This window comes from Dromiciops gliroides, chromosome X (assembly GCF_019393635.1).
Source record: "Dromiciops gliroides isolate mDroGli1 chromosome X, mDroGli1.pri, whole genome shotgun sequence".
NCBI classification, from domain to species: Eukaryota; Metazoa; Chordata; class Mammalia; order Microbiotheria; family Microbiotheriidae; genus Dromiciops; species Dromiciops gliroides.
In genome coordinates, this window is record NC_057867.1 from 12,829,144 (window position 1) to 12,973,322 (window position 144,179).

Consider the following 144,179-nt stretch of genomic DNA (forward strand, 5'->3'; position numbering starts at 1 on the left):
ATGCATATGCCATTAGTGGTTTTCTAGATTACTCATCTATTACTTATAGTCTTTGAGAGTTGCCTGAGGCCCATAGGGATCAAATGATTTGCTCATGGCTGCTCAGCTAGGAAGTGTCAGAGATAGGACTTGAATCCACATCTCCTGGGATCCATGCTCTACACATTATCCACTGTGCCCACCTGTCTTCCACAAATAGAGTAGAAACTTGGCAAATCTAGAATGTTAAATTCCAAATGAAAATGTCTCCCATCTCCATCAACCTATAAGGCCATCATCCTATTTGTGTATCAGAACCTGTCATCTCTCCTCTGTGATTACCTGTTCACTATTTATACAGGAAATATTATAATCTGGAAAATTCAAAGAGAAAGCTATGTATTTACTAGAGGGAAGGGAGTATTCTGTCCTGATTTCCTTTTTCTAAACTTGGGGGTTTGCCACATGGCTCTTGTTTTTAGTGTCTGTGATTTCCTCCCATATCCTATATGTGCCTTTGCACATTAAGCTCTGGGTTCTCATCTTAGTCCTCATTCCTATCTGTGTCACCTCAAGTGAAGTCCCATCCTCTTTCTGGGCATCAGCTGTAAGATGATAGCATTGGACTCAGTTCTGTTCAATTCAATTAACCAAGCATTTCTCCCCCCCCAACCCCCCCCTCCCAAAAGAAATTATTATTTACTTATTTTAAACATTCTTTTGTTTTTCAATTTTGAGTTCCAAATTCTCACTCTCTCTCCCACCCCTCCTCCACTCACTAAGAAGGCAAGTAATAAGATACCAATTATATATGGGGACTCATACAAAACATATTTCCATGTTAGCCATGTTATAAAAAACAAGAGAAAGAAAATGAGAAAATTATACTTCAATTTGTACTTCAATTTGTACTCTGAATTCAGCATTTCTCTCTCTGGAGGTCAATAGTATTTAATCTTGAGACATCCTTTGGAGCTGAAACAGGAAGAAAGTGGAAAGAGCTCACCAAGCATTTCTTGAGCAGTTACAAAGGAAGTACAAGTCATTGTGCCTTCCCTTAGGGAGCTTACAGTTTACTGGGGGAGGGAGGGATACAAGATGAATACTGTTAAGTATGTACACAGTATTATAAAGTCATTTCCTGAGACTCTAACACATGCACCTGGTTTAACTTATCTTGGCTTTCTTCACTCCATCTGGTGGCACGGTCAGAATCCATCCACCTGAGGCCTAGCACAATTACTGGATGTCTACGGAATCACGAGATGTGGTATGGTAACCTTTCCATCACATTTTCAGGTGTCATCACGGACACAATACTAAATTTGGCTTTGATCCAGACACATGGTGGTAAAAAGTGTTATTGATATCATAACTGCCTCAACTCTAAGTATCCTCCTCAGGAGGGAATGTAATATGCTGTATGTATCAGGTTTAAGTTTGTTCTACATGAGTTATATTTTGAAGAACTCTCACTGTTTAATTTGATCACTGACAATGCTATACCAAAGATTAGTGGAAATCCAGCAGTTCAACAGCTAAAGAAGTAGAAGTATCCAGAGACAACCAGAATCCAGAATCCAGATCAGAATCCAGATTCCCTGATGGCATCTTAACACTCAATGAAGACAAGATTTCAAGGACTTTAAATGAACATTTTTTATATTTGTTCCTTATGTTACTATATATACCATCTGTAATATGTATTTTCTGCAGAGGCCTTCCCTCTGTAGACATTGTCAATGTGCGAGTCCATGAGGGACTGCCCCTCTGGACTAATTTTTCCCTTTCTCCCTTTCCTATATTCTTATTAGCATATTGTTCGTTAGCATAGGTTATGATATTCTGTTATTTTTACTGCTTCATCAAGGAAACACCCTGTGTTTCTTAACGAAGCAAAGTGGGGAAGGTAAGGAATTATTTGTGATTTGGGGTTTTCATAACCCTATCTTTGCTTTATTATGGTCAGACTGAAAAAAAATGTAAGCTTGAGAAGCCTAAGAGAAGATAGGTGTGTGCTTTGGGAGATAATTGAACAAACAAGAGGAACTCTGACCACAGGAAACATTTATTGAAACTACGAGGGAAACAGGGTAGGAAGGAAGGGACAGGTAGAGGAGCTGCTGGGGTTTTGACCTTCAGACCAAAACAGAAGAGACTACAACTAATTCTCCTTAAAGCTACAGATTTCAGGTGTGGAGAGGGTTTTTTTTTGTTGTTGTTTGTTTGTTTTTTTAGGCAGAGCTAGCTCTTTGGAGCTAGCTGGGCTGGAGGTACCTTCAGGTTCCTGGGGCCTTTTTACCCCAGAGACTTATACATTGCTTATACATTGTTTCTAGTTCTATTAATCTCACTTGTGTGATTCAGATATTGTTTTAAATTTATTCCCATTAATAAACCTGTTTTGTTTTTGAAAGAAGCTGTTTCTTTTCTTACCTCAATATTAAGGTGAGCCACCCAATTTACTCTTCCCATACTAAATTTGTCCCTTACAGTATGTACACAGTATTATAAAGTAATTTCCTATAAAGCACCAGCCCCGGATTCAGGAGGACCTGAGTTCAAATCTGGACTCAGACACTTGACGCTTACTAGCTATGTGATGCTGGGTTAGTCACCTAACCCTCATTTCCCTGCAAAAAAAAAATCATTTCCTCATGGATAAAGGGCTATGCACTGGGGGCATGAGATGGAGAATTAGGAAAGCCCTGGTAAGGGAGGTGATGCTTTAGGAGAACTCTGAAGAAGGCTGGGAATTCTACAAAGTGAAAGCCAGGCAAGCAAGAATTTTTGGAGTGCATATTATGTGCTGGGAATTGTGCTACAAGGATATAAGGACAAAGAATCAAAAACTTTCCAAGAAAGTGTTTGAATGCAAGAAAGTTTTGGAGTGAGAATAGCAGCTGTTAGAGGGAAGAGGAATCATGAAAGGCTTCCTGTAGAAGTTGAGCTGCATCTTAAAGGAAAAGAGGGACTCTTTGAGGTGAAAGGAAGAGGGCAATGAATTAGAAGGATGTGGGACAGCCATTGAAAAGGCATGGGACTGGGGAGATGGAGTGTCACATGTGAGGAACAGAGAGCAGGCCAATTTGGTTTTGTGTTTGTTTGTTTGGTTTTTGTTTGTTTGGTTTTTTGCATGGCAATGGGGATTAAGTGACTTGCCCAGGGTCACACAGCTAGTAAGTGTCAAGTGTATGGGGCCAGATTTGATCTCAGGTCTTCCTGAATCCAAGGCCAGTGCTTTATCCACTGCACCACCTAATTGCCCCCTGTTTGTGGTTTTTTTTTAATTTTATAATTTATTTTTTATTATTTAGAATTTTACCCGAGTTACATATAAAAAACCAAATTTTTTCACATTGATTTTTTGAATCAAGCATGTGCTGTCATGCAAAACATCTTCACATTAGTCAGGTTGTGAAAGAAAAGAGACAAAATAACTTTAGAAAGAGGAACTAACAAATAAAATTATACTTCAATCTGTATTCAGATACCATCAGTTTTTTCTCTGTTGATGGTTTGCATTTTTCCTAAGTCCTTCTGATAGCATCCTGCTCATCATTTCTTCCACAGTTACTATTGCTTATTGTATTACCCTCCCTCCTATTCCCTCCCCTTGATATTTGCTCTATTTTCTATCTTCTTTCACCCTGTCCCTCCTCAAAAGTATTTTGTTTTCTACCACCCCCTCCCCCAATCTGGCCTCTTTTCCTTCACCTCTTCCCCCTTGTCCCCTTCCCCTCCCACTTTCCCTCAGGTAAAAATATATTATTATACTCGCTTGAGTGTGTATGTTATTCCCTCTTTGAGGAATAACCACTCGAGTCTGTTTACTGGTTCAGAATATGGGCATTCCATCTTAGCTCCAGCAGAGACCACAGCTATTTCCCCCCGGGTTACTGCTGGGCCCCCTCACCAGACTGTGAGCCAAGTTTCAGAAGAAACTGTTGATGCTGATGGTTCCAAGGTTCTGGAGGCATGGCCTGCCTGTGGCTGGATCTGCACCACCATGTGCTGAGCTCTTCTCTCACCCCTTATAGCAGATGATCCCAGACACCTATTTAAGCTGTATTTGGCTGGAAAATAGTTTCAGTCTTCTTTTGATGGTTATGCTGCTCCAGGAGGTTGTCTTATGGCATTAATTTGGGAGGTATGTGGACAGATTTGTTGGGAGCATGGAAAGTCACAGCCACTGGAATTAGTTGAGGAGGAAAGTCATATGGTAACATCTCCATTTAAAGAAAAGCACTTTGGCAGCATTGAGTAGAATAGATTGGAGAGGCAAGAGACTTGAGACAGGGTCAGCTGCCTTAGGAGGCCCTTCCAATAATATAAGTGACAAGGGCCTGAACCAAGCTGATCACTATGTGATTATAGAGAATGAGATGGATGCAATAGGTGTTGTGGACATAGAAATGGCAAATTTTGGCATTTGATTGCAGATGTGAAGAGTCACAGATAATGCTGTTAACCCAAGTTGCCATAATTCCGTAATCCTTATGAACTGGAGTCACTGAAAGGAAAGTGGTACTTTTGACAGAAATAAGGGAGACTTTAGGGGGCAATAGAGCAAGTTTAGTTTGGGGCATTTCAAGATGAGGAGACAGCTTGAACTCTGCTAACTAGGGCCACATTTGTAAAGGCGAGTGATAGATTGCTGTGGATAGAGAGCAGTTATCAGTGTGACTTCCCTGCAGTGGAGAGCACAGGAAGGGGAATCATATGAAAGATGATCTTTAAGGGTCTTTCTGGCTCAGAAATATGTAGAATGTTGTTCATGCTCTAAAGTCCAGATATGTTCTAAGTTGCACTGTTATCATTGAAGGAGGCCTCGATTTGGAGTCATTGGCATCTAGGTTCAGATCCCATCTTTGCCCTCACTACCTTGTGTAACCATGGATAAGTTAATCAAACTTTCTTAAATTCAGATTTCTCATCTGTAAGATGAAGGGATCAAAACAGAAGATCTCTCAGATCCCTTTTATCTGTTGGTCTATGATTGCATGATCTGATATTGACAATTGAACTGGAATCACTCCTAGTTATGTCAACCAAGGAGGAAAGAGAAAGGAAAGAGAAAGGAAGGGAAGGATTGGATTTTGACTCTAGGGCTAAGGAAGATTTTGTTCTTTGTGTATCCCCACACAAATATTGAGATTCACATGTGCATTTTACAATAGCTTGATCATTAGCCATAGAACTGGAGTTGTTTGTAATCTGTTATTGTTATTGTTGTTCCTTCATTGTCAGAGAGGACCATGATATCTAGGTGATGTCATGATTTGCAGTGAATTGGATTTAAGTGAGGCAGGGCTGTGCAAGGTCACCAGCCTTACAATCCTCCAGCGCCATCTGGGTCCACTGGCAAGATATGCATCAGGATGACTGGAGATGGTCTGGGATGCTTAAGGAAATTGGAGTTAAGTGACTTGCCCAGGGTCACACAGCTAGTAAGTGTCTGAGGTGAGATTTGAACTTAGGTCCTCCTGACATCAGGACCAGTGCTCTATCCACCTCACCACGTAGCTGCTCATGTTTGTAAATTATGGAGGAGGTGGAAAAATGGAATAGACTTGGAAAGACCAAGAACAGGTGTCCAGAAACATCTGAATGGTCAGATAGAAGAAAGAAAAAAGGAATATGTTTCATCCCTGAACTCCCTCCCATTCCAGACTTTTTCTAGTCTGGGTTTGTTTACTATATATATGATAGCACCATTGCCATGAGTAGCTAGTTGGCAAAGTGGATAGAGTGCCAGGCCTGGAAGTCAGGAACCCTCTTCTTGAGTTCAAATATGGACTCAGATACTTCCTAGCTATCTGACCCTAAACAAGTCATTTTGCCCTGTTTGCCTCAGTTTTCTCATCTGTCAAATGAGTTAGAGAATGAAATGGCAAACTACTCCAGGATCTTTGCCAGGAAAACCCCAAATGGGGTCACAAAGAGTGAGACAGAGCCAAAAAATGACTGAACAACAGCAACAGCAGCATAGCCTAAAGGCAACAAGAGAGGCAAAATGTGAATATCATTTTTTCAAGCCCAGGTAAGTCAGACAATGACAATTCTGTCATTTGTTGGATTTATGTTAAATTCCTGTTTGCGTGATGAAACTGCTTATGGTTGGAAAGACATCTAGCCGCTGGGGTACCATACAGGAAATCCAGTCATTAAGACAAAGGTCTGAGGCAAGAGCCCATTCACAGAGAAAATTGACAAAGCATGAGTCTAGTCACTGGCATCTAGGCAACAAGGCAGGTATTGTGGTTACTAGGGAGGTCATGTTGTCTTCTCCTTGTGTCCAAGGATTGTGTCCTAACTGTTCTATATTAGTAAGAAATCTCATGCTCAGACAGTTCCATGTGCTAATTTTTAAGGGTTCCCTCTTGGTCGCTCAAAGCCATTGAAATAGAGCTGTCCAAAAAAGAGAAATAGCCAGCAGTAGAAGTAACTTATAAAGGAGCAGATTTCTCCCTCCCTCACGGGATTCAAGGAAAAGATGAAGTGGCTAAATTGTACAGAGTAAGTTTTTGGTCAGGTTTGGTTTGGATGAGAAACCCTCTAACTTCCCTTGTAGTCATGAGGATCTTTGACTCTGTGATAAGGTCTGGAAATTAAAACAAGGTCAGCAGCAAGAGGCTATCGATCAAATTAACTCCAAAAACAAAAAACTTCAAACACATCCAGAAAACAAGTCTCCTGGAGTAGCAGAACCCACAAAAAGACAGGCTGAGATTATTTTCCAGTCAAAGACACCTTGGAAGTTTGGCAGAAGGGGAAGCCAGGCTGGGATTAGAGACAATCCCCGTGATCAAGCTGACAAAGATCCAGCCCCAGGCAGGCCGCATCAGAGAAACTTACCCCCCTGAGCCTCCAAATCAGCTGCAATGCCAGCATCTTCTATAACTAAACTCACCGTCTGATGAGAGGGCTGAACAGCTGGCCAGCAGGAGAGTCTATGGGGGTGAATGCAGGAGATAAGAGGAGATTCATATGTCCTAACCCAGCAGGGAACCAGGAAAGAAGCCTTGAGAGGTGGCAGCCCAGGTGTGGGAGGGGTACAGGCTGATTGGATCCAGCAACCATGGTACAAAGTTTTGCTGCTTGGTTGATTGGAAAGTTGGCCTGGGGTTATCTACAGACCAGAGAAAGGGCCAGGTGAGTGAAGAAATGGCCCCTCATTAAATCATGACACCTGGGACCCCCTGAAGCTTGGGACAGTATATCCTAGAAGCAGGACCCCACACTAAGAAGGAGTTAAAAGTCAAGTGAAAGATGGGCAGGATGAGCAGGCAGAGAAAGTTGCAAACCATAGAAAGCTTCTTTAGTGACAAGGAAGATTGAGGTGCACCCTCAAAAGAGGATAGCAATGTCAGGGCCGCTACATCTAAAGCTTCCAAGAAAAATATGAATTGGTCTCAGGCCATAGAGGCACTCAAAAAGGACTTTGAAGATAAAGTTAGAGAGGTAGAGGAAAAAGGGGAAAGAGAAAAGAGGGTGATGCAGAAAAGATATGAAAAAAAAAAAGAGTCAACAGCTTGAAAAGCCAAATAGGAAAGGAGATATAAAAGCTCTCTGGAGAAAATAATTGCTTAAGAATTAGGATTGAACAAATGGAAGCTAGTGACTTTGTGAGAAACCAAGACACAATAAAGCAAATCCAAATGAATAAAAAATAGAGGGCAATGTGAACTATCTTCTTAGAAAATCTGCTGACCTAGAAAATAGATCCAGGAGAGATAATTTGAAAATCATTGGACTACCTGAAAACCATGATCAAGGAAAGAGCTTAAACATCATCTTCCAAGAAATTGTCAGGGAAAATTTCCCTGATATTCTAGAAGCAGAAGGTAAAATAGAAATTGAAAGAATCTGCTGATCGCTTCCTGAAAGAGATCCCAAAAGGAAAACTCCCAGTAATATTATAGCCAAATTCCAGAGCTCTCAGGTCAAGGAGAAGATATTACAAGCAGCCAGAAAGAAGCAGTTCAAATACTTTGGAGCCATGGTCAGGATGGCACAGGATCTAGCAGCTTCTACATTAAAGGATCAGAGGGCATGGAATATGATATTCAGGAGGGCAAAGAAATTGGGTTAAGAACCAAGAATCACCTACCCAGCAAAACGTAGTATGATCTTTCAGGGGGAAAAAATGGGACTTTGATGAAAGAGGACTTTTATGTATTTGTGATGAAAAGACCTGAACTGAATAGAAAATTTGACTTTAAAATGCAAGACCCTAGAGAAGCATAAAAAGATAAACAGGAAAAGAAATCATGAGAGATGTCAAAAGCTTAAACTGTTTACATTCCTACATGGGAAGATGATATGTCTAAACCGTTAGAGGCTTTTGAGTATTAGGATAGATGATAGGAATAAATTTAGACAGAGGGCACATGTGGGAATTGATTATGAAGGGATGATACCTGTAAAGCATTTTTTTTACTTCTCTTTCTTTTTTGGGGGGGGGTGGTAATGGGGCGGTCAGAGTTGATGAGTGTCTTGTGTCCAAGTCTGGATTTGGGCTCTGGTCCTCCTGAGTCCAGGGCAGGTGCTTTGTCCACTGTGTCACCTAGCTGCCCCATGATGACTTCTTTGGGGTAAAATTGAGTGGGGAGAGGAATACACTGGGGGAGGGGATAGAGGAGTGGCAGAATGGGGTGAAATCTCACATGAAAGAAGCAGGAAAGGGCAAATGGAGTGGGGAAAAATGAGGGAGGTGTGTGGAAGTGAAGGAGCCTTACACACATCAGAATTAGCTCAAAGACCTTAATCTCATCAGAGATGGCTCAAGGAGGGAATAACATAGACAACCAATTGGGTGGAGTAATCTATATAACCCTGCAGGAAAGTAGGAAGGGAAAGGGTTAAGGAGGGAAGGGTGAAAGAAGGGAGGGCAGAGCAGGGGAGGGGGCAGTCAGAAGCAAAACACTTTTGAGGAGGAATACAGTAAAAGAAGATAGAAAATAGAGGAAATATAATGTGAAAGGAATAGGATGGAGGGAAACAGTTATGATGATTGATTATAATGGCAAAATGTATGCTACTTACTTTTCTGGGCTATTGTGAAGAAAATTCTTTGTCAAGTTTAAGGTACTATTTAAAAGTTATGATGAACAGGATGCTGGCAGAAAAACCTGGAAAGACCTATATGAACTGAAGCAGAGTGAAAGGTACTGTATACAAAAGAACAGCAATAGTGTAAGGTGATCTGCTGTGAAAGACCTGCTTATTTTCAGCAATGCAATGATTCAATATAACTCTAAAGGACTTATGAAAATTGTAATCCATCTACAGAGAAAGAACTTATGGTATCTGGAAACAGATTGAAGCATATTTTTTGATAGTTTCTTAATCTGAAGTTTTGTTTTTATCTGTTTTCTTTCGCAACCTGGCTAATGTGGAGATGTTTTGCATGACTACTCACGTGTAACTTATATTGAATTGCTTGAGTTTATGGGATTGGGGGATGGAGAAGGAGGGAGGAATAGAAATTGGAACATAATGTTTAAAAAAAAGGTAGAGCAGTGACCAGCGTGTCAGTAGCAAGGCACAGGAGAGAGTGTAAACTCCAAGGGACAGGTTGTTGAGATAGGGTAATTTAGAAGTAGCAGGCCCAGTATAAGGAGGGAGGAATGGAAAGAAAAGTAGATAACATTAGAGAAGACAGCTTGAGAAAAATATATAAAAGAGGCCCTGGGAGATCAGTTCCAGGATTCCTTTTATAGTAGGAATTTATTTAGATTGCATGATTCCCTTCAGGTAAAGTCCACCATTTCATAATTAAGCATGTATAACCTTATGGCATCCAGTTTGTTGTTGTCTTGAATGGTTATTTAAATCTCTTATTGTTATCTAACATTTAATATGATTAGTCATCTCCAAAACCATATTGTAAGATTCATTTGGGCAGTAAGTGCCTTATTTTTATTTTTTAATCTATCCACAGTGTTTTGACCAAAGCAGGAGTTCAACAAGATTTTTATAACAGTATTTACATGAACTTATGCAAATAGAACAGAACCTGGAAACACTTACATAAATTGATGCTGAGTGAAGAGAATATAACCTAGAGTGTGATGATCAACTGTGAATGACTTAGCTATTCTCAGCAATACAAAGGATTCATGATGTAAAATTATATCCACATCCAGAGAAAGAACTGATAGAGTCTGAATGCAGATCAAAGCACACTATTTTCACTTTCTTTATCTTTGTGTGTGTGTGTGTGTGTGTGTGTTTCCTTTTGGTCTGTTTCTTCTTTCTTTTTTTTCAGTTTAATATAGTATTTTATTACTTTCTAGTTACATGTAGAGATAGTTTTCAACATTTGTTTCTATAAGATTTATAATTTCAAATCTTCCTCCCTCCCCTCTCTTCCCCATCCCCAATATGGAAAGCAATCGGATATAGGTTATATATTTATAATCACATTAAACATATTTCTGCATTAGTAATGCTTTTAAATAAGAATCAGAGCAAAAGGGAAAAACCTCATAAAAGGAAAACAAAAAAAGTCAAAATAGTATGGTTCCATCTGCATCTAGATTCCAGTTCTTTTTTTTCTGGATTTGGAGAGCATTTTCCATCATGATTCCTTTGGATCTATCTTGGACCACTGTATTGCTGAGAAGAGTCAAGTCTATCACAGTTGACCAACACACAATGTTGTTGATACTGTGTACAATGTTCTCCTGGTTCTGTTCATCTCACTCAGCATCAGTTCATGTAAATCCTTCCAGGTTTCTTTGAAATCAACCTGCTCATTGTTTCTTCACATTGATTTTTTTTAAACTTTGTGTTCTAAATTTTCTTCTTCCCTCCCTCCTCAACCCTCCCTATGGAATCAAGCAATTCAGTATAAGTCATACATGTGCATTTATGCCAAGCATCTTCACATTACTCAAGTTGTGATGGAAAATAGAATAACTTTAGGAAGAGGAACTAACAAATAAAATTATACTTCAATCTGTATTCAGGTACCATCAGTTTTTCCTCTCTTGATGGGTTGCATTTTTCATACATCCTTCTGATAGCATCCTGCTCATCATTTCTTTCAATTACTATTGCTAACTGTATTGCCCTCCATCCTATTCCCTCCACTTGATTTTTACTCTATTTTCTGTCTTCTTTCACCCTATCCCTCCTCAAAAGTGTTTTGCTTTTTACTGCCCCCTCTCCCAATTTTCCCTCCCTTCCTTCACCTCTCCCCCACTTTTCCCCTTCCCCTCCCACTTTCCCTAAGGGCAAAATATATTACTATATACCTACTTGAGTGTTTATGTTATTCCCTCTTTGAGCCAATTCTGATAAAAGTAAGGTTCACTCACTCCCTGCTTCTTCTCCATCTTCCCCTCCACTCCATAAGCTTTTCCTTATTTCTTTTATGTGAGCTACTTTACACCCTTCCACCTCTCCCTTTCCCTATTTCCCAGTGCATTCCTCTTACCCCTTAACATTATTTTGAAGATGTCATCATGGGTCAGATAGGTGGCACAGTGGACAAAGCACCAGCTCTGGACCCAGGAGGCCTGAGCCTAAATCCAGTCCCTAGACATAAGCCACCCCACCCTGCCTGCCCTACAAAAAACAAGGTTAAATGCTTTACCATATGTCATCCCTTCATATTCAGTTCACACCTGTGCCCTCTAAGTATATTCTTTTCAGCTGCCCTAATACTGATAAAGTTCTTATGAGTTGGAAGTATTATCTTCTCATGTAAGAATGTAAACAGTTTATGCTTTTAATGTCCCTCATTATTTATTTTTCCTGTTTACCTTTTTATGCTTCTCTAGGGTCTTGTATTAGAAAGTCAATTTTTAAAAATTTTGTTCAGGTCTTTTCATCACAAATGCCTGAAAATCCTCTTTTTCATTGAATTCCCATTTTCCCCTGAAAGATTATGCTAAGTTTTGCTAGATAAGTGATTTTAGGTTGTAGTTCCATTTCCTTTGCCCTCAGGAATATAATATTATATGTCCTCCTGTCCTTTAATGTAGATGCTGCTAGATCTTGTGCCATCCTGGCTATGGCTCCACAGTATTTGAAATCCTTATTTCTAGCTGCTTTTGCTTTTTTTTTTCTCCTTGACCTGAGAGCTCTGGAATTTGGCTATAATATTCCTGGGAGTTTTCCTTTTGGGATCTCTTTCAGGAGGTGATCAGCAGATTCTTTCAATTTCTATTTTACCTTCTGATTCTAGAATATCAGGGCAGTTTTCTCTGACAATTTCTTGGAAGATGATGTCTTATTTTGTTCATGGTTTTCAGGTAGTCCAGTGATTTTCAAATTATCTCTCCTGGATCGATTTTCCAGGTCAGCTGTTTTTCCAAGGAGATATTTCATATTGCCCTCTATTTTTTATTCAATTGGATTTGTTTTACTGTGTCTTGGTTTCTCACAAAGTCACTAGCTTCCATTTGTTCAATTCTAATTCTCAGGCAATTATTTTCTTCAGAGAGCTTTTGCATCTCCTTTTTCATTTGGCTTTTCAAGCTGTTGACTTTTTTCTCATGACTTTCCTGCATCATTCTCATTTCTCTTTCCATTCTTCCCTCCACCTCTCTAAATCTTCCTTCTATCTCTCCTACTTTCTCTTCAGAGCCCCTTTTAAGTGCTTCCAAGGTCTGAGACCAATTCATATTATTTTTGGAGGCTTTGGGTGCAGGAGCTTTAACTTTGTTATTATCTTCTTCTAAGGGTATATGTATTCTGGTCTAACTTGCCCCCAAAACAGCTTTCAATGGTCTGCTTTTTTTTTCTGCTTACTCATCTTGATCCCCTATTTCTTGGATTTTAACTCCTTCTTAAAGTGTGGCGTTGCTTCCAGGACACACTTCCAAGCTGCAGCTTGGCCCAGGGTGCTTTTTCTCAGCCTGCCTGGCCTGTGAGTAACCACAACCTGCTTTTTCTTTGAGCTGGAAACAGAAGTCTGGTTGAGATCTGATTCTCTATCTTAGGAAGCTTGTTATGTCTGTGCCCCTCCCCCACTGGGTGGCTGTCCCTCACCTTTGCCTGTTGATTCAGAACATGGGTGCCCTGCCCCAATTCCAGCAGAGACCACAGCTATTCCCCCCAACCACAGGATGTCCTCCCCAGTCTTTGAGCCAAACTTCAGAAGAAGCAGCTGAAGATTCTGAGTCTCCGGGGGAGCTGGCTGTTGGTGGTTGGTCCTGCTCTGCATGCTGTGCTCCTCTATTAGTCTGAACAGCAGTTGATCCCAGTCACCTAATTAAGCCATCTTTGGCTGGAAAACAGTCTCACTCTGTTCTTATGTGGGTTATGCTGCTCCAAGAGTTGTCTGATCGCATTATTTTTGGAGGTATGTGGACAGGTTTTCCGGAGTTGGGAGAGTCACAGCCTTTCTTCTGCCATCTTGGCTCTAGCCCCCTGTTTCTTCTTTCACAACATGATTATTATGGAAATATGTTTTACATGATTACACATATATAACCTATATCAATTTTCTTACCATTCTGGGGAATAAGGAAGGAGAAAAATATGGAACTCAAAAAATTTTAAATGAATATTTAAAATTGTTTCAACATGTAATTGGAAAAAAATAAATACTATTTTTTTAAAAAAGGAAAAAAATAAAAGTGTCTATCAATCATGAGCCAATGAGCAGTTGCCACGGGGTCAGGATTGGTCCCAGAACCTGTGGCTAGAAGGGACTGCTCCTGCAGGAAGCCAAGCAGCCAAGAATAGAGGGATGAGTGAATAGTCTGGCCTGGTCATACACAGCTTAGCCGATGCCAGCACCATAAACATCTGAAAGATTTCTAGAATTTTTAGGAATTAATATTTCAGAGAAACCTATCTGTGATGTTCATTTCATTCAATGTAAATGTTTTTGGAGGGAAGAGAAGATAAAACAAAAATAGTAATTCATATCACTTTAATTCACTTAAACAAGTATTCATTGACCTCCTCCCCCACACAGACACACAACTTAGAGCTGTGGACACATAGAGGAAGGCCTCCTTATATTTGAGTAAGGGGCAAAAAATCTTAGAAGTAGGTACAGGAACACCCCTACCCCCCTTTTCTGTATTTCTCCTTCCTTCCTTCCTTTCCTCACCAGGTACATAGGACCACCATGCTGTTCAGGGTACCAAACTGTACCTGTCCCACCCAAATCACTTCTCTGGAGAAGTATCCTGTGACCTGGATATTTCCTGATACCCCATCTTTCCCCTTCCTATACTCCATTATCTTATTTATCTGCTATACTAATTTGAGCTTAGATATTTTTGGTTTATAGTAGATTAATGTGTTGCCTTTTCTAGGTAACAAGTGTCTCAGCAAGTGCCTTCAGTGACTTACTCCAGAATAGTGATTAAGGCTATAGTTTCAGGCAAGCTCAGTTCGGGGGGAGGGTAGAAATTTTGACTGAGAAGGACCTTGTTTCTAGGCAAATTGTACCACACAGGGGGCTTTCTCTTGCACCTCCATGTAAAACTGTCCCTATGAATCAAAGTTGAGCAGCAAATAGTCTTAGAGCTAGGACCTAAGAAGAAGCAAGCTGAATGGCATAATAATCACCGGGCCTAGAGATCTGGAGTCAGCTGGAATATTTGAAGAGAATTTCCTCTTCCAGTGCTGTGTCATACCCAGCAGCCTTGGCTGGAAATCACTGTCCAATCACACTAGAACAGAAGCTGACACCGGTTTCTTCTCAAGGAAAAATGTGACCAATAATGATAACTTAAATTTATGTTGGACCATTTTTCTCAAGTGATCCAAAGAGCTCTTCAATGGAAAGAGGGGGCTGGCGATCATGACAATATGATAAGTTCTTTTGGCACCCCGGGAGTATAACTTTGGCTGATATGCAGGTGTCAGAACAACACAGCTTTATGGCGGGCACTAATGGAAGGAACATGATGGATGCCCTTGAACAGAGTGGAGGGAGGAGAGAAGAGGGAGAGCCTAGGGACAGATGGTGTTGATTTATTACTCGGAAATGTCAGAGGGTAAGTGTTCTCTGCATATTGAGTTAGAGGTAATACAGAGGTAATGTTTGAAATGATTGTGTTGGCCTTGATATTTTGATACTGCATCTGAATCAGTCATCTTACTTCTGAAGCAAAATTATTGAAGCTATGGCCAGGGATCAGAAGTCCTGGGTCTCTGACTCATGAATGTTGTTGTGGTGGTTTTTAAAAATAGGGGCAGCTAGATGGCGCAGTGGTTAAAGCACCGGCCCTGGATTCAGGAGTACCTGAGTTCAAATCCGGCCTCAGACACTTGACACTTACTAGCTGTGTGACCCTGGGCAAGTTACTTAACCCCCATTGCCTGCAAAAAAAAACAAAAAAACAAAACAAAACAAAAATTAACACTGGTTTCTCTCCCCACACCACCCACCTATCATCAATGTCATTTTCTTGCTTAATCACATTGGCCAATTGGCTGATACTTTTTTGGTTTAGCAAAGACATTAAACCTAAGAGACATGAGCATAGACCATGGGTTTTCCTTTGGCTCCTGGCTCACTTATTAGCAGAAGATTTTTCTGACCACTTCATAGTGTGTGAATCCTGTATGGAAACAGGTCTTATAAATTGTCTGGTATAGGATTCAGCTATGTCAAGTCTCTGTGACGTGTAAGAATTACAATCATAATCATAATAATACACAGAAGTGCTATAATTCAAACTTTTTGTTCCTGGGAAATTACCATAAACTGCTTGGGTTGAAACATACCCTCAGTTGAAATAGAGGAAGCAAGCTGAAAGAGGGAAGGCATTCAATCCAGCCTTCCTTGAAGTAGCTTCCTATTTTAGTTATTCTTTCTGACTAGCTTCTAAGCACTATTGTTTCTGTGATGCTAAAGAATGGTGAGTTCTTTTAGCACCCTTCAAATTTGACACACTACAGCAAAGTCCTTGCTTCCTCATTCTAGTTATGAATCTATATAACAGTGACTTCACATATACCGCTTAATGATAAATTAATTACTTATGACCTCTATCTTTGTTACTGGACAGAATTCTGGATTTTCTTTTGAATAGTATAGCCCAAGATTTTTTAAAAATCACATTTGAAATGATATCCTCATGTTCCTAAGCATCTGCTGGCATAGTCCAGTTTATAAATGATGCTTTTACCCTTCTATAAGGTAGTGGACATAGCTAACAATGTGCTCTAGGCTATTCTATTCATTCAATCATTCTTTTTTGTGTGGGTGGGGGTGTAATGAGGGTTAAATGACTTGTCCAGGATCACACAGCTAGAATGTGTCAAGTGTCTGAGACTGTATTTGAACTAAGGCCCTCCTGAATCCAGGGCCGGTACCTTATCCACTGCGTCACCTAGCTGCCCCTCATTCAATCATTCTTATGGATAAGCTATCACTAATGTGTCATGTTCTCACAAGAGAGATGGTGGGATCAGCCTCATCTACTGCACAGAACACTAGGCCCAGTTTCCAGAGACCTGAGGTCTTATTTTGGATTCTTCATTGACTTACTTTGTGAATCCAGGCAAACGTATATTCTAGTGTTTTCATTTCTTCATCCCTAAAATGGGAAACACATATTGCTCATGGAGAATAAGAAGGGAAGTTGACCATGTACTTTGATTTCAGAAAAAGTCATATTTTTAGAAACATAGAGCGATCCAGGATGTATGCGTGTATGTCCATCATCCAGGAAGTGACCTAGCTCGCATTGGGGAGGCTCATAAGTAGGCTAACCTCAGAGTTGATTGGTTTGGGTTTTTGTTTATTTTGGCTGCAAGAACACTGGAGGGCCATCTACCAAGTCAAAGAGGAATTGTCCACATGGACAAAGTCATAGGTCCTTGAAGAATTGAACTATAGACATGTGATATACAGGCGTGTGAATATTGTGTGCGAATAGGGATGAGTACTAGACCTCTGCTAATAGTAGCTACTGTTGCAAAGTCCCAGGTGAGGAAACTCACTCCACCAATGCAGATCAGAATCTTTCCATAAGGACTTGTATACATGTTTTGGCTAAAGACAAAAAATGGGTATTTATGATATAGCGGAAGGAACACTGGAGCTGGAAGACCATCTGGAATCCCAACTCTGCTGTTTACTGACTATGGACTATTAGGTTTAACCTTTCTCATCCTCAGGTTCCTTATTAGTAAAATGGATATAATAATATGTGCCCTGGCTACTTCATGTAGATGACTTGAGGTTTGTGTTTTTCTATTTGTGAATTATTGCTACAATAAAGCAATTCTCAGAGAAAGGAAAGACAATCAGCATGTGAGAAATTTTGCTACTGTGTGAACTTCTCTTCCCAAGGCTATTTAAGAGGGTTTCCTTTGATTATAGGACCTTAATAAATGAATGTTGTTCTAATTTCAAAAATATTCTTGAATTTCACATTCTGCTTTTTTCACTAGGAGGGCAGCCCAATCAAATATGTGCACGTGGCAATACCCCCAACGAGAGGCAAAAGTCTTCAGTGTCACTGTTGCAGCCTATTTATACTCTCCATCATTTCTCCATGGAGCTTTGGCTGGCCCACAGTTTTGATCTTTCATAGATTGAGATGTTATATGATTTGTAGCCATGTAACCCCACTCGAAGGATATTGCTATTTTTAAAAAATAGGATTCTGTTTCAGGCAGGGAGCTTTTGGGGGTCATTGAAAACACAAGTCAGTTTCTCAGATACTGTCCAACCCATTCAAGTTATGAATCTGATTATATACTTTAAAAAAAAAGCCCTACACTTGGACAGCAGCCCACTGACATTCTCTTTGTATCCACTGAACGTGCCTGTTTAACAGAGCATTGTACTTCATGCTAAAAAGGTAGGATTTGCCAAGGCAAAAGCCTTGGGGTAAGGTCAGGGGCACAGTATGAAAAAGATGCAACCTCATCAGAAAGTATTGTTCCCAGACAGCCCCCTGACCAGTTTTGACAATGCCCCACTTTGAAATTGGCTTCCTTTTTATTTTTTTGTTTTTAGTGAGGCAATTGGGGTTAAGTGACTTGCCCAGGGTCACACAGCTAGTAAGTGTTAAGTGTCTGAGGCCAGATTTGAACTCAAGTACTCCTGACTCCAGGGCCGGTGCTCTATCCACTGTGCCACCTAGCTGCCCCTGGCTTCCTTTTTAACTAAATGACGTGAAAGAGACAAACAGCTTGCTAGGGCCTTCATACTGCTGAAACCCTAGAACATTTATTTTGACTGGCAAGCCAGAGAGTGCCACATACAGGTGCTCTAGCAGCTGTCTGGGCAGTCAGAAATCTCTTCGTTGTGACCTTGGAATTAGACCCTTATCAAAAACATATAGAATTCTTAAACTGATAACGAGAGAGAGAGAGACAGAGAGACAGAGACAGAGACAGAGACAGAGACAGAGAGACAGAGACAGGGAGGGAGGGAGGGAGAGAGGGAGGAGGCAAATGGCCTCACAAAAGAAAGAGCCGAGCCAGTCCAGGGTGTTTCCCCCCCTTTTATCTCCTTACCAACTGCTGACTTGCTTATAATGTTCACTCCCCATTTCTTTCTTTCTTTCTGTCCTTTTTCTTTTTTAAACCACTTGTTTAAATGAAAGTGCTGATATGACCACAAATTCCCATAAAACCTGCAGGCAAATCATGGGTACCTTCTCTTTCTATTAAAAAGTGTGTGGGGAGATGGTGGTTTAATGCAGCCCATTTAGGTGGCTGTGGATTTCTGGAACCAACATTTAGAGCAATATAGTCCTCAAGTAGAGACACAGATCGAGGGTGAGTAAGAAAGGTATTTCCCGAGGTACCAGCTTAAACCCAGAGCTTTTCTATGTCTTTGCAAATGCAAATGTGCTAGTCCTACCAGAGCCCCCAAAGAGATAATGCGACATATTGTCTAATACCGGGAAAAGAGCCGCGAGCACAAGCACCGGAATCATATCTGTGTCTGTCGTGCCCAAGTGGGACACACAATAGCAGGGATGGGCTTGCTGAGTGCTCACTTTTACTCAGTGCCGTACTTTACATGGTGTGCTTTCCAACACAACCATTCCTTTGATTGCTGATGCAGCGTCCTCCAGGCTTCAAAAAGCCATTTGTAGTTCAAATAAGGGAAAATGAGGGAGAATCATTTGCTCAGATAGGGGAAACTCCATGTGAGTTTTCCATTTCAGAATCATGGCATAGAAGCCAGTAGCCAAGCAGTCTGAAAGAGGTAGAAAGAGCATTGCAGTGTAGATTGTAAAATATGAGATAGAATCAAATTCAGTGCCTCATTCCTATATGCATTTTTTTTCTCAGGGAAAACTAAGGAAAAAGTATTGAACTTGGAATCAAAGACCCTGGCTTCAGTTCCTAGGTCTGCCACCAGCTAATTTTATGACCTCAAATCATGTTCTTTCCAGATCTCACTTTGGTCATCTATAGATAAGAAGTGTGTCCCATATCCCTACTTCAATAATTAGAGAGACCACACTGCTCAATTGAATCAATGAGAGGTAAACTATGTATGAACAAGCCCTAAACATCTGTAGTGAATTAATCAATAAAAAGCATTTTAACTAGATGTGAAAAGTCCTTGACCAAATTGGAGGTTGGAAGTCATGGAATGAAATGAAATGAAACCACACATTGAGTGTGTCCTTTGGAATGTTGTATAAAATAGGAAGCCAGTCCAGAACCCTAGGATTCCCAGTGTTGGGCAGCAAAGAAGGAGGAGTGGGGACCTTAACAGCTAAACTGGAAAGAATCAGTGGCATGGAAGCAGTCAGTGAATGGAGGACTGAGCTGGGGCAGAGAAGAGGCAGTTAGCTCTACAGGCATATCAAGAGACTTGGGATGAAGCTTTTGATTGTATCTACCACTTTAAAGATGGAGGGAATTTCCAAGAAAAGGTCTACTCTTTCTTTCTTTTTTTTTGGTGAGGCAATTGGGGTTAAGTGACTTGCCCGGGGTCACACAGCTAGTAAGTGTCAATTGTCCAAGGATGGATTTGAACTCAGGTCCTCCTGACTCCAGGGCCAGTGCTCTATCCACTGCGCCACCTAGTTGCCCCAGGTCTACTCTTTCTTCAGCTTCTCCTCCCAGTTCCTTTCTATTAACAGATAATTTAACACACTCTACTTGCTTCTTTATCCAGATGTTTCTGATTTTTTAAAAGTTGATCTCTTTGCTCTTCAGTTTCCTAGAAAGATACCTGCCCTTTTATACTACACACACATACACACACATAGACATAGACATACACATACACATATATGGATTTTTCAAGATTTATTGAAAATGAACAGGAGATTCCTGAAATAAAGTCCCATTTTCAGGGAATTTGACCAGGGAAAATTGGACTATTGAGCCTGGTGGCAGAGCTGTGAAATGAATGGGTGTCAGCTGAAAAAAAAAATTGATCCTCTTTGTTGAGTTATTTTCAGAGAAGCCATTTTATAAAGGTGTTATTCCTTCTCTCAGATTCTATTGTATATTCTTCCTTCCTTTGACCAGTTCACATGAGAGTAAGGGTCATGTCAGCTTCTTCCCCTACCCCTTCCTCCTTGTTTGTATATCTCAATTATGTGAGATAATATTCTGCATCCTGTCTAATTTTCCCCACTGATGTATTCTTCCTCATCCCTTTCCATTCTTCTTTTAATACCACTAGGAGATAAAAGGATCATTCCCACATGTCCTCTGTTTAGACTCCCTAATGAAAAATATGGGATCTAGAGCTCATGCAGACGTTGTCTCCCTCAGGTTACCTGGGCACTCATCCCGGACCCTATGGGCTCTCTTATCTTTGGCTTGCCTCCACCTTAATTCAGGACTTCATCACCTGGACTACTTTGATGTCCTCCTAATTGATATTCCAGCTTCAAGTCTCTCCCCTCCCCAATCCATCCTTCATACAATTGCCAGAGTATTTTTTTAAGTTCAGTCCTTACCATATCACCCTCCTATTCAATAAACTCCATTGACTTCTTAATGATTCTAGGATAAAATATAAACTCCTCAATTGGGCTGTTAAAGTTCTTTGCAACCTGATATCAGTCCCTATTTGCAGATTTTGACTGTTCATTACTCCTCTTCCCTTATTCTGAAATCCATACAAACTATCCTTTTTCTCCCTCCCATATAATGTCATCTCCCATCATCACCAAAACTTTCCACTGTCTCCCATTCCTTCCTCAACTTTACCTCATAAAATCCTCCACTGCCATCAAGACTCAACCTTAAGACTCATCTTGTACATGATCCCCCTGCCAGTGTCCTTATTGCCTTGTATTGCTTTTGTATTTAATCTGTATGTATTTACATATGTTTATGTTATCTTCCCCTATAGAATGTATGCTCCTTGAGAGGAAGGACTGTTTCATTTTTGTCTTGGTTTTCCCAGCATTTATCACAGTGCCTTGCACATAGTAGATACTTAATAAATACCAATTGATTGATCCAAGACAGATAGGAATAACCTCCAGCTTGTTTCACAAAGGGACCTGAATTTTACTTTAAATTACTATAAATTAAATTGCTTAATTTTACTTTATGTCATAAATGAACAGAAATCACTGGGTTGGAATGGCTAGGAGTCTTTCATTAGATTATTTTTCTTTCAACAAGAATGTAAATACCAAGGAAATTATAAGAACACATAGTAGTTCATTAATTGAACTATGCCAAGTCATTGCAAAGTGGCTGGCAATGCTGTCTCAGTTAGCAATAGCAATTCTACAAATTCAGTTCAGCAAACATGTATGAAGTAGCAAATATGTTCCTGGAATGATGTTTGGCTCTGTTGATACAAATACAGAAATAAAATAACCCTTACCCTTAGGGAGTTTCCCTTCTACTAGAATAAAACAGCATATACAAAATAAGTGCATTTAAAACTACACACACATGGGGCAGCTAGGTGGCGCAGTGGATAGAGCACCGGCCCTGGAGTCAGGAGTACCTGAGTTCAAATCCAGCCTCAGACACTTAACACTTACTAGCTGTGTGACCCTGGGCAAGTCACTTAACCCCAATTGCCTCACTAAAAACAAAAAAACAAACAAAAAAACAAAAAACTACACACACAGACATAGCCAAAGTAATCAGGATCATGCCATCCATCATGTCTGGAATTCAACCCAATCTATGCTTTTAGAGAAACTAGAGATCTCATATGAGAGAGATAAGGAAGAAGAGTATTTAAATCCAGGGGACAATCCAGGCAAAGATATGGAGGGAAGAAATAGCATGTTGTGTATTAAAGAATAGCTAGCAGGCTAGTTTGACTCAAATGGAGAGTACATAGAGCTCAGATTGTATTTCTTAGCATTGCTGCACTTTAATGGGGCTTCTGTCACTCCTTGTTTGTGCCATTAGATTTGCTGTCTGCCATGGCAGTAAGCAACAGCTCTGGAGCAGATGTTTCTGAAGTATCATTGATAACAGTGTCACCAAGATTGGTCAAAGTCAAAGGCCAACAAGCCTGACTGATGAGGAGAAGGCTTGGGCAGCTGATAGATTGCCTGAGTGAGGAAAGTTTTAAACTTCTTATTCCTTACCAACCTCAAATAGCCAAGCCATTTTACAAATCAAGCCAGAGTTAGGCAGTACTGGATTCCTTGATTTGACCACATTGACCCCATTGATCATCATTCAGGTTAGCTATCTTTAAATTACTTTGTCCTGGTGCTGTTGAATGTTGAATCATCTTTGTTAAAGTCCCTTCTCCATACCTGAAGTTTATGATGTTGAAATTAAAATGTTAACATCACCTGACCAGGCTCCTTTCTTAACTATAAGCTGCAAAGTTAACATGCAACAAGAGAATTTCATCTGCCTTTATGAAATTGTTTTCACCATCTCTGCCAGCATACATGGCAGTATTTTAGGTACCATGCAAAACAAAACTCTCTTGGAAGCTTACCATCCAGATAAGGTTGTGTGTGTGTGTGTGTGTGTGTGTGTGTGTGTCTGTGTGTGTGTGTGTATTTATAGATGGACATATATGTGTTTGTGTGTCAGTGTCTATGTGTGTAGAGATAGCTATAAATATATAAATATAGATAAGTGTGTGTTTGTATGTATGTATATAATGACATGAACTATATGTCTGTTCCTTATATCTCTTCAACCATAAACCTTGGAGTAAGACAATATTTAGGTGTTAATTGGCCCTCCATTAAACTTGCAGGGACCCAAGTAAGGTTTATTTCTAATTCATAGTGGTGCTGAACTTTGAATATTGAGGCTGGGGTTGAATCTTTATTTTTTACTTTAGCAGCTGAGTAACTCTGAGCACACATGGGACATCTCTTAGCCTTAGTTCCCTTATCTATAACATGAGTATAAAAGTACTTGTATCACTTACCTTACAGGTTTATTGTGTGGCAATTATCAATGAACTATAGAGCACTATGGAAGGGGGAGCTTCTCTTAGGGGAAACACCAGACTGGCATCTGTCTCAGCAATCCCTTGTTTCCGGAACATACTGCAGATATCCATTAAATTGATAAATATGTTTGTATACCTATAAGTACCCCCAGTAGAATGAAAGCTCCCTAATGACAGGGACTATTTCATGTTTATCTTCATATTCCAAGTTCCAAGAACAATTACAGAAACATCATTGGCACATTTATGAATTGAATGAATGCAAGTAAAAGCAAAATTCCACTGTTTGTCTAAGTCTTCTGATGGTTCATATCTTCATGAATATTCTGAAGCATAGTTATCAAGGACAATATTTCTGGTCTCATGGACAGAGGGATAACCATGGAGTCAGGAAAACCAGGGTTTCAGTCTTGTCTCTGACACATTCTAGCTCTGTAACCTTGGGCAAATCCCTTTGCACTTTCAGGCCTCAGAGAAACTCAACAAATCCAAGTTATAGAACATTTCCAGCAGTGATGTATTGAGAGTGGGGATTTCCTCACTATGCATTCTCTACACCAAAGAAATCTCAAGTTTGGTCTTCCCTACACAAAAGCTGATGAGAAAACATCATAGGTAGACCATCGTGAATTAGTCATTGATTTGGGCAGTTACAATCCAACCCTTGGACAAATCGAGGGATTTACTAGTCTTGTAGAAATGTGTTGATTCTGCTTCATGGAATTCATATAAAGATATTTAACTTTAATAGATGTTGACAAAAGTCCTTTTCTGTGCATATTAATCCTCCTTTTGAGAATATTGTTTAAGATTCACAGATGTGTCAATTTAAGAAATAATTTTTTAAAGCAACAATAGAGATCTGTGTTGGCCTACTGGAGAAAATGCAAAGAGGAAATCAGAGACACCACCTGCCATCCAAAAGCTTACAGTCTAGTCAGAAGATTCCATCTAGACACAAATGATTACTGGAAAAAAAGAATATAGCCTGTGTAAAAGACCCACAACCCTTAAGAATAGCAGATGCTATTTAATGCACTTTACTCATATTCATATTTTATCCTCAAAACAATTCTGTGTTAATAAATCAATGAAGAAAGCAATTATTGAGCACCACTTTTAAGAAATATTTTAATTTTTTACAATTATATGTAAAGATAGTTTTCAACATTCATTTTTATAAGATTTTGAGTTCAAAATTTTTCTCCCTCCCTCCCTTCCTTCCCCCGCCCAAAGCCAGCAAGCAATCTGATGTATACTTTACAGTCATGCTGATCATATTTCCACATTAGTCATGTTGTGAGAGAAGAATCAGAATAAAAGGAAAAAAACACAAGAAAGAAGAAATAACAACAGAAAAAGTAAAAAATAGTCTGCTTTGTTCTGCATTCAGACTCCATACTTCTTTTTCTGAATGTGGAGAGCATTTTCCATTATGAACCTTTTGGAATTGTCTTAAACCATTGTATTGCCGAGAAGAGCTGAGTCTATCACAGTTGATCATCATACAATGTTGCTGTTACTATGTGCAGTATTCTCTTGGTTCTACTCACTTTACTCAGAATTAGTTCATGTCTTTCCATGTTGTTGTTTTTTTTTTTCTGAAATCTGCCTGCTCATCATTTCTTACAGCACAGTAGTATTCCATTAAATTCATATACCACAACTTGTTCAGCCATTCCCTAGTTGATGGACATCCCCTCAGTATCCAATTCTTTGCCACCACAAAAAGAGAAGCTACAAATATGTGGGGCCTTTTCCCTTTTTTATAATCTCTTTGGGATATAGATAGAATAGTACTATTGAGGGGTCAAAGGGTATGCACAGTTTTATAGCCTTTTGGGCATAGTTCCAAATTGCACTCCGAAATGGTTGGATTGTAACATTAGTGTTCCAATTTTCCCACATCTTCTCCAACATTTATCATTTCCCTTTTCTGTCATATTAGCCAATCTGATATGTAATAGGTGGTACCTTAGAGTAGTTTTAATTTGCATTTCTCTAATCAATAGTGATTGAGAACATTTTTTCATGTGGTTATAGATAGCTTTAATTTCTTCATTTGAAAATTGTTTTCATATCCTCTGACCATTTCTCAATTGGGGAATGACTTGCAGTATTAAAAATTTTATTCAGTTCTCCATATATTTGAAAAATGTGGTTTTTATAAGAAGCACTGGCTGTAAAAAATTATTTCCTAGCTTTCTTCTTTCCTTGGCTTCATTGGTTTAGTTTGTGCAAAAACTTTGTTTTTTAATTTAATGTAATGAAAATGATCATATTTGCATTTTCTAATGTTCTCTGTCTCATCTTTGGTCACAAATTCTTCCCCTCTCCGTGGATCAGTCTGACAGGTAAACTAATCCTTACTTTTCTAATTTACCTATGCTATTTAAACCATGTACCCATTTTGACTTTACTGTATGATATAAGATGTTGGTCTATGCTTGGTTTCTGCCATACTAATCTTGTTTTGCCAGCGGTTTTTGTCAAATAGTGAGTTCTTATCCCAGAAGTTCCTGGGTTTATCAGATTGCTATATTCATTTTTTTCAGTGATTTGTGTGTCTAACCTATTCCACTGTTCTGCCATTCTATTTCTTACCCAATACCAAATAGTTTTGATGATTGCTGCTTTATAATATAGTTTTAGATCTTATATAACTAGGCCACCTTCTTTGGCATTTTTTCATTAGTTTCCTTGCTCTTCTTTACCTTTTGATAGGTATGGCACTGAATAAGTAAATTTAATTAAGTAAATTGTGGTTTTTGTTATATTAGTTCAGCCTACCCATGAGCAATTTATATTTTCCATTTCTTTAGATCTGATTTTATTTGTGTGAAAAGTGTTTTGTAATTGTGTTCATATAGTTCCTGGGTTTGCCTTGGCAGGTAGACTCCTAAATATTTTATATTATCTACAGTTATTTTAAATGGATTTTCTCTTTCTTCCTCTTGCTGCTGGGCTTTTTTGGTCATATATAGAAATGCTAATGATTTATGTAGGTTTATTTTATATGCTGCAGCTTCGCTAAAGTTGTTCATTGTTTCAAGTAGTTTTTTAATTGATTCTTTAAGATTTTCTAAGTATACCATCATATCATCTACAGAGCTATAATTTTATTTCCTTCTTGTCTATTCTAATTCCTTCAATTTCTTTTTCTTTTATTGCTAAAGCCAACATTTCTAGTACAATATATAATAATAATGGTGATAATGGGCAACCTTGTTTCACCCCTAATTTTATTGAGAAATCTTCTAACTTATACCTATTACATATAATGCTTGCTGATGGTTTTAGATAAATACTGCTTATCTTTTAAAGGAAAGCTCCATTTATTCCTATGTTCTCTAGTGCTGTGGGTGCTGTGTTTTGTGGGGAAAAAAACTTTCCTTGCATCTATTGAGATCATCATATGAGTTTGGTTAGTTTTGTTATTAATGTAGTTGATTATGTTGATAGTTTTCCTAATATTGAACTATCCCTGCATTCCTGATATAAATCCCATAGTGTATTATCCTGATGATAAATTCCTGTAATCTCTTTGCTAATATTTTATTTAGAATTTTGCATCAATATTCATTAGGGAAATTGGTTTATAATTTTCTTTCTCTGTTTTGTCTCTTGTTGGTTTAGGTATCAGTGCCATATTTGTCTCATGAAAGGAATTTAGTAGGATTTCTTCTTCACCTATTTTTCCAAATAGTTTATATACCATTAAAATTAATTATTCTTTAAGTGTTTGGTAGAATTCAATTGTAAATTCATCTGGACCTGGAGACTTTTTTCTTAGGGAGTTAATTGATGACTAGTAAATTTCCTTTATTTCTAAAATGGGCTTAAGTATTTTATTTCCTCTCCTGTTAATCTGGGCAATTTTTACATATATATAAACTTTATATGTAATATTATATATATAGTAATCCATTTCATTTAGATTGTCAAATTTATTGGCATACAATTGGGCAAAATAACTCCTAATTATTGCTTTAATTTCCTCTCCATTGGTGGTACATTCATTCTTTTCATTTTTCATACTGGTAATTTGGTTTTCTCCTTTCTTTTTATAAATCATATTAACCGAACTTTTATGTACTTGACTGTTTTTTTCATAAAACTAACACTTAGTTTTATTGATTAATTCTATCATTTTCTTACTTTCCATTTTTTTCATCTCTCCTTTGATTTAAAAATTAAAAAATTTCGTATTTAACTGGATATTTTTAACTCGTCTTTTTCTAGTTTTTTTTAGTTGCATGCCCAATTCATTGATCTTCTCTTTCTCTATTTTATTCATGTAGGCATTGAGAGATATAAAATTTCTCCTAAAACTGCTTTGGATAAATCCCATAAGTTTTGGTATGTTGTCTCATTATTGTCATTTTCTTTAATGAACTTATCGATCATTTCTATGATTTGTTGTTTGACCTATTCATTCTTTGGGATGAGATTATTTAGTTTCCAATTAATTTTTGGTCTATCTTACCATGGCCCTTTATTACACATAATTTTTATTGCATCATGATCTGAAAAGGATGTGTTTATAATTTCTGCCTTTCTAAATTTGACTACAAGGTTTTTATGTCCTAATATGTGGTCAGTTTTTGTGTAGGTGCCATGTACCACTGGGAAAAAGATATGTTCCTCTCTATTCCTCATTCAGTTTTCCCCAGAGGTCTATCATATTTAATTTTTCTAAAATTATATTCACCTCCTTAACTTCTTGTTTATTTATTTGTGGTTATAGTTATCTAGTTATGAGATCGGGAGGTCCCCCACTAGTATAGTTTTGCTGTCTATTTCTTCCTGTAACTCACTTAACTTATTCTCTTATTATTGGTTATACCTTTCTTTTAAAAAAATATTTCTATTAATTATTTTTCCAATTGCATGTAACGATATTTTTGAGTTCCAGATTTTTCTCCTACTTTCCCTTCCTTCCCCCCTCCTGAGGACAGCAAGCAATTTGATATAGGTTATACATTACAGTCATGTTAAACATATTTCCACATTAGTCATGTTGTAAGAGGAGAATCAGAAAAAAGGGGAAAAAACAAGAAAGAATAAACAAGAACCATAACAAAAAAGTAACATCAAAAGTGAAAATAGTGATATCTTCAATCGGCATTCAGACTCCATAGTTCTTTTTCTGAATGTGGAGAGCATTTTCCACCATAAGCTTTTTTTTTTTTTTGATATGTGCCCTTTTATTTTATTTTTTTATTTTTATTTTTATTTTTATTTTTTTTAATGTATGAGGTATTTTATTTTTTCCATTACATGTAAACATAGTTCTCAACTTTTGTTTATACATGCTTTGCAATTTCAGATTTTTCTCCCTCCCACCCCTCCCTCCCCCCCTCCCCTAGACAGCAGGTAATCTGATATAGCTTATATCTATATATCTCTATACATATACATATAGATATAGATACATATACACACACACATATATATACACATAATAACATTAATCCTATTTCTGCATTAATCCTGTTACAAGAGAAAGAATCAGAGCAGTGATGCAAAACCTCAAAATAGAAAGAAAAAAAAAAACCAACAGCACCCAAAACAAAAGAAATAATATGGTTCAATCAGCATCTATACTCCACAGTTCTTTCTTTTTTTTCTTGAATTTGGAGATCCTCTTCTATCATGAGTTCCCTGGAACTCTTCTGTACCATTGCATTGGTGAGAAGAATATAGTCCATCACAGTAGGTCAACACTCAATGCTGATGATACTGTGTACAATGTTCTTCTGGTTCTGCTCATCTCACTCATCATCAGCTCACTTAAGACCCTCCAGGTTTCTCTGAACTCTTCCTGCTCATCATTTCTTACAGCACAATAGTATTCCATTGTATTCATATACCACAACTTGTCCAGCCATTCCCCAATTGATGGGCACCCCCTCAACTTCCAATTCCTTGCTACCACGTAAAGAGCAGCTATAAATATTTTTGTACATGTGGGTCCCTTTCCCCCTTCCATGATTTCTTTGGGCAAAAGACCTAAAAGTGGGATTGCTGGGTCAAAGGGTATGCACAGCTTTATCGCCCTTTGGGCATAATTCCAAATTGCTCTCCAGAATGGTTGGATCAGCTCACAGCTCCACCAACAATGCATTAGTGTTCCAATTTTCCCACAGCCTCTCCAACATTTATTATCTTCCTTTTTTGTCATTTTAGCCAATCTGATAGGTGTCAGGTGGTACCTCAGAGTTGTTTGAATTTGCATCTCTCTAATCATTAGAGATTTAGAGCATTTTTTCATATGGGAATAGATAGCTTTGGTTTCTTCATCAGAAAACTGCCTGTTCATATCCTTTGACCATTTCTCAATTGGGGAATGACTTGGATTCTTATAAATTTGATTTAATTCCCTATATATTTTAGAGATGAGGCCTTTATCAGAAGCACTGGCCTCAAAAATTGTTTCCCAGTTTTCTGCCTCCCTTCCAATTTTGGATGCATTGCTTCTGTTTGTACAAAAATTTTTAAATTTAATATAATCAAAATCATCCATTTTCCATTTTATAATATACTCTATCTCTTGTTTGGTCAAAAACTGTTTTCCTTTCCAAAGATCTGATAGGTACACTATTCCTTTCTCTCCTAATTTACCTATGGTATCACCTCTTATGTCTAAATCATGTATCCATTTTGACCTTATTTTAGTATAAGGTGTAAGATGTTGGTCTATGCCTAATTTCTGCCATACTATCTTCCAGTTTTCCCAGCAGTTTTTGTCAAATACTGAGTTCCTATCCCAGAAGCTGGAGTCTTTGGGTTTATCAAACACTACATTACTAGTGTCATTTACTACTGCATTTCCTGAGCCTAGCCTATTCCATTGATCTACCACTCTATTTTTTAGCCAGTACCAGATAGTTTTGATGACTGCCGCTTTATAGTAAAGCTCCAGGTTTGGTACCGCTAACCCACCTTCCTGTGATTTTTTTTTCATTATTTCCCTGGATATTCTTGATTTTTTGTTTTTCCAGATGAATTTTGTTATTATTTTTTCTAGCTGTATAAAATAATTTTTAGGTAACCTGATTGGTATGGCACTGAATAAGTAAATTAATTTAGGCAGTATTGTCATTTTTACTATATTAGCTCTGCCTATCCATGAGCAATTGATATCTTTCCAATTATTTAGATCTGATTTGATTTGTGTGAAGAGTGTTTGGTAGTTGTGTTCATAGAGTTCCTGGGTTTGTCTTGGCAAGTAGACTCCCAAGTATTTTATATTATCTACCGTTACTTTAAATGGAATTTCTCTTTCTATCTCTTGCTGCTGGACTTTGTTGGTCATGTATAGAAATGCTGATGATTTATGTGGATTTATTTTATATCCTGCTACTTTGCTAAAGTTGTTAATTGTTTCAAGTAATTTTTGACTTGATTCTCGAGGATTCCTTAAGTATACCATCATATCATCTGCAAAGAGTGATAGTTTTGTTTCCTCCTTGCCTATTCTAATTCCTTTAATTCCTTTCTCTTCTCTGATTGCTAAAGCTAACATTTCTAGGACAATATTAAATAATAGGGGTGATAATGGACATCCCTGTTTCACCCCTGATCTTATTGGGAAGGCCTCTAATTTATCTCCATTGCATATAATACTTGCTGATGGCTTTAGGTAGATACTGTTTATTATTCTAAGGAAAGCTCCTCCTATTCCTAAACTCTCTAGTGTTTTTATTAGGAATGGGTGCTGTACTTTGTCAAAAGCTTTCTCTGCATCTATTGAGATAATCATATGATTTTGGTTGATTTTCTTATTGATGTGGTTGATTATGTTAATAGTTTTCCTAATGTTGAACCAGCCCTGCATTCCTGGTATAAATCCCACCTGGTCATACTGTATTATCCTGGTGATCACTTGCTGTAATCTCCTTGCTAATATCTTATTTAAGATTTTAGCATCAATATTCATTAGGGAGATTGGTCTATAATTTTCTTTCTCTGTTTTTGCTTTGCCTGGTTTTGGTATCACCACCATATTTGTGTCATAAAACGAATTTGGTAGAACTCCTTCTTCACCTATTTTTCCAAATAATTTGTATAATATTGGAATTAATTGTTCTTTAAATGTTTGGTAAAATTCACCCGTAAACCCATCTGGCCCTGGGGATTTTTTCTTAGGGAGTTCATTAATAGCTTGTTCAATTTCTTTTTCTAATATGGGTTTATTTAAGGATTTTATTTCCTCTTCAGTTAACCTGGGCAGTTTGTATTTTTGTAAATATTCATCCATTTCATTTAGATTGTCAAATTTATTGGCATACAGTTGGGCAAAATATTTCCTAATTATTGCTTTAATTTCCACTTCATTGGTGGTAACATCACCCTTTTCATTTTTGATACTGGTAATTTGGTTTTCTTCTTTCTTTTTTTTAATCAAATTAACCAATATTTTATCTATTTTATTGTTTTTTTCATAAAACCAGCTCTTAGTTTTATTGATTAATTCTATAGTTTTTTTGCTTTCAATCTTATTGATTTCTCCTTTAATTTTCAGGATCTCTAATTTAGTGTCTAATTGGGGATTTCTAATTTGTTCTTTTTCTAGCTTTTTAAGTTGCATGCCCAATTCATTAATCTCCTCTTTCTCTTTCTTATTCATGTAAGCATTTAGAGCTATAAATTTTCCCCTAAGCACTGCTTTGGCTGCATCCCATAGATTTTGGTATGTTGTCTCATTATTGTCATTCTCTTGGATAAAGTTATTGATTGTTTCTATGATTTCTTGTTTGGCCCATTCATTCTTTAGAATGAAATTATTTAGTTTCCAATTGATTTTCATTCTACTTTTCCCTGGCTCTTTCTTACATGTAATTTTTATTGCATCATGATCTGAGAAGGATGCATTTACTATTTCTGCCTTTCTACATTTGACTATGATGTTTTTGTGCCCTAATACATGGTCAATTTTAGAAAATGTGCCATGTACTGCTGAGAAAAAGGTATATTCCTTTCTATCCCCATTCAATTTTCTCCAGACATCTATCATGTCTAACTTTTCTAGTAATCTATTCACCTCTTTCACTTCTTTCTTATTTATTTTTTGGCTAGATTTATCTAATTCTGAGAGGGGGAGATTCAGATCCCCCACTAGTATAGTATTACTATCTAATTCCTCTTGCAACTCATTTAACTTCTCCTCTAAGAACTTGGATGCTATACCACTTGGCGCATACATATTTAATATTGATATTACTTCATTATCTATAGTACCTTTAAGTAAGATGTAATTTCCTTCCTTATCTCTTTTTATGAGATCTATTTTTGCCTGCACTTTGTCTGAGATAAGGATTGCTACCCCTGCCTTTTTTATTTTAGCTGAGGCATAACATATTCTGCTCCAGCCTTTTACCTTTACTCTGTGTGTATCTCTCTGCTTCAAATGTGTTTCTTGTAAACAGCATATTGTAGGGTTCTGGTTTTTAATCCACTCTGCAATTCGCTTCTGTTTTATAGCAGAGTTCATCCCATTCACATTCACAGTTATTATTACTGACTGTCTATTCCCCTCCATTCTATTTACCCCCTTTGTACTTTTCCCCCCTTCTTTCACCCTATTCCTCCTCACCGACGTTTTACTTCTTACCCCTGCCTCCCCCGATCTGCCCTCCTTTTTTATCATCCCCCTCTCTTTTCTTTACCCTTTTCTCCCTTGCTTTTGTCCTCCCTTCTATCAGTCCCCCCCTATCCCTTCCCCTTTTGTTTCCCTAAAGAATGAGTTAAGTTTCTTTATCCCAATGAACGTATATGTTATTCCCTCTTTGAGTCAAATCTAATGAGAATAGGGTTGAAACCATGTTCCCCCCTCCTTTCTTTCCCTCTATTGTAATAGGTTTTTTTCCACCTCTTCATATGATATAATTCATCCCATTCCACCTCCCCTTTCCTCTCCTCCCCATAGACTCCCTTTTTATCCCCTTAATTCTTTTGTATCATCACATCAAAGACAATTTATATTTATACCCTCTATATAAAGTCCTTCTCTCTGCCCAAATACATTTACAGTTCTTAAGAGTTATGAGTATTATCTTCCTGTGTAGAGATATAAACAGTTTAACCTAATAGGGTAACTTTTTTTTTCCCCTCTGTTTACCTTTTTAAACTTCTGTTGAGTCTTGTATGTTGAGATCAAATTTTCTATTCAGTTCTGGTCTTTTCACCAGGAAAGATTGAAAGTCCCCAATGTCATTAAATGTCCATCTTTTCCCCTGAAAGAAAATGCACATTTTTGCTGGGTAATAGATTCTCGGCTGCAATCCAAGCTCCTTTGCTTTCCGGAATATCATATTCCAAGCCTTGCGGTCCTTTAATGTTGAAGCTGCCAGGTCCTGAGCAATCCTGACTGTGGCTCCATGATATTTAAATTGCTTCTTTCTGGCTGCTTGGAGTATTTTCTCCTTCACCTGATAATTCTGGAATTTGGCTACAATATTCCTTGGAGTTTTCCTTTTGGGGTCTCTTTCAGGAGGTGATCGGTGGAGTCTTTCAGTCATGATTTTATCCTCTGATTCTATGATATCAGGGCAGTTCTCCTTAATAATTTCCTGGAATATGGTGTCTAGATTCTTTTTCTGGTCATGGCTTTCAGGTAGTCCAATGATTCTCAAATTGTCTCTCCTCGATCTGTTTCCAGATCAGTTGTCTTTCCAATGAGGTATTTCACATTTTCTTCTATTTTTTCATTTTTTTTATTCTGCTTGACTGATTCTTGGTGTCTCATGGATTCCTTATCTTCCAACTGTCCCACTTTAATTTTTAAGGCATTGTTTTCTTCAGTGAGATTATGCACCTTTTTTTCCATTTGGCTAAGTGAATTTTTTAAGGTATTGTTTTCTTCAGTGAGATTATGCAGCTTTTTTTCCATTTGGCTAAGTGAATTTTTTAAGGTATTGTTTTCTTCAGTGAGATTATGCAGCTTTTTTTCCATTTGGCCAAATGAATTTTTTAAGGCTTTGTTTTCTTCAGCTTCCTTTTCCAAGCTGCTGATTCTTTTTTCATAGTTTTTTTGTTTTGCTTTCATTTCTCTCCCCATTTTTTCTTCTACCTCTTGCAATTGATTTTTTTTTTTTAGTGAGGCAATTGGGGTTAAGTGACTTGCCCAGGGTCACACAGCTAGTAAGTGTTAAGTGTCTGAGGCCAGATTTGAACTCAAGTACTCCTGACTCCAGAGCCAGTGCTCTATCCACTGCGCCACCTAGCTGCCCCGCAATTGATTTTTAAAATCCTTTTTGAGCTCTTCCAGGAAGGCTTTTTTTCTTGCGACCAATTCACCTTCCCTTGTGAGGCTTCAGATGTAGCCAATTTGAGGCTATTGTCCTCATCTGAGTTTGTGTTGGCTTCTTCCCTATTGATACAGAAACTCTCAATGGAGAGGGCTCTTTTTTGCTTCTTACTCATTATTGCAGCCTATTTATTTATTCTTTAAGTTGTGGTCTGCTCTGGGGGCACCAGGGTCCCTGTTTTGGGCTTCTTGTGCAGGGGTATAGGTGCTGTGTGACCGGGCTTTTACTCTGAGGCCTTTATGGTGTGTGGAGATCCCCCGCCCTGCACTTCTTGTCTGATTGTGCTCGGCCAGCCAGGCGCCAGACCCCGGCGTCTGATCCCGCCGTTCGTGGTCCTCTCGGCCAGTGCAGGTAGGTTTTTCCACTGTCCTTCTTGGCCACCAGATTTTTGAACCAGGTTCCGGGAGCCTCAGTTGTTCGGCTGTGGCCCGCAGCTCCTGCTGACTTGCCCCGACCCCCTCGGCGCTGGGTTGCTGCCCTGCGCTGGGCCTCCCTTTTGCCCGAGTCAGACCGACCTTTTCCTGAAGTCTTCTAAATTATCTCTGGTTGGAGGACTGTGTCTCTCTGTCTCTTTGCAGGTTCTGTAGTTTCAGAATCCGTCCAGAGGCTTGATTTAATGTTCGTTTTGAGGGAACAGAAGGAGAGCTCAGGCAGCTTGCTGCTTCCTCTCCGCCATCTTGGCTCCGCCCCCCACCATAAGCTTTTTTGATGTTGTCTTGGATCATTTTATTGATGCTTTTCTAAGAATTTGGATGTTATACCACTTGGTGCATATATGTTTAGTATTGATATTACTTCATTTTCTATGGTACCTTTTAGCAAGATATAATTTCCTTTCTTATCTCTTTTAATTAGATTTTTTGCTTTTGCTTTGTTTGAGATAAGGATTTCTACCCCTGCTTTTTTTTTTTTTTTACTTCAGCTGAAGCATAATATATTCTGTTTCAGCCTTTTACCTTTATTCTGTGTGTAACTCTGCTTCAGATGTGTTTCTTATAAACAACATATTATAGGATTCTGGTTTTTAATCTACTCTGCTATTCTCTTCTTTTTTATGGGAGACTTCATCCCATTCACATTCATATTTATGATTACTATCTATTTCCCTCCAGCCTATTTTCCTCCTTATTTATACTTTTCTCTTTCCTTTCACCCTGTTCCTCCTCCCAAAAGTTTTTTTTTTTAATCTGAGCATTTGAATTGTTGTGAATTGGCAACCGATAAAGCTAATATAATCTTGACCAGAAATTAGAGAGGTTTATAGTTTCAAGGAACAGGGGAGGTGATAATAATTCTTTTGTACTCTGCCCTTATCACTTCTCATCTGGAATATTGTGTTTACTTCTGGCCACTGCAGTGTAAGGACATTGATAAGCTCAAACGTAGACTAAAAAGGACAACCAAGATGGTCAAATCGCCACACTATGCATGTTCCTTACACTGTGCTAAAAGCTGGGAATGCAAAAGAAAAGCAGTAATAGCCCTTGCTTTCAAGGAGCTCACAGTCTGATGAGATAAGCTCACGACCATGCAAGGATCTTAAGTATGTGACATGAGAATGGGTTGAAGGAACTATCCAAGATTAGCCTCTAGAAAAGAAATCTTGGAGATGAGCAGGGGAGAGGATATGATAGTTTGTGAAGTATGTTAGTATGTGAAGGGTGGCTTGTCATGTGAAGAACAGATTGAATTTGTTTTGTTTTGCCCCAAAAGGCAGAACCAGCAGTAATAAGGGAGAAAAATGGAGAGTTACAAGAAGGAGCATTTAGGCTTGGTGTCAAGAAAAACTTCCTAACAGTGTAGCTGTCCCAAACTGGAAGAGTTCGCCTTGATAAGTAGTGGATTCGCTGTCTTTGGAGTTCTTCAGTCTCTGACTGAAGAACTAATTGTCCTGTGTATTATGGTGGTGATTCCTTAAATTAGATTGGTGGTTGCCAAGTCCCCTTCTAACTCTCAAATTTGGTGATTCTGTGAATACCATATAAAAAATCTATGAACTTATTTTATATATCTCTTTTCCCTAAATAAATATGTAAGTTGAACAAGGTAGTAAACAAGTTGTTCTATTTGTATCCTCTTTACTTTTTTATTCTTCACATGAAAACATATTTTGCGGATGTTCTTTTTCTCTGTGTCTATCATTACCCGCTAATTAATTGCCTCCTCTTCCCCCTTAGAAATCCATCTTTTCAACAACAAAATAAATAAACACATTGTCTATATCTGAGAACATATGCTCATTTCTGACTTCTATTCCATCTCTTCTGTGCCAAAATGTGAGAGAGATGTTTCATCCTCAGTGTTTTGAAGTCGTGATTGGTCCATGCTTTGGTCAGAGTTTTAAGATCTTTCAAAGTTGTGTCCCCTCAAATTAGTATTGTGGTTATCTTGTAAATTGTTCTCCCAGTTCTGCTTACTTCACTCTGAATTAGTTCAGAAAAGTCTTTCTCTGAACTTGTAATAATCATAAGTTTGACAGAACAGTAAAATCCCATTGTATTCATATAAAATAAAATTCTATGACATTCACATATGGACTATCCATTTCTCATGATGCATATCTGTTTTGTTTCTGTCTTTGCTTTCTAGTTTTCTCTTGTCTTCTGTGTTTACATTTCAAATATTCTACCCAGCTCTTATTTTCTCAATAGTAATGGTTATAATTGGGGGCAGCTAGATGGTGCAGTGGATAAAACACTGGCCTTGGATTCAGGAGGTCCTGAGTTCAAATCTGGCCTCAGACACTTGACATTTACTAGCTGTGTGACCCTGGGCAAGTCACTTAACCCTCATTGTCCTGCAAAAAACAAAACAAAACAAAACAAACAAAAAATCCCCACAAAAACAAATCAAAAAAGTAATGGTTATATTCTATTAAAGACCCCTTTTCTTATTTAGAATTATTACTCAATTTTCAGGATAAGTTATTCTTGGTTTCAGGCCTTTTTCATTTGCGTTTTGACATATTCCAAAACTTCTTTGCCTTTACAGCATTTGATGATTATAGTTTCTGCATACTTGATGTCTTTCTCTTTGGCTACTTGTTTAAATTTTTTTGTTAACTTGAAAGCTATAGAATCTGACTGTGCTATTTCTCTGTGTGTGTATATGTAGATAGATGATGTGTATATATGCATGTATGTGTGTATAGATGTATGTATACACATCTATATATACATACATACATCAGTATTTACTGGTTTTTCTTTTTAATACTCATTTTATTTTGATTGTTTCATCTGGATTGACCTTTTTACTTTTTGTTAATTATAAAAGTAATAAGGCTTGCCTCTTATGTGCACTCTTTTTGTTTAGCAGTGAAGGTATCTATTTCTCAGCAGAACAATCTGAATATCAGGTATTAAACCAATGCATCTGTTTATTCAGTGCCATACCAATAAAACTACCAAATAATATTTTATAGAGCTAGAAAAAATAATCAAATTCATCTGGAACAATAAAAGGTCAGCAATATCAAGGGAATTAATAAAAAAAAATCCAAAGGAAGGTGGCCTAGCCATGTGAGATATAAAACTATATCATATAATGCCAACCATCAAAACTATTTGGTACTGGCTAAGACATAGAGTGGAAGAGCAGTGGAATAGGTTAGGCACACAAGCACAGTAGTAAATGACCATTGTCGGATGGTCAGCTATGAATGATTTAGCTATTCTCAGCAATATAATGATCCAAGACAATTCTGAAGAACTTTGGATGAAAAACGTTATCCGTCCCCAGAGAAAGAACCTATGGAGTCTGTAGACACATTGAAGCATACTTTTAAAAATTTATTTTTTCTTGTTTTTATCTATGTTTTATTTTACAACATAACTAATATGGAAATATATTTTGCATGACTACATATGTATCACCTATATTAAATTGCTTACCTTCTCAATGGGGAGAATTAGAGAGGGAGAGAATCTGGAATTAAAAATTTAAAAACAAACGTTAAAATTGTTTTTACATGTAATTGGAGAAAATAAAATATGAAATAAATATTTTTAAATAGTACTTTAAGGTTTGCCAAATGCTTGTGATTATATTGGATCCTCGTTTTGTGCAATAGGTGCTATTTTATCCCCATTTTTAAAGATGAATAAACTGAGGCTCAAAAAATTAAGAAATTTGCCCATGATCATGGTCAGCATCAGAAGCTGGTTTTGAAACCCAAGTGAATCTTGACTCTATATCCAATATAAGAATGAAACTGTGATGTTCAAAATAGCTTTAAATAGGCTTGATTTTATAAAAGTAGTCCTGTGGGTGCTGCTTATTTCCTCCTTGATAATACTTTGGTTTGTTGCTGCAAAGCAAATGGTGCCACCTTGAAATTGGTCATATCGACCCAACTTTTTCCAAGGCATAGATAATTAAAATATTTTATTGATAACTTTCGTGTTTATATCACCTTAATTTCCCAGTGCATCACTCTCTTGGCCCCTTCTCAGAGAGCCATCTTTTATAATAAAAATGAAAGAAAAAACTGTTCAGCAAAACAAGTAACCCTGATCTTATATGCAGTAGGCATGGGTATTTCATATTGCATGTCATCTAGCCTCTCGGCCTTTTCTTTATAAACAAGAACTTTTTTAATAATAATAGAAAATATGTTCACTCACTAAGAAAAATGTATAATGAAATGATACAGCTTGGAGAGAACTAAATATAAACATTTAGATACAAACTTGTACCTTAAAAACTAAATCCAGATGTTATCAGCTATTAAAAAAAGCCTTTGGCTTTATTTGTTATATTAAGGAAAACTCTTTTACTTGCAGTGTTTCTAGTCAGTGATACATTCTAGGTCTTGTATTTAAACACACTTTCTCCCTGTTCCACCCAGTTTCAATAACATTAAAAGCCCTTAACTTTTTTTTGAGGCCTTGTAACAAGTATATATAACCACACAAAACAAAATCCCACAATGACCATGTCTAAAAAATGTATGTTTTATTTTGCGTCTTGAGTCCACCACAACTCTGTCAAGAGGTGGGTATCATGCTTCATAATCAGTCCTGTGACTTTATGGTTTATCATTGCTTTGATCACAGTTCCCAAGTCTTTCAGTATTGAGTTTTTTTATAATGTTGTTATTGTATAAATTTTTCCAGCTTCTTCTCACTTTACCTTATATCGGTTCATATAGATCTTTCCAGGTTTTTCTAAAGCCATCTGTATTGCCGATCTGGCACAATAATATTTAGTTACATACACATGCCATAATTTGTTAGCCTTTCTCTAAATGGTTGCATACCCACCCTAGTTTCCAGTCCTTTGCTGACAAAAAGAAAGATCTACTCTAGATATTTTTATACGTTTGTATTACTTTCCTCTTTCTTTGAACTCTTTGAATTATAGCCATAGTAGTGGTATGGCTTGAGCAAAGAGAATTCACATTTTGTTAACTTTGGATGTATAGTTACAAATTATTTTCTGTTGGAACAATTCACATGTTTTCCCACAGCCATTCCAACAGTTGTCATTTTCCTTTTTTGAAATCTTTGACAGTCTGATGGATGTCAGATGGAACCTCTTGCATTTCTCTATTTATGATTTATTGTATTTTCTCATAATGATAAACTGGAAGTCTTCCTTGGAGAATGCACTGTTCTTGTGATTTGACCATTAAAAGGAATGACTCTTGATCTTATAAATTTGAATCATTTCCTTATGTATCCTAGATATGGAACTTTAGCAGATAAATCGACTCCTTGTTACTTATTTCCTTTATTATTTAACCTATGTTGATTTTATTTGTACAAAAGATTTTCAGTTTTATATTATCAAAATTCTTGATATACTCTTTTCATTATCTCCATCATTTATTTAGTCATGAGCTTTTACCCTGTCAGCCCAAAAGGTAACAATTTCTTTGTTCTTCTAATTTACTCATGTCACCCTTTATATCCAAGTCATCTATCCCTGTGGGGCTTTTCTTGATATAAAATGTGAAATTTTAGTCTATACCTAGCTTCTTTTTTTTTAGTGAGGCAATTGCGGTTAAGTGACTTGCCCAGGGTTACACAGCTAGTAAGTGTTAAGTGTCTGAGGCTGGATTTGAACCCAGGTACTCCTGACTCCAGGGCCGGTGCTCTATCCACTGTGCCACCTAGCTGCCCCTTATACCTAGCTTCTTAACACTATGCTATTGTGTTTGTTTTTACATATTGTATACCTAACCTTTTATAGTGGTTTTTAACCATCACCAAATCATTTTGTTGACTCCTGTTTTAGTTTATAATGTGAAACATAGTACTACTAGGCTTATCTACTTGTTTGCATCATTTCCCTTAAGATTGTTGACTTTTTGGTCCTCCAGATGACTTTTGTTATTCTTATTCTGGTTCTATGAAACAATCTTTTGGGAATTTGATTTAAAATAACTAAACTAATTTGTATAGTATCGCCATTTTTATTATATTGGCATGGCCTACTTGTGAGCAGTTATAATGTCTCCAGTTAGTTAGATCTGCCTTTATTTTGGTATTCTTATAGTTCCTATGTGTGTCTTAGTAGATAAATTCCCCTTCTCTCTTTCTTCTTTTCCCTGTTTTACATGAAGTAGTAGCCCTTCTAATGCAAAGCTCTCTACATGCATCGTTGATCCTATCCCATCTTATCCCATATTCTTTGACAGATCTCTCTGTCTCTGTCTCTCTCTGTCTCTGTCTCTCAATCTTTTGCTTCTTTTTGCATCCTCAGTGCACAGTGATAGGCATTTAATCAATGTTCATTGATTGGCTGATTTCTTCAACATTTTTATTTTGTATATTTTGTATTCATACTTTCTTGTAGTTGTTCATTTCCATATGGCCCATTCTATTTTTCAAGGAGTTCAATTCTTTGGTTGTTAACCTCTGTATGTATTAATTCTAAGGTATTAATTCTCTTTTTTCTATTTTCTCTTCACTAGATATCACATTTTGTATCTTTTGTTTCTTTTCCTCCAGGTATTCTTATTGTCCTTGTAACTGAGACATTCTTTTTTCCTGAAGCTCTGTTTGAATTCATTGTAGAGTTACTTTCAGTTTGGGGGTTTACTCCTTGGGATTCTCTCATTCTAAGATATTTTATCATTCAATTTTTGGGTTTTGTTTACTCCTATTTCCAGTCTAAATTTCTGGATTGGATTCTTATATTTAGGTGAAGTTCCTATCTCAGATTTTTAGAAGGTGTGGCTTGATCTTGCTTGATCTTGAATTTGGGGACAAAGACTAAGTGCGACTTTGTGTTGTAATTGTCTGGCCTCATCTTCTTCTGAGGTTTGGCCCCAGCTGTCTGAATGCTGGACTGAGCAGTTACTGCCTAAAAGATAGGTTAGGTATTGTCTCAATAGATGCTTGGACAAGCATCTGCTACTTGGATGCTGGTCTGGTCCTGTATCCTGCTGCAAATGTGGCACCTGGGCAGTGTTAGGTTCTTGGCTCCTGACATAGATGGGACCCATGGGTTGCCTGTGGATGGGTGCTACTCTGGCGCTGTATGTTAATATGTAACTGAGCCATTTTGCACTCTGCTTCCACCTGCCTTATCTTGTCTTGGCAGGATTCTTTGTGAAGCTCTGGACTGGACAGAGCATTGATAGCTAATTCCCTTTGGGTTTATTTTTGGCCATAATTCTTGTACACTTTTAGAGCTTTATTAGGATATTTGTGGAGCATCTGGGCTCTTCTAGGTTCTAATATGCTGCCATCTTCTTGCAATTTCTCTTTGAACTCTTCCTTGTAACAAAAACATTTAGGGAAAGTCAATCAACACAATGCATCTGCCAGTGTAGTAGAATTTTCCCTCCATTCCCCTAACCAACTACTAAGATGAATCATGTGTCTTTTGTCATCAGTTCTGGGGCCAGGATTTTTCATTATAACACGTCAGACTTTTGATATCATATTTCACTAATAGCCCTTAACTTCGTATATCTTTCCTGGCTCTTCTCCTGTCTCCCCAGCCTCATCCACTTTGATATCAACAGCCTTCTTACTGTGACAATACCTTTACCCCTTTGGGTCCTCTTCTGATTGCTGAGTTCCAGCCTAGCACTACTACTTGATGAAAAGCCCAGACCGTCAGAGGCCCCTGGCTTTGTTCCTGACCCTCTGGACTTTTCCACATTGCCTTACCCTCCTCCTTGCCCCCTCCCTACTTTTCAGCTCCCTTTATATATTATCTTCTCCCATTGGAATATAAAGTCCTTGAGTATAGGAGATATCTGAGTGGGGGAGAGAGATTGTATTTGTTTTTCCCAGTAATTACCACAGTTCCTTATACACATATAAGGAACTGTGTTAATTACTGGGAAAAACAAATAGCACTTAATAAATGCTATTATCTATCTATCTATCTATCATCTATCCCTCTATCATCTCTTTTTTTGTGTGAGGCAATTGGGCTTAAGTGACTTGCTCAGGGTCACACAGCTAGTAAGTGTCAAGTATCTGAGGCTGGATTTAAACTCAGGATTATCCACTTTATCCACTGCACCACCTAGCTGCCCCTTATCATCTCTTATCTATTATCTCTCTGACCTTTTAATCCTCCCATAGACAACTTCCTAGAACTTATTTTTGAAGTCATAGGTAGGTTGTGGGCTCTACCGGTGAAGGGGGTCTCCAGATGAGGCTTTCCCTGCACTGACACATTACATCCTTAGAGTATTCATATTCATGTATATAAGTGTTTTATTCACAGTGACTAACCTACAGGATGGAGAAAACTAGGCCCTAAAAAGCCAAAGAACTTTACCTGTGACTTATCCAAGAATCAAATGAGGCTCTTCAGTCCCAAGCTTCTTAAGAGGCATTCCACAGGCCTCAGATATTCATGGAATTAAACTAAATGTTTTGCCCTTCCCTTTGAAGCCAGTATCCTGGCTCCTGGCTGCTATGTACCCTTTTTTGTGTGCTCTCTTTCCTATAGAGAAATTTCCTATGAACCCTTATTTAAAAGCCCAGCACAGCTTTCCAGGGAATATACTTTGTATCATAGTTAACTCTGAATTTCATTGATTTGTGACCCAGTATGAATTAACAACATTGTCTGAGAGAGGTATATTGGGGTAAATTGGCATTCTAATTTTATTTGTAAGTGCTTTCGTATGAAAATCAGCCATATAAAGGCATTAGGTTATTGGCACAGTTCCTTCTAACGTATTTTAGCTGGGTCGGGACTTGGCTGGTAAATGCACTAATTCTGGTGCAATGTTCATCTATTGAAGTTGCTTCTCTCCGCTCATACAGCAGCTGGCACTAATGAATCTCTCCTTTCTAACCCAGTGCTGAGATTATTCGATTTGGGGAATATAGGCCTACAGAAAGCACATTCATTGACCTAGGAATTCCCATGGCAGTACTTTGCCACTTTGCTCTGCTTGGGCTATGCAAAGAATGGGGGTAGGTGATTCAATGGAAAAAGAAGTCAGGGTTCTGACTCAGACATAGCTCAGGTCTACCTGGAGTCACTGAGGTAGCAATGATCAGTCAAGTGGTGGTGTTAATAGCAAGGCACCATGATGGGGTAGTGGATGATGCATTGTCCCCAGTGCATAGGCTCAGTAGGCAGTGGGTGCCACTTCTCTGGGGGGGCTTCAAATGGAGGTCAGATGATTAGTTGCTGAGGCTATCGTAAGTACAGGGATCCTTTTCCAAGTATCAATTGAACTAGAAAGTTTCCAAGGTCTCTTTCAACTCAGATTCTGATGAGAGTCAGGAAGAGGTTACTAAGATGCAAGGAATGACTTGTTTCCATTTAGAAGCCAGAGAAGACCCATTGAGGCCTAGGCTAGAGTTTAGATTAAATAAATCACAGAACAAATTGAGGAACATTGTCGAGAGCAGGGGGCTTTAACCAGTCATGTGTCCTGAATTCCTGAGGAAGTCTGGCAAAGCCCTCTGTTCAGAATATTTTTATTTAACTGGTGTTAAGTTTCTGTCTTTTTATAATGAGGCTTCATCTCCACTTACTCTGTATCTTCCACATGGTTCATTTTCTAAGGATCGAAGGTTGCTGAGGATTATAGGAAGCAAATATGCTTCCATCTTGGTGGTCATGTAATCCTACCTCCTTTTTCAGCAGTACATGTCAACGATGCTTCTTATAACAGTTTTGAAAACTCAGGAAATTGACCTCATTTTAGGAAATAATTCATTTATTCAACAACCAATTTATGTTTTATTAATGCAGTAGTCCAAAAAACCATCTGTTTGGGGGGGGCTTCATTTAGATATCCATAAGAATTAATTGTTTCAAGCTATCTCTGCTTTGAACGTGTCACTCCTTTCTTTGTTTTTTCCCATTTATTTAGAATTTAATTTTCCCTATTTACATGTAAAAATAATTTTAACATCCATTTTTAAAACTTTGTGTTCCAAATTCTCTTCCTCCCTTCCCCCAACCCCCCCCCTTAAGAATGCAAGTAATTTGATATAAGTTATACATGTGTAGTCATACAAAGCATTTCCATATTACTCAGGTTGTGAAAGAAAACAGACAAAAAAACTTAAGAAAAAGACACAAAAAAAGCTTCAATCTGTATCCAGACATTTTACATTTTTAATAAGTCCTTCAGAGTTGTCATCATATTGCTTAAAATAGCTAAATGATTAATTGCTGATCATCTTACAATATTGTTGTTACTTTGTATATAGTACATTTCACTTTCCATCAGCTCATGTAAGTCTTTCCAGGTTTTTCTGATACCATCCTGCTCATCATTTCTTATAGCACAATAATGTTCCATCATAATCTCATCCCACGATTTGTTCAACCTTTCCCCAATTGATGGACATCTCAATTTTTAATTCAACTTTTTGGTAGTATTACTAGGTCAAAGAGTATACATGGTTTTATAGCCCTTTGGCCATAGTTCCAGATTGCTCTACAGAATGTTTCAATCAGTCTATAACTTCACCAACAATGTATTAATGTCTCTTTTTCCCCACATCCCCTACAAACATTTGTCATATTCCTCTTCTATTCTATTATCCAATCCAATAGGTATGAGGTAGTACCCCACAATTGTTTTGACTTGCATCCTTCTAATCAATAGTGAATTAGAGCATTATTGTTCATATAGCTATAGATAGCTTTAATTATTTCATCTGAAAACTCTTCATATCTTTTGATCATTTATCATTTGGGGAATGGATCTTATTTTTAAAAATTTAACTCAGTTCTCTATGTGTTTGAGCAATGAGGCTTTTGTCAGACAAACTTACTTCAAATTTTTTTTTCATAATTACAATTGCTAACTGCATTTCCCTTATCCTACTCCCTCCCCATGACATTTACTCTATTCTCCATCTTCTTTGACCTGTCCCTCCTCAAAAGTGTTTTGCTTCTTACTGCTCCCTCCCCCAAGCTGCCCTCCCTTCTATCAACCCAACCCCCTTACCCCCTTCCCCTCCTACTTTCCTGCAAGGTAAGATAGATTACTATACCCAATTGAGTGTGTGTGTTATTCTCTTTTTGAGCCAATTCTGATGAAAGGTTCACTCACTCCACAGCACCTCCCCCATCTTCCCCTCCATTGTATAAATTTTTTTTTGTTTCTTTTATGGGAGATACTTTAGCCCATTCCACCTCTCCATTTCTCTCTCAGTGCATTCTCTCTCGGCCCTTAATTTTATTTCTTAAAGATATCATCCCATTATATTCAACTCACATATGTGCCCTCTGTCTAAATATACTCCATTCAGCTTCCTTAATAATGAGAAAGTTCTTATGAGTTATAAGTATCATCTTCCCATGTAGGAATGTAAAGAGTTTAACCTTTTAATATCCCTTAAAATTTCTTTTTCCTGTTTGCATTTTTATGCTTCTCTGGAGTCTTGTATTTGAAAGTCAAATTTTATATTCAGCTCAGGTCTTTTCATCAAGAATGCCTAAGGGGCAGCTAGGTGGCACAGTGGATAGAGCACCAGCCTTGGAGTTGGGAGTACCTGAGTTCAAATCCGGCCTCAGACACTTAACACTTACTAGCTGTGTGACCCTGGGCAAGTCACTTAACCCCAATTGCCTCACTAAAAAACAAACAAACAAAAACAAAACGAAACAAAAAAAGAATGCCTGAAAGTCCTCTCTTTCATTAAGTTCCCACTTTTTCCCCTGAAAGATTATACTCAGTTTTGCTGGATAGGTGATTCTTGGTTTTAATAGCAGTTCCTTTGCCTCTGAAATATCATATTCCAAGCCCTCCTATACTTTAATGTAGAAACTACTATATCTTGTTTTATCCTGACTATGACTCCACAATACTTGAATTATTTCTTTCTGGCTGCTTGCAATATTTTTTCGTTGACCTGGGAGGTCTGAAATTTGGCTGTAATATTCCTGGGAGTTTTGATTTTAGGATCTCTTTCAGGAGGTGATCTGTGGATTCTTTCAATTTCTATTTTAGCTTCTGGTTCTAGACTATCAGGGCAATCTTCCCTGATAATTTTTTGGAAGATGATTTCTAGATTCTTTTATTGATCATGTATTTCAGGTAGTCCAATAATTTTCAAATTATCTCTCCTGGATATATTTTCAAAGTTAGTTGTTTTTTCCAGTGAGGTATTTCACATTGCCTAATATTTTTTTATTCTTTTGGTTTTGCTTTATTGTTTCCTGATTTCTCATCAAGTCATTAGCTTCCATTTGCTCAATCCTAATTTTTAAAGAGTTATTTCTTCAGAGAGCTTTTGTACCTCCTTTTCCATTTGGCCAATTCAGCCTTTCAGGGCATTCTTTTCCTCATTGGCTTTTTGTATCTCTCTCTCTCTCTTTTTTTTTTTAGCGAGGCAATTGGGGTTAAGTGACTTGTCCAGGGTCACACAGCTAGTAAGTATTAAGTGTCTGAGACCGAATTTGAACTCAGGTCCTCCTGACTTCAGGGCCAGTGCTCTATCCACTGTGCTACCTAGCTGCCCCATTTTGTATCTCTTTTACCATTTGGCCTGGTCTGTTTTTTAAGGTGTTATTTTCTTCAGTATTTTTTCTGTCTCCAAGCTTTCGACTTTTTTTCATTATTTTCTTGCATCACTCTCATTTCTCTTTCCATTTTTTCCTCTACATCTCTTATTTTATTTTCAAAGTCCTTTTTGAGGACTTCTGTAGCATGACACCAATTCATATTTTTCTCAGAAGCTTTGGATGTAGCTTTAACTTTTCTTCTGAGGATGTATTTTGATCTTCATTGTCACCATAGAAACTTTCTAGGGTCAACATTTTTTGTTTGTTTGTTCATTTTCCCAGCCTATTTCTTGACTTTTAACTCTGTTAAAGTGGTGGTCACTGCTTCTATGGTGGAGGGTGCACTGTTCCAAGATTTAGGGGGTTTGTGAAGCTGTTTTCAGAGATACTTCTAGGAATTTGTAAGTTTTTAGTTCTTCCAAGGTGGTATGATTTAAGGAGAGGTATGTTTACTACTCTCATGGCCTGTGCTCTGGTCTGCAAGCAACCATAGGCCTGCTTTTCTGCCCTGGAACTGTGAACAGAATCCCACTCCACTGTGGCTGCAAGCTCATGTGCTTGTGCTCCTCTCCCACCTGGGGTTGCCACCCAAGACTGTGACCTGGATTCAAGTATGGACAAAACAACAGAGTCCTGTCTCAGTGCTAGCAAAGAGATCCCTGTAATCTCCTTCTGGCCAATTGTTGGACCCCCTTAACATCTGTGATCTGAGTTCCAGAAGCAGTTCTGTCACTGCTGATTCAGAGGCTCCCAAAGCCTGCTCCTGATTTGCTGGGCTGGGCCTAGTTCTGTTCTGGCACAGGCTAGGCTGGAGCACACTCTCACCTTGGTACAACAGAGCTTTCCTGCCCACCTTCTAAGTTGTCTTTGGCTGGAAAAGTATTTCACTTTGTCTTCTTATGGGTTCTGCTGCTCCAGGAATTCTCTTGTCATTATTTGAAGGTATTTGGAGGGGTCTTGGGGAGAGATGTCATCTTGGCTCTGACACCCCTCATTCCCTTCTTTGGCTGGATAATTTCATTCCCCTACCCCTGCTGGCATGTGTGCATTCCTGATTTGCTTCCAGGTCTCTCAGGTATTCCCTATCTAATACTTGTCCTTCCCATGTCTTTAGCCTTATGACAGGAAACCATGCAGATGTTCCCAAGAAATTTCCTCTTTATCTTCCTCCTAAAACCCATGGCTTTCAAATGCCTTGGCAATATATCATGTTGTTACAGCACTCCAGCTGTCATGCAGACAGAGGAGTTCCAGAGTTTGGTTATGCTCTGAGTACCCAGTTCTTCTAGTAGATGCTGCTGCTTCCCTCCCCCCTTCACCCTGCCCCCCACCCCACCCCTGGTCTGGAAACCTGGTCTGGTGTTTCTGTGTCTTTTCTGATTGTATCTTTCCTTTGACCTTTGCCTCATTCTCCCACTCATGGGTTCCTCATTTTATTCCTTGGGCTTTCCTTTATGTGAGTTCAAACTCATCATCATAAAGACATATTGACCTGTCTGAATCATTTATTAAAACCAGCAAGTCCCCAGACTGCTGGAGCAGACTAAAGACACTAAGGTAACCATTCCGACATGCTGCATAGGCTGTAGCTAAATTCAGCCCCTTGCCTATTTAGTCCCTCCACTTTATTATAAGATCTGAAGAATAATGAATAGGATTTGCCAACTTCCAGCTATGGACAACTCCTACTTGTTGTAAACTATAAATATGAAAAAGTTTTATAAGACTGAGATTTATCAGCTATTAACCCAAGAGTCATAACTGCTCTTATAAATAATGGTGTTGGAGGATAAAAGACATTTATGTTTCCTGTGCGTGCTACATAAATGATCTACTTTTTCCAAAAGAACATTCAAAATAACCCTCATGGGTGAAATCAACTGACCTCACTAGCTTGGAGGCTCCATACAGGGTCACTGTGGCACACAAAGTATTCTATGCTATTGTACTAGATTGCCCAGAGAAGTGATATGCTTGTCACCAATTAGAGCGGTAGCTCAGATTTTTATAATGTATTTCAAGCTCTACTGTACAGTTAATATCTGTAACAGACCTGGAGATGCACAGATAAATCCAATTAAGCCACATTTCATTGAATCTCAGTGTCGTGTCATTTACATTGCCCCTGCAGCCACCATCACCCACCCTAGGTCTGCATTAAAATGATAGCAGTAGTTATCTTTCTGTGGTTGCCTGATTGATTGACAAGATAGAAAGAAGTACATCTGTCTGCTCTCCCCAGTGTTTGGTACTGTACAGTTGTGCTATGGAACAGTATTAACACTGCATCCAGAATGTAGACCACAATGATCTGGCAGGAACTTCACTGATTGGTGCCTAAAGAACCATGGGCAAAACATGGGCAAAAGCCCATGGTGACCAATGGAAATATTTAAGTCCTTCAAAGGGAGCTCAAATACATTTGGAATCTCTAAGCAAATAGCTCATTGAAGGCTGGCATCTTAATATAGATGTTTCTGAGGGCTTAAAATATAGTCACTTTCTATACTGATGGCTTTCTCCTTTCTAACCTCTTCCTATCTAAAGAGATTTAAAGCTGGAGAAAACAATACACTGTTGTTTAAATTGGTGCATCCCAAAGTCGCTGTTATTCCAAGTGTTCAGAACACCTGGCCCACAAGAACTGCTGAAGTCGACATTGGTATTTATACTTAGATTATGGAATCATTGTATCCTCAGTGGCATTTTTGTCTTTAGAGTACGTGAGGGATGCCAGCACTTCTCACTGCTTAATTGGTTTTCTCCCTCAACTTTAATTAAACTCACCCTAAGCTTGCAAAACCCCAAAGCCGATGCTTAAGGGTAAGAAGCCCAAGTGTTTCTCAGCATTGAACACAACATAATGAAGAATCAATTGTACTGTTTGATTAACTGAATATGCTACTTCTTTACATTTTTAGAAAGTGCCTTTGCTACACTGTTAGCAAAAATACTAAAGATTTGTCTTTTAATGACAAGAAGTCCCTTAAAAAACTTAAACACTCAATAATACCTTTTTTTTTAAAAAAAGAGAACTTTGTAAAATATTATAAAAAAACCTCATTTGTTAGCAAGATGGTTGGTATATAAGTACCCTTTTAAACAAGCCTCTATCCTGGCATTTTCCTTGATAGAAGTTGAGTTTTTTTACAGCCTTTTGAAATTTCTCAGTTCTTATGATAAGGTTGTGTGAATTAAATGAGTCAGTTTAATGTGCTGAAGAACGTTCTCTCTTTGGTAGTGATTACCAGTATTTGTTATTATTATTCTTTATGTGACTAGAGATTGGACAATGGGAAAAAAAGGATGGTATATGTTTTCCCACAATATAAAGTTGTTTCTGCTGGAAACTAACTCTATCAGCAAACACAAATGAAACCCTCAGAGTCAATCAACCAATCAACAAGCTTTCATTAAATTCTTACATGTGTCAGGCATGGTGCTAAATTGGGGAGATACAAATAAATGCAAAAAATAGTGAATCCCATCAAAAAGTTAAGGCAAACAACATATATTACTAACTGCATGCAAGATATGTATAGAGTAGGTAGAGATTTACCTTAGAAAAGTGGTGTCAAACTCAAATAGAAAAGGATCCCCGTAGTTTGCATATTGACTTAGAAAAACCACAAATTAACACTATCTAGGTTGTATTATCTTTTAACAAATTTTATTTTGTTAAACATATCTAGTTTACATTTTTTTGTGGGACAATGAGGGTTAAGTGACTTGTCCAAGGTCACACAGCTAGTAAGTGTCAAGTGTCTGAGATCGCATTTGAACTCAGGTCCTCCTGAATTCAGGGCTGGTGCTTTATCCACTCAGTTTACATTTTAATTTGGTTCCTTAGCACACTGGTTTGACACCTTTGCCTTAGAGGCCAAGGTTCTAGCAGCTGGGCTGGGGATGGGACAGTGGGGGGGGGGTGTAATGAAAGAAAGAAGAGATTCTAAGGGGAAGAGGTAAAGAGAGAGACAGAAACAGAGAGAGAGAGAGAGTGAGAGCTAGTGAGCATTCCAGGCACGGAGGACAGCCATTGCAAAGGCTTTAAGATGAGATAAAGTGTCATGTGGAGGAGCCAGTAGGTCAGTATAGCTGAATTGTATTGTGAATTCCAGAGAGTAAAGTTTAAGACTGGAGAAATAGGAAGGGACCATGTTGCAAAGGGATTTAAAAGCCAAACAAAGGAAGTTATATTTAATGCTGTAGGTAATGAGGAGCCACTAGAGCTCGTTTATTAGGGAGAATGTTATGCTTAAACCTATAGTTGAGGGCAATCATTTTGGCAGCTGTGTGGAAGATGGATTGGAGTAGAGACCTGAGGTGGGAAGAATGATTTGAAAGCTACTATGGTTGTCAGAAGAAGAGACCCAAAGTGTTGTCTTCATCTCCAACTTCTGTCTTTAAAGGTGTAGCTTTAAGATGGTATCTCAGCTGTACAAGCCTTACTACTTTTTTGCTCTGCCATTTATTATGTAGACCACTGGCCTCCAAACATTTGTGACCATACACTCTTATCAATAAATCAATTAGTATAACATCTCTAATATTATTTCTAAATTACATATGTATACTGCTATATTAATGTACATTATAAAACATAAAAATAGCAATTAAGATTTAGATAAAGTTAAAATAATACTTTAAAATAATTGTATTTATTTCAACATTCTGCAAGTCATATTACCTAAGCAAAACCAAAACCAAAACCCAAACCAGATATTTTTGTTCTCAGTAAAATTACTTTAATAATATTTTGGAAGATATATTTAAATGGATACCTTAGAGAAATTTAATTAAAAGTGATTATGAGGTTGTGCCTCATAACCATCAGAAAGGCAAAGATGACCAAAAAAGACAAATGTTGTTATGGTTGTGGGAAAATAGGACATGTATAAACTGTTGCTGTAACTGCTATGCCCCCAAAGTCACTGAACTGTTTATACATTTTGACCTAGTGATACAACTAATAAGCATATATGCCGAAAGGATTAGTCAGAAAATAAACATTTATTATGTGTCTACAATGTGTTAAATGCTAGTGATACAAAGAAAGGTAAAAGATAATTGCTATTTTCAAGGACCTCAAAATCTAATTGGGGGATGCGGGAGGAGTTGCAAATAACTATGTGCAACTAAGCTATATACAGGATAAATTAGAAATCCACAAAAGAGAGAAGGCCCTGGAATTAAGAGGGGTTGGGACAAGCTTCCTATAGAAAGTGGGATTTTATCTGGGACTTGAAGGAAGCCAGGATGCAGAGATGAGGGAGACTAAATCAGGCATTGGAGACAGCAGTTGAAAATGCCTAGAGTTGGGGGGCAGAGCCAAGATGGCAGAGGAAAGGCAATGACTTGCCTGAGCTCTCTCCAAGACCCCACCAAATACCTTCAAATAATGCCATAATGCCTGGAGCAGCAGAACCCACAAAAAGACAGGGTAAAATACTTTTCCAGACAAAGAACTTAGATGGTTGGCAGGAAAGATCTGTCACACTGGGGTGAGAGTGGAGCGTGACCCAGTACAGGCTAAGGCAGCACATACCTGAGCCCCAGCAAACCAGAAGCAGGCCTCAGGAGCCCCTAAATCAGCAACTGCTTCTGGAGCTCACCCACTGAGGATAAGCGGCTCAAACAATTGTCCAGCAGGAGATGCTAGAGGTCTTTTTCTTAGCACTGAGGCAGGGCTCTGTTGTTTTGCTCATACTCGTATCCAAGTCACAGTCTTGGGTCATGGTCCCAGGCCGGGGTGGAGTACTAGCACACTAGAGCTTAAAGCTGGATGCTCCTCATATTTCCAAGGCAGAAAAGTAGGGCTGTGGTCACTTGCAGACCAGAGCACAGGCCAGGAGAGCAGTAAATGTACCTCTCCTTAAATCATCCCACTTTGGAAGAACCAAAAACTTACACTTCCCTAGAAGTGTCTCTGACAACAGCTGCACAAACCCCTTGAAGCTTAGGATAGTGTGCCCTCCACCCTGGAAGCAGTGCCCTGCTTTAACAAAGAGTTAAAAGTCAAGACAATGCCTGGAGTTGGGAGATTGAATGTTTTGTTTAAGGAACAGCAAAGAGGTCAGTGTCACTGGATTTGAAGAGAGCATAGTGCATTATAAGGTATGAGAAAAGTGCTCCGAATCTATAAGAAGAGTCACTCCCCAATGGACAAATGGTCTAAAGAAAATTGAAAAAGTAGAGGGAAGGTTATGAAGGGCTTTGACTACCAAACAGAAGATTTTATATTTCATACTAAAAGTGATAGGAAGTCACTAGAGTTTATTGAGTAGGAGAATGGCATGGTCAGGCAAGATCACTTTCCTAGGTGAGTGGTGGATGAACTGGAGTGGAGAGAGACTTGTGGTAGGCAAACCAATGAGCAGGCTTGTGTAATGTCTAGGCATGAGGTGACAAGGACTTTTACCAGGTTGGTGTCATTGTCAGAGGAGAGAAGGAAACATATGAGGGATATTACAAGACTTGGCAACAGATTAGGCATGGGGAGGTTAGGTAAGAGAGACTGAGGAGTAGAGGATGACACCTTGGTGGAGACCCTAAGTGACTAGAAGAATAGCAGTGTACTAGACAGTCACAGGGAAGTATGAAAGGGAAATAGAATGATTTGGGGTTTAGACTTGTTGAGTTTTTGTTTGGTTTTTGGGTTTTGTTTTGTGGGGCCATGAGGGTTAAGTGACTTACTCAGGGTCACACAGTTAGTAAGTATGTAGTGTCTGAGGCCTGATTTGAACTCAGGTCCTCCTGAATCCAAGGCTGGTGCTTTATCTACTGTGCCTCCTAGCTGCCCCTAGACTTGTTGAGTTTAAGATGGCCACGGAACATCTAGTTAAAGATGTCTAATAGACATCTGGAGATTAAAAACCAGAGGTCAACAGAGAGATTAGGGCTGGATAAGTAGATTTAGAATCATCAACATAGAGATAATAATTGGATCCATGGGGAGCTAATGAGATTGCCAAGTGAACTAGTACAGAGAGAGAAGAGAAGAGGGCTCAGGACAGAGCCCTGAGAGATACCTACAGTGAGCAGGATCAAAGAAGAGAAGTAATAATAGGTACAAAAAAATTTATAGTGACTACTTTAATAAAAGCCCTGAATGGGAAACTAAAGGTCCTGCCTATTGGGGAATGGCTAAATGAATCATAAAAAATGACAAGATGGATGGTTTGAAAAGAAACTAGGTAGTCCTGTAAGAAGTGATGCAGAGTAAGGAGAATAGGACTAGGAGAACAACACCTTTTGAGGGAATGAACCAAGAAGAGAGAGGAGCAGGATGCAGTAGTACAGCTCGGGTTCCCCCTCCCCCACCCCAGCTATTCCACAGAAACCTAGAAAAGCATCATACCCAATCTTAATTGAGAAATACAAGAAAAAATAGCAGTGAGTCACTTTTTCCATTCCAGATCAGTATAAAGCAACAGAAAGAGAGGTCTGTAAACACCAGGGACAAGATAGAGCCAGGAGGAAGCCACAATGAGCCTTCTAGCATAGAAACTGAAGTTATACACTAGGGCAATAAGACATTGTAGTTCTAATTTTGTGGGACTTGCCACTGTCCAGGGAGCCAACTGGCAGCTTTATCTCTTATACAACAGAGCTGGGTCATAGATCTAGTGGGGACTGAGGAGGGGCCATGCTCCTACTAAGAATGGCAGAATTGGGTGAAGAGCAGTTGCAGACTTGAGGCTGTGTTCTTGGAAAGAAACAGGAATTGAATCCTGCATCAGCTGTGTAGTTCTGACCCTCTAGCAATATATTAGAACTAGCATCCAGCCCAATCTGAAGCCTATAATAGCTCAGTAACCAGGGATGGGAGCTCAGAATATTACTACAATTCTCTCCCTGTGAATCTGAAAAAGTGCCTTTCAGCTAGCTGATAGTGATTAAGGGCACTATTGATCTATATTCCAACCAAGATCAATTCCATGGCAATGTTGCTTAAACCTAAATCCAGATCAAAAGCTTGCAAAGTTCAGACCAGGAGAGTAGTAGACTAAAAGTTTGGAGGTCCCCAACCTGAACTGCTCCCAAGATCCTCGAAGAACATGGCCCTCAGTACAAAGAAAAACACAGTAACAGGGCCTCAAGAAATACAAAATATGATCAGAAAAATCAAGAAATTCCCTCTGGAAGTGCACAGAGCTTAGCCCTAATACAGAATTCAAATTAATAAAGTAAAATTACAATAATGAGTTTACAAAAAATAATCTGACCATAGAAATCTATTATGATGACATGGATGCTTAAGACACAAACACAGAAGAAGAGATCAAGTAAAGGATCAAAGAAAAATGTACCTGGGATACAAGTTAAGCAGCATTCTTGGAAAAAATAAAGCAAGAATTTTTTTTCTTTTTTGTTTGTTTGCTTAGAATTTTATTTTCCAAATTACATGTAAAAACAAATTTTGATATCAATTTTTTTAAAACATTGGCTTCCAACTTTTCTTCCTCCCTCCCTCCCCACCCCCACCCCCAAGAAATCAAGGAATTTAATATAAGTTATACATGAGTAGTCATACAAAACATCTTCACATAAGCCCGGTTGTGAAAGAAAGCAGCTAAAAACAAAACTTCAGACCAAGGAACTATCAAAAAAAAAAAATATGCTTCAATCTGTTTTCAGATACCATCAGTTCTTTCTCTGTAGATGGATTACAATTTTCATAAGTCCTTCAGAGTTATATTAGATCATTGCATTGCTGAAAATAAGCAAGTCTTACATCATGTTACACTATTGCTGTTCTTTGAATACAGTACATTTCACTCTGCTTCAGTTCATGTAAGTCTTTCCAGGTTTTTCTGCTAGCATCCTGTTCATCATAACTTTTAAATAGTACCTTAAACTTGACAAAGAATTTTCTTCACAATAGCCCAGAAAAGTAAGTAGCATACATTTTGCCATTATAATCAATCATCATAACTGTTTCCCTCCATCCTATTCCTTTCACATTATATTTCCTCTATTTTCTATTTTCTTTTACTGTATTCCTCCTCAAAAGTGTTTTGTTTCTGACTGCCTCTTCCCCCACTCTGCCCTCCCTTCTTTCACCCTTCCCTCCTTAACCCTTTCCCTTCCTACTTTCCTGCAGGGTTATATAGATTACTCCACCCAATTGGTTGTCTATGTTATTCCCTCCTTGAGCCATCTCTGATGAGATTAAGGTCTTTGAGCTAATTCTGATGTGTGTAAGGCTCCTTCACTTCCACACACCTCCCTCATTTCCCCCCCCCACTCCATTTGCCATTTCCTGCTTCTTTCATGTGAGATTTCACCCCATTCTGCCACTCCTCTATCCCCTCCCCCAGTGTATTCCTCTCCCCACTCAATTTTACCCCAAAGAAGTCATCATGGGGCAGCTAGGTGACACAGTGGACAAAGCACCTGCTCTGGACTCAGGAGGACCAGAGCCCAAATCCAGACTTGGACACAAGACACTCATAAACCCTGACCACCCCATTACCACCCCCCCCAAAAAAAAGAAAGAGAAGTAAAAAAAATGCTTTACAGGTATCATCCCTTCATAATCAATTCCCACATGTGCCCTCTGTCTAAATTTATTCCTATCATCTATCCTAATACTCAAAAGCCTCTAACGGTTTAGACATATCATCTTCCCATGTAGGAATGTAAACAGTTTAAGCTTTTGACATCTCTCATGATTTCTTTTCCTGTTTATCTTTTTATGCTTCTCTAGGGTCTTGCATTTTAAAGTCAAATTTTCTATTCAGTTCAGGTCTTTTCATCACAAATACATAAAAGTCCTCTTTCATCAAAGTCCCATTTTTTCCCCCTGAAAGATCATACTACGTTTTGCTGGGTAGGTGATTCTTGGTTCTTAACCCAATTCCTTTACCCTCCTGAATATCATATTCCATGCCCTCTGATCCTTTAATGTAGAAGCTGCTAGATCCTGTGCCATCCTGACCATGGCTCCAAAGTATTTGAACTGCTTCTTTCTTGCTGCTTGTAATATCTTCTCCTTGACCTGAGGGCTCTGGAATTTGGCTATAATATTACTGGGAGTTTTCCTTTTGGGATCTCTTTCAGGAAGCGATCAGCAGATTCTTTCAATTTCTATTTTACCTTCTGCTTCTAGAATATCAGGGCAATTTTCCCTGACAATTTCTTGGAAGATGATGTTTAAGCTCTTTCCTTGATCATGGTTTTCAGGTAGTCCAGTGATGTTCAAATTATCTCTCCTGGATCTATTTTCTAGGTCAGCAGATTTTCTAAGAAGATAGTTCACATTGCCCTCTATTTTTTATTCATTTGGATTTGCTTTATTGTGTCTTGATTTCTCACAAAGTCACTAGCTTCCATTTATTCAATTCTAATTCTTAGGCAATTATTTTCTTCAGAGAGCTTTTATATCTCCTTTCCTATTTGGCGTTTCAAGCTGTTGACTCTTTTTTCATGTCTTTTCTGCATCACCCTCTTTTCTCTTTCCATTTTTTCCTCTACCTCTCTAACTTTATCTTCAAAGTCCTTTTTGAGTGCCTCTATGGCCTGAGACCAATTCATATTTTTCTTGGAAGCTTTAGATGTAGCGGCCCTGACATTGCTATCCTCTTTTGAGGGTGCACCTCAATTTTCCTTGTCACTAAAGAAGCTTTCTATGGTTTGCAACTTTCTCTGCCTGCTCATCCTGCCCATCTTTCACTTGACTTTTAACTCCTTCTTAGTGTGGGGTCCTGCTTCTAGGATATACTGTCCCAAGCTTCAGGGGGTCCCAGGTGTCATGATTTAATGAGGGGCCATTTCTTCACTCACCTGGCCCTTTCTCTGGTCTGTAGATAACCCCAGGCCAACTTTCCAATCAACCAAGCAGCAAAACTTTGTACCATGGTTGCTGGATCCAATCAGCCTGTACCCCTCCCACACCTGGGCTGCCACCTCTCAAGGCTTCTTCCTGGTTCCCTGCTGGGTTAGGACATATGAATCTCCTCTTATCTCCTGCATTCACCCCCATAGATTCTCCTGCTGGCCAGCTGTTCAGCCCTCTCATCAGACTGTGAACTTAGTTACAGAAGATGCTGGCATTGCAGCTGATTTGGAGGCTCAGGGGTAAGTTTCTCTGATGCAGCCTGCCTGGGGCTGGATCTTTGTCAGCTTGATCACAGGGCTGGTCTTGACTCCCAGCCTGGCTCCCCCTTCTGCCACACTTCCAAGATGTCTTTGGCTGGAAAATAATATCAGCCTGTCTTTTTGTGGGTTTTGCTGCTCCAGGAGTTGTTTTCTTGCTGTGTTTGGAATTTTGGGAGTAATTGTGTCAGGAAATCTGAGCATTTACTGTCTATCCTCCACCATCTTGACTCCACCCCTCAATCTGAAAGCAAGAATTTTTCAGAAGGAATTTTAAATAATGTAAATTAAATGAGGGCAGAGCAAATATTTGGTAAAGAAATTAGAACTATGGAGGAAAGACTTTGAAATAGAGTTAAAAAGTTAACGCAAAAGTTCCAAAGCCTTAACCAAGAAACATACTCCTTGAAAATGAGAATGAACCAAACAGAAGTTAATGACTCCATGAAAACAAGAATTATTAAAACAGAGTCAAAAGACTGAAAAAATATGAATATGTAAAGTGTCTCATAGTAAATACAACTGAGAGGGAAACAGATTAAGGAGAGGTCATTTTAAATGATTGGGATTTTTGAAAAGTATGAAAAAAATGGAAAAGAAGAAAAAAAGAACATTATGACTAAAAAAGGATGTGGATATTTTATTTTAGTAAATCTTGAAAGAAAACTTCCCAGATCTCTTAGAACAAGACAACAAAGTAAAAAAATAGGAAGTCTCCCACTAACTTCCCAAAAGAAATGCCAAAATGAAAACTCCCAGAACACTTTCACCAAAATAGAGAACTGTCAGATTACAGGGAAAATGTAGTAACCTGCCAGAAAGAAAACTTTGAAGGTACCAAGAAACCACAGTGAGGATCACACACCATGTAGTAGTCACCACATAAAAGAGTAGAGAGCTTAGAATACTATATTCAAGAAGACAAAAGATCTAGGCTTACGTTTAAGAATAACTTACCCAGGGGCAGCTAGGTGGTGCAGTGTATAGAGCACTGGCCCTGGAGTCAAGAGGACCTGAGTTCAAATCTGGCCTTAAACACATAACACTTACTAGCTGTGTGACCCTGGGCAAGTCACTTGACCCCAATTGCCTCACCAAAAAAAAAAAAGGAATAACTTACCCAGAAAACAAGAGTATAATTCTGTAGGGGGAAAATGGAACCTTTAGCTAAATAGAAGAATTCCAAGGAATCCTGATGAGATGAACAGAGCTACGGAGAAATTTTTTATATATACCCCTATAAATTGGACATTTACCTCTGTAAGAACAAAGAATTTGGAATACAGTCTTTTGAGGAACAAAAGATAAGAGTCTTACGATCAAGAATAATTTCATTCAACAATGGAATACTATTGTGCTGTAAGAAATGATGAGCAGGAAGAGTTCAGAGAAACCTGGAGGGTCTTACGTGAGCTGATGATGAGTGAGATGAGCAGAACCAGAAGAACATTGTACACAGTATCATCAACATTGAGTGTTGACCTACTATGATGGACTATATTCTTCTCACCAATGCAATGGTACAGAAGAGTTCCAGGGAACTCATGATAGAAGAGGATCTCCAAATCCAAGAAAAAAACAAGAAAGAAAGAACTGTGGAGTATAGATGCTGATTGAACCATATTATTTCTTTTGTTTTGGGTGCTGTTGTTTTTTTTTTCTTTCTATTTTGAGGTGTTGCATCACTGCTCTGATTCTTTCTCTTGTAACAGGATTAATGCAGAAATAGGATTAATGTTATTATGTGTATATATATGTGTGTGTGTATATATATATCTATCTATATGTATATGTATAGAGATATATAGATATAACCTATATCAGATTACCTGCTGTCTAGGGGAGGGGGGAGGGAGGGGTGGGAGGGAGAAAAATCTGAAATTGTAAAGCATGTATAAACAAAAGTTGAGAACTATCTTTACATGTAATGGAAAAAATAAAATACCTCATACATTAAAAAATAAAATAAAATAGAAATAGTAAGGAAAAAAAAAGAATAACTTCATTCAGCAGGAAAATGGACCTTTAATGATATGAATTCCAAGAATTTTTGATGAAAATACAACAGACATATAAATTTTGAAATAAATAAATATGAGTCAAAAGAAACATGAAAGAGAAGCTATGGTAAGTGATCATAGGGGCTAAACATCTTAATAGAAAAAAATATATAGAAATATCACCTCAGAACCTCAGTAACATCAGAGGCAATAGAAGAAGCTTAGTGAAATAGAGGGATTTAAAATGCTGTTTTTTTTTAATATTTTGATAATCTTAAATAAGGAAAAAGGAAAAATATGGGAATGGGGGGAGGAAAGGGGGAGAAAATCCCTTGTATAATTGGAATGAACAAGTAGAATTATTAAAAACAAAGATGAAGGGGTTGAGAGAGTTGGTGAACCTCACTTTCATCTGAACCCATTAATAGAGTAGAACACAAAAAACCCCCACAGTTTTGAGTAGAGAAATAAATTTTACTTAATAGAGAAACAGGAAGGAATGGCGACAGTAGAGAGAGGGTAGAAAGAGGTAAGGCAAATTCAAGAAGGAATTAATTATAAACACAAACTCTAACTGTGAAGGGTTGATCATGAATAGAGATTTAAAAGGAAAGAAAGAAAGGGTAAGGTCTTGTGACTGGGGTCTGGGCAAGGAAAAGAGAAGAGGGTCAGGGGATTACAAGCAGATTACATTAAGCAGAGAACATTGGTACTGAGGACATTTTTTTGGTTCATTATTCCTTTCTTCTTCATAACCCAGAATTAGAATGTCAAAAGGAAAAATATATAAGTTGATTGGAGGGAAATTATAATAAATGATCAAAATTGTGAATGCAAAGGGGATGAATTCAGTTATAAAATGGAAGAAGATAGAATAATGGAAAAGAAAAAAGAATCCAACAACATTCTATTCATGGAAAACACATCTGGAACTCTAAGCATTCACATAGTTAAAATAAGGCACTGGAGCAAAATCTATACTCCTTCAAGTCAAAAAGGCAGAAGTAGCAATCGGGATATCATACAAGTCATCAAAACTAGAATTGATTAAAAGAAATAAGTGGTGAAACTGTTATGCTAAAAAGTATTATAGGGGCAGCTTGGTGGCACAGTGGATAGAGCACCAGCCCTGGAGTCAGGATGACCTGAGTTCAAATCCGGCATCAAACACATAACACTTCCTAGCTGTGCAGCCTTGGGCAATTCACTTAACCCTCACTGCCCCACCAAAAAAAAAAAAGTATCATAGACAGTTAATTTGATTAAAATCAAATGTCATAAAATCTAAATACTTAAAAGGCTATGTGAGTTACAGAGAGAAATAAACAATGAAACTATAATATTAGAGTGCCTTAATGTATCCCTTTCAGGGCTAAACAAATCCTATGTAAAAAATAAACATAAAAGAAATTAAGGAACCAAATAGAATTTTATAAAAGCTAGATTATATATTAGTGTGTATACACACATATATGTCTGCATATGTATATGTGCATATAAAATATGTGACATATATGTTTATATGAATACATGTGCCTTTCTATTCCCATTCACTAAGTTTGTGTATATTTCTCAGCTATATACATCACCTTTAGAGAAACTGAGCATATATTAGGATATAAAAACATCACAAACAAATGAAAAAGATCAGAGATACTCGATGCATTTAACACAATGCAATAAAAATATATTCAATAAAAAGCTATGAAAAAATTATTAAAATGAATGGGAAGGGGGCAGCTAGGTGGTGAAGTGGATAGAGCACTGGCCCTGGATTAAGAAGGACCTGAGTTCAAATCCTGCCTCAGACACTTAACACTTACTAGCTGTGTGACCCTGGGCAAGTCACTTAACCCCAATTACCTCACCAAAAAAAAAAAAATGAATGGGAAGCCGAATAATTTAATTCTAAAGAACTAATAGGTCAAAGAATAAATGATAGAAACCATTGATAATTTCATTAAAGAGAATTACAACAATGAGCCAACATACCAAAATTTATAGATATAACCATAATAGTCCTTAGGGGAAAATTTATGTCTCTAAAATTTTTATCAATAGAAGAGAAAAAAACACATATAAACAAGTTTGACATGTGACTAAAATAAAAGCTCTAGAAGACCAATGATTTTTTTTTTTTGGTGGGGCAATGAGGTTTAAGTGACTTGCCCAGGGTCACACAGGTAGTAAGTGTCAAGTGTCTGAGGCTGGATTTGAACTCAGGTCCTCCTGAATCCAAGGCTGGTGCCTTATCCACTGAGCCACCTAGCTGCCCCAGACCAATGAATTTTTAAAACTAATTAAACCCTAAAATTGAAAACCTGAAAATCAAAAGAAAAAATTAACACACTTGAACATAAAAAATCCTTGACTTGAAGTTAGATTTTCCCCACCCCTTAAATATGTCATTTAACTGCAATAGTAATTAGTATAATAAACTACAAATGGTGATTTACTTAATTTTTTTTTTTTGGTGGGGCAATGAAGGTTAAGTGACTTGCCCAGGGTCACACAGCTAGTAAGTGTCAAGTGTCTGAGACCGGATTTGAACTCAGGTCCTCCTGAATCCAAGGCCAGTGCTCTATCACTGCGCCACCTAGTTGGCCCTATTGATTTACTTGATCTTAAGTGTTCTCTAGTCTCTTGGAAATTAATAATATATAACAGAACATAGATGTTGTGTAACTTGTTAATGTAATATAAATATTCTTTAGTGGCTTGAGCCAATACAGTACTTGTAAACTTGACTCTTGACCATTGTCCCTCTCCATTGTGGTTACATGTTCAACCAAGGGTCATGTATCAGCTTTGTAGTGATGTCCCTTTACAAAAGGTGCATTGTGGTTAACCACAACACTAAAAATAGTGTCTACTAAGCTGAAGGAACCAATCAACATTGAGATTTATGACCTGTTGCTTTAGAAATATGTTTCAGGACTGTTTTCCCTCTTGTGATATGTTGGCTAGATGGTCTTTGTCACTAAAGATAATGTTCAAGTTTCAGTGTATCCTTTTTCGTACCATTTACAATTTTCTGGGGGTGCAATGGGATATTTAAAATGGGCTATATATCTTGTCAAATTCCTTTTATAGAATATATGGGGTATAAATACCATATCCTGGTACTGTTCAGGGTCTTTGGGTCTTAGACCTGAGTCCAGCTTTATTGTGAGACAGGTACCCTCTCTCAATAAACCTACTTTCTACTGCTTAGAGACTTCACTGTTTCTTTCCTTTGTCAGACTTAGAAATTTTCGTGACACTTAATTAACCTTAATAAATTAAGCTTTATAAATAAACATAGTTTCTTTTTAAAAAACAATAAAATAGACAATCCATTACCTAATTTCATTTTTTAAAGAGAAGGGAAAAGAAATTTTAAACATCAAAAATGGAAGAGAATTCACAACAAAGTAATAAAGGACATTATTAAAAACTTCTTTGCCCAACCAAGTCTATGCCAATACAACTGATAACCTAAATGAAATGGATGATTATTTACAAAAATCAAATGTACAGAATAACAGTAGAGAAGTTAAGTCACCCAATCAAGCCATAAATAAGCTCCCAAAGGGGAAAAATATCCAAACCCAGATATATTTACAAGGGTATTTTAACAAACCTTCAAACAACAATTAGGTTTAATATTATTATGCAGCATAGTAGAATGAGCATTAGGGCAGCTAGGTGGCACTACAGTAGATAGAGAGCAGGGCCTGCTGTCAGGAACACTGATCTTCCTGAATTCAAATCCAGCCACAGACACGTATCAGCTGTGTGACCCTGGGAAAGTCACTTCACCCTGTTTGCCTTAGTTCCTCATCTGTAAAATGAAATGGAGAAAGGAATGAATGGCAAACCACTCCAGTATCTTTGCTGAGAAAATTCATATGGGCATGACTGAAATGACTGAACAATAACAAGCACTTGGCCTAGAGTCAAGAAGACCTGAATTCAAATAGGGTCTCAGATACGTACTGACTAGGGGCAAATCTTAGTTTCCTCATCTGTAAAATGGAGATACTGATAGCACCTACCTCCCAGAGTTGTGAAGATCAAATGAAGTAATATTTATAAAATGCTTTGTAAACCTCAAAAGAACTATGGAAATGCTAGCTATTCTTTTTGTTTTGGTTTCGTTTTGGTTTTTTTGCTGGGCCATGAGGGTTAAGTGACTTGCCCAGGGTCACACAGCTAGTAAGTGTCAAGTGTCTGAGGTTGGATTTGAATTCAGGGCCTCCTGAATCCAAGGCCAGAGCTTTATCCACTGTGCCACCTTGCTGCCCCCTAGCTATTGTTATTGTTGTTATTATTTCATAAAACTTTTTGAAAAATAGGAAAAGGGATCTTGCCAAATTCATTTTATACAAATATTGTTTTACTACCTAAACCAGAGAAAGTAAAGTATAGATTAATATCAATAATGAATTTTAATGCAAATATTTTAAATGAAACATTAGCAAGAAGACTATATCAACATGTAACAAAGATTATATGCTATTAATTGGAATTCAGGATTGGTTCAATATTAGGAGTATTATCAATGTGAGACAACATTAATAATGAAAACAACAAAAATCATATTCTTATACAAATAAATGAAGAAAAAAAACTTTTGATGAGATACAACACCCATTCCTATTGAAAACACTAGAAAATATAGGAATAACTTTACCTTTCCTTAATATTTCAAACAGCATCTGTCTAAATTCAAGAGCTAGCATTATGTGTGATGGGAATAAATTAGAGGACTTTCCAATAAGATCAGGGGTCCATTATCACCACTGTTATTTGATACAGTGCTCAAAATAGTAGGAATAAAAAAGACAATAAAAAGAGATTTAGAGAATAAGCTTAAGCAAGGAAGGGAAAATATCACTTTTTGCAGATGTTATGATTGTTTACTCAGAGATCCCTAGAGAGTCAAATAATATTAATTGAAACTATAACTTCAGTAAAGGTGCAGGATATAAAATAAATCCAGACAAATCATCAGCACTTCTGTATATTACTAACAAAACTCAGCAGGAAAAGATAGAGATAGATACTATATAATTATAAAATACTTGAGAGTATACCTGCTAAGATACATATAAGAATTATGTTACTAGATTTTTTAAATATTCTTTCCAAGATAAAGACAGACATAAATAAATAAGTAGGGAAATAGTAATTGTGCATGGGTAGACTGAGCCCATATGTTGTTTGTCCTTCATTTGTGTAGAAGACCGATAACATCAGGAGTAATATGTAAACTTATGCCATGAAGTGAGGCAGAATTGCACAAGTCATCAGCTTCACTTTCTCTTCCTAAATCACTGAAGTCCAGTTCCAAGACAAAAGTCAAGACGACTGGCAGTGACCCTAGATGCAGTGGATGAATTTGGTATTTTCAATGTCTGACCAAGCTATGAGTGCTCCATAGCTCTTGCTTCAGCTACCTTCATGGCCATTGGAACAAATTGTTCTCATTTGCCCATTCCACCAGGGAAGTCTTCTTATACTTGAGGTAGACATCCCCCTAATTTACCAACAGGTTTGAGGCCTGTGAGTTACCTTCAACTTGGTTTAGCCCAACTGCCAAGACAGTTTACCAGGGTGTGGACACTACATGCTACAGCTTCTTGGAGTCACATGTGAAAGTTGGGTGAATTGGATGGACCGCAAAGGTAGAAGATGAGCAGTCCTGAAAAGGATTCAGCAAGTCCTTACACCAGAAGTGCTAGTCCTCACTGAACACTCCATATACCCCATATAAAACTGAGTTCACATAATAAAAATGACAATATTATTTAAATTAATTTACTTATTCACTGAATTATGCATTCATACCAATTAAACTACCAATATATTCATAGAGCTAGGAAAAATAATCATGGAATTTATCTAGAGGAACAAGAATTGGGAAAAAAAGTGGGAGGGAATAAGGGGAGGAGGCTAACTATACTTACAGCAGTAATCATCAAAACTTTCTTTTTATTAGTTAATAAATAGAAAGGTTTATCAATCAAACAGATTAGATTTACGAAATTCAGAATCAAATAAACAGTAGCCTTGATTTTGGTAAACCTAAAAACCTAGCAAATAACTCATTATTTTACCAAAAACTGCTGGAAAAACTTAAAAAGCAAACTGGCAGAGTCTAAGTACAGACTAATATTTCAAAATGTGTACCAAGTTAAGCTCTAAATAGATACATGACTTAGATATAAAGTTCAATGTTCACTCATTTTTCAGTCATGTCCAACTCTTTGTGATACCATTTGGGGTTTTCTTGGCAAAGATACTAGAGTGGTTTGCCATTTTCTTCTCTGGCTCATTTTACAGATACAAACTGAAACAAGGAGCAGCTAGGTGTCATAGTGGATAGAGCACCGGCCCTGGAGTCAGGAGTACCTGAGTTCAAATCTGGCCTCAGACACTTAACACTTACTAGCTGTGTGACCCTGGGCAAGTCATTTAACCCCAATTGCCTCACTAAAAAAAACAAAAACAAAAACAAAACAAAACAAAACTGAAACAAACAAACCTAAGTGACTTGCCCAGGGTCACCCAGCTAGTAGATATCCAAGGCTGGATTTGAACTCAGGAAGATGAGTCTTCCTGACTCCAGACACTTTGCTTGATTCACTGAAGCACCACCTAGCTTCCATAGACATTAAAAGTTATATCCTTGGGGCAGCTAGGTGGTGCAGTGGATAAAGCACTGGCCCCGGATTCAGGAGTACCTGAGTTCAAATCCAGCCTCGGACACTTGACACTAGCTGTGTGACCCTGGGCAAGTCACTTAACCCCCATTGCCCTGCAAAAAAAAAAAAAAAGTTGTATCCTTAACAAATTAGAGGAGAAAGGGAAAAATTACCTTTCATACAGTGAAATAGCTTGAAATCATATAATTTTGTTGACCATCCTGGGCAACAATAATTCATATCCTTCTCTAAGTTCTGCATTACAGTCCTTCCTGGTTGCACAGAGACCTTCTAGGCATTCTCTCAGCATTCCATGGTTGCCAGTATCACACATGAGCTGCCTTGTTCATTCATTGATCAACCTATTTCTTCCTTCTCATTATTTTCATACATTTCTCTTTTTTATGTCATCTCTCCTGCATAAATTCCTGATGTGGAAGTATTTCATCCTATTCCCTGCTTCTGGCTACCTATCCATTACCCTCTGAGTGATCTTCAACTTCCTTTCTTTAGAAATGGTATAATCTCATACAACATTTCTAGATAGTTATTTTTAGAAGATAGGTTTTTGTTTCAATGATAAACTTGGGATGCCATTAAAGCATTGTGCATGTCCTTTCTGAGGCAGTCCAACTCTCTCTTTCCTTTATTGATTTCTAGGCTCAATGATTGTCTCACAGATTAAACTAGTAGATGAGCTTCATAAGTTGTCCATCCAATTGTGTACCATAGGGTTTGGAATTTTTATCCACTTGCATTTTCTTGGGTAGATTAGTTACACCAAACATTTGTTGCTATTTTGCTCTTTCAAAAGAGGATTATGGACTTTATTTGGGAAGTTATGGATCACAATCTTGAGAGGATCAGAAATATTATTTGGGGTTTCTTGCAGGTCAGCACAATATCACTGACAAACAGATATGTATCTGAAGGGCCTTACCATTTTCCTTATGAATCTGAACTTTGGGCAATGAGAATAGAGCATATCAATTGAGTCTTTTTTTTTCCTTTAATTGATATTGTTTAATCAAAGGATTGTTGAATCCCATATCTGTTATATCTTTCAAGAAACCCTGTATGATTTTGACATACTGAAATGCCTTTGTTGGAAGAGAGATTTTGGGTTTTTTTGGTTTTTTGAGAGGCAATGAGGCTTAAATGACTTGCCCAGGGTCACACAGCTAGTAAATGTCAAGTGTCTAAGGCTGGATTTGAACTCAGGTCTTTCTGAATCCAGGGCCGGTGCTTTATCTGCTGCACCACCTCGCTGCCCCCTAAAGAGAGGTTTTAAAAGTAGAGATTTGCTCTACAAAATCAGATGCCATTTTGTAGTCAACAAATAATATATCCATTTTGAAAGCCTACAACCTCTAAACCAATTTTGTAATTGTAAAGATGTGACATTCCCATTAGTATTTTCATCAAGAATGCCCTCAGTAGGGGGCAGCTAGGTGGCACAGTAGATAAAGCACCAGCCCTGGATTCAGAAGGACCTGAGTTCAAATCTGGCCTCAGACACTTGACACTTACTAGCTGTGTGGCCCTAGGCCAGTCACTTAACCCTCATTTCCCTGCAAAAGAAAAAAAAACAATGCCGTCAATCAAAATTCTATATAGATGGTACCATAGGTAATGGTAATGAATTTGAATTCTTTATAGAACAACAAAACATGACCTGACATGGATTATGATTTTATTTCTGTGTACAGAGAATAATGATTTAGTTCAATGAAAGATTCTCACATTCTCCTAAGCATAAAACTCAGCATAACACAAAATTTCTAAATTTCTGTCCTTGGAACTGAACTCACTTGAAGGATGAATTCTCCCTTTAAGATACTGGCAAGTGTTATTTGCATTTGGCAGAAATAGATTTTAAGCTTTTCTTCAACACTGTCAATGACCATAGCTCTTTGCAAATTTTTTTTTCATTTAAAAATCATGTATCAACCATTGCTTGCCAAAAAAATATTTCAAGTTCATATTCAATTTCTTGTAGGAAGCAGTCCCAAACAAAAGCCATAAACCTGTGAGGTTACACTCCATTAAAGATGCAAATTACAGGTTCCACATCAAAACAATGGAGTTCTACTGGTCCATTTACAACATCACAGATTGTTAATCAGGCTGAAATGTCAGCCTGGGCTGCTTTGTTCTAGAGGATCAAGCAGAGGAGACTTGCTTTGGGAGAAAGTCAAGTTAGTCACAACTGGAGCTGGAAACAAATTAATTACACTTTCTATATACACCATAGTATAATTTGTCTTGATGTCTGTAGTCTCTGTAAATTTTGCGCTATATATCATTAGAATATTGAGATCTTTGGGAAATGTGAGCATCAATTCCTCTCAGTTCTTTTGTTTCTGTTTCTGGTTTTTTTTTCAGTGTAGCCACCTGAAAAATTGGAATGAAAATTACATACATTCTCCATTGTATCTCCAACAAATGTCACTTTCCAGTTATACTTTAGCAAGTAGATTTTGTTATATTTTGATGAATTTTTTTTTCTGGGACAGTGGGAGTTAAGTGACTTGCCCAGGGTTACACAGCTAGTAAGTGTCAAGTGTCTGAAGCCAGATTTGAACTTAGGTCGTCCTGAATCCAGGTCTGGTGCTCTATCCCCTGCTCTACCTAGCTGCCCCCTATTTTGATGATTTTACATGGTCCCATTACTAGAATTTCTGACAGAAGCTTTGGACCCCTGCAAGAGGAATGTGAATCGCTGTCTTGAACAACTGCTCTGGGGCTCTTATAACTGTCACTGCCTGCCTATGCCTAGCCATGTGACCTTCCTTTTGCTTTGGAATGGAGAAGGGCTTTCTCTCCCCCTGTGTTCATGTCTGTGTGTGTGCATGTACGGCATGTGTCTGGTCAGTATATTTTTTCAAAAATATCTTATGAAATGATATTATAAAATACATATACATGTGCATGTGCACATATGAAGTGGCATATGCATTATAAAATTATATATTAAAGTTTCTTGAGTTTGAAAACATATTGTACTTGAATAATTGACACCCCAGTAGAAGTTTGTATTACAGTAACTGATGCATTAAGTGTTTGTGGACTTGTCATGCCTCACTTGACTTAAGCCTCCACTCAGAAACTTGGAAAATCTCTCTGCTGGTTCCAATTTCTTACTTACAGGTCAGCAAGCATTTATTACATCCTTTCTATTTGCCAAGTTGGGGGTTAATGTTCAAATAACAGATAAATGAAGAAATATTATGTAGCCCTTATAATAGTGATCCAAGTCCCATGTTGTAATGGACGGGAGATACTGGGGCCTTGCCACATTTAGAAAGTGATAAGACACTGTCAAAACAACAGAGCACTATGCATTGAGCTTTGGAAGCTCCTTCTGATGGAGAACAGCAGTTTATACAAATTGTATAACTATATAATCACAATTTTCGGGTCTTAGTACATAGCAAGTAGAAGGTTTGGGAATCAAGAAGCCCTGAGTCAAGTTCCACCTCTTTTAACACATGCATACTACAAGATATTTAGTGGAAATGAATGAACAATTGGAAAAAAACACCTTTACAAATCCAGATGAGAAAGACATGGTTAGACAATAATCTGGGGTCTTAGTGAGCAGAAATGTCACTATAATAAGTAAGTTATTAGTGGGGGGGGGGGGTCGTGGGCCCTGGGCAAGTTAGGAAGGATAAACTTTAAAGAAGCTAACCTCTGTTGAGCCATGCTGTCTGGCCATGCCCTCCTTCTACTTTCCACAAGGCTGATTCTGTAGGCTCACCCCAGTATCAATCACTGAAGCACTTGTTCCATTCACAGAAATTTCTAGTTATGGTGCTAAATTAGAGCCCTTTGAGTTATTTGTAATCCTCTTTTTTCCTATCTTTGCTGGAATACTCTCCCAAATGTATCGTGGTAGAATTTTCTGCCCTTTCTTATCCTCCTTTTATAGACACCACTCACAACAAATTCTTCTTCAACTGGCTGGGAAGACCAAGAGAGCATGCTGGCTTAAGAATTTCCTAGTCTGGGGGCAGCTAGGTGGCTCAGTGGATGGAGCACCGGCCCTGGATTCAGGAGGCCCTGAGTTGATATCCGGCCTCAGACACTTGACACTATCTGTGTGACCCTGGGCAAGTCATTTAACCCGCATTGCCCTGAAAAAAAAAAGAATTTCCTAGGCTTAAGGCTTATCTCCTAATATTTCCAGGCTCCCAGGTTTGTAACATCTTTGAGACTCCTCTCTGTGCTCCAATATTCCTATTCAGCTATCACATTTTATGGATTGTACTGTTACATCTCTCCCTTTTTCTCAACCCATCCAGCCACCTCTTCTTGCGCCATCATCTCTTACATCAAGTCTCTCTCCCTTTTCCAATCTATCTGATTTTCCAAAGGAGGCCGTGGGATGCCATATATCTATCCAGCCAGGAGGGATGCACTAAGTACCTAAGAATGAAATTCTGAAGACAAACACAAAGAAAAGGAAAGAGGAATAGATTTCTAAAATACTGACAACTATCTCCCAACAGATATTTTTGACCAGATGCCCTTAGAAGATGGAAGAAACAAGAGAATTCATTTAAAAAGTGTGACAATCTTTTGTTCTTTGCTCTATACTTTACCTCCTATTCTGAATCCCAACAATCCATATGTTGTCTGTGCTAGCTCTCAAACCCAACATTGTTCTGTAATTTGCCGTACCATCACATGATCATGTCCACATCATTGAGATTACATTGTTTAGACTAGCTTCCTAGACGATACTCTTGTTGTCCCCCCTCCAATATTCAAAACTCAGTGGCAGGATCCCTATTTACCTCTAGGAGAAAACACAAATTCAGACTCTGGTATTTAAACTCTTCACAGCATACTAGGAAGGATCAGATAATTCCCAAACTCCTCTGACTCAATGAAATCCAGTGGCTATTGACTCCAGGATTACATATAAAATACTCTGTTTGGCATTCCAAGCCCTTTCTAACCTAGCCCCCTTCTGCCTTTCCAGTCTTCTTGCATCTTATGGCCCTACATGTTCTCTTCATTCCAACACCCCTGGCCACCTAGCTGTTCCACAAACACAACACCCCATCTCTTGCCTCTGGACAGTCCCCCATGCCTGGAATGCTCTCCCTCCACTCTGCCTAATGACCTGCCTGACATCCTTTAAAGTCCCAGCTAAAATCCAATCTTTTACTGGAAGCCTTCTCCAACCCCTTTTAGTTATAGTGCCTTCCGCCTGTTAATTATTTCCAATTATTTCTCCTGTACATACTTGTTTATACATATTTGTTTGCTTGTCACCCCCATTAGATTGGGAGCTCCTCGAGGGCAGGAACTGTCTTTCCCTTTTTGTATCCCCAGCCTGTTAGCCCAGTGCCTGATGCAGATTAATTGATTACAAAAAGCCTACCCTTTTCAAAGTCATCACATTATTTCCCTTCACGCATCTCACAAATAAAAACTAGCCTTCCTTGCTATTCCTCACACACGACATTCTATGTCTTTGTACTTAGGCAAGGCTCACCTCTGCCTCTGACAATCAATGAACTGCTTATCTCAAACCTCAGCAAGCCCTCCAGGTAGTCAGGGGACTCCCCCAGAAATTACCTTGTTAAATTGCTCAGTAATACTATCTGTGTATGGTCCACATGTCTCTCCTGTGATAGGTAGAACTCATGATAACAGGCACTATTTCATTTTTCTTTTATCTTGTTAAAATAATAGCTTCATTTGGCCATTATTTCTTTGTTATTCTTGTAGTTATGACTTGTCTTGGTCCTGCTTGCATATAAACTTTCCCCCATACTTCTCTGAATTCTTTATTTCTTACAATATAGTAATAATATTCAGTTGCAGTCAGTATACCACATGTGTTACCAATTCCTCCCATTACTCAGCATCTACTTCCAGTTCTTTGCTAAAAAGAGACTTTTATGAATATTTTGGTTACCTTTATTTGTTCTCTGATTTCCTGAAGGAGTCTACTAGCTCTAGAAATTCTGAGTCAGAGTCAAAACAGTTCAGGTATTTTTTTCACTTAATTCCAAATTTTATTCCCAAATGGTTGGACCAGTTCACAATTCTCCCAACAATGTTAACACAAAATTGATGATTTCCATAGTTTGTCACCTTTGTTAATTTTGTGGGGTGGTGCTCACATCCTTTATAAATGAGATCATATTTGCAAAGCTTTAACCTATTCAAATGCTCAGCTTTAATTATGTATTATCTAATTTATAATTATCATAATTACATAGTATGTTATGTAATATATTTTACAATTAGATAATACATAATTATATGCAATTTAAAATTATATGTAATTATAAATAATAATTTGATATTAATAATAAATGCTAGCTTTTAGGAGCCTTTAGTACAATTTACTTAGTGCATTTTATTAGTATTAGTAATGCATTAGAAATTGTTTTCATCATTGTTCCTTCGACATATTTGCCTTTTGCCTTTTAAATTCTAGTACCTGAGGGATTTTAGTTATTCTGTCACCTTTTGAGTCAACTTTGGGGGCTCCATTATATTTCTCCCAAGGGAAGACAACTAGGAAGTACCAATACAGTTATTCCGCTTCCGTTTATCCTATTTGGGCAGACTTCCCGAAAAGCTAATTGAGGGAGAACTGCAGCTGAGTTCAAGGCTGTTTCTGAGCTTGCCTTACTACTTGAGGAAGTCAAGAGAATCCATTCTTCACCCAACCTCAGTGCCTCCTCCTACCCAATCTTGCAGGTGAAGGTTATGTTCTCCAGTAATAGTTTCCTATGTATCCACACTCAGTTCTGTCAGGATAATAATTGTATCCCTGTCCTTTCTTACATCTCCTGTTGCTGATTTTTTTAATAATACAATTTTTATTTAAAGTTTTGAGTTCCAAATTCTATCCCCCCTTCCCTCCCTGCCTTCCCCCTTCCTTAGGTGGTAAGAAATTGGATATAGGTTTTACATGTGCAATTGTATTACCATATTAGTCATTTTGTAGAAGAAAATGAATAAAAATGAAAGAAAGTGAAAAATAGCATGCTTCAGTCTGTGTTCAATCAATATCAATTCTTTCTTTGGAGGTGGATAGTATGCTTCATCATTAGTCCTTTGGGATTGTCCTGGATCATTGCATTGCTGAGAGTAGTTAAGTCATTCACAGTTCTTCATTAAACAATATTGCTGTCTCTGTGTACAACATTGTCCTGGTTCTACTAACTTCACTATGCAGCAGTTCATACAAGTCTTTCCAGGCCTTTCTGAAATCATCCTACTTTTCATTTTTTATAACACAATAATATTCCACCACCATCATATACCACAGCTTGTTTAGCTATTCCCCAATTGATAAGATTTTGATTTCCAATTCTTAGCCACCAAAAAAAAAAAAAAGAGCTGCAATAAATATTTTTGTACAAATAGTTCTTTTTCTCTTTTGGGGGATGTCTTTGGGATATAAACCTATATTGTTGTATCAAAGGGTATGCACAATTTTATAGCATAAAATTTTGGGGCATAGTTCCAAATTGCTCTCCAGAAGGGTTGGATCCATTCACAACTCCACCAATGGTGGATTGGTGTGCCACTTTTTCCGTATCCCCTCCAAGTTCCAATCTATTCCTTTTGTGTTGTTTGCCACTCTGATAGGTGTGAGGTAATACCTCAGAGTTGTTTTAATTTGCATTTCTCTAATCAGTAGTGATCTAGAGCATTTTTTCATATGACTATAGATAACTTTGATTTCTTTGTCTGAAAACTGTGTCCATATCCTTTGACCGTTTATCAATTGGCCAATGATCTGTATTTCTATAAATTTGACTGAGTTCTCCATATATTTGAGAAATGAGACCTTTATCAGAAGTACTGATTTAAAAAAAAATCTTTCTTTTCACCTGCTTTGAACTCACAGGAGTAAAGGAACTATTGGCCTGTAGGCAATTGCTAGAAAGAGTGAAAATACTTGAGGAAGGATGGTGACAGAGCTTTAACATTCTGGAAAATTCAGCTTCAATTGATCTTACATATTAGAGATATACCTCTGGAGGTGACACTGATTCAAAGACCTAAAATGGCAAGATTAGTTCATGCTTAGAGATTAAAAACAATGCATCTCAAATGGTCATTATTCCAATTAAAGACCATGACAAGGACTCCTATACATCCTTGAAGTTGGTAGTGGCAACAGAAGAAGTAAATCCTATGTGAATCTAGTGGGATCCTCCTCTAAAATGTTAGCCTTGATTGGAAAATTCTAGCCCATGATATTATTAGCTCTTCTAGGCACGGTGACTGAGCCTGCAGCAGCTGGTGGCAGTGAAATATAGGAGAGCACAACCTTTGTGCTAGAGAAGATCCTCTGACATCACATGATCAAGATGTGCTTTGTAGCGCACAATGTATATATTACATATGTTTACATGTATTAAATGCCATATATACATATACACACATATACATGTATACACATATCTATCTATCCATATATCTGTCATCTATCTATCTAGTTGTCTGTCCTTTAGTTGTTTAGATCAGGGCTTTTTAAACTTATTCCACTTGCTGAGAAATTTTTACACAACCCTGTGTATACTGATACATGAAATAGGTATACATAACTTTTACTGTTGCCAAATATTTCACAACCCCCACACTCAATTACATGATCCCATATGGGGTCGTGAACCAAAGTTTAAGAAGCAATGGGAATTTGAAGCCCCTAGTAAATAATCTTACTAAGCTACAGAACTTTAGAATTTGAGAATAAACTCACTCTACTAGAGTAGATTCTTGGTAGAGAACTCAGCAGGGAACTTCTACTAGAACAAAACAAAACTGAGGGCCAATCAGGTAGGGTGTCGCATATGAAGAGAAAGTCAGATTTTTTTTTAGTGATATATATTTGATCCCTCCTACCTTGTCATCTTTTTCCCATTGGAGTCCATCTTCCACTTAATGTCCAGTCCCCACCCCCCGTCCCCATTCAATAAACTCCAGTGGTGTCCCTTTCATCTCTAGGATCATTAAATATAAATTCTTTTCAATTCAAAGTCCTCTGTAACCTTCATACCTCCCATACTTTCCATTCTTATAATTTACCCGATGATCCACATGACATTCTTGTTTTTGTACAAGATACTCCATCATACTGCCTCTGGGCATTTTTGCTGGTTGTTCTCCATGCCTGGACTCCTCTCTCCACTCTGTCCTCTGGCTTCTTCTGTAGCTTTCTTCAAGCCTCAGTTAAAATTCTCATTTCTAAAAGAAGTATTTCTGACCCCCACCTTAATTCTAGTGCTATTGTTCTATAGATGAGCTCCACAACTCATCCATCTTGTATGTATCTTTTATTTATACATATCTGTTGTCTCTCCATTGATGATTGTCTTGTGCCTTTTTTGTACCTTCAGTGTATTAACAGCAATAATATATGGATACTTAAGCATGGGTAACAGCATAATATGGGTACTTAAGTTTCTTGAAAGACTGAGGCAAGCTGGCTAAACCCAGTACTAAAAGTCTATAAGAAAGTGAGAAACCTTTATTTCTTTAAGAGTTTTTCTTGGAGGACAGAGGCAAGATGGAGGAGGAAAGGCAGTGATTTGCCTGAGCTCTCCCCCAAATGCCTCCAAATACCTTCAAATAATGCCACAAGACAATTCCTGGAGCAGCAGAACCCACAAAAGGACAAGGTGAAATCATTTTCCAGCCAAAGATGGCTTAGAAGGTTGACAGGAAAGGCCTGTTATACCTAGTTGAGAGTGGAGCCCAGACCCCTACAGGCCACACCAGCAAAGATTCAGCCCCAGGTAGACCGCCCCCAGAGAAACAGGCCTTGGGAACCTTGGAATGAGCAACAGTGGTGACTGCTTCTGGAACTCAGCTCACGGACGGTTAGGGGGTCGAGTGGTTGGCCAAGGGGAGATTACAGGGGTCTCTGCTGGAACTGAGGCGGGATTCTGTTGTTTTGCCTGTGCTCAGATCCCAGAAGCAGTCTTGGATGGTGGCCCAGGCAGGAGAGGGGCACATGCACACCAGACCTCACAGCCACAGTGAAACAGGATTCTGTTCCAGGTTAAAGGGCAAGCAAGCCTGTGGTTGCTTGCAGACCAGAGCATAGGCCAGGGGAGTGCAGAACATGCCTCTCCTTAAATTGTACCACCTTGAACCCCATGAAGCAAAGTGGGCAATTCAGTGAAGACTGCAATCAATATTGGATACCACCACATCAGCTGGGCCCATGTCTACCAGAAGTGGGTAAGACCATTCAAGAGAAGATCAAGATGAACATTGTCAAACAGGAAGACCTCTTTATTGTCAGAAAGCTTTGGTGCACATGCCACAAGAAAAGCTTGGTTAAGTCAATCTGCCAAAAAAGCCTCTGAATGACTTGAAGCTGGATTACTTGGGTCTACCTTGTTCATTGGCCTACAGGATTGAAGGATGTGAAGTATCTTCTTCCACTGAATAACGAGGGGAATGTGATACACAAGCTTTTTGGATACATGGACAGACATGGAAGAGTTGGTGGATACAAGATTGATAAAAGCTATTGGAGTTTCCAACTCCAACCACCTCCAGAGTGAGAAGATCTTGACCAGGCCATGGCTGAGACATGAGCCAGAAGTGAACCATATTGGGTGCCATACATATCTCATAGGAAAAGTTGATCAAATTTTGCCAGTTCCAAAGGAATTGATTGTAGCAACAGCCTACAATCTTCTTGGTTTTCCAGATTGGCCAGGGGCCAAACCAGAGGACCTTTCTCTCTTTAATGACTTCAGGATCTAAGATTGCAACAAAGCACTAAAAAACAACAGCACAGATTCTGATCAGGTTCCACATTCAGAGAAAAATGGTTGTGATATCCAAATCAGTCACCCCATCATGGATTGCTGAGAACTTTAAGGTGTTTGATTCTGAGTTGACTAACGAGATGTTAACTATACTTCAGCTTCTATCACCACTAGTCAGTGCCTTGGTAAGTGCTGCCTCTCACAAAGATTATCTCTTCCCTATTTTCAAATTCTGTGTGGCTGTTGTCCATTGTCCAGATGACAATCTCCTTATGCTTTCAACTGTGCCAACTCATCCTGATAAGAGTGTACTGTAAAAAAATTATTAACTACTTGGCTAATCTGAAAAATTATAACTGGCCCGTAAGTCCTGCTGGGTCACCATTCAGTGTAAAAAAAAATATTATTAACTGCTACCCAGTCTGTAAACTAGCTATCTGTAGACTATTAATTTAATATTGGAAGAGCCAGTTGGGAGGCTCCCCCTCCCCCACTGCCTCTCCCAGCCTGATAAGAAAAAGAATAGGGAGCTTCTTTTCAATATCACAAAACAGGATTTAGTGATAAGGAACAAACTTAGAAATAAAAGCAAGAAATACGACCTGTGAACTTGACCCCAACAGACTTACTCTCTCTTTTCACTTTCCCTCCTGCCATGGTTGCAGCCACGCCTCATTCAGACCAGTTTGCCTCCCTCTCTCTATAGGTCATTCCCCTCTTAGCTGAAAGCCACCCTCATTCAACTTGCTGGAAACCCCTTCTTCCTTTCTCATCATCAGCCTCTTTCCTTCTCAGCTCCCCTGCTTCACTCTTCCTCCCTTCTCCACTCCCCTGCACTTCTTCTCCTACCAATGGACCCACTCCCACCTCTGCTCTTCTTCACTACGTCCCCCTTCACTCTGTCTAACTTCCCCTTATATACAAAGACCTCTCTCATTGGGAACCTGGGGCCAAGCCCTGCCCCCACACCAAGCTAATTGGCTGGCGCCCCCAGGTCACACAGAGCCCCCCCCCCCCAGGGCTGGGAGAAGGAAGCCCAGCCTGAGGCCTCCTGTGCACATCCCCCCTGGGCAGAGGAACCTGGGGCAAGTTGAGCTGGGTGTGGGAGTGAGGCTTATGTGCCTGGGGCGGTTTTGGGGAGAGCATTTGCGCTGGGGGAGGGGCAGCCCATTCAGGGTGCTGAGGTTTTAGCAGTTTACAGTATTATTCTGCATTGCATTGGTCAACCCTTGCCTCTGCTGCCAAGAGCTGGATCTTCCACTGAATATCACCAGCAGATCTCACCGGAATTAAATAATGCCTGGTTTTCTCCACTCTCCTTCCTGCTGAGCTATAAGGAGTACAGAGGAACTACCTCTTCTCCAGATGGGCCCTGCAAATAAGAATTATTCCACCAGCAAATGGTTTTATTTCTTTTATGAACAAGTAGATTTCATCTGCTTGAAGTTATAAACCCCTAATTTCTTGCTTTAAATTAAAAAAAAAAAACCACCTTTCACTATAAAAAAAAGAGTTTTTCTTGAAAGAGATCCGGTTCTCAAAGAAAGAGGTGGTTGATGATGGGTCCTATTATTCTGGGTCATGCCTGAATGTCATTCAATGTCCCCTGACATATTTTTCCAGATAATACAGAATACTGAGAGATAGGAAGGTGATCCATATATGGAACTGATTAATGTCTAAACAGAGCCACAACTTGGACCCTTAAAAATAAGATTGTAACCCAAGGGTAATAATCTGTGGAGAATATAGGATGTGGGAAGGGGGGCAAGTACATCATGATGTTCCCCATTTTGCTTTAGTGAGCTACTGTGAGATCAACATTCTGGGATGAATTACAATAGGTAGTCTTCAAATAACATTGTATATGCCACCTATGTCTATCATTCCATTCCAAATGTTACACGGAATGAATATAGATATTTGGAATGTATCTCTTCCAAGACAAAAGAACTATAAACTTAACTGAATAACTACAAAATTTTGCTCTTCACAGAAATAAAGACAGATCTATATAATTGGAGCAATAATATTGCTCATGATTTGACTCTTCTGATATAAAATGTCAGTACAACTTAAATTAATTGATGTAATTATTTTTAAGAACAAGAAAGCAATACTATAACAAAATTCATGTGAAGGAACAGGTCAAGAATTTTTTATTTTTTCCCCAATTATATGTAAAGATAGTTTTCAACATACATTTTGGTAAGATAATTGAGTTCCAAATTTTTCTCCTTCCCTCTCCTTCCAACTTCTGAAGCCAGCAAGCAATCTGATATATGTTATAAAATACAATCATGTTGCACATATTTCCATATTAGTTATGCTGCAAAAGAAAAATTAGAACAAAACAGAAACCACAAGAAAGGAAAAAAGAAACAAAAAAGTGAAAGTAGTATGCTGGTTGTTCTCCATGCCTGGAATCCTCTCTCTACTCTGTCCCCTGGCTTCTTCTGTAGTTTTCTTCAAGTCTAAGTTAAAATCCTAATTTCTACAAGAAACATTTCTGGTTTCCCTTATTTCTAGTGCCATTGCTCTGTTGACGAGCTCTACCACAACTCATCCATCTTCTATGTACCTTTTATTTGTACATGGCTGTTGTCTCTCCCATGATGATTGTCTTGTGCCTTTCTTTGTATCCTCAGTGTATTTATAACAATAATATAGGTATAATTATAATAATGTTAATACATAATATAGGTATTTAAGTCTGCACTCAGACTCCATAGTTCTTCCTCTGGATGTGGATAGCATTTTCTATCATAAGCCTTTTGGAATTGACTTGGATCATTGAAGAGCTGTTTATCATAGTTGATCATCGCACAATGTGCAGTTACTGTTGTACAATATTCTCCTGGTTCTGCTCACTTCACTCAGAATTAGCTCATATAAATCTTTCCAGGTTTTTTTGAAATCCACCTGCTCACCATTTCTTATAACACAATAGTATTCCATTACATTTATATGCCACAACTTATTGACCAATTTATGGGCATCCCCTCGGTTTCCAATTCTTTGCCACCACAAAAAGGGCAGCTATAAATATTTTTGTATATATGGGTCCTTTTCCCTTTTTATGATCTCTTTGGGATTCACACTTATATTTCTGAGTAAAGAGTTTGAAAGCCCTTTGGGAATAGTTCCAAATTGTTTTCCAGAATGGTTGGATCAGTTCACAGCTCTACCAACAGTACATTAGTGTTCTGATTGTCCCACAAGATATCTTTTCCAACATTTATCATTTTCCTTTTTTTGTCCTATTAGCCAATCAAATAGTACATCAGAATTGTTTTAATATACATTCTCTAATCAATAGTGATTTAGAACATTTTTTCGTATGGCAAAAGATAGCTTTAATTTCTTCATCTGAAAACTGCATCTTCATATTTTACCATTTCTCAATTGGGAAATGACACACATATATATGTATGTATTCTTATAAATTTGATTTAGTTCTTTATATAATTGAGAAATGAGACTTTATCAGAAACACTGACTATAAAATTGTCTCAGTTTTCTGCTTCCCTTCTAATCTTGGTTGCATTTAATTTAATGTAATCAGACAATATCCATTTTGCATTTCATAATGTTCTCTGTGCCTTGTTTGGTCATAAATTCTTCCCCTTTCCGTAGAACTGACAAGTAAAATATTCCTTCCTCTCCTTCACTCTTTATGTCTAAATCATGTGCCCATTTTGACTTTATTTTGGCATACAATGTGAGATATTGTTGCTCTGTGTCTAGTTTCTGTGCCATCCTGTTTTCCAGTTTTCTGAGAAGTTATTATCAGATAGTGAATTCTCTATAAACTGGAATCTCTGGGCTTATTCAAACAGTAGCTTATTATAGTCATTTACTACTGTGTCTTGTGTACTTAACCTATTCCACTGATCTTAGCCAGTACTAAATAGTTTTGACGATTGACACTTTATAATGTAGTTTTAGATCTGATATGACTAGGCCACCTTCCTTTGCATTTTTTTACAAGTCAAGAATTTCACGAGAAATAATGAAAAAAAATGTAAAGCAAAGGTTCCTTTAGACCTATCTTCATAATCCTACAAAGACTGCTTTGGTTGACACATTAGGAAAAAGAGAATAGATTAAATACACAACATATAGAAGCAAATAATAAGTTTTTGAATGAGGGAGTGGCCCAATTCCCTCATAGAAACAATATCGCTCAAAAAAATGTTGAGAAAACTAGAAAATAATCTGGCAGAATTAGGCATAGACTGCAACATCTCACACCATTTAAAAAATTTCCAGGGGGCGGCTAGGTGGCACAGTGGATAGAGCACCGGCCCTGGAGTCAGGAGGACCTGAGTTCAAATCCAGCCTCAGACACTTAACACTTACTAGCTGTGTGACCCTGGGCAAGTCACTTAACCCCAATTGCCTCACTAAAAAAAAATTTCCAAATGGATTCATGACTTATTGGAATAATAAATGAATTAGAAGCGAAACAAAGTAAAATACTTTTCACAGTTCTGGGATTATAGCAAATCATATGATCCAGCAATATACAATACCAGTATAGTGATCAAAGTGATCAAAGAAAGGGGCAAAAGACATAAACAATTATCAACATATTTTATAGTCACAACATTGGACTCAAAAAGGGTTGGAAGATTGGCCAGTGACTTGCCCAGGGTCACACAGCTAGTAAGTGTCAAGTGTCTGAGGCCGGATTTGAACTCAGGTGTCCTCCTGAATCCAGGGCCAGTGCTTTATCCACTGCACCACCTAGCTGCCCCTAGTTCTAGAGTAAAAAAAAAAATTTAAAAGCAATAGGCAACTTAACTAAATGTTAAATGTCTGTCTGAATGATATCCAGGACAAGATCAAATACAAAGAAATCCCTGCATGACAACAAATTGATTTTTGAAAAATATAAATTAACAACATCTCTATACTATTTTTATTTATTTTGTTAAAATTTTTCTCAGTTACATTTGAATCTGTCTCTGTCCCCACTCAGTTTTCAGTGTTGGCATCTGTTTGTATTTTATGAGCAAATGCTCATGATCAGAATTTTCATCGACAATTATTAAGAATTTCATTGTTACTATTGTACTGTAAGAAACAATGAGCAGGAGGAGTTCAGAGAAACCTGGAGGGTCTTGCATGGGTTGATGATGAGTGAGATGAGCAGAACCAGAAGACCATTGTACACAGTATCATCAACATTGTGTGTTGACCTACTGTGATGGACTAGATTCTTCTCACCAATGCAATGGTACAGAAGAGTTCCAGGGAACTCATGATAGAAGAGGATCTCCAAATCCAAGAAAAAAAAAGAACTTTGGAGTATAGATGCTGAATGAACCATACTACTTTTGTTTTTGGTGCTGATGTTTATCTATTTTGAGGTTTGTCGGTATTGCTCTGATTTTTCTCTTATAACGTGACTAATGCAGAAATATGTTTAATGTTACGTATATATATAAAACCTATATCAGATTGCCTGCTGTCTAGGGGAGGCAGGAGGGAGAGAGAAAAAATCTGAAATTGGAGAGCTTGTATAGACAAAAGTTGAGAACTATCTTTACATGTAATGGGAAAAGAAACAAAATACTTTATTAATTTAAAAAAAAAGAATTTCATTGTTGAGAGCCCCCACCCATATTAAATTACTATACTTGATTTCTCAACACTTATACATCTAGTTCTATATGAGAGGAACTATAAGTTAGTTATATGTATATATTTAAATAGCACTAGCTTTAAATCTAAGTAAATTAAGCATTTGTGCTGTCTTTGGAGGTGCTTAACTTGATCCAGGTCCTTCCCTTCAGATAAATAGCATGTGGGGGTCATTCACAAGAATGAGATCACCTATATGAGTGTCATACAGAAAGGTATGATTACCATGTCATGGATAAAGGAGATTTACCATATGGCTCCTGGGACAAGACAAGAAGTAGGACTGGCCATTTATGGGCTTTAAAGACAAAACAGGTGACTTTCTCCTATATTTGTGTGTGTGTGACCTCAAAGTGAATTAAAAGAGATTTTTCAACTGTTACCCCATGGAGATTGTCCTTGCTCATTATTTACCCTTGACTTCTACAGAGTTTTTTCACTGTGACACAATAAAGACACAACCAGAGTCATCTGACACTTAATTGCTTTATGTTATGGTCTAAATAAAGCAGACCACATCTCTATCTAGTATAGCAGGCATACAACTTCACTTGAACTCTAGAGCTCTTCCATTTCCTGCTTTACTGAAATTCAAAATCACTCCAGTGCTGCTGAAGTGCTGGTACTGGGCTTCTCAGCCCCTGGTGCTGGAAGGAAACCCGTGTAGGACGACATCCCTTTCACTCCAACAGTGGCCAGCTCCTGGAAGCCGTAGACAACAGAAGTGGCACCTTTCTAATGGGGCATTGGAATCCCACTGACATCTGGTATTCTTCCAAGTGCTGGGGCCCATCCCAAGTGGTCTTCCAAAGAATCATTCCCTAGAAAGAGGCCAGGAAACATCATGGCAGAAACAAAGTGAAGAGGCTCTGGGACAGGATCACCTTGTAGGGGCTCCTCTCGCAGACAATATTGAGGCCACATGATGAGGCCCCTCTTCGCCCACCCCCCCCCCTACTGAGGCCTGAGTAGAGCTGCCTCAGCAAGTGGGGGTTTTTCACCTGACCCAAGCTTTGGGCTCCTATGGCCCCCGGGCCTGAATTTATAGCCTCCAGGACAGGTGACCCAACAGTGGCCCTGATGACTCCCCAAGCCATGACATCACAAAAGGCCCTTGCCTGGTGGCTTCATGTAGGAGACAGCATTACCCAATATGGGCATGAGGGGCTTTTTTTGTCTTTATAAGGTGGTGTTGCCCATGTGGAGGTAATATCCTTCACATGACTCACTCAAGATCACACAGGTAGCACTGACAGTGTCACACATGACATCACAATAGGTCCTTGCCTGGTGGCCTCATATAGGAGACAGCATTACCCAATATGGGCATGAGGAGCTTTTTTTGTCTTTATAAGGTAGTGTTGCCCATGTGGAGGTAATAATTGTACCATGTGTGACACTGTCAGTGCTACCTGTGTGATCTTGAGTGAGTCATGTGAAGGAGGGGTTGAGGAAAGTAGGATCTTTAACAATTTATACATGTGACAAGCTGTATGTATATGTGTATGTATTTATATGACCCCCTCTCCTTAGCCAAAGAGTATTATGCTTGACCTTAAAGATGGTCTTTGATGGTGGGTATGATTTTCCCCTACACACATAGTCAGTTTGGGAATGGTCCTTATGTTTCACAGCTCTCAAAACAGGAGCCCAGGAGGATAACCAACTTCTACTTTTATTTGCAGGTAAAAGAAGTTTCTTTGTACTCTGACCAGGAGTCACTCTCCCTTGTCTTTCAACTAAACACTTGATGTCTCCTGAGAACCTAAAGAGTAGAAATGGTATTCTAGTGCTTTCAAGTTCTCTAAGACAGAGACCAGCTTTATACGCATTTTTACTGTTGGAATCACAAACAGCACACAGTGGTAGTTATAGCAAGAAATTCTTTGCCCTCCACTATGCTTGAATTCAAGTTATTTAGGCATATTTTTTCTTAGCTAATATTTATGAATAACTATTGTTATAAACTGCCCTTGTTGCAAGACATGAGACTCACAAAGTACTGAGACTAACTACATAATTTCACTTCACAAGGAGGCAACTGGTGACACTATAGATGGGGTACAAGGCCTGGAACCAAATGTTCAGATGCTTTATTAGCTATGTGACCCAAATCACTCAACTTTTGTCTATCTCAGTTTCTTCAATTGTAGAATGGGAATAATAACAGGACCTCCCTTCCAGGGTTGTTGTGACGATCAAATGAGATCACATTTATAAAGTACTTAGTACCATGTCAGAAACATAGGAGGTGCTGTATCAATGTTTGTTCTCTTCCTTTGCCTTGTTCATATACTATTATTCTCTAGAACTTTCCTTAGCTCCCTGCATTTCTTGTAGCTCTATTTGGTATGTTTTTCATTTTTAACAAATGTGCATTATCTGGCTGCCTGATCAAGACAGGAAAAAAACATTTATTAAGCACATACTATTTCCTGGGCACTAGATTATTACCTTCACATGGACAACAGTGTCACACATGGTACAATTATTACCTCCACATGGGCAACACTACCTTATAAAGACAAAAAAAGCTCCTCATGCCCATATTGGGTAATGCTGTCTCCTATATGAGGCCACCAGGCAAGGACCTATTGTGATGTCATGTGTGACACTGTCAGTGCTACCTGTGTGATCTTGAGTGAGTCATGTGAAGGATATTACCTCCACATGGGCAACACCACCTTATAAAGACAAAAAAAGCCCCTCATGCCCATATTGGGTAATGCTGTCTCCTACATGAAGCCACCAGGCAAGGGCCTTTTGTGATGTCATGGCTTGGGGAGTCATCAGGGCCACTGTTGGGTCACCTGTCCTGGAGGCTATAAATTCAGGCCCGGGGGCCATAGGAGCCCAAAGCTTGGGTCAGGTGAAAAACCCCCACTTGCTGAGGCAGCTCTACTCAGGCCTCAGTAGGGGGGGGTGGGCGAAGAGGGGCCTCATCATGTGGCCTCAATATTGTCTGCGAGAGGAGCCCCTACAAGGTGATCCTGTCCCAGAGCCTCTTCACTTTGTTTCTGCCATGATGTTTCCTGGCCTCTTTCTAGGGAATGATTCTTTGGAAGACCACTTGGGATGGGCCCCAGCACTTGGAAGAATACCAGATGTCAGTGGGATTCCAATGCCCCATTAGAAAGGTGCCACTTCTGTTGTCTACGGCTTCCAGGAGCTGGCCACTGTTGGAGTGAAAGGGATGTCGTCCTACACGGGTTTCCTTCCAGCACCAGGGGCTGAGAAGCCCAGTACCAGCACTTCAGCAGCACTGGAGTGATTTTGAATTTCAGTAAAGCAGGAAATGGAAGAGCTCTAGAGTTCAAGTGAAGTTGTATGCCTGCTATACTAGATAGAGATGTGGTCTGCTTTATTTAGACCATAACATAAAGCAATTAAGTGTCAGATGACTCTGGTTGTGTCTTTATTGTGTCACAGTGAAAAAACTCTGTAGAAGTCAAGGGTAAATAATGAGCAAGGACAATCTCCATGGGGTGACAGTTGAAAAATCTCTTTTAATTCACTTTGAGGTCACACACACACAAATATAGGAGAAAGTCACCTGTTTTGTCTTTAAAGCCCATAAATGGCCAGTCCTACTTCTTGTCTTGTCCCAGGAGCCATATGGTAAATCTCCTTTATCCATGACATGGTAATCATGCCTTTCTGTATGACACTCATATAGGTGATCTCATTCTTTTTATTTAGTTAGTTATTATTTTCTACTTACATGTAAAACAATGTTAACATTCATTTGAAAAATTTGACTTCCAAATTCTCTCCCTTCCTCTCTCCACCTCCATCACTGAGAAGGCAAGCAATTCAATGTACATTATACATGTTGTAGTCATATACACTATACATGTTCAGGAAAAACATTTCCATATTAGTCATGTTGTGAAAGAAAGAAAACAGACAAAAAAAACTCAAGAAAAATAAAGGACCAACGAAGTCCAGTAGCAAGAGATAAAGAAAAATTCCATTTAAAGTAACAGTAGACTATATAAAATATTTGGGAGTCTACTGGCCAAGACACACCCAGGAACTCTTTGAACACAATTACAAAGCACTTTTCATACAAATCAAATCAGATCTAAATAATTGGAAAAATATCAATTACTCAAGGATAGGCCAAGCTGATATAATAAATTAAATGACAATTCTATCTAAATTAATTTACTTATTCAGTGCCATAACAATCAGACTACCTAAAAATTATTTTATAGAGCTAGAAAAAATAATAAAATTCATCTGAAAAAACAAAAGGTCAAGAATATCCAGGGAATTAATGAAAAAAAAATGCACAGGAAAGGTGGGCTAGCTGTACCAAATCTGAAGCTTTAATATAAAGAGACAGTTATTAAAACTATTTGGTACTGGCTAAGAAATAGAGTGGTGAATAGTTTAGGCACAGGAGACATAGTAGTAAATGACATTAATAATATACTGTTTGATAAACCCAAAGACTTCCAGCTTCTGGGATAGGAACTCAGTATTTGACAAAAACTGCTGGGAAAACTAGAAGATAGTATGGCAGAAACTAGGCATAGACCAACATCTTACACCTTATACTAAAATAAGGTCAAAACGGGGTACATGATTTAGACATAAAAGGTGATGTGATACAATAGGTAAATTAGGAGAGGAAGCAATAGTTTACCTCTCAGATTTATGGAAAGGAGAACAGTTTATAACCACACAAGAAATAGAAAATATTATGAAATGCAAAATGGATGATTTTGATTACATTAAATTAAAAAGGTTTTGTATAAACATAAGTAATGCATCCAAAATTAGAATGGAGGCAGAAAGCTGAGAAATAATTTTTATGGCCAGTACTTCTGATAAAGATCTCATTTCTAAAATATATCAGGAACTAAATCAAATTTACAAGAATCCGAGTCATTTCCCAATTGAGAAATGGTCAAAGGATATGAACAGGCAGTTTTCTGATGAAGAAATCAAAGGTATCTATTTGCCATACGGAAAATGCTCTAAATAACTATTGATTAAAGAAATGAAAAAACAACTCTGAGGTACCACCTGACACCTGTCAGATTGGCTAATATGACAGAAAAGGAAAATAATTAATGTTGGAGAAGCTGTGGAAAAATTGGAACACTAATGCATTGTTGGTGGAGCTGTGAACTGATCCAACCATTCTGGAGAGCAATTTGGAACTATATCCAAAAGGCTATAAAGCTGTGCATACCCTTTGACTCAGCAATACCACTATTATGTCTTTTTCCCAAAGAGATCATTAAAAAGGGAAAAGGACCCACATATACAAAAATATTTATAGCTGCTCTTTTTGTGGTGGCAAGGAATTGGAAATTGAGGGTTTGCCTATAATTGGGAAATGGCTGAACAAGCTGTGGTATATGAATGTAATGGAATACTATTGTGCTTTAAGAAACAATGGGCAGGAAGATTTCAGAGAAACCTGGAAGAACTGAGTGAGATGAGCACAACCAGGAGAACATTGTACACAATATCAATAACACCATGTGTTGATCAAATTGTTTTTGTTTTTGTTTTTGTTTTTGTTTCTGTTTTTTTGTGGGGCAATGAGGGTTAAGTGAAATCACTGGGGCAAATGCCCAGGGTCACACAGCTTAGTAGGTGTCAAGTGTCTGAAGTCGGATTTGAACTCAGGTACTCCTGAATCCAGGGCCAGTGCTTTATCCACTGTGCCACCTAGCTGCCCCTATGTTGATCAACTTGTGATGGACTTGACTCTTAGCAATACAATGATCCAAGAAAGTTCCAAAGGTCTCATGATGGAAAATGCTCTCAAAATCCAGAATAAAAGAACCATGGCATCTAGATGCAGATTGAACCATACTATTTCTATTTTTTGTTTTTCTTTTTTGAGGTTTTTCCTTTTTGCTCTGGTTGCAGAAATATGTTTAATGTGATTCACAACCTATATCAGATTGCTTGCTGTCTTGGGGAACAGGGAGAGAGGAGAGGGAGGGAGAAAAAATTGAAACTAGAAATCTTATAAAAACACATGTTGAAAACTATCTGTACATGTAACTGGAAAATAATAAAAAATGCTTTTATGAAAAAAAGAAAAGAAAAAGAAAGGAAGTTTTAAAAAGTATGCTTCAGATACCATTAGTTCTTTCACAGGTGATGGATAGCATTTTTCATCATAAGTCCTTCAGAGTTCTGTTGTATCATTGTATTGCTGAGAATAGCTAGCTAAATGTCATTCACAGCATATCATCTTACATTATTTTTGTTACTCTGTGTACAGTACATTTCACTTTGCATCAACTTATATGAGTCTTTCCAGGTTTTTCTGAGAGCAATTCTTCTCATTATGCCTTGTAAGCACAATAGTATCCATTACATCATATACCACAATTTATTCCACCATTCCCCAATTGATAGACATCCTCAATTTCCAATTCACCAGAAAAGAACTTGTTATAAATATTTTTGTACATAAATGTCTCTTTTTCTGTTTTGTTTTTTATCTCTTTTTGCATGTAGACTTGGTATTCTAGGTCAGAATATGACATGGTTTTATAGCTCTTTGGGCATAGTTCCAAATTGATCTTTTAGAATGGTTGAATCAGTTTACAATTCCACCAACAGAACATTAATGTCTCACTTTCCCCACATTCTCTCCAATATTTGTCATTTCATCTTCTGTCTTATTAGCTAATCTAATAGATATGAGATGGTATCCCAGAACTGTTTTGATTTTCTTCTCTCCAAGTGAGTTAGAGCATTTCTTACATATGACTATAGATAACTTTGATTACTTGATCTGAAAACTTCATATCTTTTAATCACTTATCAATTGGGGAATGCCTCTTAATTTTTATAATTTGACTCAGTCTCTATATGTTTGAGAAATGAGGCTGATATCAGAGAAATTTGCTTCAAAGTTTTTTCACAGCCACTACTACTAACTGTATTTTCTTCCATCCTGTTCCCCTCATTTATTCTATTCTCTTTCTCTTTCCTTTCACCCCATTCCTTCACAAAAGTTTTTTTTTTACTTCTGACTACCCCTTCCCCCAATTTGCTCTCCCTTCTATCAACATCCCCTTATCCCCTTCCCTACCTATTTTCCTGCTGGCTAAGATAGATTTCTACATCGAATTGAATGTGTATGCTTTTCCCTCTTTAAAGGAGCCAATGCTGATGAGAGTAAGGCTCACTCCCTCTCATGTCCCCCATTTCCCCCTCCACTGTAAAAGTTTTTCTTGCTTTTTTTCTGTGAGATAATTTATCCCCTTCCATTTCTCATTTTCCCTTTATCCTTGTGCATTCCTTTCTCACCCCTTAATTTTATTTCTTTTTTACATTTCATCCCTTTATTTTCAACTCACAGCTGTGTAATCTGTCTATATATACTCTTCCAACTGTGTCTTAACAGTGAGAAAGTTCTTGGTTGTTACAAGTATCATCTTACCCTGTAGGAATGTAAACTGTTTAACTGTATTAAATCTGCATTTGATTTCCTTTTCCCATTTAATTTCTCTTCCCAATTTTTCCTCTACCTCTCTTCCATGACCTGAGACCAATTTATATTTTTCTTGGAGGCTTTGGATGTAGGGGCTTTGACTTTGTTATCTTTTTCTAAGGGTGTGTATTGATCTTCCTTGTCACCATAGTAACTTTCTGTGGTCAGAATTTTTTCTTTTGTTTGCTCATTTTCTCAGGCTATTTCTTGATTTTTAACTCTTTGTTATAGTATGGCTCTACTTCCAGGATGGAGAGAGTACTGTCCCAAACTTCAGGAATTTTGTGCAGCTTTTTTCAGAGATACTTCAAGGGACCTGTAAGTTTTCAGTTCTTCCAAGGTGGTACAATCTAAGGATAGGTATGTTTACTACTCTCCTGGCCTGTGCCTGTGAGTGACCACAAACAATCTTTTCTGCCTCAGAACTATGATGAGTGTCCCTGCTGCACTGTATCCACAAGCTCTGATGTGCTAGCATTCCTCCCCACCCTGAGACTGTCACCTAGGACTGTGACCTGTATCTGAGTATGGGCAAAGCAACAGAGTCCTGCCTCAGTAGTAGAAGAAAGACCCCCATAACCTTGTTTTGACCAGTTGTTAGACCTTCTTAATTTCTGTATGGGCTGAGAGCTCCAGAAATAGCTGCTGCCACTTGCAGATTCCTTTGTTCTTCAAGGTCTTCTCCTGGCTTGCTGGGGCCCAGTCTGTATTTGCACTGCCTGTGCTGGACTGCGCTCCACTCTAACCTGGGTACAACAGATCTTTCCTGCCATTTACAACTTGTCTCTGGCTGGAAAATTGTTTCACCTGTATATTTTATGGTTTCTGCTATCCCCAAAATTGTCTTATGACATTATTTAAAGGTATTTGGAGTGATTTTGGGGAGAGCTCAGGAGAGTCGCTGCCTTTTCTCAGCCATGTTGGCTCTGCCCCCTGGGTGATCCCATTCTTGTTGTGAATGGCCCCACATGTTATTTATCTGAAGGGAAGGCCCTGAAGGTTAAATGCGTTCAAAGATGACACAAGTGCCTAGCTGTTGCTGCGGCAGCTCACTTAAAGCTAGTGGAGTTTATTATTTTTTTAATAATAAACATTTTTACTTAATGTTGAGTTCCAAATTTTATCCCTTCCTCTTTCCCTGCCCTCCCTGAGGTAGTAAGCAATCAGATAGAGGTTATACATGTGCAATTATATAAAGTATCACCACATTAGTAATTTTGTACAAGAAAACTTGGATAAAAGAAAAAAATGAAAGGAAGCGAAAAATAGCATGCTTCAGTCTGTGTTTAATCAATATCAGTTTTTTTTTCCTTTGGAGGTGGATAGTATGTTTGATCATTAGTCCTTTGGGACTGTCCTGAATCATTGCATTGCTGAGAATAGTTAAGTCATTCACAGTTCTTCATCAAACAATATTTCTGTCACTGTGCACAACATTCTCTCGGTTCTACTCACTTCACTATACGTTAGTTCATATAAGTCTTTCCAGGCCTTTCTGAAATCATCCTGTTTGTTATTTCTTATAGCACAATAATTATTCCATCACCATCATATACCAGCTTGGTTAGCCATTCCCAAATTTATGGGAATTCCTTTGACTTCCAATTCTTCACCACTGCCAAATATTTTTGTACAAATAGGTCTTTTTCTCTTTTGGGGGATGTCTTTTGAATATAAACCTAGCAGTGGTATTCCTGGATCAAAGGATATGTACAGTTTTATAGCCCTTTGGGTATAGTTCCAAATTGGTCTCCAGAAGGGTTGGATCCATTCATAACTCCACCAACAGTGGATTAAGCTAGTGTAATTTATGTTCATATGAAACTATATATTATATAATTCTTCTAGTACTATACAGAAAAGATGTGATGATGATTGTTGAGAAATCAAACATAGTAATTAATGTGGGTAGGCTCTCAATAATGGAAATCTTAATAAGTGCTGATCAAAATTCTTATGGGAGAATGTTTATAAAATACAAGCAGAGGTGTCAAATACACTGAAAATTCTTGAGTACTGCCGGAACGAGATTCAAATGTAATTGGAAAATGTTTTAACAAAATAAATAAAAATACTACACAGTTATATAATGTTAACTTTTAGTTTTGTTTTTTTTTAAATCAACTAATGGCCATGAGGAATTTGTTTCTATTTGATATTGTCCTGGACATCCTCTATACTCTGAGAAGTCTTTCCCCTATAAGATTCTCTCATTCAGGGATTTAACATCTCTAAGTTCCCATTTTAGCCCTTTCTTTGACATTTCTGGGTATAAATATATCCTAATTCATATTATTTATTGCTGGATCATATATGTACTATTACCCATAACCACAAAAAGTGTTTTACTTATTCCTTTGTTTACTATTTCAATAAGTCATCCATTATCTTTTATTAAATGATTTGAGATGTTACAATGTCTGACCTAACTTGTGCCGAATTATTTTCCAGTTTTTCTAACAGTTTTTATGGAATACTGTTTGGGTGAATGACTTGGACCACCCCTCACTTAAGACTTACTTATTCTGTGTTCATTTGTTTCCATATTTTATATACCTAATCTGCTCTCTACCTCTCTCTTTTCTAAATGTTTAATTTAAGCAATATTGACATTTTATATTAGCAGAGCCGAATATTTCATGAGCAAATAATTGCTCCCATTATTTAGGTCTTATTTTTGTGAAGAGACAAGTTTTATGATTCTTGTGTGTCTCAGGAGAGATAAGCTCATACACACATATACATATACATACATACATACTGTAAGAGCCAAATTTAGTATGGGAAGAGTTAATTGGGTGGCTCGCCTTAATATTGAGGTAAGAAAAGAAACAGCCTCTTTCAAAAACAAAACAGGTTTATTAATGGGAACAAGTTTAAAACATAAGTGAGATTAATAGAACTAGAAACAATGTATTAGCAATGTATAAATCTCTGGGGTAAATAGGCCCCAGGCATCTAAACCTGCCTCTAGCCCAGCTAGCTCCAAAGAGCTAGTTCTGCTTAAAAAAACAAAAACAAAAAACACAAATTCACCACACCCAAAATTTGTAGCTCTAAGGAGAATTATGTTGCAGTCTCTTCTGTTTTTGTCTGAATGTTGAACACCAGCAGCTCCTCTAAATGTCTGCCTTCCTTCCCCCTTTCCCTCAGAACCCTTTTTAACTGCCTTTCCTTCTAACTCCTTCTAACTGAAACTCTGTCTCTTAACTGACTCCTCCACCAGAAGGAGAGAGGTGGTTCTTAGTCCTGCTGAGTCTCCAATTGGCTCAGCACACCCACATGGGCTGTCCCCATTATAATCTGACCAGACCCATGTGGGCATGGGGAAGCTATTAGAGGAGCTATTAGTTACTTAGTTTCAATAAATGTTCCCTGTGGTCAGAGTTCCTCTTTTTCAATTATTTCCCAAAGTACACACCCATCTCTCTTATGTTTTTTCAGTCTGACCATAATGAAGCAAAAATAGGGTTATGAAAACCCCAAATTACAATTAATTCTTTACGATACATACACACACGTATATACATACATACATATTATACACACACATTCTGTGGCGATATTTAGAATGGAATCTCTTATCTCTTCTGAGCTTTTTCATAATATACAGAAATGCTGATTGTGTTGATTTATATTGGACCAAAAATTTGCTTGCAATTACTGTCCCAATTAAATTTTGACTCTTTGAGATTTTCTAGATAGACCATATCATCCCAAAAGTGCTATATAGATTTGTTTTCTTTTTTTCCTATGTATTCATTCCCTCAGTTTCTTGCCCATGTATGCTATAGGTAGTGGATCTGATAATGAATACATCATATACCTTTGATAATATTGGAAAGGCTTCTAGCCTTTCCCCATTACATATAATCATGTTGACTTTTAAACTTACATATCCTATCATATTAAGGCAAGAGGGCTAAAGTAATTATTCCTATGCATTCTTGTGTTTTTTAGATTTTCTCCAAAGCTTTTGCTACATCTAGATTTCAAAATTATTTTTGTTATTAATATGCATATGCCTCTCTGCTGATATTCTTTACTGTTTTTGTATCAATAATAAGTCATTTCAAGATAATGGTCTAAGTAGTTTTTATCCTACACCTTTTCTGTCTCTCATTTAGGTATCAAACCCAGTATTGTTTCATATAATATGTTTGGAAGAATCCCTTCTTTTCCAATTTTTGTAAGCTCATGTAATAGTGGAATTAATTTCTCTTTTGATATTTTATAGAATTAACTTTTTTTCTCCACTCTTTAAGAGTTATGTAATTATTTTTCTGATGTTGAATTATTTAGTGATTTATACATGTCTGTGTATACACATATATACATATATGCATGCACACATGTACATATTAGTTTTGTGACCCTGAGCAAGTCACTTAACCCTTTTTGCCCTAGCTTCTTCATCTGTAAAATGAGTTGAAGAAAGAAATGGCAGCTACTCCCATATTTGCCAAGAAAATCCCAAATGGGTTCATTAAGAGTCAGACATGACTGAAAAACAGATGAACAGAACAAGAAATGTTGTTAAGTTGTTTAGCTGTTTTTCAGCTAAAAGCATTTTGAATGTATAAATCCATTTGGCACAATTGGGCAAAATATTTTCTGAAAATCTTTTATTCATCTTCACTTGTTTTGAATTCTTTTTTGTTTTTGCTACAAATTATTTGATTTTTCCTCTCTTTATTCAGGCTAGATAATCATATCATTTTATTATCTTCTTAATAGCTATTATCATTTATCAATTTTTTTTTGGTTATTTTGCCTTCAATTTGGTTACTTCCTTGAATGGAAGGAATTATTTTATTTTATTAAGTCTTTGTTTACAAACATTAATTTCTTATTTTTTCTCTTTTGTTGCTTTTAATGATCCACCTACTCCCCTTGTATGCTTTAACCCAATAATATGCTTGACCACCATACTCCTCTTTTTTTGTTATTCCAGAAAACCTTTCTGTTTTAATTAATTAATACTAATTAATTGCCTTTAATAATAGTGATAGAAGTCTAGAGCCACATGCAGTTTTAAAATTTTTTTAGTCTAGAATAATTCAGCTGATTCCAGAAAAGCAGGAAGAATGGTACTCAGATGATATGTGTGACATGATTTTTATTTTTTTTATTATTTTTTTGAGGGGGGAGGAGGTTGTCTTGACCTGTAGTCATTATTTGGTATTTGAGTATCAAAAGAAAAAGAAAAGCTTTTCCTCATTCGAATTAGCCCATGGCTTTAAATGATAATGGTGATGCTTTCTTTCCCAGCCCTTCCAACAACAACTATCATTTTCCTTTTGTGTCATCTTTGCCAACCTGATAGGTGTGAGGTGGAATATATTAGGTCCCTAATATATCTCAAGTCAGTGGCAGCATACACAATTTATTCTAACTTCATTGTAAATCTTTATGTATGGCTCTCAACTCTCATCAACAAAGCTTAACAATGTTATCTCTGTCTTAGAGAGGCAGAGTTGGGATATCAGTGGCCAGCATGGAATCAGGAAGATATGGCTTTCAGTACTGCCTTTGACTGAGTCACATCGATTGGGGGCAAACTTAGCTCTTGATATTTATCCCCCTGACAACCACCATGCTTCACCTTCCACCACCAAGCCATCCACCCAGGCCTTCTTTGTCTTTCCTTTCTCTTCTCCCTTTCCTCCTCACCCTGCCCCGAACCTTAATCTCCATCTTTTTGCTGTGGACTCTTGTTCTTGATAACAATAACTATACCATTGCTTCTGAAGAGACCATTCTAATCCAAGGCAATTGAGCCTGAAGAGATTAATTTGCCATTTGATCAAGTAACCCCAGGCAACTTTATTTGGATGCCATGAATGCTGCATGTTGTACTGCTCCCCTCCTTTCTGAAACTCTTACAGGAACTGTTGAATAGCTTAAGCTACTCTCACTATGGTTCTTACTGGCTTTGGCCTCAGGCAAGCATACATATGCTTCTATTAATATACTTTGCTGTTTCCACCAAAGAGTAGTGATATGATCAGATTATCATTCAGTGAAGTTCTCATATAACTCTAATGCTGTAATGTAGATTTTGGGGTTTCCAGGAAAAACCAATTAATTGCATAAGAGGTGTAAATGGAGGCTGAGATGTGCTTAAACTTCAATTTCCAGTTTTAGCAGATGTTAGAGATAAAAATTTTCTCTGCCTGCAGACACCTTGACAGTTTTTCTAGTCTTGGCCCTTGTTTACCCTCAATGACTCAACTATAACATCTGGAAAATGGACATTTCCACTTGTCTAATGCCTAATCAATTAACAAAAATGTATTGTGAAGAGATGGGATCAAAGATATAACAATTCTTAGAGAATATAGTCATTGAAGTGATATACCAATAAAAGATTTAAAATTTCATATGTTTATGGTCTGACAAGGCAGGACAGTGGTAGAGTGCTAAAGATGGAATCAGGAAAATTTTGATTGCAATCCTGTCTCAGACACATACTTCATCAGGTCATTTCCATTTTACAGACAGGAATGTGTGTGTGTGTGTGTGTGTGTGTGTGTGTGTGTGAGAGAGAGAGAGAGAGAGAGAGAGAGAGAGAGAGAGAGAGAGATTGACTACAACTATTGGGTCAATTGCAGCCTATTGCATTGATTCGGACCTACCATTTCAAATGTGCATGGAGCTGCCAAGCATCTACTGAGAAATCACATACCTCTTGATATGGGAGTTCCTATTAGGTAGAATGTCACCTTCTTGAGAGCAAGGATTTGTCTTTTGGTCTTTGTCTCCTTAGTAAATATATTCACCCATTTTTCACACAAAGTCTCTACTGATAAACTTCATCCATGTCCCCTCAGATCGATATCTGCCCTGCTTCTGATGCCTTTCTTCTAGTGTTCACCAGCACCACTCAGCCTTCCCAGTGGCCCTACAGAATCCATGCTATCTAGATGACTTTTTTTCTTTTGGTGAGGCAATTGGGGTTAAATGACTTGCCCAGGGTCACACATCTAGTAAGTGTGTAAAGTGTCTGAGGCTGGATTTGAACTCAGGTCCTCCTGAATCCAGGGCCGGTGCTCTATCCACTGTGCCACCTAGCTGCCCCAAATATTTCTTTCTTTCTTTCTTTTTTTTTGTGGGGCAATGAGGGTTAAGTGACTTGCCCAGGGTCACACAGCTAGTAAGTGTCAAGTGTCTGAGGTCGGATTTGAACTCAGTTACTCCTGAATCCAGGGCTGCGCCACCTAGGTGCCCCCAATCCATGCTATCTAAATCCCTGGGGAAGTTGGTCCAGGAACTTAGCTGGGTGGGCAGGACCTGGGTCCTAGAGGCAGGCAGAGTTCCAATCTAGTCTCAGACACAAGTTGTGTGACCCCAGAGGCAGTTTCTTCTATTGTAAAATGGGGATACTAAGAGCACTAATCTCTCAGATCATTAGATAATTTGTAAAGCACTAAGCACTCTCCCACCCTGTTACCCTTCCCCTCCTACCTGGGGCTTAATCATAATTAGTAAAAGAAAAAAAAGGTATCCAACCAAAATTATCTAATCAATGTTTTTATCTCATCCTGGTTCTGTAAGGCCTTCTTGCTATCCATTCATCTGTCTTACTCTTAATGCAGTTGACTATCCTCTAGATCAGTTCGGTTTCCCTCAGTAAGTCTTAGGCAGGCCTTCAGGGCTCCTCCTGGTCCTTCTGCCCCATACATGTTTCTTGCTCCCACCTATTAGAAGATAAGTTCTTTGACTGTCTTATTATTTTTTTTAAATTGTGTTCTCAGGGGGCAGCTAGGTGGTGCAGTGGATAAAGCACCGGCCCTGGATTCAGGAGGACCTGAGTTCAAATCCAGACTCAGACACTTGACACTAGCTGTTTGACCCTGGGCAAGTCATTTAACCCTCATTGCCCCACAAAAAAGGTGTTCTACTTAGCACAATGTTTGACACACAGTAAACGTTTAATAATGTGTTTCTATTTGTTCATATAATATAGATCAGGTTTTGGCGGAGATTTCATCGAAAACCTAATTTCATTAACTTGTCCTATGTGGAAATAAATCTAAGAAATTCACCTACTATTAATCATCAGTGGGGGCAGCTAGGGGCACAGTGGATAAAGCACTGGCCCTGGATTCAGGAGGACCTGAGTTCAAATCCAGCTTCAGACACTTGACACTTACTAGCTGTGTGACCCTGGGCAAGTCACTTAACCCTCATTGCCCTGCAAAAGACCAAAACAAAACATAACAAAAAACAAACAAAAAACCCTATTAATCAGCAGTTATTCCATGTAACATCTTGTACTCCATTTCAGACATATCTCCCACATATTAAACATAATGAAACTTGAGGTTGGAGGGAGAGCCCCACATGTGGGGTCAGTAGAGCTCTTCCCCTGGGCATGGACATAATCATACACAGGCCACTTCAGTTCAGAATTTAACTACATGCTGTAAATGTATAGATTACTTGGGTCATTTTCATGACTGTTCTGATTATATAACACCCACCCCAACAAAGTGAACAAAAACTTTCAACTATTTCTGTAGTGTGCTGCTGTGCTCCTGTGCTTAACAAGTTGGATCTCTGGAGAGAAAAAGGTACACACAACACTTCTAAGTATAATCTACATTATTAACAACACCTAAATCTAAACAATAAACAAAACATATATCAAGTTCTGATTTGTAGCAGATCCTCACCGAAAATTGAACAATCGGCCCTCCAGAATCAGTTTAAGTAAGCTCCACCCCACTTCTGATTGTACTCCTGGTCAACTCTTTTCTGATGGGCATTCCTTTCATATTTGGATTGCACTTAATTGGCTGCTGGGATACTTCCTAAATCTCAATTCTGAATTCTGGCTCTACCACTTAATGACTTGTCATTTGGGCATGTATTTTAATGTTTCTAGGCCTCATTTTTTTCCTCTTTAAAATGAGGGATCTGAACTAAAGTAGTCCTGAATTCCCATTCATCCCTAGATTGATGGTTTGATGATACCTGACCTGTCCAATTTTGAGAGGCCTATGGAGTCCACCATAGAATGTGGGTAGGACTTAATGTTGAAGATTTGAATTTAACAAGAAAAGGATCATTATCACCATTTTAAAATTTGTTTCTGTTGTTTGTTTGGTAACATGTCTTAGTAATCTATACACTTAAAACATGTATCTGTTCCTTAGAGTTTCTGCTTGAAGTAATTCAATGAGAGGATAGTGTTGAGGGCAAGAGAACTTTGTGTTGCTACCTTCCCTATCTAACTCTGCTCCCCCCCAATTGTTTTGGCCCCAGAATCAGAAGAAGGAATTGACATTTCCAGCCTGTCTGGAAATTTGACTTGCTTTTATTTCATCTTTATAATGTTTGCACTAAAAGGTGGTTAACTGGAGTTTTTTAAGGTCATGGTTTGAAATAATTATTTCTTCTACTATCACAGAAAGGAAGAATATGCATTTCTCCCTATCCTTCCCATGTCCTAATCTGGATCTGCTCTATTAAATTCTCTTGGTCTTTAAATTCTTAGCTTCACTCTTCAACACTGTGATAATTCTCATTCTCTTGAAGTTATCTAATCCAACATGTACAGTGTCTCTTTAAAATGACTTTTTCTGCAAATTATTCCCTTTTAGGCCTAATTTATCTTCCTTTAAACTATGGATCCGACTTCCTTTGACAATGAAATGTTCCTGCATTTCACTTCTAGCCAATAAATCTTAGGGATCATCAGTGTGTGAGCTGCTTAATTGATTCGTTGAATTTGCACTTGTGCCCCGAATAGTATTGTTAGTCAAAGGGAAATAGAGAAAACTCTTGTTCTTCTGATTCTTTCAAGTGTAAGAATTTTGTGTCATGATCCCCTTCTGAAATGGATTCAGTTTGTGTGTCATCAGGACACATCTTCCTTCTCTTTCATGGACTGGAAAGACCTTACTACAAGAATAAAATCCAATTAAATTGGCCACTTAATAAATATTGAGCAGTACCAACCACACTTTAGGGGAAAATAGTATCTAATACTCTTATTAGTGAACGCAAAAAAGCAATCACATTTTTTCAAATCCAAATGACTTGAAAAGTGTGCAGAATTTGTAAAATGCTCAAAAAAAAATAGGCTTTTGTGCCACATCCATTTTTAGGTATGAAGGTTTTTATTTTATAATAATGACCACAGTGCCTATTCACCAGGTTTGTACCAATTGCACAACTATATTTTCACGTTTTAAGGGCTTCTCCTTATCAAGCTCAATCCTTTGCAGAACTGAGAAAAAAATAAAGTTTGTTTTCCATGCTCCTGAACTTCTAATTTCATGCCTTTCCCCCCATCATTGCCTGCTTCCTCTCTCCCTGACCAAACAAACCTGAATCTGATACCTGTGTAACTAGGGTCTCATAACCCAGATCAACAGAATTTAGAGGACACTGAAAATACTTAAAATTCTTTAGCATCATATGAACAAGTAAGCTTAGATTTAAGTTTGTTAGCACAGGATAATTAGTTTAAATAGGAAAATACTATATACCATTCTCTTGGTATTTTTGATAAGTTATTTTCTAGGTCGTAGGCACACTGCACCTATACTTAGGCCTGCCCAGACATGTTTTAGAATGTATTTCATGATTCTAGGGATACCCAACACTTTTGTACTACTTGCCCTTAGTGCAAAAATATGTATGACTCTAGCTCTCAGAAACTCTCACTGACCCCTTAGTAAGACCTGCTTTCCACCCTATAATACATTGCTGGTGGAGCTGTGAAATGGTACAACCATGTTAGAAAGCAATTTGGAATTGTGCAAATAAAAGAACTAAAATGCCCACACCCTTTGAATCAGAGATTCCATTACTGAGCTTAGACAAGAGTCAAGGAAGCTATTGCTAAGAAGAGAATCTCCATATTCACCAAAATATTTATAACAGAATTTTTTGTGATAGCAAGGAATTGAAAACAAGGTAGATTTCTCTCAGTTAGGAAATAGCTAAGCACACTGTGGACCATGAATGTAATGGGATATTACTGTGCCATAAGAAATTACCTATGTGATGAAGATAGAGAAACATGGAAATACTTCTATACACTGATGCAGAGTGAAGTCAGCGGAGCCAAAAAGACAATATGTGCAGTAAATATAATAGTGGAAATGGGAAGCATGACTCACCAAAGAGTTAAAAGCAAATGTAACAAAATTATAAAGATCAAGCAAGTATTTATTAAAGAGGTATGAGAGCACCCCACCCCCCAACTTGGGCTATAGGTGTCAATTATTGCAAGTTCTGGGACTTTTTCAGTTGTGCTGATTTTTTTCTCTAAAATACTATTTATGGGATGGCTCTCTTAGAGGGGGGGAGGAGAGAGAGGGATACTGGAAATTATTATGATGATATAAAAAACAGAAGACATCAGAAGTTAAATCTTTTGAAGAAAAAAACCCCTTACTCTTAAGAAGGAATCTGATAGGGGCAGCTAGGTGGCACAGTGGATAAAGCACTGGCCCTGGATTCAGGAGGACCTGAGTTCAAATCTGGCCTCAGACACTTGACACTTACTAGCTGTGTGACCCTGGGTAAGTCACTTAACCCTCATTGCTCAACCAAAAAAAAAGAAAGAAAGAAAGAAAGGATCTGATAAACTCCTAATGTGAGACTGACAAGTCTCACATTCCCTCTCTACTGTTAACAAGTTTCAGAGGAACAAAGGCAAAGAAGGGAAGTTATAACTGAGGGACTTCACACACTAGCAATCAACAAGATGGGGGCAGAACCTATTAAATGTTTTTATTGCTAGCCTTTGTCTTTACATCATACTTGCTTCCATATATGTTCCTCCCATCTATTCATAACCTAGAAGCCTAAGATAAATCCATTAACAGGATATGGGAAATGGATAATAGAATAGCCACAAAGACTGCAGAAGATTTATCTTACAGGTACAAAGAGAATGGAGGCAACCAGTGGTCAACAATGCTAAACACTTTGGAGAGGTCAAGAGGGATGAGAACTAAGAGGAAGTTATTAGAATTAGCAATAGAGAGATTGTGGGTCACCTTGGATATGTCCATTTCATTCAAGCTGTGGAGACAGAAGCAAAATTGAAGGGGTTGAGAAGTGAATAAAAGGCGACAAATTAGAAACAAAGGTGGAGCAGATTGCTTTTTCTTTCTGGAAATTTGACTGTGAAAGGAAGGAGAACCATGGGATAATTAGTTGACCTTATCTACTCAAGCTAAAGGGTTTTTGTTTATTTTGTTTTTAGGGTGGTGGAGATTTGGATATATTTGAAGGCAATAGTAAAGGAGCCAGTGGGTAAATAGAAGTTGAAAATTAGGAAGATAGAAGTGATGATTGAAGGAAGCCTTCTGGATGGGCTGGGATAAAAGACACAAGTAAAGGGGTTGGCATTGCCTAGGAAAAGGAACCAAGACTAGAACAAATAGTGGAGGATGGTGCTCAGGTGATTTGAAGTGTAGAATTGGTGAGGAAAGGGTCCAGGGACAAATTAACTATTTTTTCAGTTAAGGGTAAGGCAATCAATCAATAAGCATTTAAGTAATTATTACTGAATGTGACAAGTATTGTGCTAAACACTCAGGATATGAAAGAAAAAGGGAAACTGAACTCAGGAAGCTCTCACTCTACCTTTCTAATGTGGGCAACATTTTGTGTGTGTGTGTGTGTGTGTGTGTGTGTAGAGGGAGGGATGGAAAAAGAGAGGCAGAGACAAAAACAGAGAGAGAGAGAAGATAGATCCATCCAAGGTACTGTTAGAGAAGAAGACATTAGTAGATAGGGAGATGGTAGAATGCTTAAGATAAATCTTGAAGAAAGCCAGAGATTCTAAGTGAAGATGGAGAATAATCTACCTTCCTAGAGCTAGATGGTACAGTGAATAGAGCAGTGGGCCTGGCCCTGGAAAAATCTGAGTCCATATGGCCTCAGACACTTACTATCTATGTGACCCCATAGGCAAGTCACTAATTCCTCTATTTGCCCCAGTTTCCTCATCTGTAAAATGGAGATAATGATAGTACCTCCCTCCTAGGTTTGTTGTGTAGATCAAATGAAATAATATTTGAAAATTTTCAGACAAGTGCCTGGAATTTAGCAGGCATTTAATAAATGCTTATTCCCTTCCTGTCCCATTCCAGGCATGGGAGACAGTCAGTATAAAGATACCGGGATGGGAGAGAATGATATGTAAATAGCAAGGGGCCTATATGGATGTACTATAGAGTATGTAGAAGATTGGAAAACATAGGAATGAGTCAGATTGTAAAGATCCTTAAATGCTAAATAGAGGTGTTAACATTTGATACTTGAGATAATAGGAAGTCACAAGAGTTTATTGAGAAGACGGGCAAAGTGGGCAGACCTCTATTATCTTCACAACTCAAAGGGGCAAAGGGGCCAGTAGTTGGTATTGTTGGTGGTTTGAGAAAGGAAGAGGTTTGGAATGGCTATTGTGGTGAGCATGATTGTGATTCAGTCAGGGGAGGAAAGGGGGAGGGGGAAAGGATAAGCACTTATTACTTATGCAAAGGTAAAAGCATTAACAGGTGGTAGTAAGAATCCCATTGAAATTAGTCAATTGGGGCAGCTAGGTGGCGCAGTGGATAGAGCATCAGCCCTGGATTCAGAAGGATCTGCGTTCAAATCTGGCCTCAGACACTTGACACTTACTAGCTGTGTGACCCTGGGCAAGTCACTTAACCCTCATTGCCCTGCAAAAAAAAAAAAGAAAGAAAAGAAAAGAAATTAGAGGTTTCTTTAGAGTCTCTGAGAAGCTACTGCAGCCAGGTCCCTCAGACCATGACTCAACTAGGATGGGGGTTGCTGTTCCTGGGCCTCATGGCCATGGCTAAAGGGCTTCGGAAGGGGAATGATCTGCTCAATGTCTGCATGGATTCTAAGCACCACAAGTTCCAGCCTGGCCCAGAAGATGTCCTTCATAACCAGTGTAGCCCATGGAAGAAGAGAGCCTGCTGCACAGCCAACAGCAGTGTTGCCATTCACAAAGATGATGCTTCCTCCCTGTACAGCTTCAACTATAACCACTGTGGGATGATGACCCCAGCCTGTAGATGCCACTTTATCCAGGACACATGTCTCTCTGAGTGCTCCCCCAACCTAGGACCCTGGATCCAGCCGGTGTCCTCAAGTTGGAGGAAGGAACGGATCCTGAATGTTCCCCTGTGCAAGGAGGATTGTAACCAGTGGTGGGAGGACTGCCAAACTTCATACACCTGCAAAGAGAACTGGCGGAAAGGTTGGAATTGGACTTCAGGGATTAACGAGTGCCCAACTAAGGCTGCCTGCCACCCTTTCCCATTTTACTTCCCAACACCAGCCTCCCTATGTGAGAATATTTGGAATCATTCTTACAGAGTAAGCTCTTTTAGCCGGGGCAGTGGCAAATGTATCCAGATGTGGTTTGACCCAGCCTCAGGAAACCCCAATGAAGCTGTGGCTAAATACGATGCTTTTGGCTCTGCCCCCAGCATCTTCAGTTGGAAGGCCACTTTCCCCTTCTTGATTTTGACACTGCTGTTGCTTCTCTGGGCTTAACTCTCATCAGCAAAGAAATCTCACCAATCTACATGTAAAACCATAGCCAAAATTACTCCCAGTGTGAGCCCCTTGGACTCCAGCTTCCTGCCTGACACAGCCTGGCTCTCCTGAAACCCTGGCTTCCTCCCACTCTGGATTCTTCCCCCTCAAACCTGATCTGGAAACCTCCAACTCCCTACACAATGGATCTCACAGACCCCACACCACTACTGAGTGAGGCAGGGAGTGCCTTTCTCCCCACTTTTAAGTGACTCCAGGTCCAGTCTCCTACCTTTTTCTCTGCATAACAAAATCTACCCTTTTCTTCTTTCTTTTCTTTAGAGGAAATTAAATATTGTTTTTGCCCTCTCTAAAGTGAAATCCTCCTTAATACTACTCCTTTTTTTTTTTTTGGTGAGGCAATTGGGGTTAGGTGATTTGCCCAGGGTCACACAGCTAGTAAGTGTCGAGTGTCTGAGGCTGGATTTGAACTCAGGTCCTCCTGACTCCAGGGCTGGTGCTCTATCCACTGTGCCACCTAGCAGCCTCTACTACTACTCCTTTCAAGTAGAGATTGTTTTATTGATTATATTTGTATCCCTAGTACCCGGTCCATATATGTTTAATAAGTTTAATGTTAATTGATCAAAAATTCCTTTAAAAATTATTTTATTTTATTTTTTCCATATAAATATTTTATTTTCCAATTGCATTTAGAGATAGTTTTCAACATTTGGGTTTTTTTTTTTCAACATTTGTTTTTATAAGATTTCTAGTTTCGGGTTTTTCTCCCTCCCTTCCCCTCCCCAGGATAGCAGGTGGTCTGATATAGGTGATGTATGTACAATCACATAAAACATATTTCTGCATTGGGCATGTTGTGAGAGAAAAATCAGAGCATAAAGGAGAAACCTCAGAAAGGAAAAGCAACAAGAACAATGGAAACAGTATGGTTCTATCTGCATCCAGATTCAATACTTTTTTCTTTTGGATTTGGAAAGCATTTTCCATCATGAGTCCTTTGGAACTTTCTTGGACCCTTATATTGCTGAGAAGAATCAAGTCTATCACAGTTGATCAACACACAATGTTGTTGATGCTGTGTACAATGTTCTCCTGGTTCTGCTCATCTCACTCAGCATCAGTTCATGCAGGTCCTTCCAGGTTTCTCTGAAATCTGCCTGCTCATCGTTTCTTGCAGCACAATAGAATTCCATTACATTCATGTACCACAACTTGTTCAGCCATTCCCCAATTGATGGGCAGCCCCTCAATTTCCAATTCCTTGCTGCCTGGGATGCTAAAAAGTTCAACCATGAAACTGCAAAAGTGGAAGAGAAAAATAGAAGACATGAAGCTGAACATCTACTTTATAAATGAATGAATGCAGGGAAATATCACTATGTACATTTAGCCCAAAGGACTATTGATGTATTGATGAAACATACCATATACCTCCAAAGAAAGAAAAGAAATACTATAGGTATGGGAACCATTTCCTGCTGGGCAGTTAACACCAATCTTAGAACACAAGAACTCAGTAGTCACCAAGGTTAGAAAAATTTCTCATTTTACAGGGCTGCTGGGCTAAATGAAAGAAATTGAAGCTCAGACTCAGTTAGGCAACATGCTCTCAGTGCTATGTGCTTAAGTTGTAGCCATTATTGCTGCTGTTGAGTGGGGATGGGAAAAGAAGGGAAAGAAATTTCTTTATTCTTTTTTTGGAAGTCCAAGAGAGAGCTGGGGCTGGATCTGTCCCAGGGCAGCCCTAAAAAGAGAGGTGGTAGAGCTCTTCCATAACTCTTGTAGCCTAATGAAAAAGGTTTCTCCACAAGAGTCTATCTCCCATGACATCCAATGATCAATACTATTTGCAGACACCTACCCTCTGCCCCACAGTTCTGTGGGCACATAGGGAACAATCAAGAGTTGCTATATCACATCAGCAAATTAAAAAGTACCTTGCCCTCAAAAAAAAAAAGAAAAGAAAAAGAAATTAGATCAATTACATTTGGAATAGACTCAGTCAGTATGGTTTTGCAACTTCCTTAAGCATGCAATCTGAGCAAAGAAGATAGATGCTCAGAGTAATCCAGAGTTGAGTTTTAGAAAGGTATGAGTAGCAGCAGCAGTAGTAGCAGCAGTATAGCAGTGAAGCACAGGATGCAAGAGGAGATTGAGGACAATGTCAAACAGAACTGATTAAGTTAAGCTGTGATGCTAGCTTGGGAATGTAGGGAAAGATATGGTGACTAGGGGTGGCAAAATTTGCAGATCTTTTTAATACAGCAAAAGGTGGCCTAGACAGGATCAACATCTCCCTACCTAAGTACCTGCTTCCATTTCTACCAACTCTTTGTGAGACGTACTACCACATGCATCAGCGGTCCTCTTTTTTTTGGGGGGGGGCAATGAGGGTTAAGTGACTTGCCCAGGGTCACACAGCTAGTAAGTGTCAAGTGTCTGAGGTCAGATTTGAACTCAGGTCCTCCTGAATCCAGGGCCAGTGCTTTATCCACTGTGCCACCTAGCCGCCCCCCAGCGGTCCTCTTGATAAGGGTATTGGGAAAGAGCAGGAAGACTTGAAAGTGACATTCCACAAGAGATTTTTTCTTTGTGACCCCATTGACTGAAATATGTAACAGACACAAGATCTCACAGTGCTCATTTTTTAAATTATGAAAAAATGATTCACTAGAGCAAAATGCCACCTTAGAGACTCCCTCAAAGGTGTCACTCCTCTCTGTATGAAGCTGTTTTGAGGTTTCTCAAAGATGTACAACAGTGACAACTTTGTTCAATTACTCTCCAAACTTAAACATAAGGAAAGTTATAGATTAGGGAAAGACCGTACTCCCCAAAGGTATTCGCTCCCAGCTAGGAAGTAATCCAACAGAGTTAAAACTGAAAAAGGTTTCCCTGTAGATAATGATCACTTTTAGCTGTTCCTGTTTTCTGGTGGCCTTATGCTGGTTTTATCAAATGCTGAACCATTGTGGAGCTTATTAGAAGAGAGTTTGTTGACTCAATAGTCAACAAACATTTATTATGTATCTATTATGTTCTAGTCACTGTGATCAATGCTAGGCAAACAAATAAAGGCAAATAAAATCTAATAAATAAAAGGCAATTGGAAGAAGCTATGTGGCTCAGTGGATAGAGCATTGAGCCTGGTGTCAGGAACACCTGAGTTCAAATACGGCCTCAGACACTTACTGGCTGTGTGACCCTGGACAAGTCACTAAAGCTCTGTTTGCCTTAATCCACTGGAGAAGGAAATGGCAAACTACTCCAGTATCTGCCAAGAAAAACCCATGAACAGTGGTCCACAGGGTTACAAAGAGTTGGATGCAACTGAACAACAACAACAACAACAACAGCAACAGCAACAACAATAACAATAAATGAAACCTGTATCTTCTCTCCAGGAGTTCACAGTCTAATAGAGGAAACAACATGCAAAGAACTGGCTACAAAGAAGATAGAGAGTGGAGTTAGTCCCAGAGGGAAAGTACTGAGCTTAAAGAGACCTACTAAAGGCTTCTTATAGAAAATGAGACTTTGGCTGAGACTTAAAGGAAGTCAAAGAGTCCCAAACATTGTGGACAGCCACAGGAAATGCTCAGAGTCAAGAGAGAGTGTTATGTGAGAAGAACAGAGGCCAGTGTCATTGCATTGTGGAATATGTGACATAAGGCAGAAAGCAATTAGAAAGGTAGGAAAGAGCCAAATTATGAAATCCAAACAGAGGATTTTCTAATTAATCCACTGGAGTCTGTGTAATATGGGGGTGATATGGTCAGACCTTTGTTTTAGGAAGATCTGTTTGACAGCTGAGCAAAGAATGTGTCAAAGGTAGAAACACAGGAAAGACCAAATAGCTGAAGAATGTATTTTGCCTAGAATATGACATGAAGATGAATAGAAAATCTATAGAAGTTGTCTATCTACATGTGATAGATATATATATATATATATATACACACACACACATACACACACACGTATCTATGTATACACACACATATTGTGTACATATACACTCTACATATAGATGGATGGGTAGGTGGGTGGATAACAAGTTCAGCCTAGAATTAAACAAAAAGAGGAGAGCAGGCTAGATTGCCTTCAGGAAATTGCAAGGCTCCTTTAGTGACCCCAAGCTTCTTCCAGAAACAAAGACCCACTTTTTAAAGTTAGTATTCTGCTGGCAAAATTTCATGACTATAAGATATTGAACATGGACTCCAAAGAATGAAAAGTGATTATCAGTGAGAGAGAAATGGGAAGGAAGCTGCATGGTGGGGGTATGAAGAGCCTCAAATATAGAACAAATAAGGAAGCCACAAAGAGGAATAACAATATCATATGTCAACTGGGAAAACCATAATAGAAAAACAAGATGGGTTTATTATGTGGTGAAGGAGAGCGATCTTCAGAAGACAGCTCCTCTGCTGATAGTCTCACAATTGAGAAAGGACTCCCACGTGTTTGGTTGAACCCTTGTGACAAACTCACAGGCAAACATTGACAAGAGTTGTACAGGATGGGCAGATGTGAGTGGGTTTCAATCTGCATCATTCTATGGAATATGCAAATAGATGAGACCGCTGATCGACTTAAGTTTTTTAAACTATCTAGGTGTTTGACATCACATAGAAACAATTTTAAGCCATGAAAGTAAAAGAAACCAACTAAAGATTGCTTGAAGACATATTTCTCTCTGACATGCTATTTCTGACATGCTAATTTCACACATGTATTGGGATATTGATCATTCTGAGACACTTCAAGGGATCATTATGAAACAAAGCTTTAAGAACTGAAAGTAAGGTTGTGTGTTTTATTGTTTTCAAAGTTCTGTGGACCACAGAGAATGGTATCTTGTAGTGTTCGCAGTCCATGTGAATGTATGTACTTGCAGAATCAAAGCTCATCAGTGCTAGCAAAAGGTGACAGCTAAATGATAAGGGAGGGAAAATAGAAGATTTAGAGTTAAAATTAGCCTTTCCATTTACTTTAAAAAATGGTAATTTCACCACAATATTTCCTGGCTATCGAGATTAATTGACTTTTAACAATATTTCCTAAATCATTTATGTGTTCGCTAAGAAAAGAAGAGTTAATAAATTTGGGGATTTATTGCCTAACATGAATATGGCTAAAATGTAGGATGGATTGAATATATAATCACCTGTTGACCTTTAACATCACTTGGTGCCAGAGAGAACTAATTTTTGGTTCTTTTTATATACTTTTACAATTATATTCCAAAAAATGTTTGAGGCATTGGATTTATCACAAAATATCCCCCTTTCCTCTAGTAAATAATGCAAAATCTTCCATTTTTTAATTTGAGAAAAATACCCAGGGGAAAAAACGAGGCACTTCATTTTTGGCCTTTGAGTCTAGGCCAACTGGAATACCACTGTGATACTTTCAGCTTGCAAACTAAATTTTTTAAGCTTCATGGAAAGTTCTTTATTAGACAGGGGTAGAAAGAAATGGAAACCTAGACAACACAATGTGATTGAAAGTAGGAATAGCCTTAACACATGCAGGGGATTGATTTCATATATGCTATTAAAGTGTGATGATGAAAAAGGAGTGAGTGTTTCTAAAAGCCACCTTCATGATTTCTCTGAGCAAGAAAATCATTGACAACCTGAGTTAGAAAAAGGTTAGTAGCTGGTTGGTTTCTCTAATTTCTTTGAAGTAGCAAGCAAAATGCTGCATATTTTTACTCCCTCTGTGGTCAATTGTGTGTGTGTGTGTGTGTGTGTGTGTGTGTGTGTGTGAGAGAGAGAGAGAGAGAGAGAGAGAGAGAGAGAGAGAGAGAGAGAGATCTTCATTCTTTTTTTGTCTTTCCATATTTTTTTTTTTAAATAATAAACATTTTTGTTTATAGCTTTGGGTTCCAATTTTTATCCCTCCTTCCCTCCCCTTTCCCCTCTCTGAGGTGGCAAACAATCATATGTGGGTTATGCATGTATGATTATGTAAAACATTACCATATTTGTCATTTTGAGCAAGAAAACTTGATTAAAAGAAAAAATGAAAGAAAGTTAAAAATAGCATGTTTCAGTCTGTTTCATCAATATCAGCTCTTTCTTTGGAGGCGGATAGTATCAATAGTCCTTTGGGATTGTCTTGGATCATTGTATTGTCATTCACAGTTCTTCATCAAACAATATTGCTGTCTCTGTGTACAATGTTCTTTTGGTTCTGCTCACTTCACAATACATCATTTCATACATATCTTTCCAGGCCTTTGCTTGTCATTTCTTATAGCACAATAATATTCCATCACCATCATATACCAGTTTGTTTAGCCATTCCCCAATTGATGGGTATTCCTTTGATTTCCAATTCTTAGCCACCACAAAAAGAGCTGCTACAAATATTTTTGTATAAATAGGTCTTTTCCTCTTTGGGGGGATGTCTTTGGATATAAACCTAGCAATGGTATAGCTGGATCAAAGGGTATTCACAGTTCTATAGCCCTTTGGGCCTAGTTCTAAATTGCTTTCCAGAATGGTTGGATCTTTTCACAACTCCACCAACAATGGATTAGTATCCCAGCTTTCCCACATCCCCTCCAACATTCAATATTTTCTGTTTTTGTTATATTTGCCACTCTGATAGGTGTCTGTGGTCAACTTTTAAAGCACAAATCTTATATAGCAAAGAAGCATATAATCCACACAGAGCATCAGAGATGAACAGACCTCAGTGTCATTTTAACCCAACTGGTATCTGAGCAAGATTCCTATCTACCACATGCCAGGCAAGTGGTCATACAGCCTTGGCTTGAATACTCCCAAGGAGAGGAAGTCCACTCCCTTCTAAGTGGCCCATTCTGCTTTTTTTATGATTCTCAGTGATAGGAAATCTTGTGTCCAACCCACATTTGCTCTGGCTCTTCACTTTTCCCCTATCCAATGAATGCTCTTGTAGCACCCTCACCTCCAAGGCCCTTTCCTCTAGTTTGCCTGTCCTGTCAGATTGGAAATAGGTGGTATCAAGATAACTAACATTATTGTGTTGTTTCTTCCAAGCATAGAGATTGGGGATTTGTTGCATTAGAAACAATAACAAAATAGCCTGCCATTGCAACAGATGCTGTCTTGCCTTAGCCTGACAGTTAGAGAGGCAGTGGGCTCCCCTTCTTTGGAAGTCTTTATGCAGATGCTAAATGACCACCTGTTGCTGAGGGGATCAAGTTGGGGGTTGAACCAGACAGACACTGAGGTCCCTTCAGACTTGGAAACTGTGGCATTCTATGCCCACCAGCACATCAGCATCACCTCACACACTGGAGGAGGTGGGAGGCATTTGCTCTCATTAGGATGAATTGACAAGCGATGGAGCATGGGGGAGGTAGAAATTCTGAGCTGCTGAGACAACGTAAACCATACATGAAGCTTTGTTCCCATAGACTGATGTCTGTACCAATGCTACAATGACTGTTGCTTAAAAACACTGTCAAGACTGATCTCCAGGGACTCATCCTTTTGAAGCAGTGTTTGCCAATAAATGTGCAGCTGTCAAGTTCAGCAATTTATTATGGGTTTTGATCGCATACAAAATGTTTACAGATAATGCAAGGAAAGTCTTGTTGAGGGGAGAAAGTACAGGAGAAGTAAATGCTTTTATTCTTTCCCTTGCTTTATTTTAGTGTGAATACATTGCAGAAGGACTTTGAGGTAAGATAATAGCTGACATTCAGATGGAGTTTTTAGATTTCATTTGAGCCTCCCAACAACCCTGTGAGGTCTGCATTATTATCCTTACTTTACAAATGAAGAATGAGTATGAGGCTATTATTTACTCAGGTTCATGTGCGGGATGGTAACAGAATTTGAAACAAGGGCCTTCCTGACTCCATGTCTACTCCTTTTTCTATCATACCATGTTGTTCTTTTGGTCCTTACCTTTAGCAAAAACTTCACCAATATAGATGTCTTTGGCATTTTACTGTTAATAACCGATAGCAAATTGTTTTTTGTGGTAATATCTCAATGATCAGAAACTGCCTATTGAGGTATGAAGTTGGTTTAGAACAAGCAAAGACCTCCTGGCCTCCCACCAGGCCAGCACTTACACTGTCCCTGGTTTTACTCAACTGGCAATAAATACTACCTTCCCTGCCTCTAGCCTGGGCAAGCTGTTGGTCAAGGAAGAGTGAGTGACCCAACAGATCAGCACCCATACTGCCTCTCGTCTTGGCCTACCAAGAATCATCCCCTGCTCTGCTCCCAAAAGGTCATTGTCCCTTTGTAATAGTGCTCCGTCACTCCTGGCTTTACCATAATGCTATTGTTGGCCAAATCCACTAAAATCAATGAAGTCTGTGTGCATTTTATTCTGCTCTCCTAACCCTACCACCCGTTACTCTCCCTATCCTTGTGTCCATTAATCACTGGTGACCTGGGGGAAAAAATGGCTCCCAACTCCCATCTCTGATGCTTTTATCCCTTTCCTCCTCATATGTCCCATATTCTGTGCTCTGCTCCAACTCTGTCTACTCCTTCCATTGTGAACTCCATAATTCCTTCTCTATGTTGAATAAACTTCCCTTTCTTCTGTACCTGTTCTTCTCATCTTTTTTAAATTAGAGAGAACAAATTTTCCCCAGATGGCATAAGATCCCTGGCCATCCTAGGTACTTAGGGAGGAAGGGAGATAGAGAGATAGATAGATAGATAGATAGATAGATAGATAGATAGATAGATAGATAGATAGATAGATAGATAGATAGATAGAGATACATAGATACTTAGATACATAGATACATAGATGGATGGATGGATGGATGGATGGATGGATGGATGGATGGATGGATGGATGGATGGATGGATGGATGGATGGATGGATGGATATGTAGACAGATTAGATAGATAGATGGATGGATGGATAGACAGACAGGATGGACAGACAGACAGACAGATAGATAGATAGGTAGATGGATAGATGGATGTATTCTAGCTAGAGGCTAGCACTTGTAGCTTTCCTCATACTTCTGTGTGATACTGAACTCCTGAGAGAAGTTATACTCATTATTCTCCAGTGCCACAACCAGACTTTCCCTTTGCTATATCATTCAGAACCCTCTCCTCCTTTGAAGTTCACTCTGATAAACCTTGCATACTCTAGCCTCTGGTCATTTTCCCTCTTTTCTCAAGGATTTAAGTGCATAGCTCAGAATCTTCCTCTCCTTGTTCTAGGGGACTTCAACATTCATATTGATGCTCTCTCAAACACCCTAATGCCATGGGCCCTCAAACTTCTGGAACCTGAGACATACCCCTATATTCCACCTCAGTCATGCACAGAATGGCTACATCTTAGATTAAGCTAACCATAACCACCTATCATTCCATGTCCCTTCTTAATTTTTTTATGTTTTTATTCTGAACTTAAACAGAAAATAAAAGAGCATCCCCATATAAATAGCAGAACACAAGAGGATGCTATGTGAAAGCATAAATCTCCATTTAATATCATTCATTTATTAAGTATATAATAAATTCCATATTACTTTCAGAACTGTCCTTTTGGTCTGTGCTTCCTTCTGCACTTTTTTGTTCTCTTCTGTGCTTTTAGAATGTGAAAGAATTCCTCTTTTAATTTTCTCTATTGATAACTCTCTTCCCCCCAGTCCTCTCCCTCTAATTAAAAACAGGGGGATGGAGGAAGGACAAGAGACAGACAAACAGACAGACACTAAACTTGATAAGAAGTGTGCATAGTTAAGCAAAATAAATCCACACAGTGGTCATGTTCAAAAATTATGACTCTTTCTACATCATGAGTTTATCATTTCTGTGTCAGGAGGTTGGTAACATACTTCATATTCAGTCCTCTAAAAATACCATTGATAATTGCATTGATGAGTGATCCTAATTCTTTCAATTTTTTTTTCTTTAAAATGATGTTCTCATGTAATTTTTTCCTTGGTTCTGTGCGCTTCACTCTGGATCAATTCATACTACCCGGGACTGTCTAAAATTGTCTCTTTTGTCATCTCTTCTAATGCAACAATATTCTATTACTTCAGATACTAAAATCTGTTTGGACATCAATTAATGGGCATACCCTTAAATTCTAGTTGATTTTTACCCTTTTAATTCCTCCTTATAGGATCAGGAAGTTTGTTTTGCTTATGACTATTCTGTCTTCCTCCTTAAAAAAAAATAACATCACTGTCTCATTCAGGCTAGATGTGCAGGGGGTACTCACAGGGGAAGTCCCACTCTGATCACAGAAACTTTGATCTTCTCCAACCTAGGCTGGTTCACCTGTCCCTCCTGAGAACTCCCCTCTGCCTCATAGAATATTTCATTTCTTTCAGGATTCAGTCCAAACACCACTTTGTGTACATTGCTTTTCCTGATCTCCTCCTCTACTAATGCCCTGCCTCATTCACTACTTTGTTTTTAACTACCTTGTAGTTCCTTATTTTCCATTTGTTATACAGATATTTATTCTGGCTAAAATTATATTTGCCCATTGTCCTCCCTGATAGAATATGGGATAGCCCCGAAGGCTTCCTGCAGTTTTCAACTATAAGAGTATAAAACTGCAGGTAGATATTTTGGACATGCTGTATAAGTACCTAGAGAACATGGACTTTTTCCTGTTATCCTTGAAAAATCCCCAATGGGATCACAGAGAGTTGGACATACATGACTGAAATGGCTCCACAACCACAATCAGAGGCTAGCACATAGTAGGCACTTAGCAAATTCTGTTGATTGGTCGATGGGTTGATATATTAGGAAGTTCCTACTAGATAAGGTCAATCAAACACAGCCACCTCATAGTAGATCTCCATTATTTTACTAGTCTTCAAATGTCTCAAATCTTAGGTTAGTACCTATAATCTCACTCATTTTGGTGAACAGTGCTTGTTGTAAATGCCCCAAAACTATGGAAAAGTAATGAAACTTGGACATTTTTCTCTTAGAATTTTAGAAATAGAATGGGGGAGCTGGGTGACACGGTGGATAGAGTGCCAGACCTGGAGTCAGGAGTACTCATTTTCCTGAATTAAACCCCACTTAACCCAGTTTGGCTGGGTTAAGTCCAGCTGGAGAAGGAAATATCAAACCACTCCAGTATCTTTGCCAAGAAAACCTTACAGGGGGTCACAGTCATATATGACATGACTGAAATGACTGAACAACCACAGCCATAAAAAATAGAATGCTGTTTTATTATAACAAAATGATAATTACATCATTTGTATTATATTTTCCCATTTGCAAAGCACATCATAGATGTTAACTCATTTGATCTTCATAACATCTCTGTGAGGTAGGTACTATTATTATCCCCATATTTACAGAGGAGGAAATTGAGATTGAAAGTAAGTGACTTGCCCAGAGTCACATTGCCTTGTAAGTGTTTAGAGTAGGATTCAAATTCAAGTATTCTGGCCTCCAAGTCCCATGCTCTATAAACTACCCCACCTCGGTGCCTACTACTTTAAGGATTACAATAGAATGCAATATATCATCTCATTTGATCTTCACCACTTTCCAAGGAGGTCATATTGATTCCCCTTTTATAGCTTATGCAACTGAGACTCAGAGAATTGAAGTCACTTGTTTCTAGTCCAATAACTGACAGAAAAGTCTTGCAGAAGGTGAGATCTGAAGTGAGACTAGAAGGAATCACAAAGGTGGATGTGAAGAATGAGACCATTCCAAGTAAGTAAGGAGATGTGGAAAGAAGAGCTAAAAGGCCAGTGTGCTCATATTAGAGATTATGTAGTGAGAAAAAAAGTATAAGGGGCTGTAAGAGGGGGGAGGGGACAGTTTCTAAGGACTTTAAAAGCCAAAAAGAACCTTTGATATTTTATATTGGATCCTGGAGGTGATTGGGAGCTACGGAAGGTTGCTGAGGAGGGGAATGGCATGGGTAGATGTACACTTTTAGGGATTTATTGCAGCAGGGGAAGTCTGAGATAGGGAAATGAATTAAAAGGCTGTAGCAGGGCAGCTAGGTGGCACAATGGGTAGAGCACTGGCCCTGGATTCAGGAGAACCTGAGTTCAAATCTGGCCTCAGACACTTGACACTTACTAGCTGTGTGACCCTGGGCAAGTCACTTAACCCCCATTGCCCTGAAAAAAAGAAAAAAGTAGATATGGCCATACTTGGCAAAGAATTATATATGTGACCTAAGTAGAAGTGAGGAGTTGAGGATGAAACTGAAGTTGCAAACCTGGATGACTTGGGGGATGGCAGTGCCCTTGTGAAGAATAGGTATGCTAAGAAGATGAGAGGATTTGGATAATGATTTCTGTTTTCCACATGTTTAGTTTGAGAGGTCTTTAGGGCATCCAGTTTGAGATGTCCAAGATGCGGTTGGTGATGAGAAATTGGAGCTCAGGAGAGAGGTAATGCCTGGATATATAAATTTAGGAATTATCTGTGTAGAGATGATAATTGAATCCATGGGAGCTGATGAGATCATCAAGCAAGATATTATAAAGGGAGAAAAAAGAGGGTCTAGAACAGAGCCACAGGGAAGTCACTAGTTAGTGGCTGTAACCTGGATGAAAACTCAGCAGAAGAGACTGAGGATTGGGAAGACAATTTGCAGAACCAAGACAGCTATGTGTCAGGAAAACCTTCAAAGGAGAAAATATCCAGGACTATGTGATCAGTAGCATCAAAGTATTATGGTCCCAGAGCACCCCAGAAGTTCTCTGGGGTACATCAAAGAACCTCCTCCTTGAGAAACTAACCCAAAGGATAGACATACCTAAAGAGGTAAGTGAAACTGGATCACAGCAGAGCTAGCTCTGGGACCCCCACCCTTCATTCTAGTCCCCCTAACCCCTGGGGAGATAAGATTAGGTGTGGCTGCTGCCTTTGTGGCTGGAGGAGGAGAGAGAGATGGCTTGAGAGATCTGAAGCCACTCCTCACCCAACTCCTCCAGCCACCACCAGGGGGGATGGTCCTCCCTCAATAGGGGAACTTTCCACAGTCAGATGATCACCTCATCGGACCACCATCAGACCTCTATAAAAGTATCTGCCTGTCTCCTGCTCGAGGAGATTGGTATCTCAAGAGTCACGCTCTGTGCCATGCCTTTCTCCCCATGAGAAGAAGTCCAAGGATTTCTCTCTTGGTTTCCCTTCCCTTCTCCAGCCCCTAAATAAATTACTATCTTATTCTAATTGCTTTTGTGTGCAAGAGGCTGTAATTCTTTAAAGAGGAATTCCTAAGGACCCCAAACCCCTACCCCTATCCTGAACCCTCTACCCCATTTCCCCACATGAAAAGGCTACAAAAAGGTGAAGGATAAGGACTGAGCAAAAGACCATTAGACTGGGCAAGTAAGAGAACATTGCTAACCTTGGAGAGAGCAGTTTCATTTGAATGATGAGGTCAGAAGCCAGAATGCAGAAGATTTAGAATAGCTTGGAATAAAGAGAAGTGGAGACTCTTGTCTAGGTAGCTATGTTAAGGGGTTTAGTGCTAAAGGAGATGAAAGACATAGGATGAGAGCAGGAATTGTCAGATCAAATTGTTAGTTTATTTGTAAGGATGAGGGAGCAATTCAAAACTTCATTGTTTTGTTTTGTTTTCAGTTTTCCTGTTCCCATAGCCACTGCAGCATTGACTATTTCCATCTTTTTTATAGCTTCCATTTACTGTGTCTGGTCTAACTTCAGAGTTGTTTTAATTTGCATTTCTCTTCTTTTTAGTGATTTTGAGTATTAAACATGATTATTAATGGTTTTTAATTATTTTTTAAAATTTCCCCCTACATTCCCCTACTGCCTTTCCTGAGTAGAATATAAACTCCTTTAGGTCAGGGATTAGTCTACTTTTAATCTCTGTGTCCTTTGTACCTAGAACAATAAATGTGTGTCTAGATGAATTATATTTGTCCACTTATCTACAGGGGAATGGTTCATACTTTTATACATTCCTGTTAATTCCCTACCTATTTCAGATGTCCAACTTTTATCTGGGATGTTTGCATAGTGTCACTGTTTGTTTTCTTTTCCCTGAATGAATGGCTTGTTTTCTAATTCTGGCAGTATTGATTTTGTTCATGTAAAAACAATTTTATATAATCAGTTTTTAAAATTTTATCTTTTTATGGTTTTTTCTACCCTTTGCATGCTTATAAAGTTTCACCCCAACCACGGAGGTGAAGGGTATTTTATTTTATTATTTAATTTTTTAATGCTATGATCTTTTATATCCATTTGGAACTTTTTGTGGTGATTTATGTAAGACTCTGGTCTAAATCTATTTTCTGCCTAACTGTATGCAGGGTTTCCTTAAAGAGATAAAGATGAGTTTGTTGTATTTGAGGGGATTCTCACTTTCAATCTCTAATAGTTTCCTGATTATCTTTCTTCCTTTCAATTGTCCTTGTTAACCTGGAAATTAAGGAAACAATCAATATAGGAGAAAATAAGGTCTTTAATTGGGGCAGAGGAACTATCACAAAGCTTGGAAGCTAGGAATAACCAAAGGTGGGAAACAAGGACAGGGTTGTTATGAGGTAACAGAACAGAGGGAGCTATGAAACTGCCCTTGGGAAAAATAAGTTTCTCACAGACAGAAACTATTTAATGTAAATGAATCTTTTTACATAATAACCTAAAGTCCAGGAAGTAAGCTTGGGAATCTTTAGAAGGGGATAGTTTGTTTGGAGGAGATCCATAAGCAATCAAGAGTCTGGAAATGACAAAGACTGGTTAGCCCCAGGCAATTCATTTGTCTGGGAAAAGGGGACTGGGTGGGGAATCAGTTCTCATTCCCTCCTTAGTCAAGAGGATGACCAAAAATAGTGTTGGGGCATGAAACAGGATTCTCAGGCCACATCCGGGCATCTTGGGACAGTATTCTACACTGATGTTGTCTGCTTCTTTTTCCTGGTCAGGCGAAGCTTGGTATTGCTGATATGTCTGGCAGTCCATTCAGGAGTTGGAGCCTTCTTCAGATGTGATAAGTGGATCCCGCTGTCAATTCCTTTCAGCTTTGCAGCAGAGGGATTGGTCAGCAGGACTTGGTAGGGGCCTTTCCATCTGGGATGTAAGGAATCCTTGTGCAGGTGCCTTTTCCAGTAGACCCAATCTCCAGGTTCCAACGGTAGGCTAGACTGAATTAGGGTTGAGCCACTAGAAAAGGACTGAGACATGATGATTAAGGTGATGAAGAGTTTGTGTGAGTCCTTTACAATAGGAAATAAAGGAGGCCTTGATGGTGAGGGAGTCGCTTGAGGGAAAAAAAGAGAGGCATAGGAAGCCCCAGTGATGATTTCAAATGGTGAAAGAGAATGTTTACCAAAGATTCAGAAGAACTAGGGGAAGGGCCTTTGGCCATGGTATATTAAAATCAACCATAAATTTTCCAATCTGAATCTTAATGATCCTATTTATACTTTCTATCAAACCTGAGGATTAGGGGTGGTAAGCACAGTGTAAATGTTGAAGTACTGGCCAGGAAGCTAACAATTGGGAGACAATTTGTCATGGGGAAAATGGGGTATGAGGTTAGGGATAAGGCATAGGGGTATGGGGTCCTTAGGAATTCCACTTTAAAGAATTTCACCCTCTTGCACACAAAAGCAGTTAGAATAAGATAGTAGTTTATTTAGAGGAAGGGAAATCATGAAAGAAAAGCCTCAGAGCATGGCTCTGGGGTACCAATCTCCTCGAGCAGGAGACAGGCAGGTACTTTTATAGAGGACTGATGGGGGTGACCATCTGACTGTGGAAAGTTCCTTTAGTGAGAGAGAACCATCCCCCACTGGTGGTGGCTGGAGGAATTGGGTGAGGGGCAGCTGCGTCAAGCCATCTCCTCAGAACACAAAGGAAGGAGCCACACCTACTCTTATCTCCCCAGGGTTGAGGGAGACTAAAATGAAGGGCAGAGGTCCTGAAGCTAGCTCAGTCCGATCTGGTTCCACTTATCTCTTTAGGTGTGTCCGTCCTTTGGTTTAGTTTCTCAAGGAGAAGGTTCTTTGATGTGCCCCAAACAAATTGAACCAGTAAAAGAAGTACCTCAATCAGTGTGAACTTCATTAGGAACTCCCCAGGTGGGAAAAATCTTTTCTGATAAGTACTTGGCTAGAGCTGTTGCAGTAGCTTTCCTGCAAGGGAACACTTGCACCCAATGGGAGAACATGCAAACCATAATACAAACTTATAACTGGAAAAGGGCAGAGGTTGAATAAAATCAATCTGCCAGATTTGAAAATGGGTAAAGGAATTTCCTAGGGGTAAGTTTTATGGGCTTGCTTACATTATATTTAGGACAGATCTCACATTGTAGATAAATGTCTCATGCAGCTCATCTCAATTTTCCCACCAATATTTGCAGCCCAAACTAAGCAGTTTGTCAGGACTCCAGTGACTTCAAGAGTGAAGGTATTCCATCATAGGTCAATGGAAAGAGTTGGGAAGGATTGGGCATCCATTTGACCCATACCAGAGTCCAGAGTTTTCCTTTTTTACACCCTTCTAGTCTTAGCCTGTCTTGGATGGGATTGGACATGGTCCTTTGGACTGCAGCAAGCTCTGCTGGGGTTGATGTTAATTTGGGGCCAGTTCCAGGGGATGTAATGGAAGATAGATTAATAGGGAGTGGGGTTTTCTGAGCAGCCTGCTTGGCATGCAGGTCAGCAAGGGCATTAATGCAGTCATGGGGAGAATCTTCATGGGAGTGTCCTGGCATTTTAACAATTACTGCTGTTAGCAACAAAAGGGAGTCAAGCAATCTCTAGATATGTAGGAGTGCCAGAGGACTTCAGGAACTCTTTATATTTCCGTAACATCCCGAAATCCCCAACACATACTTGCTATCCATGTTCAAATTTAGCCTGTTGTGCCTAAGAGCCAACGGAAGGAGTCAATGACCTCTTCTGTGGCGGTGATAGCATACCCAGCATCATTTGAGACAGGAACCATCAATGTACCAGGAATAATCTGGGCTTTCTATCTCAGTTTTGGATAGTAGAGAGATCTCTAATCCTTCAACACAGAGACTATTGGCTAATATAAGATTTCCTAAAAACTTAAAATCTGAGAGCAAGATACTTTATGGCATGAGGTGAGAAAAATGGAGTCAGCTTTTGAAAATTGGAGATCCAGGGAGCAAAGGAGTAAACCATCTACATACTGGAAAAGCTGGAGTCTTCAAATCCCAGAAAGAGCCCCCATATGTTAACCTGGAAATTAAGGAAACAATCAATAAAGGAGAAATAAGGTCTTTAATCAGGGCAGAGGAACTAATAGCTCGAAGTATCTCAAAGCTCAGAAGCTAGGAATACCCAAAGATGGGAACAGAGGACAGGGTTTTTATGGGATAACAGAACAAAAAGGGAACCAAAAGATTGCTTCAGAGTGATGAACCTTTAACAAAAGAAACAGTAGAACTGCTCCTAAGTTCTACTGACTCTGAATAGAAATTATTTAATGTAGGTGGACCCTTTTTACATAATAACATAAAGTCCTGGGGAACATTGGGAGGGGATTAGTTAGTTGCTTAGGGGAAGGTCCATAAGTCCATCAAGAGTCTGGAAATGACAAAGACAGTCAGCCCCAGGCAATTCATTTGTCTGGGAAAGAGAGGGCTGGGTGGGGAATCAGTTCTCAGTAAATTTTGTAGTTCTCAATGTCTACCAAATTCCATGGGCAATATTTGTCCTGATTCTCTCCCACCTCCCTACAGAGTGTTTCTCTGTACCTTCCATAGCTGTGAATAGGATAAAACCACTTCCCCAAATGGAGAGAGCAGCTGCAGGTGGGGAGACAGTCTTCCTTTCCCCACAATAAAGATGGCATGAGGGCTTCTCCCCTGTGATTTATCTAGCCCTAGACACAGAAGAGGGATACTTAGTGCTGCCTAAGCATAAACTAATTATAAAGCTTATGCAACTTTAAAATCAAATCAATAAAATGTAAAGACTCTTCAGGAGTCTTGAGCCCCAAAGTCTGTTCTCTTCCTGAAAACCTCTGAAATGCTCTCTTTTCCCATGAATAAAGGATAAGGGAATATTCCTCAAGCCAACATAATCTCCTATTTCTTTTATACATAGTCATTCTTAACAACTGTAATTCTTTCTTGCATTCCTTTGTCTCTGATCTTAACATCCTAGGTTTTCCTTAGCAGCTAGTTCCCCCCACCCCTTCCTCAGGGCTCTGGAACTAGAGAGATGTATACTGCTAGTAGGGTTTATTGGGTCTCAGAATACAAGCAGCATACTGACTTTTCTAGGAGATGGCCATTTGAGGCAATCCTCTGCCTCAGTTTTCCAAATAATTCCAGCAAGCCATGCCTAGCCGCTAAGTCCCACACATTGGAACCACGACAAGCATATGAGGTTTCTAGGGGAAATAGCTTCCAAGTTGACTGTATCTTGCCCTTTTCCAAACTCTATGAAAATTTTGATTCTTTGTTCCCTAGTTTCAAAGTGAAGGACTTTCTATTATATAATCATTTAGCAAGCCTTTCAGGGAAAGACTAACAAACTGACATTTGCCAACAGGGCAAAGGACTTTGCCTCTCTGCCTCTTTGAAGATTCACAGTATTTACCTAATATGGTTGCAAGAGGGACAATGACTCCAAAAACCTGATCAGGGAGTCAGGAGCTAGAGAAATGTCTCTGGCTGGGATGATGCTCAGGCAGCTGCCTAAACTTGTTTAAACCTGCATTTCCAGCTGCCAGAGACTTTCCTGTCGTAAACAACTTTCAAACAAGAGCTTAATAATGAAACTGCTAAATATTAAATAAATAGATGAATATGTATGGAAAGAATAAATATGTAAACATGATTCAATAATTCATTGCCAACATTTTAGGTTCATATCTCCCAAGGACAACTTTGGTGAAGGGGAGATATTTAGTTGAGCTGAAGAACATACATAAAGACCTAAGAAACAGCCCAGACTTGAACTTTGACCCATTTATCCAGTTGTATCAAGCATGGCATCACCTCCCAGAGAGCTGAAGGCTCTCCTCAATATTCAGAGTCCTTCACATTCTGGTTCGTTCTCTCCCTCCCTCCGTTCCCCCCCCCACTCTTTCTCTCATATATATATATATATATATATATATAAAATAAACTCTATACCTTATACTCTATGTAATTCACTCTCAGATCAACACAGACTGCTTTCTGTCTGCCTAAATGCCCTTATACTTAACTGTTTCCAAGCCTTTTCTTATATTGTCCCTGTAATTCACTTCTCTGTTCATCTGTTGATGAGGGATTCCTACATCTCCCAGAAATTCCACCTCATCTTGAAAGTATTCCTTGGTTCCTTCTCATTTGGTAATAACCTCCACCCACCTTTCTAAGAGCTCACTTAGTGCTTTGTTTATACATCTTTTGTGTGCTGCTTCTGTTATTATTATCCCTGGGTATTTCAGATCCCCTCACTCAACTGTAAACTCCTTGAGGGCAGCTATGCAATCTTTTTTTTTTTTTTCAGTGAGGCAATTGGGGTTAAGTGACTTGCCCAGGGTCACACAGCTAGTAAGTGTTAAGTGTCTGAGGCCGGATTTGAACTCAGGTACTCCTGACTCCAGGGCCGGTGCTCTATCCACTGCGCCATCTAGCTGCCCCAGCTATGCAATCTTATTGAAACTTCCTTTTTTCCCCAGTGACTACTCACTGATTATCCTATAGAGAGTGGGTATTAAATAAATGGTTGCTAAATTAAATAATGGATTTTCAAGTTCCAGATAGTATAGGATTGTGCCACTCTTTTATTTTCCTCATTTATTTTCTCTTACATCCATTTTTGCTACATGCTAAATCTGAGATAATGATGTAGACACACCAGTCTTTTTTGACTGTACCCCCTTCCCTCATCATTTTAACAGTATGTGATCAAATCAACATAAGTGCTTAATAAATGCTTGTGGCTGACTGATTGAATCTTGTTCCTGAGAGCCTTCTATCCTTTTTGAGATAACTTTCTTTTGGTGTCTTAGGACATGGCATCCTATTTTCTTTGACCTCAGACTCTGCTCTTTTCAAGTATAGGGTACTTTGAATGATTAGAATCATAGTTTTATAGCTAGAAGGGAACTTAGAAATTACCTACCCCAACCCTCCCATTTTGCATGAGAGGAAATTCAGGCCCAGCAAGGTTAATTGGCTTGCCCAAAGTCACAGAAATAGAATATGATTGTTAACAATCATTCCTAGAAGTTATATCTCTAAAGCAGGTAGCACAGTACCTGGCACATAGTAAATGATATTATAAATGTTATTTAGTGTTGTTGTTGTTGTTGTTGTTGCTATTAAAAGGATAGGGATACCAACCAGCCAGCAGGCTAGAATAAGTCATTCCAAGTTAACCTCATTTATTTTTTGGACAGTCTTATTACACTGGTAGATCAGAGAAATTCAGTAGATGCATTCTAGCAAGGCATTTAATAAAATCTCACCTTATCTTTGTGGAGAGGATGGCAATATATGCTCTTAATGAAAGTACAGTTAGGTGAGTTCAGAAGTGATTGAAAGATGTCACACAAAAAATGAGTTGATGTCCAACTGGAGGGAAGTCTCCAGGAGAGTTGTTCAGACCTCTGTCCCTGTTCTCATTGCCTTGAATAAATATACAAATTTTACATTTATTCAATTTATAGAGGACATAGAGTTAGAAGAAATAGCTAATGCACAAAATGGCAATTGAAATTTTCAAAGTTTTCTACAAGATGTAATAAGGCACCAATATCAAGAAAATAAAATTCAATAGGAACAAATGGAAAGTCACATATTTGAGATTTTTTAAAAATTGTGTATAAATATAAGATGGTGAAAGAGAATCATGGCCAGAAACCAGTTCATGTTTAAAAAAAAGACTCAGGGGGTTTAGTCAACTTCAAATTCAATATTCATCCAAAGTATGGTCTAGCCGCTACAAAAGCTAATATAATTTTGGCCTACATTTATAAAATGTAGCATCCTAAATGAGGAACATGATACTCACACTATTATGTTCTTATCATATAGCTTCTGGAATATCATGACCAGTAATAGGAAGGGTATTTATAAGCTAGATTTCACCATTGTAAAATGATAAGGGGACTAGAAACCATATTAACTGAAGGAAATGTGATAGCTTAGCCAGGAAAAGAAAAGATTTAGAGGTGACTTGATTGTTGTCTTTATCTGAAGGATTTTCATATTAAATATTTATTTCACTCTACCCCAGAAAGCAGATTTTGGACCAAATGAGTAGGGAGGCAGATTTTGGCTAAACAAAAGTCAAAGAATATTCTTCCCTAAGGTTGCTCAGACCCCATGTATTTGACAGGAATGCTGATATGAATGCTCACATCACTTAGATAAGCTGAGAGCCACCAATTATCAGCCATCTGGTAATAGCCTTACTATCTGCCTTGCCACTGTGTTACATGGTCCTCTATGTCTGGCATCTTCCCTAGTGCTAGGTACTCTAGATCTCTGAAGCTTGGTGAGTATCCAACGACTGAACCCTTAGGACTTTGAGCCTTACCATCCATCCAGACACCAAACTTTCTTATATGTGTTGTCTCTTCCAATTAAAGTAAGTGTAAGTTCTTCGAGAGCAGAGCCTGTATAATTTTTTCTACTTGTACCCCATCACTTAGCATAGTGCTTGGCACATAGTATGAACACTTAATAAATACTTATTCATTCATTTCTAACAATGACAATGATCCCAAAAAAAGGAATAGGCTTCTTTGGTACAATATGAGTACATATGACCAGTGAGTCCCTGATAACTGAAGAGCTTCAAATATATTATTGCTGGGATTTGTGGTTCAGGTGATAGCTGAACTAGATAATCACTGAAACCCCTTCCTATTCTGAGAGTGCATAATTCTCTATGACCTAACTAGGAAATTAATCCTATAAGAAATATGAAAAGTGACACTGGGAATATTACTATGGCCTGAAGGGACCCCAAGCATGGAGCTGGAGAACTATGTTTGTTCCCACTTAGATGAAACCTTATGGAATCTATCTGTTAGAGTAGGGGTCCCCTTCATGTGTTGGGAGGATCAGATGGCCACTAATTCCCATTCTACCTTTCAGATTCAATTAAATGTGTCAGGTTTCCCTCATCCTTCTCCTGCTAATCCATTGCCATGGGATCCTGACCCTAGGACCTAGGACCTACACAGGGAAAAGTCACTAAAGACTCGGAGAAGGGGTTTGGGGTGAGGAGGACAGATTTTCCCACATTGCCAGCCAGCTGTTATGAGTGTCTGAAATGGCAGTGATGACTCAACTCCATAGTTAGATCTTTTAAGTATTTAGTGGCATAACAGCTCAAACAGTGTATTGGGCTGTCTCCAAAAGCAGAGACATGTTCTGATGAGAAATATGAGATCAGTACTGTTTCATAAACCAGTTCAAGATAAATACATTGAGGAAATATTTCCTTGGGCAGTATAGTTTGGGCATTAAGACACTACCCCCCATTACTCTACGACTTTGTTTATTCCATATAAAGCTTCCCTTCCCTCTTTTTTTCTTTGTCCCTCCCACCACCATATACATGACATCAATCAACTCTCTTCTCTACACTGTGACCTATTAGCCCCCCAGGATAAACGGACGTTTGGTTAGCTGTCAACTGGATCCTGTGGAAGCCCTGATCAGAATCAGAAGTGGGCTACATATGTAGAATTTATAGTAAGGCATTTCCTTATCAAATGCATCTGGCATTAACTGAACAAAACCTTAGGCTTTGTCCCAGCATTGATTAACGGGAGCAGTTAGAAACAGAATGGATTTTTGTCTATTTGAACAGCTCTACAATGTAACTGTAGCAGCAAAAAGTTTTTGAGTGTTTTTGTGGCTGAATGCCATGCCTGAAAACTAGGGTGTCCTGAAGGCCTTATTAACTGATAATTGATTTTTCAAAGTTATGAACCACTCTGAAAGTCCTTCAATCCACCATTTCCCAGCAACTGGTAGGAGTCAAAGACCCACCAGGCACAACAGTTTCCTGTCCTGAATATTAGAATGTTGTTGCCAAGCCAGATCATCTCTGCCAGCACATATATCCTTGACCTTCAACAGTGATAATAGGACTTCAAGGAAAACTAGGTTTTAGTTTTGAGATATGTCTTAATACTTTATCATGTTCTCATTTTGCTACAGCTCTCAGGACACAAGGACGGATTTTTTTTTTAAGCAAAGAAAACCCATTTATCCAATTCATAGCAAAACAGAAACCAGTCAATACAGAGTGAAAGAGCTCTCCCTTTTGGGAATGAAATAATTTAGCTCAGCTAAGAGAGATTATTCTTGATTTCACTCAAGGGGCAACTCCCCAAAGCAAGTAGTGTAACATGCTGATGATGGGGACATGACAGAAACTTTCAGCTCCTCTCAGTTCCTCCCACAATGTTTTCCTTCAGGCAACCTGAAGGGGGCTTGACCTCCTCCATCTTCCCTCTTTAAGCTAGAAGCCAGAAGTACCTGAAGCAACTGGATACTTGAAGAGTTCTAAAGAAAACTTGACGCTTGAAGAGTCTGAAAGGAGACTGACTGAGAACTAGAGCTGTCATTCCTTTCACCAACTTTGTTCTTTCCCTCATGTAGGACAAGGCATTCATCTCCACCAATAAGCCCTTTACTGGGCTTTGGGACAGAGTTTACATCTATATGATTTTTTTTTCTTTAATGGAGGGGTGCTTGCTAAATTTTTTAAAGAAAAAGAAAGGGTCACTAAAATATTTAAAATGCACGTAAGAAAACAGAACGGTAATAATAATAGCATTTTTATAATGCTTTTTATCATAAATTTGACTCTTATTTTTCTCAATTACATGTGAAAAAATTTTAACATTCATTTTTAAAATTTTGAGTTCCAAATTCTCTCCTTTCCTCCCTCACACCTCCTCCTTGAGAAGTCAAGCAATTTGACATAGATTATACATATTCAGTCATGCAAAATATATAAATAAAAAATAAAACACAGGCCAAAGGGCGGGGACAAGAAGAATAAAGAAAATTTGAAAGAGCCCATCAATCTGCATTTGGACTCCATCAGTTCTTTTTCTGGAAGTGTATAGCATTTTTCATGATGAGTCCTTTGTATTGCTGAATAGTCATTCATAGTTGATCATCCTTACAATATTGCTGTTATTGTGTACAATGTTCACCTGTTTCTGCTTACTTCACTTTAGTTCATATAAGTTTTCCCAGGTTTTTTCTGAAAGCATCATGTTTGTCATTTCTTATAGCTCAGTAGTCTTCCATCACAATCATATACCACAACTTGTTCAACCATTCCCCAATTGATGGGCATCCCTTCAATTTCCAGTTCTTTGCCAACACGAAAAGAGCCGCTATGAATATTTTTATACATGATCCTTTTCCTTTTTCTATGATCTCTTTGGGATAGACCTGATAATGCTGTTGCTGGGTATGCACAATTTTATGGCCCTTTGGGCATAGTTCCAAATTGCTCTTCAGAATGGTTGCATCAATTCACAACTCCATAAATAGTACATTAATGTCCTAGATTTTCCACATCTCCTCCAACAATTGTCATTTTCCTTTTTCTGTTATATTAGCCAATCTGATTGGTATGGGTGGCACCAGAGTTCGTTAATTTGTATTTTGCTAATAAGTAATGAGTTAGAACATTTTTTCCATAAAACTATAGATAGTTTTGATTTCTTTTTCTGAAAATGACCTAGTTCTATCCTTTGACCATTTATCAATTGGGGAATGTCTCATACTGTTATAAATTTGACTCAGTTCTCTGTATAGTTGAAAAATGAGGCCTTTAAAAGAGAAACTTGCTGTACATATTTTCCCCAGTTTCCTGTTTTCCTTGTAATCTTGGCTGCATTGGTTTTGTTTGTGTAAAGCCTTCTTAACTTAATATAATCAAAATTATCCATTTTATATCCTATTTTACATCTTCTCTATCTCTTGTTTGGTCATAAAGTCTTCACTTACCCATAGATCTAAAAAGTAAAATTTTCCATGCTCCCCTAATGTGTTATGATATCACAGGTTATGTTTAAATCACGTACCAATTTTGACCTTATATTGGTAGACAGTGTGAGATGTTGTTCTATATGTTGTTGTTCTGTCATTTCAGTCATGTTTGATTTTTCATGACTCTTTTAAGGATATTTTTGGGTAAGAAAGTATAGTGGGTTGTCATTTCCTTCTCCAACTCATTTTTTACAGATGAGGAAACTGAGGCAAAAAGGGTTAAGTGACTTGCCCAGGATCATACAGCTAGAGAGTATCTGAATCTGGATTTAAACTCAAGTCTTCCTGACTCCAAGCCTGGTGCTCTATCTATTGTGCCACCTATCTCCCCTCCTAGTTTCTGCCAAAGTACTTTCCAGTTTTTTCAGGAGTTTTTCTCACATGGTGAGTTCTTGTCCCAAAAGTTTGAATCTTTGCAAACTATAGATTATTAGGGTCATTCATTATTGTATATTGTATAACTAATCTATTACACTAATCCACAACTCTATTAGTACCAGATTGTTTTGATGATTACCAGTCTGTGGTAGCCAGGGCAGCAAGGTGGTGCAGTGGATAGAGTACAGGGCCTGGAGTCAGGAAGACTTATCCTTATAAGTTCAAATATGTGTAAAATGAGTTGGAAAATGAAACGGCAAGCCACTCGAGCATCTCTGCCAAGAAAACTCCAAATAGGGTTATGACAAGTCAGACATGACTGAAAAATGACTTAACAACTTTGTTATACAGTTTGAGATCTGATACCGCTAAGCCACCTTCCTTCACATTTTTTCTTTGATTCCCTTGATATTCTTGACCTTTAGTTCTTTCAAATGAATTTTTTTCTAGCTCTGTAAAATAGTTTTTGTCAGTTTAATTAGTATGGCACTGAATAAATAAATTAATTTAGGTAGAATTGTCATTTTGTTATATTGGCTTGGTCTGTCCATAAGCAACTAATATTTCTACTGTTGTTTGATATGACCTTATTGATGTGAAAATTGTTTTGTGGCTGTGTTCATATACTTCCTGAGTTTGTCTTGGCAGGTAGACTTCCAAGTACTTTATGTTGTCTGTAGTTATTTTTTTTTCTTTGAGAGGCAATGGGGATTAAGTGACTTGCCCAGGGTCACACAGCTAGTAAGTGTTAAGTGTTTGAGGCCAGCTTTGAACTCCAGTCCTCCTGAATCCAGGTCCAGTGCTTTATCCACTACACCACCTAGCTGCCATTATATAGTTGTTTTTTTTTTTTTTTTAGTGAGGTAATTGGGGTTAAGTGACTTGCCCAGGGTCACACAGCTAGTAAGTATTAAGTGTCTGAGGCCGGATTTGAACTCAGGTGTTCCTGAATCCAGGGCCGGTGCTCTATCCACTGCGCCATCTAGCTGCCCCATAGTTATTTTAAATGAAATTCCTCTTTTGTTTCTCTTCCTACTGGACTTTGTGGGGAATACATGGAAATGCTGATGATTCCTTTGAGTTTATTTTATATCCTGAAAATTTGATGAAGTTATTAATTATTTCAACTCTTTTTAAAATGGATTTTGTAGGATTCTCTAAGTATACCATCATATTGTCTGCAAAATGTGGTAGTTTTGTTTCTTCATTGCCTATTCTAATTTCTTCATTTTCCTTTTCTTCTCTTATTGCTCTAGCTAGAATTTCTAGTATAATATTGAATAATAGTGGAGATAATAGGCATCTGTGTTTTACTCCTTGTACTTTGCTGATGCTTTTTGAAAGATACTTCTTATAATTTTAAATTTTTCCATCAATATTCATTACAGAAATTGGTCCATAGTTTTCTTTCTCTATTTTTGCTCTTCCTGGTTTAGGTATCAGCACCATATTGTGTCATAAAAGGAATTTGATAGGACTCCTTCTTTCCCTATTTTCCTAAATAGCTTACATAGTCCTGATATTAATTGTTCTTTAAATGTTTGTTAGAATTCGTTTGTGATTCCATCTGGTCCTGGGAATTTTTTCTTAAGGAGCTCTTTGATAGCTTGTTCAATTTCTTTTTCTAAGGTAGGATTATTTAGGTATTCAGAGCAGCTGATTCAGAACAAAGTAAGCAGAAGCAAGAGAAGAGTATGCCTAATGACCACAGTCATGTAAAGAAAACAGCAATGAAGAATGGCAGAATTCAGATCAATGAAGTGACTGATCCTGATTCCAGAGGACTGATAAAGAAAAACATTAAAGGACTCTTCTCATGGTGGCACATGCACACACACAAGTACAGAGTTTGGTGTGGAAATACATTAAATTCAAAAGGGAGTCAGGAAAGGAGGAGGGAGTAGTAAAAAGGAGAATAGATTTAGGGAGCAATTACTTATAAGCAAAATAACCTAATTTTCTTAAAGATATTTATTATCTTTCCCATTCTGTTTTCTTCTCTTTCTTTGTATTGCTCATTTAAGGAAACATTCTTATATCTCTCCTTGTTATTCTCTGGAGGAATGTATGGGGTGTTCATGGAGGACTAGCACCTCTTGTGAGGGTTTATTGTGAGATCTTTTTATGGCTGCTCATCTACCTTTGGTGTCCGCCTGTCTTGAATGACTCACCTGTGTTTCCAAGAGGCAATAACATGCACAGTGGCATACCCTTGTAAAATGGTCTTGGCAGATACCAATAGGCCTCAAATGCATCAGGGAGTTAGGGGGATGTCTACCCCATACATGGGAAGACTTGTCCTGGAAGAATGGACAAATGAGAACAATTTGTTCCAATAGCCATGGAAGTGACTGAAGCAGGTGCTATGGAGAGCTTAGGGCTTGTTCATACATGGGAGATGCCAAGATCCTCCTATGCCATTGACAGATATCTTGACTTTTGTTATGCCACTGAACTTGATGACTCTTGAAGAAAGTGAGGCTTAAGATTTTGTGCAACTCTGCCTCACTTAAATCCAATTCATGAACAAGTCAATATATTGCTTATGATATCATTGGTCCTTTTCGGAAACAAAGGAAGAATAGCAACAACAACATTCTCTGGAATTCTGCATTGAGTTAATTATATCTTTCCCATTATCTTTTCCCTTTCCCTTTTCTTCTTTCCTCAACTATTTGTAAAGCTTTGTCAGACAGCCACTTTTCTTTCTTGCTCTTCTTTTTCTTTGGAATGTTTTTGTTGCTGCCTCCTGTACAATATTGTGAACCTCTTTCCGTACTTCTTCAGGTACTCTATCTACCAGATCTAATTCCTTAAATCTATTCTTCACTTCCACTTCATATTCATATAGGATATCATTTAGGCCATACCTATACAATATGATAGTTTTCCCTGCTTCAATTTACATTTGAACTTTATAATTAGAAGCTTATTGTCTGAGCCACCATCAAGTGCAGATATTGTTTCAACTAACTGTACAAAGCTTCTCCACCTTTGGCTGCAAAGTATATACTCAATTTGATTTTTATATTGACCGTGTGGTGATGTCCATGTGTACAGTTGCCATTTCTACTGTTGAAAAAAGAGTATTTGCTAGGACCTCTGAGTGATCTTCACAAAATCCTATCAGTTTCTGCCCTGCTTCATTTTGTACTTCAAGGTCAAACTTGTCTCTTATTCCAATTATCTTTTGATTTCCTACTTTAACATTCCAGTCCCCTTTGATGAATGTGTCTTCTTTTTTTGGTGTTATTTCTAGATGTTGTTATGGGTCCACATAAAACTGATCATCTTTGACCTCTTGGGCCTCAGTGGTTAGAGCATAGAATTTGCATTAGTGGATGTTGAACAGTTTGCCTTGGATTTTAATAGACATGACTGAACCCCTCAATCTTCTGATAAGTTCGGTAAGAAATTTTATGTTTGTAATTTTCTCCTATTTTCATTGATTTTATGTGCCTGTCCCTTTAAATTTTCAATTGGGTTTCTTCTATCCACTAAGTACCTAAGTACCTCCTAAGTACCTGCTTTTCTCTAACTTTAGTCTGGTTAATCAAAGGGGAATAAGATCATGTTAATGCTTCATTTTTATGGATTTTCTATTTTGATTTATCTTTACTTGCTTTTGCTTTTCATTAATAAAGTTATAAAGCTTTGGTATTATGAAAGGACCAACAGAGGTTGAAGGGGTTGAAGAAAAACAAGAGAAACTTTATCATCATCATATCTCAAGAATCTGCTTCTATTGCCATAAACGGGGACATATTTTGCAGAAATGCAGAAGTAGACAGCAAGATATTAAAATGAGAGTTGGAGATTTTAGATATCAAAATAAAAAATGCTCTAAATTCACTCAGAGAAATAATGTCAGTTCAAATGTTACATAAGGGTTTCCTTTTTTATGCCATTGTATCTACATCTTTAATAGTATGAGTTTATTTTCATAGAGATTTTCATTCTTTTTAGATTGTGTTTTAAGCCAGTTTGAATTTCATTGTTTTTTATTCTTCCATGTGTATTTTGTTCTTCTAAATTGCTTGTTTTTCCAACTGATTATTTGATCGAATTATAGAAAGTATTTCCTTGGTAAACTGATTACCATGACAAGTGTAAAGAAATACTATTTTTACAAAAAAATTATTATTTGGAATTATTGCACATTGTAACTTATATTCTGAGTCAAAGCAAATTCCCATTTTTTGTGATCATTATTATCCTTAATTTTTAAATCAGTATGAGACTTGGATTATGGGAACTTACCATTTAAGACATTAATTGCTTTCATCCATGAGAGGAATACATACAAGAGCAGGCATTGAACTCTCACAGAAGAGGAGACATGTATGAAGTCCAGGTACTGCACTGACTTGGAAAAGGCAGAGAGAACAGCTATTGGCAAGAGCTGAGGTTGGCTTCTTTTGGCTCCATTTCCCCACAATATTGTACAGATGGCTGGAAGTTTTCATCCCACCCATCTCATTCGACACCTGACTTCAATTCCCCCTCCTATATGCCTGATGCCGTGGACATCTCAATCCCATGCATCTGATTAAGTCTGAATCAGTTTTCTCCAATGTGTTCGGTGGCGTGGCTGAATATCCCACCCACCTATTTTAAGCCTGGCACACTGCATGGACTGTATATATTGCTCAAGTGTGGAAATGCTCATCTCCCATCATTTCTCTGTTCTTTTATGGTAACCCCCATAATTATCTCAGGTGTCACGATAAATACAGTGCTGGATTTGGCCTTGACATCTGTTACCAATTCTATTAGATTCTTTAGTTTCTCATAATGGCATGAGGATAATTAGACAGATGATGCAAAAAGTGATGAAACAAAGATAAAAATTATTTTCTAACTTAATATCACAATAGCCTTCTCAGTTTATCCTCCACAGGGGGGACTATAGTAATATTAAGATTTAGAGAATATTTCAACATTTTTTGTTTATATTATATGTTTCACATGTAACAACTAAGATTCTGAATTTCCTTAGATAGGTTTTTGAGAACTCTCATTGTTTGATTTGATTATTAGCAAAGCTATTTAAAGTTGTGTTAAGATAAATTTTGTAGGAAATTATCTTGGCTGATTACCAGCATCTACACATTTGAAACACCTAAAAAAAGACTTCCATTCCGTGACTTTACCCATAGGACATCTCAAGAGTCATCTGAGAAAAGACTTCCAAAGACTTAAATGGACATTTTCCTGTTTTCCTTTTCTACATTGTATACACTGTTTTTAATGTCCACTTACTAAAGGGGAGTGCCTCCTTTAGGTTTTTTTTTTTCTGTTTGTGATGTCTACCTGCTAATAGGGGAGTGCCCCCTTTAGCCTATGTCAATGCATCACTCAATTTCTTTTTCTCTTTTTTCATTTCCTTTACTTTGTTAGTCATAAGCGTCTGTAATGCTATTGCAAGGAAACAATGTTTCTTCACATGGAGTACAGGTGGGGAGTGTACAGGGAGCTTTGCCCTGAGGAAAAAGCATGTGACTTGGCATCTGGAAGTTACGTTTATAGAATTTCCTGTAGTCATGTCAATCAAAGCTACCAGCCAATTAGCTTGGAGCTGTGTGTGCAGACAGCCCTGCTTCCTGTTTCAGAGACGGCTTCTGGGAGAAGCCATCGAGGATCAGCCGCTTTTCATCCAAGAATGAGCATGGTGGTAGATGGAGAACAGTGTGGGGGCGGGGGGGGGTGGAGGGACTCTTAGTAGTTTGAAGACCAGCTTGGTGGTGGTGAGAGATTTCACGTGGGCTGCTAAGAAAGGAAATTGATTTCTTTCTCTCTGGCTATACTGAATTAGATCTAAACTAGGATTTCCATGCTATAAGGAATCTGTTCTCAATCTCTTTCTCTCTCCACTAACTTATATATTTTAATAAATCTTTTTTAAATAAAATTATTTTATTATTTTCCAGTTACATGTGGAGATAGTTTTCAACATTTGTTTTTATAAGATTTCCAATTTCAAATTTTTCTCCCTCCCTCTCCTCTCTCCCCCCCTCCTCCAGATAGCAGGTAATCTAATATAGGTTTTATATATGTATATTACTATATATAGTAATATTAAACATATTTCTGCATTAGTCATGTTATAAAAGAAGAATCAATATATATATATACTATATATATTACTGTATATAGTAACATTATATATATAATATATAGTAACATTAAACATATTTCTGCATTAGTCATGTTATAAGAGAAGAATCAGAGCAAAAAGGAAAAACCTCAAAAAAGAAAAACAGCAGCACCACAAACAAAAGAAATAGTATGGTTCAATCAGCATCCATATTCCACAGTTCTATTTTTTTTTCTGGATTTGGAGAGCCTTTCAATGGCTCTTTATTACATGTAATTTTTATTGCATCATGATCTGAGAAGGATGCATTTATTATTTCTGCTTTTCTACATTTGGCTATGATGTTTTTCTGCCCTAATACATGGTAAATTTTTTAAATGTGCCATATACTGCTGAGAAAAAGGTATATTCCTTTCTATCCCCATTCAATTTTCTCCAGACATCTATCATGTCTAACTTTTCTAACACTCTATTCACCTCTTTGACTTCTTTCTTATTTATTTTGCAGCTATATTTATCTAATTTTGAGAGGGGGAAGATTCAGATCCCCCACTAGTATAGTATTACTGTCTATTTCCTCTTGTAACTCATTTAACTTCTCTAAGAATTCGGATGCTATACCACTTGGCGCATACATGTTTAATATTGATATTAATTCATTATCTATAGTACCTTTTAGCAAGATGTAGTTTCCTTCTTTATCTCTTTTAATTAGATCTATTTTTGCCTTTGCTTTGTCTGAGATTAGGATTGCTACCCCTGCTTTTTCTACTTTAGCTGAAGCATAATATATTCTGCTCCAGCCTTTTACCTTTACTCTGTGTGTATCTCTCTGCTTCAAATGTGTTTCTTGTAAACAGCATATTGAAGGATTCTGGTTTTTAATCCACTCTGCTATTTGCTTCCGTTTTATGGCAGAGTTAATCCCATTCACATTCACAGTTATTACTAAATGTCTATTTCCCTCCACTGGCTTTATACACTGAGGCCTCTATGGCTTGTGGATTTCTCACTGCCCTGGGCTTGCTGGTGGTGTGCACTGTGATCGGTAGGCCTGGTCGCACCTGTCCTATGGGTGGCCGTCCAGCTGGCAACCTGCCCTCCCAGCTGGTGAAGGTGGGTTTTGCCACTGTCCTGCTGTGCCACCAGCTTGTTGAGCTAGGATCCAGGGACCTCAGTTGCTCTGCTGTGGCCCACAGCTTCCTGCTAACTTGCCCGATCTCCTCCATGCTGCGCTGTGCCTCACTTTTGCCCTAGTGAGACTGACCTTTCCTGAAGTCTTCTAAATTATCTCTGGTTGGAAGACTGTATCTCTCTATCTCTTTGTAGGTTCTGTAGTTTCAGAATCTGTCCAGAGGCTTGATTTAATGTTCTTTTTGAGGGAACAGAAGGAGAGCTCAGGCAACTCGCTGGCTTCTCTCAGCCATCTTGGCTCTGCCTCCTTAATAAATCTTTAAAAGCCTAAACTCTTGCTGAATTTATCAGTGATTTTAGCCAGCTTCCCTCAAGACTGGGGGGGGGGGCGGAGATTAGAACCCACAATTTACATTTTAAACAACACAGCTGTGTAACCTTGGGCAAGTCACTTAACCCTCATTGCCCCACAAAAATTAAAAAATAAAAAATAATAAGCATGTCTTTTGGTTCTTTACCAGTCTCTTTAGGGACAATACAATTAAATGGGTATTTGTATGGCAATGTAGTATTAAGTATTTTACTTACTGCTTTATCAAGCAAAGTATGTCTCCCTTGAGGTCAAACTGAGGCATGCAGAAGTGAATTCACATTGCAACCATTGGTATAGAACAAGAGGCAGACCTTGTAGCCTCAGATTCATTATTCAGTGCAATATGCCCAGGGTGAGGGTGAGCAGAAGATTGATTCAAATTGCAGTGCACTCCTAGTTTGCCTGTTTTCAGTCCCCAGGGGATTATTTTGAGGATCACCAATTAGGAGTAAATAGAACTAGCTCCTGAGAGAATTAAACAGACAACAAAGATGAAATTGCTTCATTGTGCTTTTACTGATCTTTCATTTAATGATTTGAGGTCTATAAGATACAAAATTAGTCATAGTCAACCTTTCAAGAATGACTCCCATTTTTTACAAAACAAGATTCCTCTTTTTATATTGGGAAAAGCATTTGTTGTACATCTCCCAATTTGTTATTGGCATAAAACGTCTATCATTAGAACACATGTAAATTAGCACATTGTAAACCTGTTAAAAACTGAAATTGTGGTAAGTATGACCCAGGGTTCCCAACAGCACTGGGTCCCTGCATTCCTAGGATTCATTGTGTTTCTCAGTCCTGAGAAGGATAAGGTTAGTGAAGTGTGTTGTCTCAAGTTTCAGAAAGCTTCAAAGGCCCCAAGTGGAGCTCCCTTTCCCCCATTATGTAGAGGATATGTGTGCATGTATATGCATGTGTATGTGTGTGTACACATGAAAGGAAAAGGGGAAGAGTGGAAGAAAAGAATAGCATGAAAATTTCAAGTCAATATCCTGAATTACTACTAAATGAAAATCTAACGACATAATTCATTTGTTAGTTCAATTTTGATTTATTTCAATTAGGCCAAAAAGAACCAGTGAGGGTAGTCGTGGGAGGAGAGACGGTGGTGGTAGCGAGGTTTCTTTTTAAAAGACGGCAATTCTCAATTCATTGATTTTTAATTTACCTTGTCAGAAAAGCTGTTGTGTTTATAGAATTGAAGATCTTGTTAAGGAAAACTTCCCTTGACAACCTTAGCTCTGAGGGTGGGATGCCAGGGCAATGTATTCTGTTGTCATTGTGCAAGTTGTTGTTACAAAAGAGAAAATTGTTCTTTCAGACACTGTCAGCAATGCCTGTGAAAAGGTTTGTATGCATGTTTCTATAAAGAAGGGGTCTCTTCCAATAGCTCTGTGCTTGTATTCCAAAGACATATATATTCTGCTCCATGCTTTGGTGTATGTACCCACACGGCCTACTCCCCCCACCCTGCCAACAGTCAAACAGTCTGGCTCTTACAGTCCTCCAATTGTGCTGATGCCATCCAGCTAATCAATCATAGAGCTATTCATTAGAATAGCTGCTATCACTGCAGTGTCAAAGTGAACAGCATTCATCTAGGCACTGTGAGAGCTACACATCAAATTATGGCAAATTAAACTCTTATTGTAATGATGTTATTAAAGGAAATGTGGTACAATTGTTATTTTTTCTCACCATTAGGCAATTTTTTTTTATCATGGGAGATAGTTAGCATGGCCTTAGCTGGCTTTTAGCCTGGAACTTAGAGGAAAGAAAGAAATCAGGAGGTTTGTAGTTCTACACTCTAGATTCATTACATGGAATGATGAATATATCACCAAATATGGCATTTCTTTCGGCCAAATAAAATTAAACTGCTTCCTCCCATATTGTACAATTTCAAAACACATGTCACCAGTAAAAATAGATAAATATAGATACACCAGGCATATATATTAGGGATCTAGTGCATGAATTTATGATGAAAAAAGGCTAATTATAAAGGATATTAGTTAATGTACTAACACAATCCCCTACCATGTAAATATCACCCAAAAGACAGTGAAAAAATACATGGTGAATATTAGGAAGCTATAACACTTCACAAAAAAAGAATTAGAGTACAAATGTGCTCAAAAAAGAATACAGGCTAGTTACGTGGCCAGATCAAAAGTAAACAAATAGAGAGTTCTGTTGCTTATTTCTTTGTTATCACCCCTGATGTCATAAGCATATGCAGAAGACTCTCATCATAGTGAGTAGACTTCTTTTGGTGCCAACACGCATGGCCATGAATTATATCATTGGAGGGATAAATCAAATGGATGAGATCACAGATCCATTGGTGCACTTAGATTGTCTACCTACTCCTTTTACAAAATAGAGCTAGTCTCATATTTTTGTCACCAAAACCCCAAAATTCACCAATACTCTCTATGGGTTTATCTTTTGTAAAATGATCATTAATGGGGAATGGAAAATTAATTTGACTGATTTTTCCTGTTTTTCTGCAATCAAATGTTAGTTAAGATGGCTGAATCAATATGAGGACAATTTCAAAGAAAATTTAATTTACCCTTTGCAGATGTCCTAGCACTGCCTTGTTTCAAGATGGAGTGAAATTTTTCCTATCCAAATCATTAAGAACTGTTTAAAACAGATTTCCACAGTAGGAGGTAGTAACATTTTGGTAAAACTTTAATGGGGATTTTTCACATGAGGCAAAACTGAAGAGAGAGAATATTTAAAGATAACACCATTAATTAACCAGCAGTTTTCTGTGTTCATTTTTTTTTTTGTTATTGAGTCTCTGTGTTTCTTTCTCAATGCTACTTTCTTCTATGCCCTGGGGTTAGGTCAAAACAACCCTCTACTTATGTCATCAGATTTTGTTTCTTACGGTGTTCCAGTTTCTGAACATTATTTCACTACAGAATGGAGTAGAAAGGGATGGGTTAGACTATGGAGAAAATTCTGTTTATCAAAATGTATTTGGGGATGAGCCAAATTCACAAGTACTATTTATGAAAAACTTGGCATAAACAATCAAATGCCATTATGAAACAGTTTTACATACCTCCCACCACAACAATCTTCCTTTAGTCCAGTGTTAAGGTAAATGTGAGAAATCAGTAAATTTTATGAAGGCAAACAAAGACAGTTGATTATTTTGTTAATCATAGGTGGCACAAAATCTAGCCTCGATTTTCCCTGAAACATACTGAATAAATATCTACAATTTTCTTGATTAATCCCTTGATCGCTGTTATCTCAGTTTAAATTTTTTTGTTCCCTCCAAAATGGTCCTACTATGTGTAAAATGTTCACAGGTGTCCTCTGAGATGCTTCCTCAGAGCACAGAGGTGATCCTGGGTTCTCCAACTTTGTGCCAGCAGAATACAAGCCCTGGAAAATTATACTATGAAAGGAAAAGTTTGAGTATGGTCATGGCAGTGTACTGTCTCTGCCTTCTAGCTAATTCACCAGACTCATCAGCTCCTACTAGGTAGTGGTTTGTTTGTGGGATTTTTTTTACTGTCATGGTGATCCATGACACATATATGGTACATGGATCTCAGTTCCATGTGGCTCCTTTCCATTTATGTTGTGACATGACAGGGTAATGACAAAGATCCCAAAAGGTGCTAAGAATCTTATAGTATTTTTTAGAACATCTGCATTCACTTTAGCTCTATGAGAATACTAAATATGACATCTTTGCTCAGTGGTCAGTGAGTTCATATAACACTGAAGGAAGTGAGCCTCATTAATTTGATATCTATCAGTATATAACAAAGCAGAAGATATATCAATAGTCCAGGTAAATGAGAAGATGGATTACAGACTCTGCTTGGAGAACCAAAAAGTGGAGTTTTTATATTTGGTTTCATTAGTCAATAAGACACACCACTTGTGGGATACTTGGTTATTTCACCTTGCAGTATGCATAATAACATAGGCAAGCATCATAAAGATGGGTGATACTGATGTGCCAATATCCGTCGCACAGGATGACATCAAAAAATCCCATAAGGAAAATGGATAAGATCTTCCAAATCAAGCAAATGTATATATCAATTTTTACATTAATATATGGTGGCTTATATGTGAAGATGGTCATGAGTCAATAAACATTTATGAGGAAGCCAATGAGAAATATGTTGGCAAAATGTGGTTCAGTTTTAAGGAATGATAGCATCAAAGAATCCTAGAATCCGAGGATTTGAGAGCTGGAAAGGACCCCAGTGAGCATACATGAATGGAATCCCCACTATAAGATCTTGAAATGAGGTCATATGACCTCTACTTGATAATAAAGAGAAAGAAGCTGCCATGTTTTTAGGGAGTCCCTTCCACTTTGGGACAAGTCAAGTTGTTAGGAAGTTTTTTTGACATCCAGTCTCAATTAGCTCCTTTGCAACTCCCTCCCCAAAGTCCTTCCTGGTTCTGCCCTCTGGAGCCAGACAGAGCAAAACTAATCTTTCATATATGTAAAGTCAGTGCTTCTATCTGAAAAATGTTTTCTGAGTCTTCTCTTCTCTGGGCTAAGCATATCCACTACTCTCTAATACCCAATTAGAGGTTCTTACTCTCGCTTTCTTTCTTTCTTTCTTTCTTTCTTTCTTTCTTTCTTTCTTTCTTTCTTTCTTTCTTTCTTTCTTTCTTTCTTTCTTTTTCTTTCTTCTTTCTTTCTTTCTTTCTTTCTTTCTTTCTTTCTTTCTTTCTTTCTTTCTTTCTTTCTTTCTTTCTTTCTTTCTTTCTTTCTTCCTTCCTTCCTTCCTTCCTTCCTTCCTTCCTTCCTTCCTTCCTTCCTTCCTTCCTTCCTTCCTTCTTTCTTTCCTTTCCTTTCCTTTCCTTTCCTTTCCTTTCCTTTCCTTTCCTTTCCTTTCCTTTCCTTTCCTTTCCTTTCCTTTCCTTTCCTTTCCTTTCCTTTCCTTTCCTTTCCTTTCCTTTCCTTTCCTTTCCTTTCCTTTCTATTCCTTCCTTCTTTCCTTTTTTTCCTATTCTCTCCAAATAAGGAGTTTATTTTGCTTATAAGTAATTGCTCCCTAAATCTATTCTCCTTTTTACTACTCCCTCCTCCTTTCCTGACTCCCTTTTGAATTTAATGTATTTCCACACCAAACTCTGTACTTGTGTGTGTGCATGTGCCACCATGAGAAGAGTCCTTTAATGTTTTTCTTTATCAGTCCTCTGGAATCAGGATCAGTCACTTCATTGATCTGAATTCTGCCATTCTTCATTGCTGTTTTTCTTTACATGACTGTGGTCATTAGGCATACTCTTCTCTTGCTTCTGCTTACTTTGTTCTGAATCAGCTGCTCTGAATTCTTCATATCTGTTATTTCTTACAGTTCAGCAATCTTCCATTAGTCCATGTACTAGAGTTTGTTTAACCAATACAGAATGCATAGATTTCCACTCTGTTT

At 38.2% G+C, this 144,179-nt stretch overlaps 1 protein-coding gene and 1 pseudogene across 1 annotated transcript; both read left to right on the forward strand.

Annotated features, from left to right (window-relative positions):
- The first annotated feature begins 5,942 nt into the window (after positions 1 to 5,942).
- On the forward strand, positions 5,943 to 78,431 carry LOC122733871 (annotated as a pseudogene).
- A 26,585-nt stretch (positions 78,432 to 105,016) lies between these two features.
- Positions 105,017 to 105,775, forward strand: LOC122733828 (folate receptor alpha-like). The gene has a single exon (XM_043974534.1). It carries the CDS (start codon positions 105,020 to 105,022, stop codon positions 105,773 to 105,775), a length of 756 nt encoding a protein of 251 aa, XP_043830469.1. The 5' UTR covers positions 105,017 to 105,019.
- Positions 105,776 to 144,179: the final 38,404 nt, after the last annotated feature.

Excerpts from the sequence above, each read along its gene's own strand:
- LOC122733828 (XM_043974534.1), top strand. The coding sequence starts at position 105,020 with ATGACTCAACTAGGATGGGGGTTGCTGTTCCTGGGCCTCATGGCCATG.